We start from the raw sequence: 144179 nt of genomic DNA, 5'->3' as shown, positions 1-144179 counted from the left end.
CAGATTTCTACAGGAGAATTCCAGGCCATCCGTCTACTTTCGGCACAGATTTCTACAGGAGAATTCCAGGCCATCCGTTTACTTTCGGCACAGATTTCTACAGGAGAATTCCAGGCCATCCATCTGTGAGCTGAAGCATACCTGGTTTATGCAGCAAGACAATGACCCAAAACACACAAGCAAGTCTACATCAGAATGGCTAGAGGGGCCTTGCGTTCAGCAAGCACATTAATGATTGCACAGCAAGCACATTAATGTCAAAGCAGAAAGGCACGCCCTTCTGGTCTGCTAAAGGTGACTATAAAGGCACCTTCCCTTCCGGGCTTGTAGGCAACTGGAACTTGGTAACCATTGAATATAGTATAGAGAAGTCAAGCAAATTAGCGTTTTAGCGACAGATGTACAAACATTGCTTGCGCATCCTCTTGGACTGTGCTGTGGACGTTTGACACACACTTCAATTCGAACAAACGTTTTGATTGTCCATCTGCGTCTTTTTTTAATAACAAGTAAGTGAATAACCATGTTGTTTTGATTATAATTTTAAAAAATGTAAATGGTTAAGAATACTTGTTGTTGTCCAGTTAGCAGATAATGGACCCTAATAGATATTTATGTAGTTGGTGCTGTATATTTAAGCAATAAGGCACGAGGTGGTGTGGCATATAGACATTGTACAGTATATTGGTCAAGGACCGTTCTTATGCACGATGCTGTGATGAACACGATGGAAGACTGGAGAGCTGGTTTCAAGCGCAGGGCGCAGCAGGTGTTTATTGGAAAGGACCACAAGAGGAGGTCGGTAGATAGGTCCAGGGGCAGGCATAAGGTGGTTCAAAAAGGCAACAGTACAGGTAGGAAAAAGGCTAGAGGCGGGCAAAAACTATCATACACGGGAGGAGTAAATTACGGAAAACCCCGAATAGAAGTGTCACAAAACAAACAATACCTCACAATGATGGAGTGCAAAGAGGTGAACTAAATAGTGTGTGATAATGACATACAGGTTTGTGAACAGGTGATTGGGGTCTGGAGAGTGAGCTGCGTTCAGGGGATCTACGTGTTTGGGAGTAAGTTGGAAGCAGACGTTGCTGATGCAATGCTGAGTGCCTGAATTACAACCCTTAACCATGGTAGATATTGGACATGTACCACAAACTCCAGAGGTGCCTTGTTGCTATCATAAACTGGTTACTAACGTAATTAGAACAGTAAGAATAAATGTTTTGTGATACCTGTGGTATAATGTCTGATAGAGCCTACCACAGCTTTATTTATTTCCTTATTACTCATGGTATATTTGCATGGTATAGTTCAATGCCTATAGTTAATTTTACAGATTTTATTTGAGCTGCTTTTGAAACCAAAAGTCGAAATTAAAACAGTAATATTGTTGAAACTCGATTTTCATAATAGCAAACTGAAGCTAGGACTGATGGTCTGGTTAGCAAATAGCAAGTCTGTTTACTTGGTTACCACTACTGTAGCTATCAAACTTGCTAGTTACTTCAGTGGATGTTTAACACAGAAATCATCTCGCTATTCATGTTGAATAAATTAGTCTATCAATTTGAACTAAGAAAGCTGCTAAATCGTTCAGTTTACATCTAGCCTACATCTTGTCTAGGCTACTGTAATCTGACATTAGGTGTAAACCTATCAGGGGCTATAGGCTAACTGCCTTTATCTAAGCAAACCATGGCAAAATTCAATTACAATCATAAACTCAGAAACTATGCCTATTGAAATGACAAGTCGATCTCCCAAATGGGCCATTTATAACAAATTGTAGTCTTAACATCTGGCACATAATAACAGCACAATTGCCAGAAAATAGTCTAATACCCTGACTACACCGCTGGCATCGCATGCGCGAGCGTTGCAAAATACATTTAGAAATCTAAGTTATTCAATTATTGCATCCACACTGCTCGTGCGCACCAACAAGCGTCTGCGCTTCCAATCTCTAAAATAGAAGTCAGTTCTATTTGTGATGCAGATCGCAAATAGATCGCAAATAGTCCTGCCTCTCCCATCTCCTCATTGGTTTATAGAAGCAGGTACCCAAGTGCCATCTCCTCATTGGTTATACCCACGTGGGTGACTGAAAGACGAACGAGGTTGGTGGCGGTAATGCACCTAATTTATGAAAGTTGTGCATTTCAGGTAAAATAACAACTTAATGTTTATATCCCAGGACAAATTAGCTAGCGATCCTAAGCATTTTTTGTTGTTGTAACTTTCCCATTGAGAAAAATCTACAATTCACCCATCCAAAGAATGCTTGGATCTGGGGCTTCTCTGAAATGCCACCAGATCCGTGATCTCGCCCGCACTCAGCATACTGTATAGAAAATTCCACCAGAGCCGTAGAATGGCCGAATTACCGCAACGCCCAGCCTCCACAAACACCTTGAAAACTTGCTCTATACAGTAACATTTTTGTTCTGGAGGTTGTGGGAATGTTTCCTGATCATTGCACCAATCTTTCCTGAAGGTTCAAATGGATGGTTTTCTTAACATTCTTTGAACGTTCTCCTTCGGCTGTATTGAAGGTAGTGGGGAACGTTCGTGGAATGTTACAAAGTTAGGAACGCTCTCTGAAGGTTACAGAGTTTGTAACATTCTGGGAATGTTCTCTGAAGATTACAAAGTAAGGAACTCGATAAATGTTCCCATAGATGGTTTTCTTAACTTTCTCATAAGGATGCATGAATAAAACAAAATATATTTAACATTTTATTTAGAAGATGTACACACACACACCACGCAGGATTACATAATTAAATATAAACAATTAACATATTTTTATAATTTCAACAATTCTTTATTAAAACAGGTTTGGCGAAATCTGTAACCTTATTGGCACACACATATCATGAACACACAACCCACACACAGGCTTAGACCAATTAAATATTAATAATTAACACATTTATAATTTCAACAATTCATTTTTTCAAACAGGTTCAGAGAAATCTGCAATCTGATTGGCACACACACACACACACACCAGATTACCCAATTGTCTGGACACTATCTATGGAACAGAGGAGTCGAGGGCTCACTACTCTACAACCTCCACTGCAACCCTCTCCACAACCTGTAAAACAAACAAAGAGTTCCTAATTAGATAAGTACTATTATCAGGGTTCTTACAGGCATTGTATCTTTCCCAAAAATGTAGCATTGTGCATTGATATTCAACTTATGTTATTATGAAAAAATGTTTAACCGATAAAATGTGTTCAGTGCTCTTTGACCAGAAAGTCTGAAATCATATGCTATTGCTGGGTTTTAAATACAAACCAGATTGAAAAATATATATAACTCAATCCAATGCTTTAAAGTCAATGATGAGGTGTGCCATTAGTGCACACTTAGGGAGGTAAAGCAGAGTTTCTTAAACTGTGGGTCGGGACCCAAAGTGGGCCCTGGGCATGTGAGAGGTAGGTCACGAGTTAATACATTTATAATCACATACAGTCGGAAGTTTACATACACTTAGGTTGGAGTCATTAAAACTCGTTTTTTCAACCACTCTACAAATTCCTTGTTAACAAACTATAGTTTTGGCAAGTCGGTTAGGACATCTACATCTAACATCTAGTTTGTGCATGACACATGTCTTTTTTCCAAATATTATTTAAAGACATATTATTTCACTTATAATTCACTGTATCACAATTCTAGTGGGTCAGAAATTTACATACACTAAGTTGACTGTGTTTTTAAACAGCTTGGAAAAATCTAGAAAATGATGTCATGGCTTTAGAACATTCTGATAGGCTAATTGACATCATTTGAGTCAATTGGAGGTGCAACAATGGATGCATTTCAAGGCCTACCTTCAAACTCAGTGCCTCTTTTGCTTGAAATCAAAAGAAATCAGCCAAGACCTCTGAAAATAAATTGTAGACCTCCAATAGTCTGGTTCATCCTTGGGAGCAATTTCCAAACACCTGAAGGTACTACGTTCATCTGTACAAACAATAGTATGCAAGTATAAACACCATGGGACCACACAGCCATCACACCGCTCAGGAAGGAGACTCGTTCTATCCCCTAGAGATGAACGTACTTTGGTGCGAAAAGTGCAAATCGATCCCAGAACAACAGCAAAGGGCCTTGGGAAGATGTTGGAGGAAACAGGTCCAAAAGTATCTATATCCACAGTAAAACCAGTCCTATATCAACATAACCTGAAAGGCCGCTCAGCAAGGAAGAAACCACTGCTCTAAAACCGCCATAAAAAAGCCAGACTACGGTTTGCAACTGCACATGGAGACAAAGATCATACTTTTTGGAGAAATGTCCTCTGGTCATTTCAACTGTTTGGCCTTAATGACTATTGTTATGTTTGGAGGAAAAATGGGAAGGCTTGCAAGCCGAAGACACCATCCCAACCGGGAAGCACGGGGGTGGCAGCATCATGTTGCGGGGGTGCTTTGCTGCAGGAGGGACTGGTGCACTTCACAAAGTAGATGGCATCATGAGGTAGGAAAATGATGTGGATATATTGAAGCAAAATCTCAAGACATCTGTCAGGAAGTTAAAGCTTGGTCGCAAATGGGTCTTCCAAATGGACAATGACCCTAAGCATACTTCCAAAGTTGTGGCAAAATGGCTTAAGGACAACAAAGTCAAGGTATTGGAGTGGCCATCACAAAGCCCTGACCTCAAACCTATAGAACATTTGTGGGCAGAACTGAAAAAGTGTGTGCGCGCATGGAGGTCTACAAACCTGACTCAGTTAAACCAGCTCTGTCAGGAAGAATGGGCCAAAATTCATCCAACTTATTGTGGGAAGCTTGTGGAAGGCTACCCGAAAACGTTTGACCCAAGTTAAACAATTTAAAGGCAATGCTACCAAATACTAATTGAATGTATGTAAACTTCTGACCCACTGAGAATGTGATGAAAGAAATCAAAGCTGAACTAATTAATTCTCTCTTCTATTATTCTGACATTTCCATTCTTAAAATAAAGTGGTGATCCTAACTGACCTAAAATAGGGAATTTTTACTTGGATTAAAATGTCAAGAAAAATTTGAGTTTAAATGTATTTGGCTAAGTTGTACGTCAACTTCCAACTTCAACTGTAGGTGTATTATTCTGTGCTTGAGAAAGCCTCTGAGGTAGGTGCCACTTGTCCTAGGCACAACAATGTGTGACATACATACTTTTGGTATGAGACAAAATAAACTGTGCCACTTGTAGCCTATTTTAGGCCTACTTCATATACAGTGGGGAGAACAAGTATTTGATACACTGACGATTTTGCAGGTTTTCCTACTTACAAAGCATGTAGAGGTCTGTAATATGTATCATAGGTACACTTCAACGGTGCGAGATGGAATCTAAAACAAAAATCCAGAAAATCACATTGTGATTTTTAAGTAATTCATTTGCATTTTATTGCATGACATAAGTATTTGATCACCCACCAACCAGTAAGAATTCCGGCTCTCACAAACCTATTAGTTTGTCTTTAAGAAGCCCTCCTGTTCTTCACTCATTACCTGTATTAACTGCACCTGTTTGAACTTGTTACCTGTATAAAAGACACCTAATCATACACTCAATCAGACTCCAACCTCTCCACAATGGCCAAGAGCAGACATCTGTGTAAGGACATCAGGGATACAATTGTAGACCTGCACAAGGCTGGGATGGGCTACAGGACAATAGGCAAGCAGCTTGGTGAGAAGGCAACTGTTGGCGCAATTATTAGAAAATGGAAGAAGTTCAAGATGACGGTCAATCACCCTCGGTCTGGGGCTCCATGCAAGATCTCACCTCGTGGGGCATCAATTATCATGAGGAAGGTGAGGGATCAGCCCAGAACTACACGTCAGGACCTGGTCAATGACCTGAAGAGAGCTGGGACGACAGTCTCAAAGAAAAACATTATTAACACACTACGCCGTCATGGATTAAAATCCTGCAGCGCACGCAAGGTTCCCCTGCTCAAGCCAGCACATGTCCAGGCCCGTCTGAAGTTTGCCAATGACCATCTGGATGATCCAGAGGAGGAATGGGAGAAGGTCATGTGGTCTGATGAGACAAAAATAGAGCTTTTTGGTCTAAACTCCACACGCCGTGTTTGGAGGAAGAAGGATGAGTACAACCCCAAGAACACCATCCCAACCGTGAAGCATGGAGGTGGAAACATCATTCTTTGGGATGCTTTTCTGCAAAGGGGACAGGACGACTGCACCGTATTGAGGGGAGGATGGATGGGGCCATGTATCGCAAGATCTTGGCCAACAACCTCCTTCCCTCAGTAAGAGCATTGAAGATGGTCTTCCAGCATGACAACGACCCGAAACACACAGCCAGGGCAACTAAGGAGTGGCTCCGTAAGAAGCATCTCAAGGTCCTGCAGCGGCCTAGCCAGTCTCCAGACCTGAACCCAATAGAAAATCTTTGGAGGGGGCTGAAAGTCTGTATTGCCCAGCGACAGCCCCGAAACCTGAAGGATCTGGAGAAGGTCTGTATGGAGGAGTGGGCCAAAATCCCCGCTGCAGTGTGTGCAAACCTGGTCAAGAACTACAGGAAACATATGATCTCTGTAATTGCAAACAAAGTTTTCTGTACCAAATATTGTTCTGCTTTTCTGATGTATCAAATACTTATGTCATGCAATAAAATGCAAATGAATTACTTAAAAATCATACAATGTGATTTTCTGGATTTTTGTTTTAGATTCCGTCTTTCACAGTTGAAGTGTACCTATGATAAAAATGACAGACCTCTACATGCTTTGTAAGTAGGAAAACCTGCAAAATCGTCAGTGTATCAAATACTTGTTCTCCCCACTGTACCATTTCCAATTCTGTCTCTTTGTGGATAAAAAGTGGTGTGCTTGCAATTCATTTTCAGAACCATGAGGATCCTCTTCAGAGTCCAGAGCCGCAGTAGATGGTCCCTTGTCATTGGCACTGCGTTGTTGATTGGCGTCCTCAGACTATTGCACGTGAACCACACAGATGGGCGCCGGAACACTTCTCCCTCTGCCATACCACCACAGTCACAGTCCGATGTGGATGTCTTCAAGTGCTCCCGGAATGACAACGTGAACATTTCATCCTCTATTCCACCTACCCACCGCAACTTCCTCGTGTACAAACACTGCAGGACATTTTCCCGCCTGCTGTCTCCGACACCCTGTCAGAATGACCTCTTTCTCCTGCTGGCCGTTAAGTCCACAGCCATCCAGGTTGATCGCAGGTCTGCACTTCGGAACACATGGGGGAAGAAGGGATATGTTCAGGGTAAGAAGGTGAAACTATTGTTCCTAGTAGGTAAGTCTTCAGACACAATACAGGGTTACCCGCTGCAGCAGGTACTGGAGTGGGAGAGCAGACAGTTTGGGGACATCCTGCAGTGGGATTTTGGCGACAGTTTTTTCAACCTGACCCTAAAGGAGATCCACTTCCTCAAATGGTTCCGCCTGGAGTGCCGCTGGGCACACTATGTGTTCAAAGGGGACGATGATGTTTTTGTTCACACCAGCAATCTGGTGGAATATGTTAAGGACAACAAGCCCGCCGAGCAACTGTATGCTGGGAACATCATGTCTGGCTATCCAGTCCGGGACAAACAAAGTAAATATTTCATACCAGTGGAGATGTACCCCAACAAGCCATATCCTCTATACGCTGGGGGTGGGGGCTACCTGATGTCAAATCAGACTGTGCTGAGTCTGGAAGTGGCAGCGTCCAGCATTGACCTGTTCCCCATTGATGATGTCTTTGTGGGCTTGTGCCTGCAGAAGATGAACATCACGCTGACGCACCACTCTGGCTTCAAGACCTTTGGGCTCAAACAGGGGGTGACACACTTCAACCCCTGCATTTACAGGGAGCTCATGGTTGTGCACAAACTGAATCCCACAGAGATGTGGACAATGTGGTCTCTACAGCAGGACCCAAAGCTGCAATGCTTTAGATCAAAGACGTGAGACATCTGGCATTGTGTATATATCATGCTGTGCTTATCTGTCTCGCTACCTTAAATTGAGAATTCCTTTCATAGATAAATTATCCTTAGGAATGGTCAAAAATGGCATACTTTCCTTTACCCAAACCAATATTTGAATGTATTCTGACATTTGGCTTCCCTTATCCTCTATGTTCAGATCAGCACAGACAGTGTAAGATTCATTTAAGAATACTGAGATGCATCTAGTGCCATTTGACACTTCCGATGAGGACGTTTGTAGAATGTTTCTAGGATTCTATAAGGTTGGAAAATAGATATTGGATGGGAAACTTTAAAAACAGGTAGAGTGGGTTACAGAGGTATTGTTGGGAAACATTAAAAACAGGTAGAGTGGGTTACAGAGGTATTGTTGGGAAACATTAAAAACAGGTAGAGTGGGTTACAGAGGTATTGTTGGGAAACTTTAAAAACAGGTAGAGTGGGTTACAGAGGTATTGTTGGGAAACATTAAAAACAGGTAGAGTGGGTTACAGAGGTATTGTTGGGAAACTTTAAAAACAGGTAGAGTGGGTTACAGAGGTATTGTTGGGAAACATTAAAAACAGGTAGAGTGGGTTACAGAGGTATTGTTGGGAAACATTAAAAACAGGTAGAGTGGGTTACAGAGGTATTGTTGGGAAACATTAAAAACAGGTAGAGTGGGTTAAGACATTAAAAACAGGTAGAGTGGGTTACAGAGGTATTGTTGGGAAACATTAAAAACAGGTAGAGTGGGTTACAGAGGTATTGTTGGGAAACATTAAAAACAGGTAGAGTGGGTTACAGGGGTATTGTTGGGAAACATTAAAAACAGGTAGAGTGGGTTACAGAGGTATTGTTGGGAAACTTTAAAAACAGGTAGAGTGGGTTACAGAGGTATTGTTGGGAAACATTAAAAACAGGTAGAGTGGGTTACAGAGGTATTGTTGGGAAACATTAAAAACAGGTAGAGTGGGTTACAGAGGTATTGTTGGGAAACTTTAAAAACAGGTAGAGTGGGTTACAGAGGTATTGTTGGGAAACATTAAAAACAGGTAGAGTGGGTTACAGAGGTATTGTTGGGAAACTTTAAAAACAGGTAGAGTGGGTTACAGAGGTATTGTTGGGAAACATTAAAAACAGGTAGAGTGGGTTAGAGAGGTATTGTTGGGAAACATTAAAAACAGGTAGAGTGGGTTACAGAGGTATTGTTGGGAAACATTAAAAACAGGTAGAGTGGGTTACAGAGGTATTGTTGGGAAACATTAAAAACAGGTAGAGTGGGTTACAGAGGTATTGTTGGGAAACATTAAAAACAGGTAGAGTGGGTTACAGAGGTATTGTTGGGAAACATTAAAAACAGGTAGAGTGGGTTACAGAGGTATTGTTGGGAAACATTAAAAACAGGTAGAGTGGGTTACAGAGGTATTGTTGGGAAACATTAAAAAACAGGTAGAGTGGGTTACAGAGGTATTTTTGGGAAACATTAAAAACAGGTAGAGTGGGTTACAGAGGTATTGTTGGGAAACATTAAAAACAGGTAGAGTGGGTTACAGAGGTATTGTTGGGAAACATTAAAAACAGGTAGAGTGGGTTACAGAGGTATTGTTGGGAAACATTAAAAACAGGTAGAGTGGGTTACAGAGGTATTGTTGGGAAACATTAAAAACAGGCAGAGTGGGTTACAGGGGTATTGTTGGGAAACATTAAAGCAGGACTGAACTCGGGAACTGACTTCTCTCGACGTATGTGACATCGATATGAATCAGAAACCTTTTTTCCAGTACCAAAATTGACTAAAAAATGCAAGTAGATTAATTTTGACCGTAAAGTCAGTATCTTCCTAAATAGAGGCATATGGCTATGTAATAGAATAAGTGGTATATTAATACGTCTTTTGGTAGCTTCCAAAATATTTTTTAGAATGGTGGAGGAGTGCCAAGATCAGAGTATATGAGCGAGTTGAGTGGAAGGAACAAAAATGAATAATTTAGCCTATTTTATTAGCCTTTTATTTCAAGGCTATATAGTCTACAAATAAATAAATGATGAAGTATTTGCAAGTCCAACAGTCTAGACTGGCAGGAACATTAAGCGCCCAGCATTTAAACAACATTTTGTTGTATTAAATCATTTGAGTCTATAAATTGCGCATACAGGCTGTGATTTACTTATAATTAAATAAAAATGAAATGAAAAATTCCTTATTCCTTAAATGCCTTTGAATTCACTTTAGAAAACACAAGTTTGGCCAGAGTCGGTGGCTTCAGCCTCATGAGATGGTACCTAGAGAGCAGGCCAGCAGTGGAGTATACACTCTATCGATGCACTTGTAGAGCCACTGGGGATGCTGAACACACTTTGGGCATAGCCACGGGACATAGGGGCGCTGAGGACACTGCAGCGCCCTCTGAAAAAACAAATACAGGAGTGGTAAAGGCACAGTGCACTACTTTGTGGGAAAAAAACAATACAAACAATAATAATACAAATACATTTTTATATTGTGATTTATTTCACAAAAGTAGTGCACTGGGCCTTTACTACTCCTATATTAGGACTGCAGCGCAGGGATACTTTTTTTTCTCTCAAAGCAGCACCCCCAAACATCTTCCTGCAGCTATGCCTTCAGGACAGTGGCCAGGCTGGGCAGGAGTGCAAAGTTGTTTTTTTTCTATTGGCAGGCCCAAAGGTTTTTAGGCAAAATAACCATATCAAAACGGAAGACTCCATGAAAGATGTAATATGTCAAGATCAATGATTGCCTATTGTATAGATAAAAGAACAAAACATTTAAGAGTTCTGATTCGTTGCTTATAATTACTTTGCTCCAATGACACACTTACCTAGCTACCCACCTCATTTCTTTCTGATAGCATACATACACACTGTAATTTGAAATGTCTTTGAAAGGTTAATTTCACACGAGCACATGTTTTGAAACACATAATATATATATTTTTTTTTTTTAAATGTATTTTCTATTTTTGTTACAGATATTTGACATTCAAAAAGTTATGTACAGAAACTCATCAGCGTCATTTAAAGGTGCAAACTTTGAAAGGCAAAAAAAGAGAATGCTAGCAGACAGAGCATGTAAGACAGAGCACAAGAAGGCCACGCCACGACGATGAAGGGAAAATTGATACAAGAAAGCATCAATGCTTAAATGTAGAACTATTTCCATTGCCGCCTGACAAGAAAAGCCAAACACGATAGTTTCTTGACACTTGGGGCTCTATTCAATCCGTGTTCAATGTTACAGCGTGATTGAAAGTTAAAGGCAATGTTTCCACATTAGCGGAGACTACGTTCCCGGTAAACGCTGCATAACCGGCCCAATCGTAAATGACCTTTTACCTTTCTGTGGCACAATCTGTAACGCTTCAGCGACTAGATTTGGATTGAAATTAACCACCACACCTCTGCTTAATTTCTTGCAATGGTTAACTGAGCTTGAACTGCTGGGCTTCTAGTAAAAAATAATAATAATAATAAACAATATGGGATTAAATTGCTTGGATGGACAGATTCAATGTAACTGTTAGATTCTTAAAATGATATGGGGGCATTTCGAGGTAGGAGGGAACAACAGCAGCACGGGTTGTCCCTTCTGCTGGCCACTGACCTCCTTCTTGCTGCGGTTCTCTTCCTGTAAACCCACCAGGGACTTCACAGAAGCATATTGCTTCAGCTCCTCAATAACCCTTTACACTCGTGGGTATTGGCCTATATGGATAGGGATACATTGAAATGTTTCTTAGAGAGAAAATATGAAAATGATATGCATAACCATGGTAGCAATTGGGATGGGAACAGTTTTGAGATAATGGGAAAATGATTAGACCAAAGGTGAGTACACAACACTTCAATTCAAATCTATAAATAAATATATATATAACAAATAATTAAGGAGCAACAATAAAATAACAATAGCGAGGCTATATACAGGGGTTACCGGTACAGAGTCAATGTGCGGGGGCACAGGTTAGTTGAGGTAATATGTACATGTAGGTAGAGGTAAAGTGACTATATGCATGGATAATAAACAGAAATTAGCAGCAGCTTAAAAATGGGGGGTGGGGTGGGGACAATGCAAATAGTCCGGGTAGCCATTTGATTAGCTGTTCAAGAGTCTTATGGCTTGAGGGTACAAGCTGTTAAGAAGCCATTTTGACCTAGAATTCTGTACCGCTTGCTGTGTGGTAGCAGAGAGAACAGTCTATGACTAGGGTGGCTGGAGTCCTTGGCAATTATTTGGGCCTTTCTCTGACACCGCCTGGTATAAGCATTTTGCTTCACCCGCAATAACAACTGCTAAACACGTGTATGTGACCAATACATTGTATTTGATTTGAGGTCCTGGATGGCAGGAAGCTTGGTCCCAGTGATGTACTGGGCTATATTCACTACCCTCTGTAGTGCCTTGCTGTCGGAGGCCGATCAGTTGTCATACTAGGCGATGATGCAACCAGTCAGGATGCTCTCGATGGTGCAGCTGTATAACTTTTTGAGGATCTGAGGTCCCATACCAAATCTTTTCATTCTCTTGAGGGGGAATAGGCGATGTCGTGCCCTCTTCACAACTGTCTTGGTGTGTTTGGACCATGACAGTTTGTTGGTGATGTAGATACCAAGGAAATTGAAGCTCTCAACCTGTTCCACTACAGCCCCGTCGATGAGAATGGGGGCGGGCTCAGTCCTCCTTTTCCTGTAGTCCACAATCATCTCCTTTGTCTTGATCACATTGAGGGAAAGGTTGTTATCCTGGCATCACACGGCCAGTCTCTGACCTCCTCCCTATAGGCTGTCTCATTGTTGTCGGTGATCAGGCTTACCACTGTTGTGGCATCTGCATATTTAATGATGGTGTTGGAGTCGTGCTTTGCCATGCAGTCATGAGTGAACAGGGACTAAGCATGCACCCTGAGGGGCCCCTGTTTTGAGGATCAGCGTGGCAGATGTGTTGTTATCTAACCTTACCACCTGGGGGCGGCGGCCCCTCAGGAAGTCCAGGATCCAGTTGCAGAGGGAGGTGTTTAGTCCCAGGGTCCTTAGCTTAGTGATGAGCTTTGAGGGCAACTGACACAAGACCAAATCCAAAATTACACTGTTGATAGTATGTGCATTTTACATTTACTGTACTGTTCAGTTGCATTTGTTGATAACGAAATCTGAAAATATTCTGGCTACATTCAGTAGCATGATAAGACTATTCCTGTAAAATGTGGGGTAGGTGCAACATAAGACAAAACCATTACAAGGGTTTGAGTGAGAGGACTAACTGGTGTTTCCAAGTGACGTCTTTCAAAAGACATAGAGTCATCTTAATTTACAGCATTTCCCTCACTCAGACAACAACAACAAAAAATACTAAAGTTGTCCAATACCAGGAGGGATGAGGGCAATTTCTTGTTGCGTGGTGCTGAAGTTCAGAACAACTGTCAATCAAAAGCCATACAGCGCTGTGATGCGCAGAGCCAGAGCACTAATATCATGTATTAGTGCCCAAATGTGTCATTTTCAACCCGTATATGGGTACGAGTGAAAAGGGCTACATACAAACAAATTACTATGAACACATAGCTAAATGATTACAAGAATACAAAGACCAATGGGAAAGGGAAATAGGTAGCCTCCACTCTGCTAGCTGCTAGGATTTGCATGTCAATTAACAGATATAATTAATCTCGCTGTCTAGCTAGCAACTGGCAGTACACCAGCACTTTTGTTTGCTCACAAATAAAACAGCAGAAAATGTACTTTCGTTTTGCATCATTATTCGTGGCCAAAGGTTTAAATTGAGAAATAAATTAAAGGAATGAAAGTTGACATATAAAATGTTCGATGGAGACATGTTGGCTGGGTGGGTTTGGGAGAATTGGAATGCGAAGTTGGGGGGCACTTATTTTTGTGTTTTCTTTTCCTGTACATACTGAATTGTATTATTACTTCATCTGTAATAGGATAATGTCACGTTCTGACCTTTATTTCCTTTGTTTTGTCATTATTTAGTACAGTCAGGGCGTGAATTGAGTGGGCAGTCTATGTTTGTTTTTCTATGTTTTGGGGTATTTCTATGTTTCGGCCTAGTATGGTTCTCAATCAGAGGCAGGTGTCATTAGTTGTCTCTGATTGAGAATCATACTTAGGTAGCCTGGGTTGCACTGTTTGTTTGTGGGTGATTGTCTATGTTGATGACTTGTTTCAGCGCAGCTCGCATTAGCTTCACGGTTGTTATTTTGTTTACTGTTTTTGTATAGTGTTTCAGTGTTCAGTTTTTTCTTTAATTAAACATTCAACATGAACACATATCACGCTGCATTTTGGTCCTCCGATCCTTCTCGCCTCTCCTCTTCAGATGAAGAGGAGGACGACCGTGACAGATAAAAATGATCAATTGTAGTTATGTACCTTTTTTGAAATGTTTTGTAGCACAGGTACAACAAGAATATACTGTACATGTGTGAAATAATGAATGTGAAATATGATCTAAACGGAATATAACATTTTGATATAGTACCTGTAGCTCTTCAATGAACAAAAAAAAACTAAAAGTCACAAAGAATGTCTGCCACTTAAATGTCTGAATATTGAATGTCTGAATACTTTTGAGAGCAATGAGCTATAACTGGGTCGCTACATGAAGAGTGCCTTTTCTGTACCGTTTTGGTATTTTAAGTAGAAATTGTGTACCAATATTTACATTTTAAAAGCCTGTTATATTAAATAAGTGTCGTTTAATGTAGACCACGTGGAAGATTCAATACAGTGCATTCAGAAAGTATTCCGACCCCTTCCCTTTCTTCACATTTTGTTACGTTATTCTAAAATGTATTCATTTGTTTTTTCCCCCTCATCAATATACACACAATACCCAATAATGACAAAACAAAAACGTTTTGTTTTTTTATTTAGCAAATGTATTCAAAATAAAAAACAGAAACACAAAATAAAAAACAGAAACAAGTATGTTTGGGCAAATCCAACACATCACTGAGTACCACTCTTCACATTTTCAAGCATGGTGGTGGCTGAACCATGTTATGGGTATGCTTGTCATCGGCAAGGACTAGGGAGTTTTGTAGGATGAAAATAAACATAATAAAGCTAAGCACAGGCAAAATAACTATGCACAAAGCCAAGCGTCAGCTGGAGTGGTGTAAAGCTCACCTCCATTGGACTCTGGAAACGCCTTCTCTGGAGTGATGAATCACGCATCACCATCTGGCAGTCTGGACAAATCTGGGTTTGGAGGATGCCAGGAAAACACTACCTGCCCCAATGTATAGTGTCAACTGTAAAGTTTGATGGAGGAGAAATAATGGTCTGGGACTACTTTTCATGGTTTGGGTTGGGCCCCTTAGTTCCAATGATGGGAAATATTAACGCTACAGCATATAATAACATTCTAGACGATTCTGTGCTTCCAACTTTGTTGGGGAAGGCCCTTCCCTGTTTCATCATGACAATGTCCCTGTGCACAAAGCGAGGTCCATACAGAAATGGTTTGTCAAGATCGGTGTGGAAGAACTTGACTGGCCTCCACAGATCTCTGACTTCAACCCCATCGAACACCTTTGGGATGAATTGGAATGTTGACTGCGAGCCAGGCCTAATCGCCCCACATCAGTGCCTGACCTCATTAATGCTCGTGGCTTGCAGTCGATGTAGCAATGTTAAAATATCTAGTGGAAAGCCTTCCCAGAAAAGTGGATGCTGCTATTTCAGCAAAGGGGGTTAACAACTCCATATTAATGCTCATGATTTTGGAATGAGATGTTCGATGCCATCTTGTGTATCTGTTGGCGCCAGACCCTATTGAGGAGAAGTGAGTATACCATGTGTGTGTGCATGAGAAGTGAAGCCCATCACAAAAGCCCAGATTCCTCTCTTCCCAGCCACACCGTCCACTCGTCATCAGTGGAATCTCTCTGTTTTGCATTTTCCCAATGTGGTCAATAAGATGGCTTTGATAGTCAGCTGTGTATGTACAGTATGTATCCATTTATTTTTCTTGATAGAAGGAATGCAAACTTGCTTTCGTTGCGCCATGCTTGTGTAACGGGGTGAGTGACTGGTTGCCGGAAAGTCAGGCGCAGGAGAGCAGAGATGGGTGATAACAGGAGAACTTTAATATACACCCTGGCCCAAAGGCACAGGCGAGGCAGCACAAAGCACAACCACGGTAACATGAACTGGATTAAACAAAACAAACACTGTTGAGATTGGAACCTCATACACGGCTTGGGGCCACAACACCCGGGTAGGAGACCAAACTGCAGACACCAGGCCTTTAACTTTCCAGGTAGCTGGGTGTTGTCGATGGACTGTAGGCTACTACTGATGTCTTTGCGCAGCTGTTGCCTCTGGTCTTTGTCCTTCAGGCTTGCATCATACCACCTTCCAAGGCTTTTTACCGGCTGCTCAGACACTGTTGGGATTTGGTCATCTCCGATGAAGAATTTCAGGTCAGAGAGTACTCCCTTCACAATCGAGATGCTGCGTGACTTGGATGGTTTAATCTTCATACGGGCTGATGTTCTCCTCGAGTTTTCTGAGCAGTCTCCTGGTGCATGGGACAGTGGTGGTCAATGCTGTAATGTCGTCCATGTAGGCTCTGAGTGGAGGGAGGCGGAAACCAGAGTCGACTCGCTGTCCACCAGCAACCCATTTTGAGGATCTGATGATAACCTCCATTGCCATTATGAATGCCAACGGAGAAATGGTACATCCCGCCATTATACCTACATTCAGGCACTGCCATGAGGTGGTGAACTCTGAGATGGTGAAGCAGAACTGCAGATCCTGGAAGTAAGACTTCACCAGGGTGGTGTCCGGTATGTGGAAAAATCTGAAGGCAGACCAAAGGAGTTCATGGGGCACAGAGCCAAATGCATTGGCGAGGTCGAGGAAGACTACATGGAGGTCCCTTTTCTCCACCTTGGCCATTTGGATCTGGTGCCAGATCATGTTGGAATGTTCCAAGCAGCCAGAGAACCCTGATATTCCTGCCTTCTGTACAGATGTATCGAGGTACGCATTCCTTTGCAGGTACTCGGCCATCCTCTGGGCAATGACCCTAAAGAAGATTTTACCCTCGACATTCAGTAAGGAGATTGGGTGGAATTGGCTGATGTTCACTGCATCCTTATCCTTAGGGATCAGGACCCCGCCTGCCCTACGCCACACTTTGGGTATTATCTTCTTTTGCCAAGCTGTTCTCATAAGCCTCCAGAGGAACCTCAGGACGTCTGGTGCGTTCTTATACACTTTGTACGGCACTCCATTTGGCCCCGGGGCTGATGCTGTTCTTGCCCGTCGAACTGTGTTTTCCACCTCTTTCCATGTTGAAGGGCTGGTCTCAATATGATGTTCCGGGGGTTCAATGGGTAGGATATCTGATGGGATGGCCAGATGTTCATGTTGCTTTGAGTCAAAGTTTGTTGTTCTCAGGTGCTCCTCGAGGTCTTTCTTTGTTGTTTTTAGAGCTCCACTTTTTTCCCTCGTGAAGAGACTTTTAAGGAACTTGAAGGGATCTTTATAGAATCGAGTTCTAGTTTGTTCTTTCTTCCTTCTGCGTTTCCGTAGGTTCTCTGCTCTACGGGGGGGGGGGGTGCCAACCGGGTTTTGATGTCAGCCAGAAGTGCCCTCCTTTTCCACTTCCGAGGCCTTCTTCCACTGTTTCTTAAGCTGTCTCCTTTCTTGAACGAGGCGCTTGATTTCTTGTTGCCTCCTGGAAACTGGTGGGGTTGGAACCTTTCTCCCGCCTTTTGCCTCTTGCACTCCAAAGCGTTCTGCCCCGTACTCATAGATTATGTCCCCCATCCTCTCCATCTTCTTCTCCACTGTGCCTCAAAGTTTCTGGAGGGTCAAGGTAAGGTCAGTCAGTATTCACTGTTTCCCACAACTTCTTGTCACTGGCGCCAGGCCACTTCACATACGGTCTGTGCCCTGGTTGTCTTCTCTCGACTGCAGGTCTGGGAGGCTGGGTGAGTTCCACTCCTGTTGTTGGTTCCACCTCAGTTGTTACTTCGGTGCTTGAGTTTACGTCCTCAATGACAGTGGTACTGATGCACTGCAAACTATGGTTTGCGTCCAGTTGCTGTGCTTCATTCGACTGATTTGATCGCTTTCGCAGAAAGTAATCAATGCGAGGCCTATGTCTCTCTTTACCCAAACACCCCTTCTTCCCCGGGTGGATCCTCAACCCATGGTGCGATGTAACTTTCCTCCAACCACAGACACATACCTGCATCTGTTTGTGGCCCGCTGTTGCAGCGGAACTTGTGACAGTTGCTGTGGTGTTCTCTTGTGCTGTGCTCTCATTACTCGTAGTCGTTTCCAGTCCAGTCGTTACCATGTTGTCAGCCGATGAGTCATCTTCCGCCCCCGCTCTCGCAGACTCTAGGGGTATTCTCGTATGTTGACTTTCTGTAGCTAAAGCGGGTGTTTCCAACATACTGCGAAGCATGGGAAACTACAGAAATGGGAAGCTACCCCATGACTGTCCCAGTGGGGTCTATTTCCTCCTGTCAGCCGTCTCTCCGTGCTGCCACAAGGACTTCCCCCTGTTGTCAGCTGATCTTTCTCAGCAGTCACTGGACAAGTCCAGATATTCAGATTCCAAGAACACAGGATGAGATGTTACTATCCTTTGTGCAAGCACTTCCAAGAGTTCATGAACAGTGAGCCTTGTGAAATTTGGGGAGCGCATCGTCAGTAGTGTACCTTTGGTTCCTAGGGTGTTTCGGCCTTTCACACTATACACCATCCCCAAAGGCGGCCAGCGACAGAGTGATCAATCCTAGGCTTGCGTCCCATTCCCAATTAGTCATAGGAGTTGCCTTGTTGTTGATAGCCAACATCCCATGGGACTATGCATGGCAGGGGCGTCCTCCTCCCTGAGTCAAGCATTGTTGACCGCATACCTCCTGGCCCTCTCACTTCGGGGCCCAGCTGGGGTCTTTCCTCTTCATCCAGAGCCACTGACTGCTGCCTTCTGCCGCCTCCGATACAGCTTTGATTGCCAAACGCTGGCTCTGGTCCTTAATTCCCAGGTCTCTAAGCAGTCTGGTTGTAGATGTTGCCACACAACCTCTGCAGCCCACCTCCACTGGTCGGACTTCTGTGTTCCAGCCATGATGGAGATAAGTGGGTTAAAATCTTCCTGGAGTCACAGCAGTAAAACATTTTTGTGAAAATTGCACTTTAGCAAGTCTATAAAAATCGGATTTACAGTGTATTCGTAAAATATTCAGACCCCTTGACTTTTTCCACATTTTGTTACATTAGACTTCTTCTAAAATGGATTAAATTATTTTTTTCCCCCTCCATCTACACAATACCCCACAATGACAAAGCAACGTCTTATTTTGTATTGTTTTCAAATGTATTAAATATAAAAGACTGAAATATCACAATTACATAAGTATTCATACCCTTTACTCAGTACATTGTACCATTGGCAGTGATTGCAGCCTCGAGTCTTCTTGGGTATGACACTACAAGCTTAGCACACTGGTATTTGCAGTGTTTCTCCCATTCTTCTCTGCAGATCCTCTCAAGCTGTCAGGTTGGATGGGGAGCGTTGCTGCACAGCTATTTTCTGGTCTTTTCAGAGATGTTTAATCGGGTTCAAGTCCGGCCTCACTCTGTCAGAGTGACCATGGGGTTCTTGGTCACCTCCCTGACCAATGCCCTTCTCCCCCAATTGCTCAGTTCACTAGGAAGAGTCTTGGTGGTTCCAAACTTCTTTTCATTTAAGAATGATGGCCACTGTGTTCTTAGGGACCTTCAATGCTGCAGACATCTTTTGGTACCCTTCCCCAGATCTGTGCCTCGACACAATCCTGTCTTGGAGCTCTACAGACAATTCCTTCAACCTTATAGCTTGGTTTTTGCTCTGGCATGCACTGTCAACTGTGGGACCTTATACAGACAGGTGTTTTCCTTTCCTAATCATGCCCAATCAATTGAGTTTACCACAGGTGGACTTCAATCAAGTTGTAGAAACATCTCAAGGATGATCAATGGAAAAACTGATCATTGCATGCCGCCACTTTCAATGTCCAGGAAACCATGGTGGAGAGAAGGTGGCATTTACCCTCGATGGCTACCAGAACTGGAAGAAGGCGACAAGTTCATTCAATACACAACTCTAATGTGGAGCATAAATATGCAATGACAGCGTGGAATGAGTGGACAATTCAGAAAGAGTGGCTCAACAATATGCAATGCTCTAAGTGATGGACATTCAAAACTAGTTCGAGAGAACAGAGAGTGTATGAGAGCAGGTGTGGAGTCAGTGCGTTGCACTACATACCAGGTACTTTCACAGAGAGGAGACATAGAAAACGCCATGGCTGTCACACTTGGTGAGTAACTGAAAGGCCTTTTATTTATTGACAGAGTGCGCCTGTCCGGTGGTGGGAACATGATTCAATCGCGCTGATCTGGATGGAACAAGAAGACGCAGCATATTGTCGGCCTACAAGGATTTTTGCAATAGAAATATAATCACTAAGATTGTGATGATAGCCAGTTCGTTTTACAAGTGTGTGCACAGTTAACAGGCATGGGTTAAATGCATTGCACTTCTCGTTGTGGCTGCACTTTGGATATTATTCATTTCTGACGTTTTTGTCATTGCCTTGTGGTCAACCGGAATTAGGCTTATAGCTATTTTGTTTAATATTCTTTGGTCAAATTAAATTAAAAACCACATTTACATCTAACGTGCTGTGTGCCATATCTGCTTTTATTGAAAAAGCGAGAACTTCCTTATAACTCTGAAGTCATGAAAATCGACTATCTTCTTAGCTTCCGCACGTATTGGTCAAGCCCTCCCTTAGCCCCGGGAGAGAGAGAATCCTTGCGCCGTGCCTGGACATCCACCAATCCATGTTCACAAACATTCTCCCAGCCGGGGGAAAAAACGGAACTTTCCCAGACTGCCCTGTCATGGGATCCCAAATGGCTCTCTGTCCTCCCAGAAACCACGGAAAAGTCCAGCCTCCCAGAAACTATAGACTTGCTGCTAACATCCCGCTCTCAATACCCCCCTGAGATATTCTATGATGCCCAGTGATGGACGAAACCCAACGATAACATTATATCAATACTTATTATGCAAATGTAAATCATCTTATTATGCAAATGTCTATATTATTTCACTTAATACATTTTTATCACCTGCAGGAATATTTTCTTACTTCAATGGGTGGATTTGGTTTATAGCTTTCACATATGTGCCTAACTATTTGAAACCATTGCATATCATTAACTTATCTACTAATTGTTATTTCTCTCAGGCTCGCACAGAACCTTAATGATCACCCGCACAGGATTGATCAAATGCTCACACAAAACATGACTAAATAACCATCCACACAGGAACGGTCAGACCACTCACACAGTCCTGGTCAGATGTCCACACAGAACATCATTGAAAGATCACCCTCACAGAGTCCACCTACCACGCCCACACAGAATGCTTTTACAAAGATTACCCACACAGGATTTCAAACCCTGTCTATATGAACAGGGAAACCCATAACATTATCAAAATATTACCCAAATATAAACATTTCATTATAATTATAGTTATAATTATAATTATAGTTATATCTGTCTCGAGTTCATTTACTGCTTGCTTGTACAAAAATACTAATGCATCCTAGAATACTAAATCCTTTATTTCAAGAAACTGGAGATTGGTTCTCCCTGTTACCAACAGACAGTCATTAATCATGGAATGGAATGCTGTTTTATCACCAATCCATCGTAAATCTATTGTCAGTGTTAAATCTCCCAGGCACACTTTCAGTCCACACTCAGATGAGTGTTCTAAAATCCCCCTATTTCGATGCAATCACAGTATTATAACATAATCTTGTAATTTCTGTTCTCACAAGTGACACCTCTAGCACTGAGATGCAGTGCCTTAGACCACTGCGTCACTCGGGAGCCCCTTTTCACTCTGTCAATTAGGTTAGTATGGTGAAATCCCTTAGTGGTTTCCTTCCTCTCCGGCAACTGAGTTAGGAAGGACGCCTGTATCTTTGTCGTGACTGGGTGTATTGATACACCATCCAAAGTGTAAGATTAATGACTTCACCATGCTTAAATATATTCAATGTCTTTTTCTTTTTTTTTACCCATCTACCAATAGGTGTCCTTTGTGAAGCATTGGAAAACTTCCCTGGTTTTTGTGCTTGAATCTGTTTTGGAAATTCACTGCTCGACTGAGACCTTACAGATTGAACAGTACAGTTGAAATCAGAAGTTTACATACACCTTAGCCAAAGACATTTAAACGGAGTCTTTCATTAATTCCTGACATTTAATCAGAGTAAAAATTCCTTGTTTAAGGTCAGTTAGGATCACCACTTTATTTTAAGAATATGAATTGTCAGAATAATAGTAGAGAATGATTTATTTCAGCTTTTATTTCTTTCATCACATTCCCAGTGGGTCAGAAGTTTACATACACTCAATTAGTATTTGGTAGCATTGCCTTTAAATTGTTTAACTTGTGTCAAATGTTTTGGGTTGCCTTCCACAAGCTTCCCACAATAAGTTAGGTGAATTTTGGCCCATTCCTCCTGACAGAGCTGTCGTAACCGAGTCAGGTTTGTAGGCCTCCTTGCTCGCACACGCTTTTTCAGTTCTGCCCACAACTTTTCTTTGGGATTGAGGTCAGGGCTTTGTGATGGCCACTCCAATGCCTTGAATTTGTTGTCCTTAAGCCATTTTGCCACAACTTTGGAAGTATGCTTGGAGTCATTGCCCATTTGCAACCAAGCTTAAACTTCCTGACTGATGTCTTGAGATCAGAAATAATCTGTGTGTAAACAATTGTTGGAAAAATTACTTGTGTCATGAGCAAAGTAAATGTCCTAACCGACTTGCCAAAAAATATAGTTTGTTTGTTAACAATACATTTGTGGAGTGGTTGAAAAACTAGTTTTCATGACTCCAACCTAAGTGTATGTAAACTTCCGATTTCAACTGTATGTGTGGGGTACAGAGATGAGGTAGTCATTAAAAATTAATGTTAAACACTATTATTGCACATAGAGTGAGTCCATGCAACTTAATCCAGGATCAGATCGATCTGGCTGTTTTTGAGGCAGTATATCAGAAAATAATTGGATAGGATGTCTCAAAAGTTAGCCAAATGTGTAGGTAGAAAACAGAAACTGCTCTGTTTGTCACAACCGCTAATAGCAGATATCAGAGGTTACTCACATAAACGTGATTCTATGAACTAACCGGCACATTCAATGGATTGAAAATGATTGGGGGGCGGGGGGTACGTTTATTGCTGCACATATATCTAACTTGAAAGTCTTCTTGTCTGAACTGGAGAGGTGGATCCATAGACCAGTCACTCGTCATGAACACAGCTGGGTACAAGTGATTCTGGTCTCTCCTGCTGAAGCCTGATTAAAACAATATATTTAGCTATAAGTATTATGTATTGTGGCTGTTTAGTTCATCCCGAGTTGAGACATTGAAATTAGAAATGGATGTAATTTGCTTTGAATTCATTGCAAATGCCAGTCCACTTTTGTTACAGGCATAAGCTTGGGTATTTTTTATTCACTGCAATAAATGTTTTATTTTATCTTCTGCATTGTTTGATTTTATTATTTGCTCCAATCCACGCTCATACAGTACATACGATGCTTGAATATTGAGATCCATCCCATGTTTCTGAAGCAACCTCAGGTCATAACCACCTGAACATAAGCTAGTTAAGGATCAATGGGGAAGACTGGAGGTAGATTGGATGTAGAAGCAACATATCCCTGCTGTTTCCTTAGGTGAGGAGCAGTTACCATTGTTTTTTTAGGTGTTATTTCTTACATTACTAGGCCAGGAAAATGTTTGTGTTATTTCATACAACCTGGATGAACTTTTGGATATCAGAGTGGCGGTAACTCACCAGCATTACCAGCATTACGACCAGGAATACGACTTTCCCGAATCGGATCCTTTGTTCGTACCCCCAAGGGCAATTGAACTGATTCCAGAGACTGACCCAAAACATTGCCGGCATAGAAGAGGTACTCGGAGTGCACTTCTAGTCCGAGTCAAGGAGGTGGGCACACCACCCACCGCTTCCAAATGTCATGACTCTCCTGTGAGGATCCGAAGGACCAGGTTACAGTGGGTCCGCTCTACAGCACCCTCTCTCTCCCGCAGAGAGGGAGAGTGATGGAGTTGAACAGTTTTATAACGGTCGTAAATACCTTGCAGAAACTCTGCCTTTGGGCTCTGCAGGATTGAGGGGAAAGAACCCTTTTGCAACTAAACTTTCTTCCCACCAAAACTCCATCATCCAAAAGTGGAGAATGAAACAATATTTCTAATATAAATAACGTTGGAAATGGTGGGGGCGACTTAAAGAACAATCATGTCGAATTCGTTACTAATCTGTGATGTAACTAAGGACAGTAGAACAACATAACTGAATCTCTGAGTGTGTATATTTCCCAGTTATCAGATTTACATCTAAATGTTGTGGAATTTATATGATTAAATATGAAACTATTTGTGAGAAGACTAAATGTGATCTTAGCCTTATAAATTAGAAAATGTTTTTCAAATAAAGTTTATCCAGTCAGTAACCACGACCACATGAGCACAGACATTATGCCAAACGTAATGGAACCACCCTTTTTCCAGAGTGTATAAAACGACATATGACGAAATTCACATCAGACCAATAGGTGGAGGGTAAGCCGGACGTCACGAATGGTTAGACACCAGTATACGGACAGTAAGCCGGACATGTAAAATGGTTAGACTCTACATTAGACCAGCGTAACCAACAGCGTGAGCTGAAAGGGACAAAATGGTTAGAAACTCTGAAACATTCAGTCTGCAGCTGTTTAAGTACTTTAGTCTAGTAAACTCGACAGAGAACCACCGGGTGTTATTTTGAAAGAACCACTCTAACAAACACTTCCCCTAAAACAGGTATTCCCAAACTGGGAATACCTGTTCACATTTTCAAACAGTCCATTTATATTTTCCAACCTTTGGGTGAGGTTTTTGTCTCACCTGAGTAGCCTCGTTTCACTGGCAAAAATAAAATTAAACCATCTAGTGTTCAGCGAAATAACAACACAATGGCAAATACAGGTAGCCTAGTCAAATAATGAACATCCAATCACATTAACTCGAAAATAGATAAACACTTTTTAAAAAGTATGGCCCGCGTCCTTAGAGACACTGACCAGCTCTACTGGTAGTATTGCTACTACCAGCACCTGTTTATGACACAAGTCGTTCTGCTTCCACGAGCACATCCAATGCCAGCATCAGCAATTCTACACTGACAGTTGTGAATCTGATGCATCTGAAGAGCTACTGCCCCCTTACCCAGGAAATCACCGGACACCAGACAGGGACCATCAAAGAGGTGCAGATATGATGAGAACAACATTGATTTGGGGTTCACTTATATTGGGAGTAGTGCCTTTCCTCAGCCACAGTGTGTTATATGTACAAAAGTACTGTCTCACAACTCGATGAAAACACGTGCAAACATTTAGAAATAAAACATGCCAATTTGAAAAATAAGCCACACAAGGTTTTTTTGTGAGAATTAAGGTGACTTTCAAGTAGTAAGACATGTATAAAAGCAACAGATACCATTAAATAAGAAGGGGCTAGAAGAGTCTTATATTGTGAGCTACCGAGTGGCTAGGACAGGCAGGCCCCATACTATTGTGGAGGACTTAATTAAAAGGAATGCCTGACAGCTTGAAAGACGTTTTGGACACTACAGTGAAAATGGTTAACTTTGTTAAAGCAAGGTCCCTGAACTCTCGTATTTTCTGCACTATGCAATGATATGGGCAGTGTCCCACCCTGACCTTAGTTATCTTTGTTTTCTTTATTATTTGGTTAGGTCAGCGTGTGACAAGGGTGGTGTGTGTAGTTTTTGTATTGTCTAGTCACTAGACAATACAAAAATACAATACTAGACTCTAGTGGTTTTTGGTATGTTTATGGGGGTTTTCTAGTCTAGGTGTTTATATGTCTATGGTTGCCTAGAATGGTTCTCAATCAGAGGCAGCTGTTTATCGTTGTCTCTGATTGGGGACCATATTTAGGTAGCCATATTCCTTGGATAGTTTGTGGGTTGTTATTCTATGTTTAGTTGCCTGTTTCTGCACTAGCCATAGTGCATCACGGTTCGTTTTGTTGTTTTGTTTAGTTCTGTTCAGTTCTGTTCAGTGTTCTCTCTTTAATTAAAGAGTTATGTTCGCTTACCACGCTGCGCCTTGGTCTCCTCTTTATGATGACGTGACAGGCAGCGACCATGTAACAACCATTTTACAACATACAGAAGTGTGCTGGTTTTCAAGGGGCAAAGTATTGACACATTGTTTTGAATTGAGAGACGAGCTTAAAGTTTTCTTTACTGATCATAATTTTCACTTGTCTGACTGCTTGCAAGACAGGCCGATCTGGGTGATGTTTTTTCTCGCCTGAATGATCTGCATCTAGGATCACAGGGACTCCCCTCAACTATATTCAATGTGCGGGACAAAATTGAGGCTATGATTAAGAAGTTGGAGCTCTACTCTGTCTGCACTAACAATGACAGCACACAGGTCTTTCCATCATTGTATTATTTTTTTCTGTGAAAATGAACTCAGGCTTACGGACAATGTCAAATGTGATATAGTAAAGCACCTGAGTGAGCTGGGTGCGCAATTACGCAGGTACTATCCCAAAACGGATGACACAAACAACTGGATTCATTATCCCTTTCATGCCCTGCCTCCAGTCCACTTACCGATATCTGAGCAAGAGAGCATCATCGAAATTGCAACAAGCGGTTCTGTGAAAATGTAATTTAATCAGAAGCCATTGCCAGATTTCTGGATAGGGCTGCGCTCAGAGTTTCTTGCCTTGGCAAATCGCGCTGATGCCCTTTGCAACCACGTACCACATATGTGAGAGTGGATTCTCGGCCCTCACGAACATGTAAACTAAATACAGGCACAGACTGTGTGTGGAAAATGATTTAAGACTGAGACTCTCTCCAATACAACCCTACATTGCAGAGTTATGTGCATACTTTCAAGCACACCCTTCTCATTAACCTGTGGTGAGTTTTTCAGAATTTTCAATGAACAAATTAAGTTTTATATCTAAGATGGCTAAAAAAAGAGGAAATGATTTATTCTGATTAATTACTCTCCACACTCATCGAGTGATTTCAACAGAGCGAGACGACAAAGCCATACAATCGTAACTATGTATATTGTATTTCTAAATCCGAATGAGTGGTTGTTCAATCAACTGTATGTACGATAGGTGAAGTCCTTTGTCTCTTCTTCTCCTGCTCTTTCTTAAATGCCCCTCCTTTTTCATTGTGTAACAAGCCGTCATATCGGGTTAGTCCACTAGGGACTTTTCATTGCATTATGTAGTAATCAATGTGTAACCTATCCTGTGTGTTCTTATGTATTTCTGTGTGATTATTTTGTTAGTTAGTAAATACATTATTAAGCCAATTTGTATTTCTTTGATTCATCAATTATGTTAGGTTTCGTGCAGATATTCAAGAATTTGCGACATTCAGAATGAGACTGATGATGTAAGGGTTTTCTTCTGGTGAAAGAGAGGCGGACCAAAATTCAGCGTGGTGGTTATTCATGTTTTTAATAAAGACGACTATACATGAACAGACTAAACAAAACAAGAAAAGTGAAAACGTAAACAGTACTATCTGGTGCAAACACAGAGACAGGAACAATCACCCCCAAAACCCAACACAAAACAGGCTACCTAAATATGGTTCCCAATCAGAGACAACGACTAACACCTTCCTCTGATTGAGAACCATATCAGGCCAAACATAGAAATAGACAAACCAGACACACAACATAGAATGCCCACCCAACTCACGTCCTGACCAACACTAAAACAAGGAAAACACATACGAACGATGGTCAGAACGTGACAGATGAGGTAAATTAGAATTAATGAATTGACTGTGACTGATGTAAGAGATATTTAACTTTAGAGTTTAGTCAGGAGATAGTAACTTGTTAAATAAACTTTTCCCGTGGTGCCCCAAGATTACTACTGTGTTAATTGGTACATGATTAATGTAATCATTGTAATAATTAAACATAGTTAATTGATTTGATAAAATAACAGTCAAACACATTAATGATGGTCACGACACGACACAAGTATATTACTCGCTAATGTTCAATCTCTGGATTATAAAGTTGACGAGCTGAGGGTGCAGATTTCCTTCCAGAGAGACATCAGGGACTGTAATGTACTATACTCTGTTTCACGGAAACATGGCTCTCTCGGGACATTCTGTCTGAATCCATATAGCCAGTGGGGTTCTCAGTTCATCGCGCAGGCAGGAATAAATATCTCTCCGGGAAGAAGAAGGGCGGAGGTGTATATTTCATGATTAACTACTCACGGTGTGATTGTGATAACATACAGGAACTCAAGTCTTTTGTTCATCCAACCTAAAATACCTCACAATCAAATCCCGACCATATTACCTCCCAAGATAGCTTTCTTAGGTTATAGTCACAGCCGTGTATATTCCCTCTCAAGCCGTTACCACAACGTCCCTCAAAGAACTTCACTGGACTTTATGCAAACTGGAAACCACATATCTTGATGCCGCATTTATTGTAGCTGGGGATTTTAACAAAGCTAATCTGAGGAAAACGCTACCGAAGTTTTATCTCCTGTCTCAGCCTCCAGTATTTATGCTGCAGTAGTTTGTGTCGGGGGGCTAGGGTCAGTTTGTTATATCTGGAGTACTTCTCCTGTCCTATTCGGTGTCCTGTGTGAATCTATGTGTGCGTTCTCTAATTCTCTCCTTCTTTCTTTCTCTCTCTCGGAGGACCTGAGCCCTAGGACCATGCCCCAGGACTACCTGACATGATAGTACCCGTGCTAAGGATTGTTCAACGCTGGTCTGAACAATCTGAATCCACACTTCAAGATTGTTTTGATCACACGGACTGGGATATGTTCCGGGTAACCTCTGACAATAACATTGATGAAAATACTGATATGGTGACTGAGTTTATCAGGAAGTAATAGGAGATGTTGTACCCACTGTGACTATTAAAACCTACCCTAATCAGAAACCGTGGATAGATGGCAGCATTCGCGCCAAACTGAAAGTGCGAACCACTGCATTCAACCATGGCAAGGTGACTGGGAATCTGGCAGTGTAGTTTTTCCATCCATAGGGCAATCAAACAGGCAACACGTCAGTATAGAGACAAAGTGGAGTTCCAATTCAACTGCTCAGACACAAGACGTATGTGGCAGGGTCTACAGACAATCACGAACTACACAAGGAAAACCAGCCACGTTGAGGACACTGACATCTTGCTTCCGGACAAGCTAAACACCTTCTTTGCCCGCTTTGAGGATAACACAGTGCCACCAATGCGGCCCACTACCAAGGACTGTGGGCTCTCCTTCTCCATAGCTGACGTGAGTAAGACGTTTAAGCTTGTTAACCCTCACAAGGCCGCCGGCCCAGACGTCATCCCTAGCCGCGTCCTCATGTGTGTGCAGACCAGCTGGCTGGTGTGTTTACAGACATATTCAATCTCTCCCTATCCCAGTCTGCTGTCCCCACATGCTTCAAGATGTCCACCATTGTTCCTGTACCCAAGAAAGCAAAGGTAACTGAACTAAATGATTATCACCCTGTAGCTCTCTCTTATGTCATCATGAAGTGCTATGAGAGACTTGTCAAGGATCATATCACCTCTACCTTACCTGACACCCTAGACCCACTTCAATTTGCTTACCATACCAATAGATCCACAGATGATGCAATTTCCATCGCACTGCACACTGCCCTATCCCATCTGGACAAGAGGAATACCTATGTAAGAATGCTCTTAATTGACTATAGCTTAGCATTCAACGCAATAATACCCTCCAAGCTCATCATTAAGCTCAAGGCCCTGGGTCTAAACCCCGGCATATGCAACTTGGTCCAGGACTACCTGACGGCTCCCCCCCAGGTGGTGAAGGTAGGAAACAGCACCTCCACTACGCTGATCCTCAACACTGGGGTCCCACAAGGGTGCGTGCTCAGCCCCCTCCTGTATTCCCTGTTCACCCATGACTGCGTGGCCACGCACACCTCCAACTCAATCATCAAGTTTGCAGACGATACAACAGTAGTAGGCTTGATTACCAACAATGACGAGACAACCTACAGGGAGTAGGTGAGGGCTCTGGGAGGAGATGATTGTGGGACTTCAGGAAACAGCAGAGGAACAGCCCCCTATCCACATCGACGGGACCATAGTGGAGAAGGTGGAAAGCTTCAAGTTCCTCGACGTACACATCACTGACAAACTGAAATGGTCCACCCACACAGACAGTGTGTTGAAGAAGGCGCAATAGCACCTCTTCAACCTCAGGAGGCTGAAGAAATTTGGCATGGCACCTTACACTCTCACAAACCTTTACAGATGCACAATTGAGAGCAACCTGTCAGGCTGAAACACCGCCTGGTACGGAAACTGCACCGCCCGCAAACGCAGGGCTCTCCAGAGGGTGGTGCGGTCTGGCCAACTCATCACCGGAGGAAAACTACCTGCCCTCCAGGACACCAGCAGCACCCGATGTCACAGGAAGGCCAAAAAGATCATCAAAAGACAACAACCCCCCGAGCCCCTGCCTCTTCACCCCGCTATCATCCAGAAAGCGAGGTCAGTACAGGTTCATCAAAGCTTTGGACCAAAGCTTCTATCTCAAGGCCATCAGACTGTTAAAATAGCCATCACTAGCACATTCGAGACTGCTGCCTATTTACATGGACTTGAAATGACTGGCCACTTTAATGAATGGAACACTAGTCACTTTAATAATGTGTACATATTTTGCATTACTCATGCCATATGTATATACTGTATTCTATTGCATTCTACTGTATCTTAGTATATGCTGCTCTGACATTGCTCATCCATATATTTATATATTCTTAACTCCATTCCTTTACTTAGATTTGTGTGTATTGTTGTAAAATTCTGAGATATTACTTGTTAGATATTACAGCACTGTTGGAAATAGAAACACAAGCATTTTGTTTCACCTGCAAAAAACATCTGCTAAACACGTGTTTGTGACCAATAAAATTTGATTGATTTGATTTGAGATAGGGATACTTGATTCTGTTCTGTCTGAAGATGTCACTATTGTACAGACTACTGGGGGGGCTACATATATATATTTTTAATTATCTGGTACAACCTGACGTATAACATGTGGGCGAGGCTTAAAGTGGAACATAACAAATGAAGAGCTCCATTCGTTTGTCAGCCTACTCTTTCCATAAGAGAGAGTAGACACATTATATTGTTTCATGGGAGACATATTGCTAATAGGCCTACGGAAGCCGAGGAGAGACGAAATATTTTGTCTCCACCCGCGGGAATGGCGACTGAATAATGTCAGACAGGCGTGAGTGGTGGACATAGAGTGATAGAAAGTCGGAATGTCCTACATATGCCAATGTAACTTTTTCTGCAAGATATTTCAAAACTACGTATTTCCTTTGCGTAAATCATCCTGGAGTCTCCAAAAGATTCTTGAAGAACGCTGAACAGAGGCAAGTTTTTAAACCATGGCCTGAAAAGATGAGCAAATCAGCCTATACAGTCGAACTCACAATGCATTACGTTAAGTTTTTTCCCAACAAAACGATACGTTTTTTTTTCTTAGATGATTTAATGTGGTATTTTCTGTAATTAAGTTATTAGTTATTATAATGTCCCATCAACTGCCGTAGCCTATTTTGTGTTACGAAATTGACATTCTATAAAATGTTGTTGCTTTAGTTTAGCCTATTTAATTGCTTTGGTATCGGCTGGAGGCAGTGGCATTTTGACAAATTATTCTAATCCTCATCATCAGTGGGGCAATGCGTGAGTATAAAGTCGTGGTCCTCGGCAGTGGAGGTGTCGGCAAGTCTGCTCTCACCGTGCAATTTGTGACCGGGACCTTCATAGAGAAGTATGACCCGACAATTGAAGATTTTTATCGAAAGGAGATCGAGGTGGATTCCTCCCCGTCGGTGCTGGAGATTCTGGACACGGCTGGGACAGAGCAGTTTGCTTCTATGAGAGACCTTTACATCAAGAACGGCCAGGGCTTCATACTAGTCTACAGTCTGGTCAACCAACAGAGTTTCCAAGACATCAAGCCAATGAGAGATCAGATCATCAGAGTTAAAAGGTGATTTCTGAGTTTGATATTAATTCCCTGACTGCGTCACTAGATTGAAAGTTAATTTGGAACACGATCAGGGTCATGGCCAATGGCCCTATTGAAATCAATTAATATAGTCTATATTCTAGAAAATTCTAATGGTCTAGTAATTACTCTAGTTTATTCCACTACAAATTGCAAATGAGTATGTGTGTGTGCGTGTGCACGGGTGTGTGTGTGATTTTGATTCCTTTGGATCGATAATACTTGAGCAGGGCTGGGCTCACATCTGCTTAGTTTTAACTTGGACATGAATCCAAATAATCGTCCTGTTCTTTGAGGAGATATTATCTGATTCATCCAGGTCATGTGTTAGTCATGAAAGTCCAGCTGTGCTTCACCTGTACTCTATTGCCCAGAAGTCCTATAACCCATATGAAACCTGAACAGGACAGAGCATAGGCCATCATTCAGATTGTCCCACATACAGTTCCTTCAGAAAGTATTCACACCATTTGACTTTTTCCACATTTTGTTGTGTTACAAAGTGTGATTCAAATGGATTAAAATGTCATTTTTCTGTCAATTATCTACACAAAGTACGATGCAATGTCAAATTGGAAGATTTGTTTTTATTTAAAAAAAAAATATTAATAAAAAACAAAAACACAAATATATCTTGATTAGATAAATATTCACCCCCCTGAGTCATTACATGTTAGAATTTGGATTTATGTTTTAGGTTATTGTCCTGCTGGAAGGTGAATTCAACTCCCAGTGTCTTTTGGAAAGCAGACTGAACCAGGTTTTCCTCTAGGATATTGCCTATGACAAGCATACCCATACCACGATGCAGCCATCACCATGCTCGAAAATATGAAGAGTGTTACTCAGTGATGTGTTTGGATTTGCCCCAAATGTAACGCTTTTATTTAGGACAAAATGTAAATGTCTTTGCCACATTCTTTACTTTAGTACCTGGTTGCAAACAGGATGCATGTTTTTGAAAATGTTTATTCTGAACAGGCTTCCTTCTTTTCACTCTGTCATTTAGGTTAGTAATTATGGAGTAACTACAAGGATGTTGTTCCATTCTCAGTTTTCTACTATCACAGCCATTAAGCTCTGTAACCATTTTAAAATCATCATTGGCCTCATGGTAAAATCCCTGTGGGGTTTCCTTCCCTGTATCTTTGTAGTGACTGGGTGTTTTAATACACCATCCAAAGCCTAATTGATAACTTCACCATGCTCAAAGGGATATTAAGTGTCTGTATTTATTCCTTTTTTTAAACCCATCTACCAATCGGTGTCCTTCTTTGCGAGGCATCTGGAAAACGGATTATCTTTACGTCTGACCTTATTTGGTCTTGTCATAACAAAGGGGTTAAATACTTATTGACTCAAGACATTTTAGCTTTTCATTTTTTATTAATATGTAAAAAATTCTCAAAACTAAATTTCACTTTGAAATGATTGGATATTATCTGTGTAGAACAGTGACACAAAATCTAAATGTAAAATTCAGCCTGTAACACAACAAAGTGTGGAAAAAGTCAAAGGGTGTGAATACTTTCTGAAGGCTCTGTTGGTCATCTCCATACCAATGCTGGTCCAGAATACCATACTGGTCCAGAGTAGCAGTTTCCCTCCTCCCTGGCAACTCATTTAGGAAGTACTGTATCTTTGTAACCAGAGATGTTAGACATGATGGTTTAGAGAAAAGCCCAGGAAAAACTCTAGGTCCTAGGTATTGGCAATAACTTGTCCTGCTCAGATCACATGGTCAAGAGAAACTAAAGTCCCCTACTCAAAGTTTCACTCTGTTAGTTGGAACAAGTGAGACGATGAAGTGGCAAATGCAAATCAGATGCCTGTTTCACACTATAGGGCCGACCCAAAGCGAACCATACTTTACTGGCCATCCCAGTATAGCTCGGGTTGGTTTTGCTTGGTTTAGCTTCTATTTTCCAGCCTGTCATTACTAAGATGCATAGTACTCCTCCATGGTAAAATGTCCCCTGGATACAGATCTAAGATCAGCTTCCCCTCCCACAGACCTAACCTTAACCATTAGTGGGGAAAATGCTAAACTGAACCAAGATCAGCATCTAGGGGAAACTTCACTCTACTCCCATTAGCTAACTCCAGAAAGTGGCTTTACAGTACTTTTACTGCCTCGCAAAACCCATTATTGCTGAGCCAGCGAGCAGAAGTGCACTATATCCTCACTCACCACAACTCGGGATTGTGTGTGATTTGGAAGCCAAAGAAACATCAGGTCTCCATTAGTGAGAAGGCACATAACCTAAAGCCACGTTTGACTCCTAGCAGCGGAATCCTCAGAACTAGGGGGATCCAAGAGTGAGGTAATTTGGGCTCTGTGTGTGTGTGTGTGTGTGTGTGTGTGTGTGTGTGTGTGTGTGTGTGTGTACCTTCAACTCTTGCTGCAGCACCCCACAAAATAACCAAATAAATTACTGTATTGTGTATATTGTTGTTTCGGAAATCCAACCTGGGTGTGCTCCAACTTGATCTTAACGTTTTCCTCGCATGAATGTGAAGGATAATGAGGCGATCGACCTAGAAGCTGTGTTTTCAAAGCACTTTCAGATGGATTTCACGCTGCACTGATGCTGTGTTTAATAGCAAGAGAGGAACAACACAGGCTGTTAAGTGTACTCATTTGTGCCATGGGGTGTGGTCTCAAACTACACTTCTAAGGAGGGATGTGTGACTGAAGTTCTGACGTTTAACCCACGTCCTGGCTCACCGTGGTGGTGGTGTTCATTAGGCACACCGTAACAAAATGTTTTGTACCCACATTGTCCTGCATGGCTCAGTTGGTAAAGCATGGAGCTTGCAACACCAGGGTTGTGGGTTCGATTCCCATGGGGGACCAGAATGAAAATGTATGCACTCAACACTGTAAATCTATCTGGATACATTGTTTCTAAAAAGACACAAAAATGGGTGTTGCTCAGCATGATTTAGAGAACATAAACATAGGCTATGAAATGGAATACAAACCAGCACTTGTAGCTATGTTTTAGAAGTACTGGGACTCAATTTGAAAAGTATCACGAATAGCCTGTTTTTGACCATGTAGACCCATTTCTTAGGCCTCATTCCCTGGTTTGCCATATAGCTTTAAAGTTCCAGGAAGGAACATTATTTAGTTCAAGTTACTGTTATGGTTCATGTTGAATTCACTGATTTGCCCTATTTATTTTTGTTGTCAAAAACTATATGTGGCCTTTTGTTGTGTTGTGTTAAGTTTTTGTAAGTTTATAAGCTTATAAATATAGGTTTATAAGCACACAACCCAGCCGCAGCAGCACAGTGTGGGAAGCCCGTCATCACAGCATCTCTTGGGACTCCACATCCATTTTGTTATTATTTTCCCTAGCTCTCCCTCAGTACGCCAAAGGAACATCTATCTAAGTACTGTATGTTAGCTTAGCCACCATAAGGCTACAGGATTGGGAAAGCCACAATCTGGTATTTGTGTTTCATCCCGACTGCAGTTATTTTCTTCAAGACTCAATGGGGATATATATCATTAAAGATCCAATGCAACCATTTCTATCTCAATAATCTCAAACCATTTCTGGGTAAAAAAAAATGGTTTTCAATTGAAATGATAAAAAATAAACAAAAATAGCTTCGTAGTAAAAAGCAATTTAAGCAAGAATTATGCTAGGACTGTCTGGGATAGGTCTGAGTGAGTGACCTAATTGGGAGGAGCCTAATGGGAGGGATATGTAACCTGAAAACTAGCTGTTATTGGCAGAAAGGTTCAACTCTAATTTGTTATCGATCTATTAACTTGATGTTGCCAGGCAAGCCAAAACTGCATCCATGCAAAACAAGCAGACATTTCAGGCAGCCTTTTAAACAGCTCTTACACTAAAAAAGGTATTATCATCATTGTTACAGTTTCACAGAATTAGTCCAACATCATAGTGTGGAAATATATATACAGTATATATATAAAACACAGAAAAAGCATGTATTACAATGCACTGCCCCATTTAATTTGAATGACCAAACATTTCCTGCAAATGTCTTGCCTGCAAAAAAAACATTGCATGCAAATATCCCAGGTTGTACTTATTTGTCATTAATTAAAGGTGCAATGAAACAATGAAACAACAGCAGCTCAAGGCTTGGGGGGGGGGGGGCATCGTGCTGGAGAGGGCGCATGCTCCGCAGTCATTAGTGTAATTGCACTGTGCTTTAGGAAGCTGGTGTCGGTGTGCTGGATAAGGGAGCAGGCTGACGCTCCTTCAGGCGAAACAAAGAATGGAAATGCCTTTTCAAAAAACACAGCGGTTTTCTTGTTGTGTCTTTGGTTAGACCAGGGAAAACAGTCTCAGACACAGCCTGCAGCCTGCAGCCAGAAAGCGTCATGATCAGTTAGTTGAAAGTGCTCCCTTAGTGCAACATTTGCTTGCAGATTAATCGGTTCCATCTGTAGAGATCCAGCACGTGCCCACTTGAAGGTCTGTGTCACCTCCTTTGAAAAGTCCCCTGACGTCTGTGACGAGGAATGGATTCTCAATTAGAAGAAGGAGCTGCTGTCCAAGGCTGAAGCTGTCAATGCGATTATTTCCAACGTTTCCAATCAGCTTATCTATGAAGTCAGCATGAGGAGGAACATCTCTCTCACCCTGAATCTGTTCCTGCACTTTTGGGAAGTGTGTACAGTCTCCTTGAACACTTCCAGTTTCCTCTGGAAGGAGCGGACAGATGTCATCAAATCACAAACGGAATTGTTCTTGCCCTGTAGGTTCACGTTGAGCTCGTTAAGGTGTGATGTGATGTTTAAAAAAAAAGCAACATTATCCATTTTGCTCTCGTCTTGCAAAAAAAGTGAAAACTGTGTTGCCTTCTGACTCCTGAGCTGTACTAGGAAAGCTGTCATTTCCTTTCAAATGGACCAAAAGTGTTCCAACACCCTGCCTTTACTAAGCCATCTTACGTTGTTGTTGTGCAGCCGTAGGCCATTTGCCTACGGCTGCACGTCTTTCAGGAATTCAGCAGGCGATGTTGATGAGATGAGGATGCCCTGAGGAAGTGGATGAGTTTCGTCATTGTATTCATCACTTCAGCATACCCTTCTGACAGATGGGCGCACGGGACGGACTGATGAATGACGCGGTGGTGGGCTGTGAGATCAGGGTTGTCCTCGTTCAGCCGTGCCACAGCTCCTCTCTCTCTTCCTGCCATGGCAGGGGCCCCGTCTGAGGTGATAGAGACCACTTGTTTTTAGATCTATCCCCCAATTTCTCAGCATTTCCTTTATGGCCATGTATGTCTTTTTCCTCTTGTATGCGTCTCGAGTGGTGTTACACCTAGCAGGTCTTCACAGAATTCCTTCTTTCTCTGTGTGGTAAAATCTAACACACACCAGAAGCCGGGCCTTATCACTCACCTCAGTAGATTCATCAAGAGCTAGTGCTATGCATGGTGCACTCCGAATAGCTTCATCACGCTGTGTTAATACATCCTGTTTTAGTATTTCACTCTTTGTACATGGCATTGGGATTTGCTTGATCTTCTCACACAGCTCGCCTTTTTTGTTTACCGTCAAGTAAAGTTTCGGCAACAGCTTTCACACACTCGTTCACCACTCTCCCGTCAATAAATGACTTTTGGTGTTGACCCAAAATCCAAGCTATTTTTTTTTGTGAACATTCGTTTGCACGTTGTTGGGCAGTGAAGGCATGGGAGAGGACTCTGGTGGACTGATCATACTGGGCTTTGAGTTTGTTTATTTTTGCGTGCCCTCACCTCAGACTGCTGTGGATATGTTTGCTCAAAATATCTGTGCTTTGTTTTCGTAGTGGCTCTTCATGTTGGCTCTTTTTTATTAGCGCCACGGTCTCTGAACATACTCTGTCTGATAAAGGCATATTTGTCAGTCCACTCCTCTTTGAAAGCTTGATTTTCTGTATAGACTTTCCTGACTTTTGCGCAAGCCATTGTATAAGTTCTCCTCGCGCTTCCGCTTTTGCATCTCTCGCTGTCTCTCTCTGACAACATCAGTCTCCAAACATGCATTGTAAACATTCGCTTTGATTGGCTGAGTTTCGTGAAGTGATTTAAATAACGCACGTGACTGGACAACACACAGTAGTACGGGGCGCTGTCGGGGACCTTCCCAAGTATGTGTAAATTGAAAAAAAAGGATTGCTTCATCAGTATTTACTTTAACATAATTGCAAAATGTTTTCTAATGATCAATTAGCCTTTTAAAATGATAAACTTGGATTAGCTAACACAACGTGCCATTGGAACACAGGAGTGATGGTTGCTGATAATGGGCCTTTGTACACTTATGTAGATTTTCCATTAATTTTCCAGCGACAATAGTCATTTGCAACATTAACAATGTCTACACTGTAATTCTGATCAATTTGATGTAATTTTAAAGGACAAAAAATAATGGGCCTTTGTACACTTATGTAGATATTCCATTAATTTTCCAGCGACAATAGTCATTTGCAACATTAACAATGTCTACACTGTAATTCTGATCAATTTGATGTAATTTTAAAAGACAAAAAATGTGCTTTTCTTTAAAAAACAAGGACATTTCTAAGTGACCCCAAACTTGTGAACGGTAGTGTATGTACAAGAGATACTTTTGCAAATAGGCTAAAGACATGTTTTTGCTTTGTCATTGCACTGTTTCTGGGTTATTAAACTTGGACTTGGAATTCAATCAAATCTGCACTGCAAGAAACCCAAAGTGTGGAAAACATCACATTTAAACGCCCGCTTGGATGGTAACACAGTGCCACCAACGCGGCACGCTCCCAAGGACTGTGGGCTCTCATTCTCCGTGGCCGACCTAAGTAAGAGATTAAAGCATTTTAACCCTCGGGAAGGCTGCAGGAGTGTTTACGGACATATTCAATCTCTCCCTATCCCAGTCTGCTGTCACCAATTGCTTCAAGATGTCCACCATTGTTCCTGTCCCAAGAAAGCAAAGGTAACTGAACTAAATGACTATTGCCCTGTAGGTCTCACTTCTGTCATCATGAAGTGCTTTGAGAGGCTAGTTAAGGATCATATAACCTGCACCTTACCTGACACCCTAGACCCACTCAATTTGCATACCGCCCCGCAAGTCTTTTTTTTCTTACATTTTAGTCATTTAGCAGACACTCTTATCCAGAGAAATTAGGGCTTTGCTCAAGGGAAAATTGACAGATTGTTCACCTCTTCGGCTTGGGTACTGAAACCAGCAATATTTTCAGTTACTGGCCCAACACTCTTAACCCGCTAGGCTACCTGCTGCCCATGGAGTCATGGAAATGGCCTAGGACTCTGGAGAATCACTGTCATAGCAGCAGTGCCCAAGGCAATGGGAATCTGTCACTGGATCAGTATTGTTCAGAAGAGAGGCTAGAGGCCAGAGCAATGTGACATTAGTGATAATGGCAGGATCCCCTACAAGGCCAGAGGAGGCCTGGAAGAGAACTGCCAAAATCAAGCCATTATGAGTGCTATAATAATAATAAATACATTTTGGGGTATTTTTATTGTTTATGGACTGGCACAGCTGGAAGGTAGAGAGGAACCTACAGTAACAGTCAAAAGTTTGGACAAACCAACTCATTCAAGGGTTTTTCTTTAATTGTACTATTTCTATATTGTACAACAATAGTGAAGACATCAAAACCATTAAATAACACATATGGAACCATGTAGTAACCAAAAAAGTGTTAAACAAATGTTTATATTTGACATTCTTCAAAGTAGCCACCCTTTGCCTTAATGACAGCTTTGCGGACTCTTGGCATTCTCTCAACCAGCTTCACCTAAAATGCTTTTTCAACAGTCTTGAAGGAGTTCCCACATATGCTGTTGGCTGCTTTTCCTTCACTCTGCGGTCCGACTCATCCCAAACCATCTTATTTCGGGTTGAGGTCAGATGATTGTGGAGGCCAGGTCATCTGATGCAGCACTCCCTCACTCTCCTTGGTCAAATAGCCCTTACACAGCTTGGAGGTGTGTTGGGTCATTGTCCTGTTGAAATACCAAGCCATGATGTCGAAGGAATTGTCGGTAGAGCTCAGAGACAGGATTGTGTCGAGGCACAGATCTGGGGAAGGGTACCAAAAAATGTCAGCAGCATTGAATGTTCCCAAGAACACATTGGCCTCCATCATTTTTAAACGGAATCAGTTTTGAACCACCAAAACTCTTCCTAGAGCTGGCCACCTGGCCAAACTGAGCAATCGGTGGAGAAGGGCCTTGGTCGTATAGTTGACCAAGAACCCGATGGTCACTCTGACATAGCTCTAGAGTTCCTCTGTGGAGATGGGAGAACCTCCCAGAAGGACAACCATCTCTGCAGCATTCCACCAATCAGGCCTTTATGGTAGAGTGGCCAAACGGAAGCCACTCATTAAAAGGCACATGACAGCCCGCTTGGAGTTTACCAAAAGCCACCTAAAGACTCACAGACCATGAGAAACAAGATTATCTGGTCTGATGAAATCAAGATTGAACTATTTGGCCTGAATGCCAAGCGTTACGTCTGGAGAGAACCTGGCACCGTCCCTACGGTGAAGCATGGTGGTGGCAGCATCATGCTGTGGGGATGTTTTTCAGAGGCAGGGACCAGGAGACTAGTCAGGATCAAGGGAAAGGTGAACGGAGCAAAGTACAGAGATCCTTGATGAAAACCTGCTCCGAGTGCTCAGAACCTCAGACTGGGTCGAAAGTTCACCTTCCAACAGGACAATGACCCTAAGCACACAGCCAAGACAACTCAGGAGAAGCTTCTGGACAAGTCTTTGAGTAGCCCAGCCAGAGCCCAGACTTGAACCCGATCGAACATCTCAGGAGAGTCCTAAAATAGCTGTATAGCAACGCTCCTCATCCTACCTGACAGTGCTTGAGAGGATCTGCAGAGAAGAATGGGAGAAACTCCCCAAAATAAATGCCTACTGAAATTTAAGTGAGTTATTGGTTTATGACAGCTGATGTGGTGTAGAGTGAAGTTGCTGAACTTGGGTCAGTTTTGCATTTCCCCCACTAATGGTTAAGGTTAGGTTTGGGGGAGCGGAAGCTGATCCTAGATCTGTACATAATAGCTGATATGGAATCAAAGTATTGTTGTGCAGAATGTAACTGGTTTGTGCCCAGTGAGGGACAGGGACAGAACCTACTCTGTTACAACAGCACATACCCAAGACGACTCAAGGCTGTGATCACTGCCAGGTTCTTCAACAAAGTACTGAGTAAAGGGTCTGAATACTTCTGTAAATGTGATATTTCAATGTATTTGTTAGAAATTTGAACAAGAATTCAAACCTGTTTTTTGCTTTGTCTTTATGGGGTATTGTGTGTCGATTGATGAGGAAAACAAACAATTTAATCCATATTAGAATAAGGCTGTAAAGTAACAAAATGTGGAAAATGTCAAGGGGTCTGAATACTTTCCCGAATGCACTGTATCTCTTGCTCTCTATTCTGTATCTCTATTCTGTACATTGCTTTAATAAATACAGAGATGCATACAGATATACTGTATCTCCCCCATCTCTCTTTCTCTCTCTCTCCCTCCTTCCTAGGTATGAGAGTGTGCCGGTGATCCTTGTGGGGAATAAGGTGGACCAGGAGGGAGAGAGGGAGGTGTCTTGTGGAGAGGGCCAGGCTTTGGCCGAGGACTGGGGCTGTCCCTTCCTGGAGACCTCGGCGAAGAGCAAGACCATGGTGGACGAGCTTTTCACTGAAATCGTCCGACTGATGGACTCCTCCTCGCTGCCCGACAGAGCGGAACCCTGCTGCGGCTTAGCCTGCAGTATACAGTAGCTCGCGGGGAGGCGGGTCTGTGAGAGGGTGGCGGACAGGGGGCTGAACAAATAGGCGCACAGCTGCTCGGTTTGCAGTATTTACCAACTCCAGGGGGGAGATGGACATTACCGCCCCCAATGTTTGTGATGGTGAGCTATCGAAGTCTTCAGGTCTCAGGCAGGGTTACTCTTCATGCGACAGTGGTACACCGAATTCCCTCCGTTACACATTCGCCAGAGAAGCATTTGGAAACAGTGGTGAAAGAAAACAGAGGTGAAAGAAAACAGACTGACATTGTAAGCCTTACATCGTGTGTTGACTCAAAAGGATGGGGCAGAGCATGGGACACTATTGAGTACGTAGAATCAAACTCACCAAGACCGAAGGACAGACAGAAGCATCGGACAGACCGACAGACAGACAGACAGACAGTCTAAGGGCTCTATTAAATCTGTATCGCAAAAGTTTAGCCTTACAGCGTGATAGAAATTTAAAGCCAATTTTCCGGTGTTAGCGGAGACTGCATTTACGGTAAACACTGTATGTCGGACTCAATTGGAATTTCCATTTCTATTGTGCAATCTGTAACGCTTCACATAGTTTAGCCTGGCGTTGTCTGTGCATCTCGGTTGCCATACACAACAAATTGTTTGCCTTGTTACCTGAGGTTCGTGGTTGACTACACATGTTTTTAATGTGAACAGTTACATTTAATCTCCCACTTCGGTTTTATTTTGCACTTCAATATATACATTTTCAACAAACGGGGAAAAAGAGTCAAATGTATTTAATGACATTTGTACAATTATTAATAGGCTATAATACATATCAGTATCATACAGATATAGGATCTTCATTTGATGAGAATGTTCCTGCACAGTCGGAAATGCAAACATGTAGTGTATAAGGTTTAAAAAAGGCTTCGGTGTTTTTACATTTCCACTTCAAAATTTCAGACTTGATTTGCCCTAATGTAAAATGTATCAACCCCTACAAAAAAATGTCATTCATTATTATCCACATAATAATTCACATTTCCTGTTGCTGATGTAGCAAACTGGCTCAAATGAAAATCCTACATGTGTAAACGATATAAATTATATACGTGTGTTAGTTATTAGATCATCAGGTTTTTATGAAACTCTAGACTTTGAACATGACTTCCCACACCACATTATACAGCATCTTCAATGCTCTTACTGAGGGAAGGAGGTTGTTGGCCAAGATCTCGCGAAACATGGCCCCACCCATCCTCCCCTCAATAAGGTGCAGTCATCCTGTCCCCTTTGCAGAAAAGCATCCCCAAAGAATGATGTTTCCACCTCCATGCTTCACGGTTGGGTTGGTGTTCTTGGGGTTATACACATCCTTCTTCCTCCAAACACGGCGAGTGGTGTTTAGACCAAAAAGCTCTATTTTTGTCTCATCAGACCACATGACCTTCTCCCATTCCTCAGGATCATCCAGGTGGTTATTGGCAAACTTCAGACGGGCCTGGACATGTGCTGGCTTGAGCAGGGGGACCTTGCGTGTGCAGCAGGATTTTAATCCATGACGGCGTAGTGTGTTACTAATGGTTTTCTTTGAGACTGTGGTCCCAGCTCTCTTCAGGTCATTGACCAGATCCTGCCGTGTAGTTCTGGGCTGATCCCTCACCTTCCTCATGATCATTGATGCCCCACGAGGTGAGATCTTGCATGGAGCCCCAGACCGAGGGTGATTGACCGTCATCTTGAACTTCTTCCATTTTCTAATAATTGCGCCAACAGTTGTTGCCTTCTCACCAAGCTGCTTGCCTATTGTCCTGTAGCCCATCCCAGCCTTGTTCAGGTCTACAATTTTAACCCTGATGTCCTTACATAGCTCTCTGGTCTTGGCCATCGTGGAGAGGTTGGAGTCTGTTTGATTGAGTGTGTGGACAGGTGTCTTTTATACAGGTAACGAGTTCAAACAGGTGCAGTTAATACAAGTAATGAGTGGAGAACAGGAGGGCTTCTTAAAGAAAAACTAACAGGTCTGTGAGAGCCGGAATTCTTACTGGTTGGTAGGTGATCAAATAATTATGTCATGCTATAAAATGCAAATGAATTACTTAAAAATCATACAATGTGATTTTCTGGATTTTTGTTTTAGATTCCGTCCCTCACAGTTGAAGTGTACCTATGATTAAAACAATTACAGACCTCTACTTGCTTTGTAAGTAGGAAAACCTGCAAAATCGGCAGTGTATCAAATACTTGTTCTCCCCAATGTATATATATATTTTTTTATAACCCAACCCTGATCTGTACTTCTCTACAACTTTGTCCCTGACCTGTTTGGAGAGCTCCTTGGTCTTCATGGTGCCACTTGCTTGGTGGTGCCTCTTGGTTAGTGGTGTTGCAGAGTCTGGGGCCTTTCAGAACAGGTATATATTTACTGAGATCATGTAACACTTAGATTGCACACAGGTGGACTTTATTGAACTAATTATGTGACTTCTGAAGGTAATTGGTTGCACCAGATCTTATTTAGGGGCTTCATACCAAAGGGGGTGAATACCTATATACGCACCACTTTTCTGTTGTAATTGTAAAAAACTGTTTTTAAACAAGTCCTTTTTTCCATTTCACTTCACCAATTTGGACTATTTTGGACACTCAATGGTGGTCAGGAAAAGCGTCAGGATGAAGAGCAGGATAGCGAACCAGGGAAAGGGAAACGGCCAGATGGCAGACATGACAGGACCGCTACCTCCGCCTTTGTGCAAGGAGGAGCACTGCCAGAGCCCTGCAAAATGACCTCCAGCAGGCCACAAATGTGCATGTGTCTGCTCAAACGGTCAGAAACAGACTCCATGAGGGTGGTATGAGGGCCCGACGTCCACAGGTGGGGGTTGTGCTTACAGCCCAACACCGTGCAGGACGTTTGGCATTTGCCAGAGAACACCAAGATTGACAAATCCGCCACTGGCGCCCTGTGCTCTTCACAGAGGAAAGCAGGTTCACACTGAGCACATGTGACAGACGTGACAGAGTCTGGAGACGCTGTGGAGAACGTTCTGCTGCCTGCAACATCCTCCAGCATGACCGGTTTGGCGGTGGGTCAGTCATGGTGTGGGGTGGCATTTCTTTGGGGGGCCGCACAGCCCTCCATGTACTCGCCAGAGGTAGCCTGACTGCCATTAGGTACCGAGATGAGATCCTCAGACCCCTTGTGAGACCATATGCTGGTGCGGTTGGCCCTGGGTTCCTCCTAATGCAAGACAATGCTAGACCTCATGTGGCTGGAGTGTGTCAGCAGTTCCTGTAAGAGGAAGGCATTGATGCTAGGGACTGGCCCACCCGTTCCCCAGACCTGAATCCAATTGAGCACATCTGGTACATCATGTCTCGCTCCATGCACCAATGCCACGTTGCACCACAGACTGTCCAGGAGTTGGCGGATGCTTTAGTCCAGGTCTGGGAGGAGATCCCTCAGGAGACATCCGCCACCTCATCAGGCGCATGCCCAGGCATTGTAGGGAGGTCATACAGGCACGTGGAGGCCACACACACTACTGAGCCTCATTTTGACTTGTTTTAAGGACATTACATCAAAGTTGGATCAGCCTGTAGTGTGGTTTTCCACTTTAATTTTGAGTGTGACTCCAAATCCAGACCTCCATGGGTTGATAAATTTGATTTCCATTGATAATATTTGTGTGATTTTGTTGTCAGCACATTCAACTATGTAAAGAAAAAAGTATTTAATAAGAATATTTCATTCATTCAGATCTAGGATGTGTTATTTTAGTGTTCCCTTTATTTTTTTAGCGGTGTACTTGTGTACTATTGTTTGTACAGATGAACGTGGTACCTTCAGGCGTTTGAAAATTGCTCCCAAAGATGAACCAGACTTGTGTATTTTTTTCCGAAGTCTTGGCTGATTTCTTTTGATTTTCCCATGATGTCAAGCAAAGAGACACTGAGTTTGAAGGTAGGCCTTGAAATACATCCACAGGTACACCTCCAATTGACTCAAATTATGTCAATTATCCTATCAGAAGCTTCTAAAGCCATGACACCATTTTCCTGAATTTTCCAAGCTGTTTAAAGGCACAGTCAATTTAGTGTATGTAAACTTCTGACCCACTGCAATTGTGATACAGTGAATTAAAAGTGAAATAATCTGTCTGTAAACAATTGTTGGAAAAATTGCTTGTGTCATGCGCAAAGTAATGTCCTAACCGACTTGCCAAAACTATAGTTTGTTAACAAGACATTTGTGGAGTGGTTGAAAAACGAGTTTTAATGACTCCGACCTAAGTGTATGTAAACTTCCGACTTCAACTGTATATCTTACCACTAGTATATTACCAGAAGTTGATAGATGTTCCTGCTACCAGTCACTTTTCAGCCCTGTGTTCGTGTATATCTGTCTATCCCTGTATATAGCTTCCTCTCTTATTTCTTAATTATCTTGTTTACTTTACTATATACACTACTGGTCAAAAGTTTTAGAACACCTAGTCATTCAATATTTTTTCTTTATTTGACTATTTTCTACATTGTAGAATAATAGTGAAGACATCAAAACTATGAAATAACACATGTGGAATAATGTAGTAACCAAAACAGTGTTAAACAAATCAAATTATATTTGAGATTCTTCAAATAGCCACCCTTTGCCTTGATGACAGCTTTGCACACTCTTGGCATTCTCTCAACCAGCTCCATGAGGTAGTCACCTGGAATGCATTTCAATTAACAGGTGTGCCTTGTTAATAAAAGTTCATTTGTGGAATTTCTTTCCTTCTTAATGCGTTGGAGCCAATCAGTTGTGTTGTGACAAGACAGGGGTGGTATACAGAATATATCCTTATTTGGTAAAAGACCAAGTCCATATTTTTGCAAGTACAGCTCAAAAAATCAAAGAGAAATGACAGTCCATCATTACTTTAAGACATGAATGTCAGTCAGTCTGGAACATTTCAAGAACTTTGAAAGTTTATTTAAGTGCAGTCACAAAAACCATCAAATGCTATGATGAAACTGGCTCTCATGAGGACCGCCACAAGAAAGGAAGACCCAAAATTACCTCTGATGCATAGGAGACGTTCATTAGAGTTAATGGCACCTTGTTTGGCCAAGAAACACGAGCAATGGACATTAGACCAGTGGAAATCTGTCCCTTCTGTAGCTCAGTTGGTAGAGCATGGCGCTTGTAACGCCAGGGTAGTGGGTTCGATTCCCGGGACCACCCATACGTAGAATGTATGCACACATGACTGTAAGTCGCTTTGGATAAAAGCGTCTGCTAAATGGCATATATTATTATTATTATTATATTATGAGTCCAACTTTGAGATTTTTGGTTCAAACCACTGTGTCTTTGTAAGATGCAGAGTAGGTGAACGGAGGATCTCTGTATGTGTGGTTCCCACCATGAAACATGGAGGAGGAGGTGTGATGGTGTGGGGGTGCTTTGCTGGTGACACTGTTACTGATTTATTTAGAATTCAAGGCACACTTAACCAGCATGGCTACCACAGCATTCTGCAGCGATATGCCATCCCATCTGATTTGTGCTTAGTGGAACTTTCATTTGTTTTTCAACAGGACAATGACCTAACACACCTATTTGACCAGGAAGGAGAATGACGGAGTGCTGCATCAGATGACCTGGCCTCCAAAATCACCCAACCTCAACCCAATTGAGATGGTTTGGGATGAGTTGGGCCGCAGAGTGAAGGAAAAGCAGCCAACAATTACTCTGCATATGTGGGAACTCCTTCAAGACTGTTGGAAAATAATTCCAGGTGAAGCTAGTTGAGAGAATCCCAAGAGTGTGCAACGCTGTCATCAAGGCAAAGTGTGGCTACTTGACGAATCTAAAATATATATTGATTTGTTTTTGGTTAATACATGATTACATGTGTTATTTCATAGTTTTAATGTCTTCACTATTATTATACAATGCAGAAAATAGTAAAAATAAAGAAAAACCCTTGAATGAGTAGGTGTGTCCAAACATTTGGCTGGTACTGTGTATGCGCCCAATAAAATGTGATTTCATTTATTGAACACACGATGGCGACATTTTAACCACGCACCTAATTGAGTGCCACGCCTCTACCCCTTGGAGAACAACTTTCATGTTTATATGACTATGCATGCTCATTCCGTGCAATTGTTATCCCACCACTGTCTCCCCAAAAAATAATGAAATGAAAGAGACGTTTATGAGTTTGTATTTTATAGGGCCTGCCATATCATGGGGATATTGTATATGTAAATACAATAGTGACCACTAGCTACTGTCCAGGCTGGAAACGTCAGATGTCAACAATAACATTCTGGTTGGTCAGTTAGCCACATCTCTGAACAGACAAAACTATCAATAATATTGTTCATGCTTTGCTGAAACATAGTACAACTACACATACTGTCTGTTTTGGAACATAATGTCCTCTCAAGCGTTTATGTGGGAACTATTCAACACCCCAACAATTTATTCGACCCGGACCGAAATCAACGTTGCTCTTCAGACAGGCATAGCGTCCAAACGATAATAGCAGTGTAAAAGACACATAATTTAGCCCGGCATTGGTGCCCTACTGTTAAACCAGTACCAGAGATTCATCGCCAAAAGCAACAATGGCGTGTCGTACCATATGTCAACTTCTACAGCGCCGTAAGTACAACATATGACCACACAGCCGCTGCCACTCGTGTAACATGGGCTAGTTAAGAATGCTAATTAGCTAGCTTCACTGTATACAAAATGACCTTGGGTGGTTGCTACGTACAGTATTAGATCATGACACCATCAACAAATGTTCATGATGTAAACCATGACAGTGAGAGTTTATATCGCTCATCTGGGTTTCTGCATCGCTAATTTGTGTATAGGATGTTGGATTGTGAAAATCAGTTGCCATGTTCTTGCTTTGTGGCTCCGGGACTGGAGTTGTAGTGCCCAGTACGTAAAGTTAACATTTGTTCAAGATAATTTTTTTCGGGAATCGATTTTCGTGGGATAGCTAGTTCCCAATAACACTATTCCAATGATGACCAACGAATGGCGAATTCCATTAAATCTTGAATCTTCAAACTAGTTTTGGCGTAGGAAATGTGTATTGTCTTATCATGTACTCATCATGAATTCATTGACTCAGGGTTGGCATCCAGTGCTGCCTCTGTGCGTCTCTCGGCTGCTGAGGTGCGTGGTCAGCGCAGCGCTGTGTTTTCCCGGGAGCAGGCTCGCCAGCGTTCTCTGTACCCACGCACAGAGAAGATCGAGGTGACCTTGCAAATACCCGGTCTGCAGGGCACCCTGCTCGTCATGAACAAGGGACTGTCCACACCACACAGCTGTGCACGCCGTGAGTACAGGGACAATACCTGTGGTTTGTCTGTGTGCCGCATTGATTTTGTCAAGGCAGTCAGAAAAATTCTATAGTATGAATAATATTAAATCTCTCTCTCTCTCTCTCTCTCTTTCTCTCTCTCTCTCTCTTTCTCTCTTTCTCTCTTTCTCTCTTTCTCTCTCTTTCTCTCTCTCCTCTCTCTCAGACTTGACAGAGTGGTATGTAACCAGCTCTGCCCTGGCCTTAGTAGACGGAAAGCCCTGGTCCCTGCACCAGCCCCTCACCCAATCCTGCTCCCTCTCCCTGCTCACCTTCAAAGACACAGACCCACTGCTGGTCAACCAGGTACAACACAGCACCACAGATATAGGTGTACATGCACTGAGGTATATAGCACCGGTGTCGGGTGAAGTTGCACTTTGACGCTGATGTTGGATTAGTTTAGCATTTCCCCCACAAACGGTTAAATGAAATCGTATTAGTCACATGCGCCGAGTACAACCGGTGTAGACCTTACAGTGAAGTGCTTACTTACAAGCCCCTAACCAACAATGCAGTTAAAAAAAAATACAGATAAAAATAAGAAACTGAAGTAACAAGTAAATGGGGCAGCAGTAAAATAACAATAGCGGGACTATATACAGGGGGGTACCGGTACAAGGGTCAATGTGCGGGGGCACCGGTTAGTTGAGGTAATATGTACATGATGGTAGAGTTATGAAAGTGACTATGCATAGATGACAACAACAGAGAGTAGCAGCGGTGTAAAAGAGGGGGGACAATGCAAATAGTCTGGGAAGCCATTTGATTAGCTGCTCAGGAGTCTTATGGCTTGGAGGTAGAAGCTGTTTAGAAGCCTCTTGGACCTAGACTTGGTGCTCCGGTACCGCTTGCCGTGCGGTAGCAGAGAGAATCGTTTCTGGCTAGGGTGGTTGGAGGCTTTGGCAATTTTTAGGGCCTTCCTCTGACACTGCCTGGTATAGAGGTCGTGGATGGCAGGAAGCTTGGCCCCAGTGATGTACTGGGCTGTTCGCACTACCCTCCGCCTTGCGGTTGGAGGCCGGGCAGTTGCCATACCAGGCAGTGATGCAGCCAGTGTTCTCGATGGTGCAGCTGTAGAACCTTTTGAGGATCTGAGGACCCATGCCAGGTCTTTTCAGTCTCCTGAGGGGGAATACGTTTTGTCATGTCCTCTTCACGACTGCCTTGGTGTGTTTAGATCATGTCAGTTTGTTGGTGATGTGGACACCAAGGATCTTGAAGCTCTCAACCTGCTCCAGTACAGCCCCGTCGATGAGAATGGGGACGTGCTCGGTGCTCCTTTTCCTGTAGTCCACATTCATCTCCTTAATCTTGGTTACGTTGAGGGAGAGGTTGTTGTCCTAGCGCCACACGGCCAGGTCTCAGGCCTCCTCCCTATAGGCTGTCTCGTCTTTGTCGGCGATCAGGCCTTCCACTGTTGTGTCAAACTTAATGATGGTGTTGGAGTTGTGCCTGGCCGTGCAGTCATGAGTGAAGAGGGAGTGCAGGAGGGGACTGAGCACGCACACCTGAGGGGCCCCTGTGTTGAGGATCAGCATGGAGGATGTGTTGTTACCTACCCTTACCACCAGTTGTAGACGGAGGTGTTTAGTCCCAGGGTCCTTAGCTTAGTGATGAGCTTTGAGGGCACTGTGGTGTTGAACGCTGAGCTGTAGTCAATGAATAGCATTCTTACATAGGTGTTACTTTTGTCCAGGTGGGAAAGGGCAGTGTGGAGTGCAATTGAGACTGCATCATCTGTGGATCTGTTGGGGCGGTATGCAAATTGGAGTGGGTCTAGGGTTTCTGGGATAATGGTGTTGATGTGAGCCATGACCAGCCTTTCAAAGCATTTCTTGGCTACAGACGTGAGTGCTACAGGTCTGTAGTCATTTAGGCAGGTTACCTTGGTGTTCTTGGGCACACGGACTATGGTGGTCTGCTTGAAACAGACTCGGACAGGGAGGGGTTGACAATGTCAGTGAAGACACTTGCCAGTTGGTCAGCGCATGCTCGTAGTACACGTCCTGGTAATCCGACTGGCCCTGCGGCCTTGTGAATGTTGACCTTTTTGGGTAAGTCTCTAAGAAATTTGCACACCTTGATTGTACAATATTTGCCCATGTATTCTTTAACTTTTCAAGCTCTGTCAAGTTGGTTGTTGATCATTGCTAAACAGCCATTTTTAGGTCTTGCCATAGATTTCAAGCCAATTTAAGTCAAAACTCTTAAATGGGCCACTCAGGAACATTCAATGTCGTCTTGGTTAACAACTCCAGTGTATATTTGGACTTGTGTTTTAGGTTATTGTCCTACTTAAAGGTGAATTCATCTCGCAGTGTCTGTTGGAAAGCAGACTGAACCAGGATTTTGTCTGTATTTAGCTCTATTCCATTTCTTTTTATCCTAAAACAAACCTCCCTTGTCCTTGCCGATGATGAGTATATCCATAACATGATGCAGCCACCACCATGCTTTAAAAGAGAGTGGTACTCAGTGATGTTGGATTTACCACAAAAATAACTATTTGTATTAAGGAGAAAAAAGGTTTGAAAAAATGCAACATTTTTTGCAGTAGTGCTTTAGTGCCTTATTGCAAACAGGATGCTTGTTTGTACAGAATAAAAAATATTCAAAATCTTCCTTCTTTACAATCTGTCACTTAGGTGGGTATAGAGGACTAACTACAATGTTGTTGATCCATCCTCAGTTTTCTCCCATCACAGCCATTAAACTCTGTACCTGTTCTAAAATAACCATTGGCCTCATGGTGAAATCCCTGAGCGGTTTCCTTCCTCTCCGGCAACTGAGTTGGGAAGGACGCCTGTATCTTTGTAGTGACTGGCTGTATTGATACACCATTCAAAGTTTAAGTAATTATTTCATCATGCACAAAGGAATATTCAGTGTCTGCTTTATATTTTTATTTTTACCCATCTACCAATTAGGGGCGGCAGGTTGTCTAGTGGTTAGAGCGTTGGGTCAGTAACCGAAAGGTTGCTAGATCGAATCCCCGAGCTGACAGTGTAAAGTTCTACCTCTGAACACGGCAGTTCACCCAATGTTCCTAGGCTGTCATTGTAAATAACTGACTTGCCTGATAAATAAAGGTTCAATAAAAATATGCAAGGCATTGAAAAACTCCCTGGTCTTTGCTGTTGAATCTGTGTTTGAAATTCACTACTCGACTGAGGGACCTTAGTTCAAGAGGCTTCTAAACGGCTTCTACCCCCAAGCCATAAGACTCCTGACCAGTAAATGTATTGAAATAAATATATATATATATATATATACTTGTTTTGAGTTGATCTCACTCACCCAGAAAATGCATCAAGGTAATTGGTCTTGTTTTAAGATATTCTGACTTGTTTCAAGCCTTTTTTTTAGGTTAAAGTAAGCAAAAAGATTTGCCAGTACACTGAGAGAATTTACATTTTGAAGATGTCATTGCATTGTAATGTTAAGAGATACTGTATCTAGGTAAGATAAACATTTCTGCAGTGTACATATAGACTGTAGTGTACAGGGTCATAGATACCGTATAGGCCAAACTTTTGACACCAGACATATTTGCCTCCAAAGTGGTGGTTTTCTGGTGGTGGTGACTGACTGGTCTCAGACTGTGACTGTGGTGATTGGCTGTTGGTTTGTGTGTGTGTGGCCTCTCCCTCCCTAGGCATACTGGCGGTCGTGTGCAGCCCTCCTTGGCCAGGTCCTTCAGGATGCCTTTAAAGAAGACTTTTCTGTGGAACTGCTCAGACTCCCAGAGGTGCTAGGTATAAGCCAGGAAACACTCATACCCATGTTTTCCATACCATTTTCAGAAAAATTAAAAAAAACATAAAGAAATGACTAGCATCTAGTCAACAGATTGGAACTGAATCCTAGATGCAATGAATCCTTATATTCAGTGCATTCTGAAAGTTTTCAGACACCTTGACTAGTTCCACATTTCGTTATGTTACAGCTTTTTTCTAAAAATTGATTAGAATAATCTACACCACTGCATAATGACAAAGCGAAAACACTGAAATACCTTATTTACATAAATATTAAGAGCCCTTGCTATGAGACTCCAAATTGGGATCAGGTGCATCCTGTTTCCATTCATCATCCTTGAGATGTTTCTACAACTTGATTGGAGTTCACCTGTGGTAAATTCTATTGATTGGACATGATTTGGAAAGGCACACATCTGTCTAAGGTCCCACAGTTGACGGTGCATGTCAGAGCAAAAACCAAGCCATGAGGTTGACGGAATTGTCCGTAGAGCTCCGAGACAGGATTGTGTTGAGGCACAGATCTGGGGAAGGATACCAAAACAAATCTGTAGCATTGAAGGTCCCCAAGAACACAGTGGCCTCCATCATTCTTAAATGGAAGAAGTTTGGAACCACCAAGACTCTTCCTAGAGCTGGTTAAACTGAGCAATCGGGGGAGAAGGGCCTTGGTCAGGAAGGCGACCAAGAACCCGATGGTCACTCTGACAGAGCTTCAAAAATAAAATCACATTTTATTTTTCACATACACATGTTTAGCAGATGTTATTGCGGGTGTAGCGAAATGCTTGTAATGCTTCTGTGGAGATGGGAGAAACTTCCAGAAGGACTGCAGCACTCCACCAATCAGGGCTTTATGGTAGAGTGGCCTGAAGCCACCCCTCAGTAAAAGGCACATGACAGCCCACTTGGAGTTTGCCAAAAGCCACCTAAAGGACTCTCAGACCATGAGAAACAAGATTCTCTGGTCTGATTAAACCAAAATTGAAACCAAGACTGAATGTGTCACATCTGGAGGAAACCCGACACCATCTCTCCTGTGAAGCATGGTGTAGCGGCAGGGACTGGGAGACTAGTCAGGATAGAGGCAAAGATGAATGGATCTAAGTACAGCGAGATCCTTGGTGAAAACCTGCTCCAGAGTGCTCAGGACCTCAGACTGGGGTGAAGGTTCACCTTCCAGTAGGACAATGACCCTAAGCACACAGCCAAGACAACGCAGGAGTGGCTTCGGGACAAGTCTCTGAATGTCCTTGAGTGGCCCAACCAGAGCCTGGACTTCAGTTTTGTATTTTTATATACATTTGCATAAATGTATGAAAAGCTGTTTTTGCTATGTCATTACGGAATATTGTGTGTAGATTGATGAGGGGGAAAAACAAATCCATTTTAAAACGAGGCTGTAACTTAACAAAATGATGAAAAGGTCAAGAGGTCTGAACACTTTCCGAATGCACCAGCTCTTACTTACGCTTGCTCGTTCTATCGCTAGCTTTTTTTTGCTTTTTCGCTCTCTTTCTCGCTATCTCTTTCAAATTCAGATTGTTTTGTTGGCATAAAATTCAATTTGTAGATAGTGGTACTGTACAGCATTTCAGTAAATATGCAATGCAAAAAGGATAATGAAGTTAATTTCAGTAGTAATAATAATAGTAAATATAATCATGTACACTACTGATGTTGTGTTGTGTAGTCTTCGGTCGATAGATGTAATTAAAGAAAACAATTATTGAAAAGAAAAAATGCCTCATCGATAAACAACAAAATGTACATTGATGGTAACACTATGTATTACTTGTAAGTTTTATATACAATGCAGACTGAGTGTACAAAACATTATGAACACCTGCTCTCTCCATGACGTAGACTGACTTGGTGAAAGCTATGATTCCTTATTGGTGTCATCTGTTAAATCCACTTCAATCCGTGTAGATGAAGGGGAGGAGACCGGTTGAAGAAGGATTTTTAAGCTTTGAGACAATTGAGACATGGATTGTGTACGTGTGTCATTTAGGGTGAATGGAAAGACAAAATATTTCAAACGGGGTATGACTAACTGGTTTGAGGGTGTGACAAACTGCAACGCTACTGGGCTTTTCATGCTCAACCGTTTCCAATGTGTATCAAGAATGGTCCACCACCCAAAGGGACATCCTACCAGCTTGACACATTGGAGTCAACATGGACCAGCATCCGTGTGTAACACTTTTGACACCTTGTAGGGTCCATGCCCCGACGAATTGAGGCGGCTCTGAGGGCAAAAGGGGGGGGGTGCGACTCAATATTAGGGGGGTGTTCCTAAGGTTTTGTACACACAGTGTATGTAATTCATACAATGTATGTAATCTCTCTCTCTCTGCAGTAACTTCAGGAGCGTTCTGTTGTGATGTGGTGCTGGATCCTCAGTTAGACGCCTGGAGCCCTTCAGAGGTCAGTGTGTGTTATATTCTGGTATGTGTGGAACTGTGTGTTGTTCTGTTATTATACAGGAGATTCCAAAATGATTGACAGCCTTGATAGCCATGACATCGTTTTCTGGAATTATCCAAGCTGTTTAAAGGCAACTTAGTGTATGTAAACTTCTGACCCACTGGACTTGTGATACAGTGAATTATAAGTGAAATACTCTTTTCTAAACAATTTTAGGAAAAATACTTGTCATGCACAAAGTAGATGTCCTAACTGACTTGCCAAGACTATAGTTTGTTAACAAGAAATTTGTGGAGTTGTTGAAAAATGATTTTTATTGACTCCCACGTAGGTGTATGTAAACTTCCGACTTCAACTGTGTGGGAGTCTGTATATAATAAAAAATGTGACCGTTCATTTAACTTGGCAACTTAACAGCCTACACCGGCCAAACCCGGACGACGCTGGGCCAATTTTGCGCCGCCCTATGGGACTCCCAATCAAAGCCGGATGTGATACAGCCTGGATTCGAACCAGGGTGTCGCCTCTTGCACTGAGATACCGTGCCTTAGACTGCTGTGCCACTCGGGAGCCCGAATAATGACTGTATAAAATAAATAGTTCAAATACTGACCTATATTGTATGCCAAAAGAAATGTAATTATATTAAACTAATACAATTGCCCAGAGAAAGATTTTGTTTCTTAAAAAAAGGTAGGGCTTAAAATGTATTGACACCCCTAAAGATTTATACAATATACATTTATTGTATTTTTTATTTAACCTTTATTTAACTAGGCAAGTCAGTTAAGAACAAATTCTTATTTACAATGACAGCCTACCCCAGGCCAAACCCGGACGACGCTGGGCCTATTGTGCACCTCCCTATGTGACTCGCAATCACAGCTGGATGTGATACAGCCTGGATACATAAAATAGTCAAAGGTTTAGTATTGACTGTACAAGCGTGTAACTCTACAAACTTGTTGGTTGCATTTGCAGTTTGTTTTGGTTGTGTTTCAGATTATTTTTGCCCAATAGAGACATGCATGGTAAATCATGTGTTTTTGTGAGAAAGTTAGAGTTTCAGATCATACCCCCCAAGACAAGCTAACCTCTCACCATTGCCAGTAACAGAGTTTAGAATGTATTGGGGGGGGAAATGATCTTTGATCCTCTAACTTTCTCAATCATCATTATTTATGATTAATTCAAGATTATTGTATTTTCATTTTCAAAAAGAGTGGCTCCAAAATGACAAAATAAATTATTTACCATTTAATTTAATACTCTGAAACACAACCAAAACGAACTGCAAATGCATCCGACAAGTTTGAAGTCACAAGCTTGATGTAGTCATTGCGTGCTAGTAATGTGGGACCAATTACTTAACTTTGACTACTTTATTCATAAGAATCTTTAGGGATGCCAATACAATAAATACAAATTATATTAGTATAAAATATAGTATATATTTTAAATGTTGCATACAATCATTTATTTTATACAGTCATTGTTGCCCATCTTTATCAAGGGTGTAAATAATTTCGGACCCCACTGTGCATGCGTGTTGAGCAAAGTGAAATGACCTGAGTGTGTGTGTCCCAGGAGTCCCTGCGCTCTCTGACGCGTGGTGCTCAGCAGCTGATCCATCGGGACCTGCCCTGGGAGCCTCTGGAGGTGGCGCCCCCTGTTGCCCTGGAGGTCTTCTCTCACAGCAGGTACTTTATTTCTATACTCTCTTGTTCAATTGTATCATTTTCGGGGGATAAAATATACAAGACAAACCAAAATAATGGATAGGTATTGATTTTGGCCATCAGTACCCCTTTCGGAGGACTGAGAAGGTGTTGCAGCTTGTTAAGTGCTGTTATAACAGGTTATAACCTAGCATTTCTCTGGACTGAAAGCCTATTGGCAAAGCCAGTTTCGAAACCTCTCTTTTCTTGCAAAATTTTCCCTTCTATGCCTTTTCCTCCATGGTTTCAAAGCACTTTTTCACTTATTTTAGTCTGTTTCGTGTTCTCTTCCAGTGTTCTAGCTGTGTTTGTGTTTGCAGGTGTAAGCAGGAGGAAGTGGAGGAGAAGTCGGCACAAAGTCCTAAAGGCACAGTGATCCTCTACAGGTGAGCTACAGGAACTGTACCGCGGTAGATGACTCACTCACATCCTTATTGAGTGACACTCATCTTCGCTGTGTTTTCATACACGTATATGGCACACACACACACACACACTCTTGTCTCACCTCGTATCTGTCTCTTAGGTGTGGGGACCATGTTCTGTTGAGTGGGGGCCCCTTGGCGGCGAGGACAGGGCTGTGCTCTCAGTATGAGGTCACTGCCATCCACCCTCTAGGAGAGGGCAAGTGGGGTCTCCACCGCCGGGCCCAGGGGCTCTCACTGCCCCTCCAGCAGCAGGTACGTACGCACGCGCACAAATATGCAGGACATGTTTCAGTCAATGTATGAAGCATCTTTTGGATGTGTTCGAGTGTCAGTGACTTAAGTGTCAGCGAGTGAATGTGTGTGAGTGATGAGTGCCACTGACTGAGTCATTCATTATTTTCTCCTGTTCTCTTTCCGTAGGCCCACCACACTGTGTGGAGGAAACTGAGGAGCAGGGCAGAGAAGCTGGTAAGAAAATATTACTCTTCACAATTTTAAAGACCAAGTTCACTTTTTTTTTTTAAAGTTGTAGCTTGTATGCGACATAGCTAGCGTATTGTCATTGCATCTGAACTGTTATTTTTGTTAGCTGGTTATTTTAATAACATCCAGAATCTCCTGGTTGGCATTTTTTGAGCATGTAGCAATACTTGTGGAAATGGTTTGTACCAGCTAGCATTACAAATGTGAGGATCAGGTTACATCTCTCCACATTATTTTAAGTGGTTTGGATGAAACAACCTAGGTAGGTCAAAATGAGTTAAAGCCCATCCTGATCTCACTTTTAGATTTTTACTGAAAGGGGTTCTGCAGTATCTCAAATCTTTACTGCTGACCTGCACAACTTTTTTTGGTCCATATTTCCGTTTCCCCCCCCCCCCCATTAGTCAACTGTTGATATGTTTGAGTAAAGTGATCCTTTAAAAAGTGAAACATCCCTTTCAGAATCTCTATCAGTATCTATTCATAATTAATTATCAAACTGCCGGTTTAATCCTATTGGCTCTCCCTCTCCACAGGTTGAGGTGCCCACAGGATCAACCAATGAAGCCATTTCAGATACATTGACACGGCCCTCTGCCCCTGAACAGACTCCTCCCCATACTCCCCAACAATGATCATGACTATAACCTTGTCATTATATATGTCTTTGTAATATTTGTGGAATAAATGTGTCACGCATGGAAATTGTCCCCTCTCCTCTGTACACTAAATGCTTGCTGAAATTTAAGTGGGTTATTGGTTTATGACAGTGTAGTTGACGTGGTGTAGAGTGAAGTTGCTGATCTTGGGTCAGTTTTGCATTTCCCCCGCTAATGGTTAAGGTTGGGTTTGGGGGTGGGGAAGCTGATATGGAATCAAAGTATTTGTTGTGCAGAACGTAACTGGTTTGTGCCCAGTGAGGGACAGGGACAGAACCGACTCTGTTACAACAGCACAGTTGACTTTTCCTTAATATTTTATGCTTGCCGGGGATTTGAACCCAAAGTCAAATGAATTGATGACCTGTGGCGTGTGATATAGCCATCTGTCTTTTGGGTGGAATGAAAGCTGCGGTCCGTGCCATGCTCGAGCATGTTAAAGCCTTACACTAACACACCCCTCTCCGGCCTTTAACTGCTCAGCTGACGGTATGTGTTGAGTGGTCAGCAGTTTGCTAACACACAAAGACGGGTGTGTGCTGCTCGGCCATCAGGGGCAGAGCAGCTGTTGTGTATGTCGCTTTGGGACAGGTGTTTGAGGAGTGTGTGTGTAAAAGTGGGCATGAGCTGTCACAGATTACCAGATCAGAGTAGTGGACATGGGCTATGTCCCAAATGGCTCCCTATTTAGTGCACTACTTTTGGCCAGGGTGCATAGGGCTCTGGTCAAAAGTAGTGCACTATATAGGGAATAGGGTTCCGTTTGGGACGAAGAAAATTGTGACCATATACAGTATCTGTAGGCCTACAGTACATGTCAACAGTTAGTATATTCCTCAAACTGAAGCTGTGATATAGTATACAAAGAAACATAACAATGTGTTCATAAATGTGATGCGGCATAATTCATCTTGGGTCCTTCTGTAGCTCAGTTGGTAGAGCATGGCGCTTGTAACGCCAGGGTAGTGGGTTCGATTCCCGGGACCACCCATACGTAGAATGTATGCACACATGACTGTAAGTCGCTTTGGATAAAAGCGTCTGCTAAATGGCATATATTATTATATTATTATCTTGATCTATGATGCTCCCGGTCTAGAGTCTCAACAATGTAATATACACGGTGCTGTGAGACCGATCGAGAGTTTGCCCATTGCACAGCTGTCGCCCCCCCTCTAACAGCCAGCCCCACCCTGACACCCAGCGACAGTATGGGAGACACACCCAAGGACAAATTACAGTCCCCATCCCACCTCTCACCAATTGAGATGTTTGAACCAGTGCCTGGAATTCTAGACTACTATATTCCATGGATATTATTATTATTCCATACTACTATATTCCATGGATATTATTATTCCAGACTACTATATTCCATGGATATTATTATTATTCCATACTACTATATTCCATGGATATTATTATTCCAGACTACTATATTCCATGGATATTATTATTATTCCATACTACTATATTCCATGGATATTATTATTATTCCAGACTACTATATTCCATGGATATTATTATTATTCCATACTACTATATTCCATGGATATTATTATTATTCCAGACTACTATATTCCATGGATATTATTATTATTCCAGACTACTATATTCCATGGATATTATTATTCCAGACTACTATATTCCATGGATATTATTATTATTCCATACTACTATATTCCATGGATATTATTATTATTCCAGACTACTATATTCCATGGATATTATTATTATTCCATACTACTATATTCCATGGATATTATTATTATTCCATACTACTATATTCCATGGATATTATTATTATTCCAGACTACTATATTCCATGGATATTATTATTCCAGACTACTATATTCCATGGATATTATTATTATTCCAGACTACTATATTCCATGGATATTATTATTATTCCAGACTACTATATTCCATGGATATTATTATTATTCCAGACTACTATATTCCATGGATATTATTATTATTCCAGACTACTATATTCCATGGATATTATTATTATTCCAGACTACTATATTCCATGGATATTATTATTATTCCATACTACATGGATATTATTATTATATATTCCATGGATATTATTATTCTAGACTACTATATTCCATGGATATTATTATTCCAGACTACTATATTCCATGGATATTATTATTCCAGACTACTATATTCCATGGATATTATTATTCCATACTACTATATTCCATGGATATTATTATTCCAGACTACTATATTCCATGGATATTATTATTATTCCAGACTACTATATTCCATGGATATTATTATTCTAGACTACTATATTCCATGGATATTATTATTCCAGACTACTATATTCCATGGATATTATTATTATTCCAGAGACTACTATATTCCATGGATATTATTCTTATTCCATACTACTATATTCCATGGATATTATTATTCTATATTATTATTCCAGACATGGATATTATTATTCCAGACTACTATATTCCATGGATATTATTATTATTCCAGACTACTATATTCCATGGATATTATTATTATTCAGACTACTATATTCCATGGATATTATTATTCCAGACTACTATATTCCATGGATATTATTATTCCAGACTACTATATTCCATGGATATTATTATTCCAGACTACTATATTCCATGGATATTATTATTCCAGACTACTGTATTCCAGACTACTATATTCCATGGATATTATTATTATTCCAGACTACTATATTCCATGGATATTATTATTATTCCATATATTATTATTCTACTATATTCCATGGATATTATTATTATTCCAGACTACTATATTCCATGGATATTATTATTCCAGACTACTATATTCCATGGATATTATTATTCCATACTACTATATTCCATGGATATTATTATTCCAGACTACTATATTCCATGGATATTATTATTATTCCATACTACTATATTCCATGGATATTATTATTCTAGACTACTATATTCCATGGATATTATTATTATTCCAGACTACTATATTCCATGGATATTATTATTATTCCAGACTACTATATTCCATGGATATTATTATTCTAGACTACTATATTCCATGGATATTATTATTCCAGACTACTATATTCCATGGATATTATTATTATTCCAGACTACTATATTCCATGGATATTATTATTCCAGACTACTATATTCCATGGATATTATTATTATTCCAGACTACTATATTCCATGGATATTATTATTATTCCAGACTACTATATTCCATGGATATTATTATTCCAGACTACTATATTCCATGGATATTATTATTCCAGACTACTATATTCCATGGATATTATTATTCCAGACTACTATATTCCATGGATATTATTATTATTCCAGACTACTATATTCCATGGATATTATTATTCCAGACTACTATATTCCATGGATATTATTATTCTAGACTACTATATTCCATGGATATTATTATTCCAGACTACTATATTCCATGGATATTATTATTCCATACTATATTCCATGGATATTATTATTCTACTATATTCCATGGATATTATTATTATTCCAGACTACTATATTCCATGGATATTATTATTCTAGACTACTATATTCCATGGATATTATTATTCCAGACTATTATTATTCCAGACTACTATATTCCATGGATATTATTATTCTAGACTACTATATTCCATGGATATTATTATTCCAGACTACTATATTCCATGGATATTATTATTATTCCAGACTACTATATTCCATGGATATTATTATTCCAGACTACTATATTCCATGGATATTATTATTCCAGACTACTGTATTCCATGGATATTATTATTCCAGACTACTATATTCCATGGATATTATTATTCCAGACTACTATATTCCATGGATATTATTATTCCAGACTACTGTATTCCATGGATATTATTATTCCAGACTACTGTATTCCATGGATATTATTATTCCAGACTACTATATTCCATGGATATTATTATTCCAGACTACTATATTCCATGGATATTATTATTCCATGGATATTATTATTCCAGACTACTATATTCCATGGATATTATTATTATTCCAGACTACTATATTCCATGGATATTATTATTCCTACTATATTCCATGGATATTATTATTCTAGACTACTATATTCCATGGATATTATTATTCCAGACTACTATATTCCATGGATATTATTATTCCAGACTACTATATTCCATGGATATTATTATTCCAGACTACTATATTCCATGGATATTATTATTCCAGACTACTATATTCCATGGATATTATTATTCCAGACTACTATATTCCATGGATATTATTATTCCAGACTACTATATTCCATGGATATTATTATTCCAGACTACTATATTCCATGGATATTATTATTCCAGACTACTATATTCCATGGATATTATTATTCCAGACTACTGTATTCCATGGATATTATTATTCCAGACTACTATATTCCATGGATATTATTATTCCAGACTACTATATTCCATGGATATTATTATTCCAGACTACTATATTCCATGGATATTATTATTCCAGACTACTATATTCCATGGATATTATTATTCCAGACTACTATATTCCATGGATATTATTATTCCAGACTACTATATTCCATGGATATTATTATTCCAGACTACTATATTCCATGGATATTATTATTCCAGACTACTATATTCCATGGATATTATTATTCCAGACTACTGTATTCCATGGATATTATTATTCCAGACTACTATATTCCATGGATATTATTATTCCAGACTACTGTATTCCATGGATATTATTATTCCAGACTACTATATTCCATGGATATTATTATTCCAGACTACTATATTCCATGGATATTATTATTCCAGACTACTATATTCCATGGATATTATTATTCCAGACTACTATATTCCATGGATATTATTATTCCAGACTACTATATTCCATGGATATTATTATTCCAGACTACTATATTCCATGGATATTATTATTCCAGACTACTATATTCCATGGATATTATTATTCCAGACTACTGTATTCCATGGATATTATCCAGACAAATGCGTCAAAATGTAGCCTAAATGTTATTGTCCACAAAAAGTAGATTCTTCCTGGCTTATGTCATCCGTTATCAATTCGATATTTGAATCAACTGGGATGGGATAGGCCGACATGCTTTTGTAAAATATAGCTTGGACTATAAGCCTATACAAGAAGCATTCACAATGGATTATTCCACAACCATACAATCAAGTTAAAATGTGAGATCGCTAAGGCAGTAGTGCTGCGTGGGTAAAATCACTGTGGAAGCCCCCCAAAAAGCCATATCGCAACCTTTGTGTGATAATTGCGTATTTTGCACGATAGCCTGTTAATTCATATGTCTTGCGACCGTTTTATATATAGGTCTAATGGCCGAGACGACAAGAAAATGTTGGCAGAATAAATAAACCACACCTTTGTTTTATCACAAAACCAGATAGAAAACTCTGTCCAGCATATTGCATGTAGTAACAGACAATTGCATGGTCAAGCAAGTTAATGTTTCCAACATTTTCGGGCCACTGAACAACTATTGATTTAGAACCACAGAGTTACCGCAAGTCGCAAAGAAAACAGGAGATGCCGCCACTATTCCAGCACCTTTTCAACTTCAACATTTCAACATCATCAAATCACCTATGCTTAGTCTAATACAGTGACAACTAAAAGATACCAAAAACAATTTAGTACAATCAATGTAAGCCAAACGTGGCTGTCCATGGTTCTGATTTCTCTGTGTGCCCACTCGTTCATACAATTAGAAAAATATGTTAACTGACCCTACTAGAGAAATGCCATCTTCCTCTCTTTCATGTTGACAAAATGATCTATCACTCTGTCATACAGTACATGCTTTTATTTTTTGTTGTTCAAGTCTACCTGGCTTTAATGCTTGCTCGCTAGCCTAACTTCCATTCATGACCAACGTTAGCTAGTTAACATTAGCCTTCTACATCTAGCTACAGGTTGAACTTCCCATCCTCTCAGGCCAGGGGCACAACAATGTATGGTTTAATGGTTGGATCAGAATCACCATTACAATCATTGGCAGTAAGGAGAATTATGTAAAGCCACAAGTCCAAATCCCTATCTTCATCCATGGCTAATTAAGGAAAGGGACAATTTTAGCTAGCTAGCTGGCCACTGGAGGACAACAATGACATGCAACAATTCAAGTTATGTACTTTAAGTATACTCTCAATGGGTTTTGATAGGAGTGATGCCAAAATCCAAGCTGGCTTCCCTTTTACACTTTTTGTTGTTGTTGTGCGCCATACAGTTGAGCTCGCTCAGTTTAACGCAACGCTGATTGGCACATTTTGTATACTTTTGTTTTAATCAAGGGAGGCCAGATGCTTGCTGGCTTCCCTTGCCTTCAATGCTACGGACGGCAACAACATACTCGTTTGGACCAGACAGCATCAGATAGTTGGCCTACACATACATAGAGACAGAGAGGCGCTGTTTAGCTTGCTCTGTTTTCTCCTGTAAGAAACATTCAGCCTCTTGCGAATGGATGGAACATTTTTAAACACTAGAGAGATGAAAGATCAAATGATTTTATATATTTTTTATTTGTAAAAAAATAAATAAAATTGGAAGCCTGGATTCCCTTGGCATCTATGAATACACACCACTGCCCTAAGGGACTGCAGAAAGAATGATAACCACCCTACAATTGTGAATTACTTTGAAGGACTTCATATTGAAATCATTTGTATCATTCATTAGGGGCCAATTTCAACAAATGATAAGGGTACCAGTGTGCACCATTTCCTCACTCTATCCAAAAGCATTGTCCGAGTTTGACAAGTGTATGATGGCGCCGGAGGGGACGGCTGCCATCTTATCGGCTCTTAGCCAACCATGCTATTTTGTTTGTTTTTTCGAGTTGTTCGTAACTTGTTTTGTACATAATGTTGTTGCTACCGTCTCTTATGACAGAAAATAACTTCTGGACATCAGAACTGAGATTACTCACCTCAAATTAGACGAAGAGTTCTTCGTCAATGAGTCGGACGGGAGGGATATACTACAGACACCCGACCAGGCCCAGATCCCCGTCATTCGCTGGAGAAGAAAACTGAGATTTTGCGGGAAAAGATCAGGGTGCAGGGTGAGGATCAGGTGACGAGTGGCTAATCTGCCTTTGCCTTCTGTCCTGCTAGCTAACGTTCAATCGCTGGAAAATACATGGGATGAATTGAATGCACGTATATCCTACCAACGGGACATTAAAAACTAATATCTTATGTTTCACCGAGCCGTGGCTGAAGGACTTCATTAAGAACATACAACTGGTGGGTTATACACTCCATCGGCAGGATAGAACAGCAGCCTCTGGTAAGACATGGGGCGGTGGCCTATGCATATATGTAAGCAAGAGCTGGTGCACGATATCTATGGAAGTCTCCAAGATTTTGCTTGCCTAAGGTAGAGTATCTCATGATAAGTTGTAGACCACACTACCTAGAGAGTTTTCACCTGTATTTTTCGTAGCTGTCTTACATACCACCACAGACTGATGCTGGCACTAAAACCGCCCTCAATGAGCTGTATACCGCCAAAAGCAAACAGGAAAACGCTCATCCAGAGGCGGCCCTCCTAGTGGCCGGGGACTTTAATGCAGGGAAACTGAAATCCGTTTAACCACCTCATTCCTATCAGCATGTTAAATGTGCAACCAGAGGGAATTTATTTTAGACCACCTTTACTCCAGTCACAAAGCTCAAAGTACAAAGCTCTCCCTCGCCCTCCATTTGGCAAATCTGACCACGGCAAGCGGTACCGTAACGCCAAGTCTAGGTCCAAGAGGCTTCGGAACAGCTTCTACCCCCAAGCCATAAGACTCCTGGACAGCTAATCAAATGGCTTCCCAGACTATTTGCATTGCCCCCCTTCTACGCTGCTGCTGCTCTCTGTTATTATCTATGTATAGGCACTTTAATAACTCTACCTTCATGTAGATATTACCTCAATTACCTCGACACCGGTGCCCCTGCACATTGACTCTGTACCAGCACCGCCTGTATATAGCCCCGCTATTGTTATTTACTGCTGCTCTTTAATTATATGTTATTCTTATCTCTTACTATTTTCCTAAATGCATTGTTGGCTACGGGCTTGTAAGTAAGCATTTCACTGTAAGGTGTTGTATTCGGCCCATGTGACATACATTTTGATTTGATTTGGCCGACAATCACACCTGGCAACAGGTGTCGCTTCCTATACCATTCGTGGTGGTCCTCTTATGGTAATTCATCAAAATGTCTCATAGTAAATAGCATGGCGTTATGCCAGGATTTAAGTGCTGAGACTATGATGACACATACTCATCAGTGCAGTTGGCCATTGTTGGCGCGTTGCGTACGATGGACAAGTGTAGTGCACGTCTTGGACACAGCGTTGTGCTCTCCGCATACCTTCTCCAGGAGTCCCCCACCAAATCGCTTCCTCGCCCCACCAAACCTCCCTCCCTACCACAACAGTAGAATAGTAGAGAAAACGTCTACAGTGACAGCCACTCTGCAGCCGTGTGCCCTGCGGCTGGTGTAATAGTGTACAGAGAGTCGGAAAGTGCGACTTCCGAACCACCGGCGCGCTGCCTAACTGCTCAGGAAATTCTACGGAGCTTTCGGAACATAATTTACTCAAAGGAGTGACCAGATTCTGGAATTACTGGAGTTGTGTGAATAGGTTATCGCTCAAGAGCTACTCATATTTCGAGGAAGGGTAGACTTTTGAACAGCGGGAGTTCAGGATGGAAAAAGCGTCACTGTTTTTGCCCCTTGTCATTCTACTGATACAATGTAAGTAAACTTTTGCATTTAGGCTATTCCGTATGCTAATGAGTCATTCGTGTGTGTGTGTGTGTGTGTGTTTGTTTGCGTGCTTGTGAATGTGTGTAATGCATGTTTGGGTTGATCTGTATTGGTATTCTTAATAATTACATTACCGTCATCCCTATTGCTTTTGTATGTGTAATTTCATGTCAGCTGTTTGTGTTTAGAAAAAAATAAGCCATTTTAGATAGGAAAATATTGATAAAGCACCATTTTAAAAAAAATTAAAAAACATTATTATTGTGATCTTACTGTGTTGATACTTCTAGTGCTTCACACACAAATAAAAAAAAGTGAGCAGCACTTGTTTCGGTAGTAATTGGCTTAATGTATTACTTAATCCTCTTCGTTATTGTATTTCAACTTTATTTACCTATGCAAGTCGGTTAAGAACACATTCTTATTTACAATGACGGTCTAGGAACAGTGGGTTAACTGACCTGTTCAGGGGCAGAACGACAGTTTGTTTTACCTTGTCAGCTCGGGGATTCGATCTCGCAACCTTTATGTTACTGGCCCAACGCTCTAACCACTATGGCCTGTACTAAAGTTTCCAACGTTGCCGGTCTATCGTATACAGCCTTCCTCACTGTGTGTGCGTGTTATTGCGATGATATTTGACTACATGCAACTGCAGAAAACAGATATGGACCACTAATGTGGCCTTAAGTTTTTTGTTGGAAACAGGCCAGTCTAATCTAGATGTGGGCTATCAGCAGGTCACCATATCGTTTCGTCCCAAATGCCACTCTATATTCCCTTTTATAGTGCACAATTTTTTTTTTATCAGGGCACATAGTGCTCCGTTCGAAAGTAGTGCACTACAAAGGGTGCCATTTGGGACGACCCCATGGTGTCAGTGAGATGCCAACATTTAGCAAACAAGCACCCCACCACCACCAACCCTGACTGGCACAGCTGTTCCTGACAGAGCAGTGCAGGGTTACACACATACAGAGGGGCTTTGTTCTCCTTGGAAGACACACACACACACACATTCTCTCTGTTTGTCTCTCTAGATTCCTCTCTGTCTGGAAATGGATGTCCTCTTAGATGCTAATAGATGCTAACATAGCATCTCATTTCCCGTTTATTGCAAAGTCATTTAAAAATAAATGCCCCTTTTTTTAAATTCTTGAATTGGAATTTTAGTTTTCTTTCTGAGTTGACTGACTTCAATTTGACCCAACCTTGGTAGGTCTCAGGGCGGGTGGCTCATAGGGTTCAGAGAGGGACAGGTCACCACTCAGCAGACAGAGAAAGTGTGGGCATCATGTCACGGTTGTTGTCACGTCTGTGTTATCTCGAGGAGACGCTCCTCAAGGTGGCTGGCGTTCGCCACAGCCGACACTGTGACAACAGTTTCTTCAACCCGGGGATGCTATTGATGGATCCTGACTATATAAAATAAAACTCTCGTTATCTCTCTCATTCTCTCCATCTATTTCTTCCTATCTCCCTCCACATCTCATTCTCTATGTCTGTCTCTCTCTCTCCCTTATCTTCTGTCTCTCTCCTCTCCCTCTCTCTCTTTGTCCATCCAGCCAGGGAGAGACAATGCTCATCCTCACAGAGAAAGAGGGAGTGATGAGGCACACTCCCACTCCCAACACAGCTGCAGTGATAACAGTGTTACACATACTCACAAAGTAACACAGACAGCAAGCAGGGAGGGACAAAATACACAAGGCTGCACTTCCACCGCCTACAGTACTCAAACATCTGAAGGACAATGTGAATAGACAACATGAGTCTGCAGTTTGAATTCATACTGTACTTACGCACATCAAGCGAGAGATCGCATTCTGCCACTGATAATGTGTAGGCCTATGTAGACCTAATTGCCTAAATACTCATAACTAGGATTCAGAAGGAGAATTCAAAATCAATGGGACACACATTCAGTTTTTCCGTTTATTTCCTGTGAATCGACTAGATTTGAAATGAAATTGAGTATGCTTCATTGGTTTGCTTCATTGGTTTGTCAGCGAGCAAGTTGTTTACGTCTTGTTTCCCAACTTTTGCTCTGCTTTCCTGGCCGTTTAAGATGGCCGCCTCCACGCTGAGAGGACCTGCACTTCCTGTGCCTCTCCAATGCCTTTGTCTCACTTTCCCTCAATTATTCTACGTAGTCCCGGTTTGCGTCTATATTCCCTACATAGTGTACTACTTTTGACCAGGACCCATAGGGCACTATGTAGGGAATGGGATACCATTTGGGACGCATTCCTGCCCTTCCGTGGGGGGAAAGCAGGAGACCAGGAGGATTGGTTAGGACCTTTCCTCTGCCCCACCCCACCCTCTGGTCCACTAATAGAACCACAGGAAGTAGTGCAACAAAAAGAAGCTGACTGAACAGGAAGCGAGCGAACTGCTAAGAGTGAATGACTCATTTGGTAGTTGACCTCAGTTAAGTACAGTGTAGACCAGTGGGTTCCCCATCCAGGGGTACTTGGCCTATCCAAGTGGGTACTTGATAAGACTCATGAGCATGGGTTTACTGGTAAAATGCACATGAGGGGGTACTTCAGGGGTACTCTCGGCAGAGCAAAATTCAGTTGGTGGTACAGTTTCTGAAAAAGGTTGGGAACCACTAGTGTAGACAGGGGTGGTTTAGGTCTTTTGACATGATGTTTACCAGTACTGGGCCATGACAGATAGCTTTGTGCTTTGCTGGCCAGCAATTGTCAGTATTTAATGAATTGAGCGGAATATAGTATTAGTAGGTTATGCAGTGATACAGATGTCATTACAGTTATCTAGTTGAGCATGCATGTGAATAAGAGTGTTATCTATATACATCTCAGTATTTACTGAAACAATGGAAGGAAAAATGGATGTTGGCCAATACAAACACAACACAAAATAAATGGGTTTGACTGGGTGTGTTAAATAAGTGTCTGTGTAAAGCTAGCCGACTAAACTTAGCGATTTACGATGGAATTGAGCAGCGACTAGTGTGGGCTGACTGGAGCTCCGACGTCACATAAAATTACATTTTTGTCACCACCCAAAGGATATCAATCAGTTTTACAGGACATTGTCTCATGTTGTGTGCAACAGGAAGTGGCAATTGAATGCAAGCTTCACACATTTTTTTTGTTTTATTGCTAAAACATTTCTAGCCCGTCTATCTATGGGGAACAGTTGACATGTTATGCCCGACCCGCTCAGTTTTCCACCACAAAACACCAGAAAATGGCCCAAAACAGTAAGAACCAGCTCCCCTGCTTTTACGCTCGATGTTCAATGATTATTTTTTACAAAAGGTTTAGTTCAGGTGTCCCTCATTTTAAGGTTGACCTTAAAATGAGGGACAGACGTAAATGAATCAATAATGTAAGAAATAATCATCTTCAGAAAGGAGATGATTAAAAGCAACAAAGTAACTCAGGCTTTACAATGATGGTGAAATGTTGGGTTAAGTGGGTTAATAACTTTCTAGAATCATAGTGTCAAAATGCTGAATTTTGGCACTTTTTTATTAAACTGAACAAATTCTTATTTTCAATGACAGCCTTGGAACAGTGGGTTAACTGCCTGTTCAGGGGCAGAACGACAGATTTGAACTTGCAACCTTCCGGTTACTAGTCCAACACTCTAGCCACTAGGCTACCCTGCCGCCCCATATAATAAGAAACCCAGTGGTGTAAAGTACTTAAGTCGTACTTTTTACTTAAGTAGTTTAGAGGGTATCTTTAGAGGGATTAGAGGGTACTTCACTATTTATGTTTTTGACTACTTTTACTTCACTACATTACTAAAGAAAATAATTGTACTTTTTAAATTTTACTTAATTTTACTCCATACATTTTCCCTGACACCCAAAAGTACTAGTTTCATTTTGAATGCTTAGCAGGACAGGAAAATGTTCCAATTCACACACTTATCAAGAGAACACCATTGGCCATCTCTACTGCCTCTGATCTGGTGAATCACTAAATATAAATGCTTGGTTTGTAAATGATGTCTGAGTGTTGGAGTATGCCCGTGGCTATCCGTAAATAAATAAACAAAACAATTCAATTGTGTCATCTGGTTTGCTTGATAAATATAAGGAATTTGAAATGATTTATACTTTTACTCTTGATACTTAAGTCTATTTTAGAAATGACATTGACTTTTAATACTTAAGTATATTTAAAACCAAATACTTTTAGACTTTTACTCAAATAGTATTTTACTGGAGGACTTTTCTATTATTTTCTATTAAGGTTGCTTTTATTCAAGTATAACAATTGGGTACTTTTTCCACCACAGAAAAAAGCTGATTTTCCCCATGGGGTATAGTATATTTTTAAAAGGCTCTTCATTTAATATAACAGGCTTTTAAAATTCAATATTGGTGCACAATTGCTACATAAAATGTCAAAAGGGGCGCAAAAGGCAGTCTTTTCATGGAACTACCCATATACTCAGTGTGCGTGTGTGTTGTACATAACATTATTGTACCAGTTAATCCCCCCACACACACACACACACATACATATGCACATACACACGCAACACGCGCTCCTCCCTCAATGGATGGGCGTTACCCGGGCGACCTGTGGACAGCAACAGGATGACAAAACAATAATCCTGACCCCTGCACCAATCAACCGACAGGAAGGGATGCTCCTATTTCCTGTTCCTGTCTAGATGTACATGTTCAACAGGAGCGACACACAGACACAGCCAGCCAACCAAACAATCAGCCATGAGTCTTCATGCTCCGCTGCCAATCTGGTCCAGAGGAAAAACTGGTTCATAACAGATATAATTGGTTCATACAACATTTACAACTGGTCCATCATAACTGGTTTCTAACAGATTATAAACTAGTTCATAACTGATTATAATTGCTGATTTATAATGGCGTTAAGGTGTTCATAAATGGTCCTCCATCTTACAACCCTTTCCCCCAACCCCATATGTGGCACCTCTCTCTCTCTCCATCCCTCAGGCCTCCCCATTGTCCCTGTTACCGTGTCAACAACCACGCCCAAGGTGGAGGTCCATGAGAACTCCGATGCGGTTCTGAGCTGTGATTTTCGGACAGAGAAGGAACAGAATCCTCGAATCGAGTGGAAGAAGAAAGGAACAGATGTATCATTTGTTTACTATGAGGGACACTTCAGAGGTGATTGGCTGTCCTGGCACATTGTCTTCCATCGCTCTCTTTCTGTCTCTTTTAACCCCTGTCCAGAGCCCATCTTCAGACTCTCAGATTTAATTTACTCTCCTCACACGAGGGGAATTCATTATAAGAGCCTCATCAAACATAAAGCAGAATGTGATGAACATTACAAAGACATTTGTATGCGAAGTTACCAGATGGTTGATGTTAGTTTAAGTAGAACATTTGTCCTTAAGAAACCACATCTCCACAACCCCCCTCTTCTCTGTGCTGACCGGTTTCCACTCTCCCAGGAGCCTTTGCGGGGCGTGCAAGGATCAAGGGGGCAACGGTGACCCTACAGAGGGTGACCCAGAAAGACGCGGGCGAATACCGCTGTGAGATCACTGCCCCTCACGACACCATCACCCTGGGGGAGACTAACATCACCCTCGAAGTCTTGGGTGTGTACCACATCATCTGGCAGACTGAGAGGGTCTGTCTGCCTGACTGAGTGTTCTGAGTGTGTCTGTGTGTTGTCTCAGACATGCTGTTTGTGCACCCCCTTAACCCAGCTGACATTGTGGCTGTACCCTCCTCACAGTGCCCCCCCACACCCCATCCTGTGAGATCCCCAGCTCGGCCTTGACGGGCTCTGTGGTGCAGCTGCGCTGTAGGGACCAGCAGAGCATCCCCCCAGCCACCTACTCCTGGTACAAAGATGACAAGCCACTGACCCCCTCCCGCATGGCCAACGCCACCTACCACCTCAACCCAATCACGGGCATACTGGTGAGATACTTTTTAAGAACAGTGTATATACAGTCATACCATTGATGCTTTGTCACAATTTACTCAATGTTCAGTGCATTCGGAAAGTATTCAGACCCCTTCCCCCTTTTCCACATTTAGTTACGTTACAGTTTTATTCTAAAATGGATAAAACAAAAAAAAATCCTCCTCAATCTACACACAATACCCCATAATGACAACGTGAAAACAGGTTTTTAGAAATGTTTGCAAATGTATTACAAATAAAAAACATAAATACCTTATTTACACAAGTATTCAGACCCTTTGCTTATGAGACTCAAAATTGAGCTCAGGTGCATCCTGATTCTATTGATCATCCTTGAGATGCTTGAGTCCACCTGTGGTAAATTCAATTGATTGGACATGTTTTGGAAAGACACACACCTGTCCATATAAGGTCCCACAGTTGAAAGTGCATGTCAGAGCAAAAACCAAGCCACGGGGTCGAAGGAATTGTCTGCAGACCTCCGAGACACGAATGTGTCGAGGCACAGATCTGGGGAAGGGTACCAAAACAATTCTACAACATTGACTCTCAGACCATGAGAAACAAGATTCTCTGGTCTGATGAAACCAAGATTGAACTCTTTGGCCTGAATGTCAAGCAACACATCTCAAGGAAACCTGGCACCATTACTAAGGCATGGTGGTGGCAGCATCATGCTGTGGGGATGGTTTTCAGTGGCAGGAACTGGGAGACTAGTCAGGATCAAGGAAAGATGAATGGAGAAAAGTACAGAAGGATTGTTGATGAAAACCTGTTCCAGAGCGCTCAGCAAAGACAACGCAGGAGTGGCTTCGGGACAAGTCTCTAAATGTTCTTGAGTTGACAAGTCAGGGCCCGGACTTTAACCCGATCGAACATCTCTGGAGAGACCTGAAAAATAGCTGTGCAGTGACGCTCACCATCCAAAACAAATCAAATTGTATTTGTCACGTGCACCAAATACAACAGGTGTAGATATTACAGTGAAATGCTTACTTATAAGCCCTTAACCAACAATGCAGTTTTAAGATAAATAAGTGTTCAGTAAAAAATGTGAGTATCAAGTTATTAAAGAGCAGCAGTAAAATAACAATGGCGAGGCTATATACAGGCAGTACCGGTACAGAGTCAATGTGCGGGGCTACCGATTAGTCGAGGTAATTCAGGTAATATGTACATGTAGGTAGAGTGAAAGTGACTATGCATAGACAATAAGAGAGTAGCAGCAGCGTTAAAGAGGAGGCGCAATGTAAATAGTCTGGGTAGCCATTTGATTAGTTGTTCAGGAGTCTTATGGCTTGGGGGTAGAAGCTGTTAAGAAGCCTTTTGGACCTAGACGTGGCGCTCCAGTACCGCTTGCTGTGCTGTAGCAGAGAGAACAGCCTATGACGAGGGTGGCTGGAGTCATTGACAATTTTTATGGCCTTTTTTTCTTTGTATTGTCTTTTACCAGATCTAATATGTTATATTCTCCTACATTAATTTAACATTTCCAAAAATTTCGAAGTGTTTCCTTTCAAGTGGTATCAAGAATATGCATATCCTTGCTTCCGGTCCTGCGCTACAGGCAGTTAGATTTGGGTATGTCATGTTAGGAGAAAATTGAAAAAAAGGGGCGGATCCTTAAGAGGTGTTAATCCATTTTAATATAATAATATAATAATAATATATGCCATTTACAAGGCTGTCATGTGTGCATACATTCTACGTAAATCAAAATGCTCTACCAACTGTGCTACAGAAGGACCATTTTAGAACAAGGCTGTAACGTAACAAAATTTGGAGAAAGTCAAGGGGTCTGAATACTTTCCGAATGCACTCTATGTGCCAGTAAAGCAATTCGAATTTGGCAGAACGAGGGCCCAGCCACACCCACAGACTGTGTGTTACGTAGGAGCCACACTAGGGCATCGAGATTATTATTTTGACCTACTACACTGGAAGTGTAATTTTTGGCAAGCGAGAGCAATGTGCAAGGTTCTTTATCCTATTGTGAGCTGCGGGGGGAAAAAATATTGAAAATAGAACCAAAGTATAACCTACAGCTCACTCACCTACAGCTCACTCACCTACAGCTCACACACCTACAGCTCACTCACCTACAGCTCACTCACCTACAGCTCACTCACCTACAGCTCACTCACCTACAGCTCACTTATGCCCAAGTTTCATTGAGATTAATAGGAGCGCCTCACGTTCTGTACACTGTAAGTTATGCATCCGATGTAGCAGGCCTCCATTACATACTCCAATACATGGAGGTATAATCAACCACTAACACAGTATATGATAATACAAACCTCAGTAAGACACTGAAACCTTAGTTACAGTTCAGACCAACAGTGGCTACCTCAGAAATCAAATCAAATGTTATTGGTCACATACACATGTTTAGCAGATGTTATTGCGAGTGTAGCTAAATGCTTGTGCTTCTAGTTCCGACAGTGCAGCAATATCTAAGAAGTAATCTAAAAATTCCATAACAACTACCTAATACACACAAATCTAAGTAAAGGGATGGAATAAGAATATATACATATAAATATATGGATGAGCAATGACCAAGCGGCATAGGCAAGATGCAATAGATGGTATAAAATACAGTATATACATTTGGGATGAGTAATGCAAGATATGTAAACGTTATTAAAGTGGCAATATTAAAGTGACTAGTGATACATATATTAAAGTGGCCAATGATTTCAAGTCTGTATGAAGGCAGCAGCCTCTCTGTGTTAGTGATGGCTGTTTAACAGTCTGATGGCCTTGAGCTAGAAGCAATTTTTCAGTCTCTCGGTCCCAGACGCACCTATACTGACCTCCACCTTCTGGATGGTAGCAGGGTGAACAGGCAGTGGCTCGGGTGGTTGTTGTCCTTGATGATCTTTTTGGCCTTCCTGTGACATCAGGTGCTGTAAGTGTTCTGGGGGGGAAGGTAGTTTGCCCCTGGTGATGCGTTGTGCAGACCCTACCACCCTCTGGAGAGCCCTGCGGTTGTGGGCAGTGCAGTTGCCATACCAGTTGGTGATACAGCCCGACAGGATGCTCTCAATTGTGCATCTGTAAAAAATTGTGAGGGTTTTAGGTGACAAGCCAGATTTCTTTAGCCTCCAGAGGTTGAAGAGACGCTGTTGCGCCTTCTTCACCACACTATATGTGTGGGTGGACCATTTCAGTTTGTCCGTGATGTGTTCAATGAGGAACTTAAAAGTTTCCACCTTCTCCACTGCTGTCCCGTCGATGTGGATAGTGGGATGCACCCTCTGCTGTTTCCTTAAGTCCACGATCATCTCCTTTGTTTTGTTGATGTTGAGTGAGAGGTTGTTTTCCTGACACCACACTCCGAGTGCCCTCACCGCCTCCCTATAGGCTGTCTCGTCATTGTTGATGATCAAGCCTACTATTTTTGCGTCGTCTGCAAACTTGATGTTGGAGGCGTGCATAGCCATGAAGTCAATGGTGAACAGGGAGTACAGGAGGGGGCTGAGCACACACCCTTGTGGGTCCCCAGTGTGGAGGATCAACGAAGTGGATATGTTGTTTCCTATCTTCACCACCTAGGGGTCCTAGGAAGTCCCAGGACCCAATTGCACAGGGCGGGGTTGAGACCCAGGGCCTCAAGCTTAATGATGAGCTTTGAGGGTACTATGGTGTTGAATGCTGAGCTGTAGTCAATAAACAGCATTCTTACATAGGTATTCCTCTTGTCCAGATGGGATAGGGCAGTCTTCAGTGTGATGGCGATTGCATCGTCTGTGGACCTACTGGGGCGGTATGCAAATTGAAGTGGGTCTAGGGTGACCGGTAAGGTGGAGGTGATATGATCCTTGACTAGTCTCTCAAAGCACTACAGAAGTGAGTGCTCTGGGGCGATAGTCATTTAGTTCAGTTACCTTTGCCTTCTTGGGTACTGGAACAATGGTGGTTATCTTGAAGCATGTGGGGGCAGCAGACTGGGATAGGGAGAGATTGAACATGTCCATAAACACACCAGCCAGCTGGTCTGCGCATGCTCTGAGGACGAGGGTAGGGATGCCGTCAGCCTTGCGAGGGTTAACGTGTTTAAATGTCTTACTCACATTGGTAGCAGGCTGCATCGGTGGCACTGTATTATCCCCAAAGCGGGCAAAGAAGGTGTTTAGTTTGTCTGGAAGCAAGACGTTGGTGTCCGTGGCTGGTTTTCTTTTTGTAGTCTGTGATTGTCTGTAGACCCTGCCACATACATCTCGTGTCTGAGCCATTGAATTGCAACTCTACTTTGTCTCTATACTAACATTTCGCTTGTTTGATTGCCTTGCAGAGGGAATAACTACACTGTTTGTATTCGACCATATTCCCAGTCATCTTTCCATGGTTAAATGAGGTGGTTCGCTCATTCAGTTTTGCGCGAATGCCGCCATCTATCCACGGTTTCTGATAAGGGTAGGTTTTAATAGTCGCAGTGGGTACAACATCTCCTATGTACTTCCTTATAAACTCACTCACCGAATCAGCATATAAATGTCCCAGTCAGCATGATCAAAACAATCTTGAAGCGTGGATTCGATTGGTCAGACCAGTGTTGAATAGTTCTTGTCACGGGTACATCCTGTTTTGAGTTTCAGCCCATAGGAAGGGAGGAGCAAAATGGAGTTGTGGTCAGATTTTCGGAAAGGAGGGCCTTGTATGCATCGCGGAAGTTAGTAGCAGTGATCCAGTGTATTGGCAGCGCGAGTGCGACAATCAATATTCTGATATAGATCACTTCCCTTTGGTCAGACATCAACCCATATAGACCCTTAAGTTCGGAAGCACACTGGTATACTCTAGACCAATTGCAAAAGAAATAACTATACAGGTTCTGTGCATCGTATCATCTTCCTCTCCTGTGAGCCCTCCATCTGTCTCTTTCTCTCTCTGGCAGGAGTTTAAGACTGTGGCGAGAGGCGACACAGGACAGTACAGCTGTCTGGCATCCAACAAAGTGGGGCCGCCCAAGATGTGTGAGGCTAAACACATGAAGATAGGTGAGTGTGTGTGTGTGTGTGTGTGTGTGTGTGTGTGTGTGTGTGTGTGTGTGTGTGTGTGTGTGTGTGTGTGTGTGTGTGTGTGTGTGTGTGTGTGTGTGTGTGTAATTATAAGAATGATTGTGGTTCATATTAGTGTAGTTTTGTCTTTCCACAAACTAGCGTGACTCTCGTGCTTCAAACCCCATTGATATGGTCTAGAACCAACACAGTTACAATACCAGAGCTAGTGTTATGTCTTGTAAAATCCCATGAGTAAACAGTACTGTGAGGAGCATGTTTTTCTATACAGGCATTTGTCTATGGAATAGCCTCCCCCTGGAGATCAAGCAAAGAAAAAGTAGAAATAGCTTCAAAAACCCCTCCACTGCCCCTTGTGCCCCCTACTGCTGCTGGTCAGGTGTATTTATTTGAATGATAGGTACAATTAATATACTGTTTTAATGTGAAATTAATATGGTTGATTTAAGGTTAGGGAAAGGTGCAGTGAATAGTGCCACTTTTTAGGGTGTCAATATAAATTCATGTATTTATGGTTGTTTGTAATTTTGTCTTGCCTTTTTTTTAAATCGTTATTATTATTATTATTATTGTTTTTACCACCGGGGACCACTTTGGAAACAAGCGTTTTAATGAATACTTTCAAATGATATCCTCTGGGTCCAGGTTGTACATGTTGTTGTATGTCTGTTACACAAAATAAATTCAATTCAATTGTGAAGTGTAGGTATATAGGCATAGAACTGTACAATTGTTCTTCTGAGCTTCTAAGCTAAGAAAACATTAGAACAAATGGATACAACAAAAACACTAAGGAAAGAAATAAAACTCGTTTTTCAGAAAGAAAAAAAGAAAAGACCTCTTGAATAACCCCCAGAAGGAAAACCGAGCCGTGGCTTTTGTGGAGTGATAAGTAATGGTGCATCAAGGGGTGACTTGTCGATGTGCTCAGAGGGTCCCTGGTTCGAGCCCAGGTTGGGGCGAGGAGAGGGACAGAAGCAAAGGTTTTTAGCTTTAAATAGGGAAGAGTACATTTTTGTAATTTCCCCTGGGTAGGTTCATTTTTCGGAGGAAATCTTAAATGGGAGATGTTTTAACCAAGAAGGGGCCTGCACTCAAACAGGCATTAATTCACTTATTCCAATCGATTCTGTAGCCAGAGAAGGCACAAGACAAATTAATCAGATCCACAATATCTTGGATACTGGCTTGAGGGTTGGTTATATAGAGGAGAATGTCATCTGCGTGTAGAGAAATGTTATTGGAGGTGTCCTTAGTATTGTAACCAACTGGCGTGTCTCTCTCACTCTCTCTTTCAGAGGATGTAAACATGGCAGGGGTCGTGGCTGCGGTCGTGGTCATCTGTCTGGTCATCGCCATTTGTGGCTTCGGGGGATACTATGCACACCGTAATGGCTACTTCAGCAGTGAGTCTGCCTGTCTGTCCCTCTCTCTGTCTGTCCCTCTCTCTGTCTGTCCCTCTCTCTGTCTGTCCATGAAACATACAATATGTCTGGCTCTCTGTTAGAAAATATCATTTGCACTCACTTCCTCTTACTTTCTGTCTCCACTCTCCTCTTCATTTCTATCCATCTCCAGAACACAGAGGAAGGTAAGAGTTGTCTCCTTAAATCCATGAACAATTATCCCAAATACAGTGAAGACACCCTGACACATCTGCGTTGCTGTGTAACTACTACTGACTAATAGAGGTGTGTGCGTTTTAATGTTCTGAGTAAGTTCAGTAGAGAGCGACAGGTGTGATTGAGCCAAGCAGTGCAAAAGCCTGTCTCTTCTCACACAGAGAGAGAGAGAGACACAAACAGGTATTTTATGACCCAGTTAGAAAAACTAGGTTTGTTATGTTATTTTGAATTGTGATTCGCTTACCCCCCTCTGTGTGGTCGTGTTTGTTAGTAACCCTGAGCATGGTGTGTGAACCTCATCCACCCCCTCACTCAACTTTGAACCCCCCAGGTCCTTTTGGATCCCTCAGTGTCATGGTGTGGCCCACATCAGCAACCAGGACCTCCATAGAACAAAAGACAAGTGAGTCTGACCCACAGACAGACTCGAGTAATAGATTTAAAAGTAGACAAGAGTCCTTTCCAGAAAAAGTTGCCCTTTCCACTCCATAGGACCGTGTCCTGTGTTTGATGTGGTGCTGTTCTTTTGATAGATGTTTTTACTGAGACCACAGCTGCATCACATTTAGGAAGCCCCCTCCCTCTCGCTCCCGCCACTCTGTCAAACAATCTATTGTCTTTATAAATGCCTCTGTCTTCCAGGACTAATGCCAACTACAACCCTCCACCCCAAGACGTGAGTGTTTTTCCTCAGATTTTCTCTGTTGGTGTATTCGTGGATGGGTATGATGTTCACAGGAAATGTTGACTTGAGCATTACCCCCTTACATGTGACATTTTCTAGACAACATTTTACAACCATATTAAAAGACAATATGATCATTTCTAGTATAATTCTCTTGGCAGTAGTAGTAAGTAAAATTCTCCAAATGGTTACTAATAATGGAGAAAAAGACCTGAATTGCAGTAGTTCTGACCGAAGGAAAATATGCTACTGTTTTCTCTCGCTCAGCCTGCGGACTTCAAACACACCCAGTCCTTCATGCTGTGAGGACCTCGACAACCCCCTGGAAGACACCACTGGAGTAGTTTCATTCCACCCAAATGAATAGCTCTAAGAATAGTTCATTAATATTTTTGGGGACTGACCAACCCTGCTCTCCTCACCCTTGTGGATGGATAGCAAGGGGGGGGGGACAGACAACTCTGCGTAGAGGCCATTTATTCCTCCTGTTTTGCTTTCCCTGGGCCCTCAATGCAAGCCTATTATATTAGTCACATGGTACTCTACTTCCCTCTGGTGGTCAAGTTGTTAAACTACAGCATATCGCCATATTGTGGTGGACCCATGGAATTACGTCCCACACATGCTCACTTCCCCCTCAACTGGCCAAAACATGAACTGCCTAAATCTTATTTTATACCAAAGACGTGAACATGGCATCTGAGTGTAATATACTGTACATATTTTCTGAAGGCTATTGGATAAGGCTTTTGATGTGAATTTAAGGGAAAGTTGTGCATACAAGGTAGCCATCACATTAGGCCTCCCGAGTGACGCAGCATCTCAGTGCAAGAGGTGTCACGACAGTCCCTGGTTCGAATCCAGGCTGTAACACATCCGGCCGTGATTGGGAGTCCCATAGAGCAGCGCTCAATTGGCCCAGCGTCGTCTGGGTTTGGCAGTCATTGTAAATAAGAGTTTGTTCTAAACTGACCAATCCATTTTCTTCTGAGGGCAGTACTCGCGTAGATCTCATTCAGTCGGTTTGGATTTTTATTTAACCTTTACTTAACTAGGCAAGTCTGTTAAGAACAAATTCTTATTTACAATGATGGCCTACCCCGGCCAGACCCTAACGACGCAGGGCCAATTGTGAGCCGCCCTATGGGACTCCCAATCACGGCCGGTTGTGATACAGCCTGGAATCGAACCAGGGTCTGTATTGATGCCTCCAGCACTGAGATTCTGCACCACTCGGGAGCCTAAAATTACATAGTCGATGTCCTTGCCCCCCGTTAGTCTAATTAGCATACAGGTTTTTAAAAAATCCACATCAAAGTCCATCTGTTTTAAGATGGAGAAATTGTTTTTTTGTATGGGCGTCGCCCCAATAATAGTAAAGCAGTGTTGGTCAGAACAGGAGACATCCCTGAAAAACACCGGAGATCACCACAATAGTCTTATGGATTCCTTCCTCCATTTTGAATATTGGCCATCCACTATATTCCTTTCAGAACAATGCAGCTGAAGGAAAGGAAACACTTTGGGATCGATTCAATCAGTAATGACGAAGTTCAGTGCTATGATTGAAATTTAAAGGCGATGTTCCCATTTTCGCAGACTGCCTTCACGTTGAACGCTGCATATGGCTCAATCATAAATTACCTTTACATTTCAATTGCGCCGTAGCTCTGAACTTCGGCAATACTAATTGAATTGAGACGGACCCCTGCTCACCCGAAGATGCCTACATTTTCTGTGATGCCCAGTGCCTTTCAAAAGTAGTTATATTCTGTCTAGGGTCTCTTTTGTAAGTGTTTTCTTGTTTTGTTTAAGCTAAAGTATTATTGTGCTACTGCATTTTTGGTCTTATAGTGTATGTTTCTTAGGCTATGGATGAAGGGGTTGCTGTACGTTTATTCTTTGTAAGATGTTTATTCAGTATTAAAGATTTTCTATCAAAAAACTTATTCAATCATTTCGCACCATGTGGTCTTTTCCCCACAGCCGCTGGAACAGGGTGGAGTGCCATGAGTCAGGCGAGCGAGACTGTAGTGTGACATCATATGTTATCAATCAAAAATGCAAGCATGTAAGGTTGAACATGGTTTGCAAAATCACTCTTACTATAACCCCTTGACTGATTAGCGTAAGAAAACAAAATGTTCTCACATTTAATCCAACCTCATTTATTAAATAGTACATTAATAGTGGTGACATGTAGGACAGAGACAACGCCGTCATGGCCAGTGTTCACTTGGCCACTTCCTGCAGCTGGGGCTCTGGAGAAAAGAGAAGGGAGATTGAGAAATGCTCGGTCGTATTCATTAGTGCATACCGTAGTGAAACACTTTGCAAAACAAAAACAAGCGTTTATTGTTCCGGTAGTTCCTTTCATGTATATATATATATATATTTTGGGGGTTTTTGTTTGGTGCCTAAAGAATACAACCCTGGTTGAGGGTGAATGAATCCTTTAAAACCACCCATGTCAAACTCATTTCATGGAGGGCTGAGTGTCTGTGGGTTTTTGCACCTCCCTTGTACCTGATGAATTAAGGTCACTAATTATAGTAAAGAACTCCCCTCACTGGTTGTCTAGGTCTTAACTGAAAGGGAAAAAAAACACACATACACTAGAACCACCACGGAATGACTGACACCCCTGCTTTTAAGCATAGAATGAGTATGCTACGTAGGGTGAGATGGGGGTAGTACAATTTAGTCTATGACTAAGCTGCCAAGAAATGCTACTACTGCAGTAGAGCTGGGTGACATCCATATCACAATAAATTGACAATTATCACAATAATGAGAAATCAAACGACACGTTTGTTCAAATTAATTTACACCCCAGTTACTTTTTCTATTACACTTTAAATGTCGTAGCTATCTATTGTTCCATTAGCAATCGCCCATATTATTTCAAACGTCACATTTCTCGACTGTAGGCAACTTGTCGTTATTAATGATGTCAGTAAAATGTCTGATCATTTTCAGTTAATCGTCCCAGCTCTATATTGCAGTGCATTGCCTTTAACGAACCTGTAAATTTGAAGTCAGGGAATTTGGTGAGGTCACCGGTCCCGTATAACCTCTGCAGTTTGGTGATCTCCTCTGAGACTCCCTTTTCGTAAGAGGGGCCTGCATCAACAATCCCACCTGCTGCAGCCCTGGAGAAAAGAGAAAGATGGGGAAGGAACCTTTTAAAACAACACTGTAGCATGGAATACACTACTCTGTTATTTAGGGCTGACCCCATTTAGTCGACTGATAATTCTTTATTCGAGCATTAGCAAAAATATATATATCATTGTGTACAAGACACCGGTCTGATTTACCCCTGTGAGTGGACTAATCCATTGTGGAGGCCGTGGGGAAGGCACAGTCAATCACTCAAATACATGTGCTACTAAAATTGTATATGGTTCTATTATATAAGAACAACGGTGCAACACTAATAAAAAATATATTTCAGAACAAATTTGCTGCGTTGACTAGTGGTCGCTGTCCACGGTTCTGAAACACGCTGTTGAATTGGCACCTTTTCCTCCACCATGTTGCTATGTGCATAATAGCAAAGTTAACGAGCATATTGGTTAACGAGCATAAAGCAGAGGCAGCTGCAGAATGAGGGGAGACACAATAAGGCATGGGCTGTTTTCCTAAGAAAAGTGAGGATACCAACTTATTTAGGTCTAGAAATCAGTCGCCGTACTATTAAATGTGCCTGGCTTTATAAATCATGCATATACAGTGGATTTGGAGAGTATTCAGACCCCTTCACTGTGTAGCTGGTTTTCATCAAGGACCTCTGTACTTTGCTCCGTTCATCTTTTCCCTCAGCCTGATTAGTGCCCCAGTCCCTGCCACTGAAAAACATCCCCACAGCATGATGCTGCCACCACCATGCTTCACCTTAGGGATGGCACCAGGTTTCCTCCAGACGTATCACTTGGCATTCAGGAGTTCAATCTTGGTTTCATCAGACCAGAGAATCTTGTTTCTCATGGTCTGAGAGTCCTTTAGGTACCTCTTTTTTGGCTGTAATGTGCATTTTTCCTGAGGACTACCACTTTTACTACCATAAAGGCCTAATTGATGGAGTGCTGCAGAGATGATTGTCCTTCTGGAAGGTTCTCCCATCTCCACAGAGGAACTCTGGAACTCTGTCAGAGTGACCATTGGGTTTTTGGTCACCTCCCTGACCAAGGCTCTTCTCCCCAGATTGCTCAGTTTGGCCGGGCGACCAGCTCTAGGAAGAGTCTTAATGGTTCCAAACTTCTTCCATTTAAGAATGATGGAGGTCACGGTGTTCTTGGGGACCTTCAATGCTGCAGAAATGTTTTGGTATCCTTCCCAAGATCTGTACCTCGACACAATCCTGTCTCGGAAATATACGGACAATTCCATCAACCTAACGGCTTGGTTTTTGCTCTGACATGCACTGTCAACTGTGGGACCTTATAATGACAGGTGTGTGCCTTTCCAAATCATGTCCAATCAATTGAATTTACCACAGGTGGACTCCAAGATGTAGAAACATCTCAAGGATGATCAATGGAAACAGGATGCACCGGAGTTCAATTTCAATTCTCATAGCAAAGGGTCTGAATACGTATGTAAATAAGGTACGTTTTTAATACATTTCTACGAACCTGTTTTCGCTTTGTCATTATGGTGTACCGTGTCTATATTGAGCATGATTTAAAAAATGTAATCCATTTTAGAAAAAGTCTGTAGCGCAAGAAAATGTGGAAAAAAATCAAGGGGTCTGAATACTTTCCAAATACACTGTATATCTACAGAAATAAGAAAGATCCAGCTTCAGTTGCCTGTTTGAGTGTTTGTTTAATTGCCTACTTATTCCGTGAGCACCAAGCATCAGGCCAAGGAAGCCCTACCTTTGTTGTAGTGGGTGAGCTCAAGAAACCACATAACTAGTCAGCCCTATAATTATAATACCCTATAACGAGTCAGACATATATAACCTATAAAAGCACCTTCAGCATCCTATGCGGTTCATGGATCTTGCCATCTAGGCATATAGGACCGGGTTCAGAAGCTGCACAACATTGTGGAACGTTCAGATAGAAATATATCATGTAGAATAAACACGACTGACATGTACTGTATAATCAAGAATCAAGTCTGCTAGCTCTGTTCCCCCACATGTTTTTATTTGCAACATCCCACAACGTTCGCCTACTGAACATATGGCCCATCCTTCTGCAAATAGCTCTGCAGTGCTAAAAGCACGTGCAGACTCCCTGCCACCATCTCTGTCATGACATCCCGGGTCATTCCACATAAGCCTAGCTAATGTATAGCCTACCAACATGAAGAAACAAGTAAGTTAGCAGTAGTGAAAGTAGGACAAATAGTGCGGTTATTTATCGCACTCACTTGCTCTTGGTGCTGTAGTCGCGGATCTTGTCCAGGAATAGTTTCTGGATAGGGTCCAGGTCCTTGGCCCGGTTGAAGAGGACAGCAGACAGGCCGAAATTCCTGCGCAGTGTCAATGACACCGCGGAGCGCAACAGCGAGGACAGCCGGAATAGTTTATGAAGCGCCATACTGTCAAACGGAGAGAGGGACACATGACAACTGTTAAGTTTGACAGTGACGCTACCAAACTAGCTAAGCTGAACATGTATATTACTGGCGATAGATAAACCGTGCGTGTACAGTAGCGACATGAAGTTAACGTTACTAGCTAGTTAACGGTTCCTCGCTGGCTGGATAGCTGACGGCGGTAACGTGGCTGTGGGAACTAGTGGGAACCCAACCCTGTGCATATCTTCCATACACCCATCTGAGGCAACAAAAATACATGACCCTAGCTAATTTACAGTATTTGGGGGGAAGTTACAGTATTAGTCAACTCTCTTACCGGCTGGCTATGACTTGTATTATCATGAATATGACGAACATGTACGATTTGGTGTTAATACAATGAAATCGATTATAAGGCGTTTAATTCCGCTGTAAAAACACCACTCACCTTGGATTTGACACTCGTTGACAATGATTACTTCCACTGTGATAAACCGCTTTGCATTGTGGCTATTTTTCAATCGGTCGCGTTCCGGAACATCAACGTGCGTCCTGGCTGCGCATCTATCTCTACAGCCCTGTTCTTTTCAGCGCTATATCGTTTTTATCATAGCAATGTGCATAGCTTTCATATCACCCACATAATAACGATGCTTTATGTGCTACCTTATTTGGTATTTTATTCTGAAGTGAAAATCAAACTAGTCAAATGCCTTGAAGGTGCATGTCTTTGCCCCTGTGGCAAAGCAACAACTGTCACACGAAAAACATACTTGCTGGATTTACACCAACGATTTCGTCTTTCCCTCAACTTCGTTGTACAGTCCTATACATCTATTTGGTTTTTCTTTAGGCTATTGAAAATTGGATTTACAGTGTGCACCAGTAACTTACTGATGGTTTTAATCTCATGAATCTGATTTTAGTTGTCTTATGATCTCCTACTCAAATAAAATACTACATGGGTTACAATAACATGACAATACGCAATCATGTGGAGTTGATCAAAGCAAAATCAAACAGGACAAAAACATACTTATCTTTTCAATTGCATACCTTCCTACTCTCTCAGAAAAAGAGGTACATAATTGTAGCCTAGTCTAGGCCAATTTAAATGGGTACAAACTAGAGGGCTTACATTCCCACGGGATGCCTGCAGAACCTGATAGAGATCATTGCAGCACAGTCTGCATTTTTCATGCAGCGGGTGGGAGCGGGCAGTCAGAGACTACTTCGGGAGAATGTCAATGACTTAGCAGTGTAGTGCCAGGGTAACAATCTCTCCTTCAACGTCAGTTGGACCAATGAGCTGATAGAGGACTAAAGGAGAAAGAGGGGACAGCATGCCCTCATCCACATCGATGGGGCTGTTGTGGAGCCAAACGTATCACTAAGGACTTAACATGGTCCACACACAGCAGCACAGTCATGAACAGGGCACGGCAGCGCCTCTTCCACCTCAGGAGGCTGAATAGATTTGGTATGGGCCCTCAGATCCTCAAAAAGTTCTACAGGTTCACAATCAAGAGCATCTTGACTGGCTTCATCACCACTTGATATGGCAATTGCACCACCCTTGATTGCAAAGCGCTACAGAGGGTGGTGCGGACAGCCCAGTACATCACTGGGGCCAAGCTCCCAGCCATCCAGGACCTTTGTAGCTATGAGACTTGAAATTGAGCTCAGGAGCATCCTGTTTCCATTGATACTCCTTGAGATGTTTCTACAACTTGCCACATATTTATCAACTGTACTCTGATGTTTCACAAAAGTTTAGAAACTTTCTATTCTCATAGATTCTACATATTGTAAATTAAAGATAAACATTTTTGCTAAGAGTATTATTATATTATTAATCAAATGACTTTAAATCACCCAGCAGTGCTATTTGCAGAGTAAGCTCCAGGTAAATGTTGCAATTCTTCAGCCATTCCTGAACTTGCGACCAAAAACAAAACTACATATGGACAGTACCAAAACAAATTATCCAATGATTCTGTCTCATCGCAGCAAGATCTGCAGAGCTGGTATGGTTGTATCCCCCCATCTATATAACATTATATTGGTTGTCAAATGAAACTGATATACTTTTTTATTTATCACAATTTTCTTTAGACAATTTTTGTCTTTAATGCAGGTCCGACAGACAAGCTCCTTACTTTCTCCTCCTTCCACTTGCCTCTTCCATGTTTGTGGTACTGCTGCAATTAGATGGTTGTAATTTTGAGTAGAGCAGACTTTTCCATATATTTCCCCAATCTCTTTCCAGGAGTTCAAACTCATTTTCGTATCTTCGAAAACCCGACGCAAGGTTTCATAAAGATGTTTTTTATTTGTGAACTTGTTCTTTCATCGAAGTTCTCCATGTTTGTTGTCAAGGAAGTGAGTTTGTGTTTATACAGGATATACCGCCCCCACCTACCGTCAGCCAATCATGTCAATGCGGAGTTATACGGAGCTCTCTGCATGGTTACAACATTTGGGAGGCGCACTCCGATGCGGTACAAAGCTTGATTTGGTGTTGCGCCACACCCTCCGCACGGAGCCTCTGAGTCGCATTGCCAGAGCAAGCATAAATTGCCATTTACCTCTAGTCTCCTAGTTGGCTTTACCTCAGTCCTCTACTGTTTTTAATGTACATCTGTGATATTTATTACCCCAACCTAAGAGAGGGACAAGTAGCCCAGTTCGCAGACGACCTGTTATTGGGCCACTATTATTGGGCCTTTGTCCATGCTCGAAAAAAAGCTACAGAGGAGCATAACAGAGATCCAGAACTGGACCAATCTGTGGCGGCTCAAGTTCAACCCCCTGAAGACCTCGTCTCCAGAACCCCCAAAAGAACCAAGCAAGTGCACCTTCAACTATATCTACAGGCACTGCAGAAGACCCTAAAGGCTAAGTTCCTTGGGGTCACATTTCAAGAACAAATGTCCTGGAGTGCCCATATAGAATGCCTGGAGGAGGAGGGAAGGAAGTGAAAGAACCACCTGAGGGTACTCTGCAGAAGAAAAGGAGGAGCCATGTCCGGAACAGACGTCAGAGTGTACCAGAGATACATCCAGCCGCTCTGCGAGAATGCTACATCAGCCTGGTGTATCATGGGGAGGTCTCATGTCAGGAAACTTCTGACCATTCAAAACCTTGGCGTCAAGATGGCAGACAGACTCACCACGTACACACACACACACTATATACATGAGCTTTCAGGCTTGAGAACAGCAGAGGAGAGGATGGCTGTTCTGGGGGCGCAGGTTTACCCTCAGGTCGGTGGACATTCCATCACTGAAACCCATGATTCGGGAGGAACAAGCTGTCCCGCCCAGATTTGTATCCAGCATTGAGCATGTCACTTTTAAACCACCGTTAGAACAATTTTAGAGTGGATATGATGCATTTTATTGTGATTTTATAGACTCTTATTCCCGCCGGTTTTTACTGCACTTTACATCCATTAAAGTTTTTTTTTAATCATATCAAGTTGAGAAAAAATATATATAAATAAAGGAGAACTCCACCACCCCCTCCACCTTGTACCCCTCCAAACCTGACTTTCACCATGCATGGCATGGAGAAGACGGATAGAAGAGGGCATGAAGCCCTGAGATGTCCCTACCAGTCCCAAAGATTGTCGTCGTCTCCTAGTTGGGTGTGTGAGATCAAGTGAGTCGAGTAGGACATGTGTGGTCTTATTGAAATAGAGTAGCATTGGCAGAGAATCACATGGCAGTTATCTTTCCAAGGAAATTAACTTAAACATGATTAGAATATAGTTGTAAGGGAAAATGTGCGCACCCCCAAATCATAATGTTTCCACCTCCTTGTTTGACGGTGGGGATGGTGTTCTTGGGGTCATAGGCAGCATTCCTCCTCCTCCAAACACGGCGAGTTGAGTTGATGCCATCAGCTGGTGTCTCATCTGACCTCAACACTTTCACTCAGTTGTCCTCTGAAACATTGAGATGTTCATTGGCAAACTTCAGACAGGAATGTATATGTGCTTTCTTGGGCAGCGGGACCTTGCGGGCGCTGCAGGATTTCAGTCCTTCACAGCGTAGTGTGTTACCAATTGTTTTCTTGGTGACTATGGTCCCAGCTGCCTTGAGATCATTGACAAGATCCTCCCGTGTAGTTCTGGGCTGATTGCTCACCGTTCTCATGATCATTGCAACTCCACGGGGTGAGATCTTGCATGGAGCCCCAGGCAGAGGGAGATTGACCGTTCTTTTGTGTTTCTTCCATTTGCGAATAATCGCACCAACTGTTGTCACCTTCTCACCAAGCTGCTTGGCAATGGTCTTGTAGCCCATTCCAGCCTTGTGTAGGTCTACAATCTTGTCCCTGGCATCCTTGGAGAGCTCTTTGGTCTTGGCCATGGTGGAGAGTTTGGAATCTGATTGCTTCTGTGGACAGGTGTCTTCTATACAGGTATCACACTGAGATTAGGAGCACTCCCTTTAAGAGGATGCTCCTAATCTCAGCTCGTTACCTGTATAAAAGACACCTGGGAGCCAGAGATCTTTCTGTTTGAGAGGGGTCAAATAGTTATTGCCATCATTAAAATGCAAATCAATTTATAACATTTTTAACATGTGTTTTTCTGGATTTTGTTGTTATTCAGTCTCTCACTGTCAAATAAACCCACCATTAAAATGATAGACTGATCATTTCTTTGTCAGTGGGCAAACGTACAAAATCAGCAGGGGATCAAATACTTTTCCCCCCCCACTGTATAGCCCTTGGTTCACTCCAGCCCTGACTGCCCTTGACCAGCACAAAACATCCTGTGGCGTACTGCATTAGCATCGAATAGCCCCCGCGATATGCAACTTTTCAGGGAAGTTAGGAACCAATATACACAGGCAGTTAGGAAATCAAAGGCTAGCTTTTTCAAACAGAAATTTGCATCCTGTAGCACAAACTCCCAAAATTTCTGTGACACTGTAAAGTCCATGGAGAATAAGAGTACCTCCTCCCAGCTGCCCACTGCACTGAAGTTAGGAAACACTGTCACCACCGATAAATCTACGATAATCGAGAATTTCAATAAGCATTTTTCTACGGCTGGCCATGCTTTCCACCTGGCTACCCCTACCCAGGTCAACAGCTCAGCACCCCCCACTGCAACTTGCCCAAGCCTCCCCATTTCTCCTTCACCCAAATCTAGATAGCTGATGTTCTGAAAGAACTGCAAAATCTGAACCCCTACAAATCAGCTGGGCTAGACAATCTGGACCCTCTCTTTCTAATATTATCCACCTCAATTGTTGCAACCCCTATCTCTAGCCTGTTCCAACCTCTCTTTCGTATCGTCTGAGATCACTAAAGATTGGAAAGCTGCCGTGGTCATCCCCCTCTTTAAAGGGGGTGACACTCTAGACTCAAACTGTTACAGACCTACATGATGAAGTCGGAAGTTTACATACACCTTAGCCAAATACATTTAAACTCAGTTTTTCACAATTCCTGATATTTAATCCTCCTAATAATTCCCTGTCTTAGGTCAGTTAGGATGCCCACTTTATTTTAAGAATGTGAAATGTCAGAATAATAGTAGAGAGAATTATTTATTTCAGCTTTTATTTCTTTCAACACATTCCCAGTGGGTCATAAGTTTACATACACTCAATTAGTATTTGGTAGCATTGCCTTTTAAATTGTTTAACTTGGGTCAAATGTTTTGGGTATCCTTCCACAAGCTTCCCACAATAAGTTTGGGGAATTTTGGCCCATTCCTCCTGACAGAGCTGGTGTAACTGAGTCAGGTTTGTAGGCCTCCTTGCACGCACATGCTTTTTCAGTTCTGCCCACACATTCTCTATAGGCTTGAGGTCAGGGCTTTGTGATGGCCACTCTAATACCTTGACTTTGTAGTCCTTAAGCCATTTTGCCACAACTTTGGAAGTATACTTGGGGTTATTGTCCATTTGGAAGACCCATTTACGACCAAGCTTTAACTTCCTGATTGATGTCTTGAGATGTTGCTTCAATATATCCACATAATTTTCCCATCTCATGATGCCGTCTATTTTGTGAAGTGCACCAGTCCCTCCTGCAGCAAAGCACCCCCACAACATGATGCTGCCACCCCCGTGCTTCACAGTTGGGATGGTGTTCTTTGGCTTGCAAGCCTCCCCCTTTTTCCTCCAAATGTAACAATGGTCATTATGGCCAAACAGTTCTATTTTTGTTTCATCAGACCAGAGGACATTTCTCCAAAAAGTACAATCTTTGTCCCCATGTGCAGTTGCAAACCGTAGTGTGGTTTTTTTATGACGGTTTTGGAGCAGTGGCTTCTTCCTTGCTGAACGGCCTTTCAGGTTATGTCGATATAGGATTACTTTTTTACTGTGGATATAAATACTTTTGTACCTGTTTCCTCCAGCATCTTCACAAGGTCTGTTCCTGTTGTTCTGGCATTGAGTTGCACTTCTCGCACCAAAGTACATTCATCTCTAGGAGACAGAACACATCTTATTCCTGAGCGGTATGACGGCTGCGTGGTCCCATGATGTTTATACTTCTGTACTATTTTGTACAGATGAATGTGGTACCTTCAGGCATTTGGAAATTGCTCCCAAGGATGAACCAGACTTGTGGTCTATAATTCTTTTTCTGAGGTCTTGGCTGATTTATTTAGATTTTCCCATTATGTCAAGCAAAGAGGCACTGAGTTTGAAGGTAGGCCTTGAAATACGTCCACAGCTACACCTCCAATTGACTGAAATTATGTCAATTAGCCTATCAGGAGCTTCTAAAGCCATGACATCATTTTCTGGAATTTACCAAGCTGTTTAAAGGCAGTACATTTAGTGTATGTCAGCTTCTGACCCACTGGAATTGTGATAGTGAAATAATATTTTTGTAATTAATTGTTGGAAAAAGTAATTGTGTCATGCACAAAGTAGATGTTAACAAACTATAGTTTTGGTTAGGACAAGACATTTCTGGAGTGGTTGAAAAACACATTTTAAATGACTCCAACCTAAGTGTATGTAAACTTTCGACTTCAACTGTATATTTATCCTACCCTCCATTTCTAAAGTCTTCGAAAGCCAAGTTAAAAACAGATCACCGACCATTTAGAATCCCACCATGCCTTCTCTGCTATGCAATCTGGTTTCCGAGCTGGTCATGGGTGCACCTCAGCCGCGCTCAAGGTCCTAAACGATATCATCCCCATGTTCTTTAATATCTTGCTCCTTTGCACCCCAGTATCTCTACTTGCATATTCATCTTATGTCTATCACTCCAGTGTTTAATTGCTAAATTGTAATTATTTTGCCACTATGGCCTATTTCTTGCCTTACCTCCCTCGTACTACATCTGCACACACTGTATATATAATTTTCTATTGTGTTATTGACTGTACGTTTGTTTATCCCATGTGTAGTTTATCTTGGCCAGGTCGCAGTTGTAAATGAGAACTTATTCCCAACTGGCCTAACTGGTTCAATAAAAAGTGAAATAATATTTATTTTTTTAATGGATCATTAGAAAACAAAATCTAGATCAGGGAATCATTTGGCCCTGTGCTTAAAAGGAGGTATTGCATAATTCATAAAAACACACTACAGTGGTGAAAATATCCCCATCCCCCAAGACTTAGGAGCCATGACTCAGTGAGAGCTGTATGTACGTTCAAAACTTTATTTATGGAATACAGTGTAGAAAGCGTTTTTCCCAGTCAAAGCAAATGGCTTGCACAATTACACAGTGGAAATAAAGCCACAGAGAAATAAAGAAACCCTGCTCTCTCTAACTCTATACTGCCTTATTCTGACTATGGTGAGGTAATGCATCCTCTGAAAACCCAAGCAAAGGACTGACCCACCTGCAGCAGTGTGTTGCACACAGCTCTACACACCACCACAACACTGCCTTAAGTCTAGTACTGTGTTGCAAAATGGCACCCTATCACAGGCCTATATTTTGACTACCTCTCACTGAAACTGTAGTCCATCCAATTACCGGATGGCCCTGCTAACCCGCTGAAAGTTGCCTTCTAGGCCACGGTAGAGGTCGTCGTATGGCTGGCTCTAGACACGTGCTTGAGAGAGGTGAGTCGCATGCCTGAAGCAGGGGGAAAGAGGGGAGGAGGGTGGTTGGAGATTGATTTTACAGACTGCCCGTCTGACTATCCATCTGGAACAGCTAGTAATTCCCTCTACCTCAATCCTTCCTTCCTTCTCTCAATCTTTCACATGCACCCTCCCCAGGCACCGACCCTGCTCCGTTTCTAGTCTCAGCAGAGAGAGAGAGAGAGAAAGAGAAGGATGAGCCGAAGCAAGAAAAGAACAGATTGGGAAGAATAATTAAGCCCAAAATGGTGTTGGATTGTTCTTATATATATCACAAACAAATGTACAGAGGAGGAGAACGTTGTTTATTTCTAGCGGAAACATAGAACCGGAACAAGAATTCTAACTAGACTGGAGAACAGTCATCCACCCCCGTCCCTCCATTCTCCCCCGGCTGGAACCGGCCTTCCCGCCACATACCTCCCCCCCAATCTTAAAAAAAAAACACAAAAAAACACGACAACATGGAATCAAAGAAAGAAATCAAAAATTAAATAGGGCCGATTCATAACGTCTGCAAAACGCAATAGGATGCCAACGCAATAAACTAAAGATAATCATAATTCATATGATAATATAATATACAAATACGGATCAAGCCAGCCCCCCCGCAGTTTTAGGAACATAGCATGGTTGAAATTAAAAAGGAAGAAACTTAAATCCAAAAAGCACAGATCTCTTACAGTGTATTTATTAACATGATATCCAAGCAGAGAGAGCCCATTCACCGAGATTCATATATATGTTTTTATCCACTGTCATTTAAGTCACGTAATCACGAGAAAGATACTAAATGTACAATCCTGCTAGAATGATCATCTCGATGTGAGAACCTCTCTGGAGACGCAGAAAGATATTTTATTATTCTCAATAATAACCCCATCGTAATTTGTCATCATGCACTAAATAGGAACGGCTACTTTGTTACATTACACGCAACTTAAAAAAAAAAAAAAAGACCTCTTTACATATGATTTTTTTTTCTAATTTTAATTTCTTTTTTGAAAAACAAAACCGAAAATGATAGAATAACTAAAATAAAGAGCTCATTCAGAGTACATCATCATTATCATCATCATTTTAGCCTTGTGTGACCTAACACAGCACAGCTGTCATAAGAATGCACAGAGAAGGAAAGAAGGAGGAAGGAAGGATAGGAGGCTTCATTGACCCATAGACCTCACCTATTCCCCAGTGTATAGAGAATGCAGTAGTGTAGGGTTGGGGACAGTGTGGCTGGCACTACAGCCAGAGAATGCCCCCTTAATTAACACTGGTCTGGAGTCAGATCTCTGTCCAAATCCATTCCCCAACTCATTCCAAATCAAACTAAAAACAGACTCTGGACCAGTGTTGAAGGGGACAGTCTCCATCTACACCAGGAGTGATAGTGGTGCCTGGTTCCAACCTGCACTGCTTGAGGGTAGGGTTGGTTTGGAGTGGGGATAGTGTTAAGGGCATAGGGGTGTGGAGGGTTAGAGGGGTTTGGGTAGTGGTCATAGGGGTGAGGGGGTTTGTCATTCCTCAGTTCTGCATCTGCTCGAAAAACTTGTAGGTGGGGTTCTCATAGCCGTTCTGTTGCATTTTGGACAGGTGGCGCTCCTCAGGGGTGACTGCTGCATCCACCTGCAGAAACAGAGAGATGTGTTACACACAAGATATGATATGTCCTCGTACACCAGGGGTTCATAGTCATTCCACGGAGGGCCTAGTGTCTGCAGGTTTTAGTTTTTTTCCTTTCAATTAAGACAACCAGGTGAGAAGAGTTCCTTACTAATTAGTGACCTTAATTCATCAATCAAGTACAAGGGTGGAGTGAAAACCCGCAGATAGTCATCCCTCTGTGGAATGAGTTTGACATGTGTCACAATATTGCTGGTTATTTTTTGTTGTTTAACGAGTGGGGGCTGTTCCCACTCCTTACATGTTTACTGATGCAGTAGGATAGATTCGTACCCATGCTGACACAGTACATGTGCACTGTTAACCTTCTACACAGACTATAGATTCAAGTCTCAAACTCATAAACAACAGAAATAGAGACAAAGGAAATACTGAGCCAAAGTCCAGAACAGTACACGCATAGCATATATTTTACTATCCTTGTGGAGACCTAAAATTGATTTCCATTCAAAATCCTATTGTCCTAACCCCTAACCCTACCTCCTAACCTTCATCCTCGTGGGAGAATTCCCCTCGTTTCACTATCCTTGTGGGGACGTTTTGGGGCTTTCCGGTACCCACTAGGATAGTAATACAAGTCCACACATCTCCTCTACCCCTCACCTCGATGACTCCGTGGTGGATAGACGTGTACTGCTTCTTCCTCAGCATCACCAGGGTGATGACGATGACGGTCGCTATGACGACGCCTCCCACCATCAGCCCGATGATGGCGCCCTTGTTAGAGCCGACATCCTCGGCGAAGAACACCTCGAGAGAGGAGAGAGAAAGAGAGAGGGACTGTAAAATCACACTGCACAACCAATCACAAATACTGACTGGATTTATGCAGACAGATCTGGGGTCAGGAGTTCAAGGCATTAAGGTGAAATTAAGTCGGAGAGAGTAGGAATAATTTGGGGTTTGGATGGAATACAAAAAGACGATTTGTAATCTAACGTTACGATTGCTGTTTAGGTGTTAAGAGGCCGCGGTAAAGTTGAGGGGGTTTGGGATTAAGGTTCAGAGTTACATTAGAGGGATTTTTAGAGGTAAGCTTAAAGTTACGTTATACAATATGACTGTTACATAATCAATTTTCTCCCTTATTTAATGAGGAAAATTACCAAAATGTATAAGAGATTTAAATTGGGCACGAAATGCTGCTTGTTTTTCTAAGTGTGAATGTATGCGTGTCGCGGTTTCAGATCTGCCCACCCTGTCCAACCTTTTAGAGTACCAGACGCACGCGCGACGAGTTGGAGATTGTGTGCTTAGACAAACATGATGGAGCACACCTGGTTCAGTTCAGTCCTCTGAAAGGTATTTACAAAACATAAAGAAAAGATTCATACTGATAAGTACAGAACATATACAAGAAATATACGTTTTGTGGAATTAGCACAGATTGTCTGTATATTTATTCCATTACATGTACAGTGTAGAATGGAGATGATGATCTATAAATGTTTTTCTTAGCACATGCCCCCAAGTTTAGTCTCTACAAAACAGGGCCATCTATCAAACAGGGACAATCACAGCTCGCAAGTATGGGCTTTTTAGACATGGTTCCTAATCAACACTAAAAGAAAAATCATTTTGAAAACAAAAACTAATGATATAAATTGATTAAAAAAAAGCCCATGCAAAGGCATTTTAGAAGCATTGCCTCTATAGCTAATACCAGACTCATTCATTCTTCATTGGGCAGTCTTCTAAACTCCCGAATCCATTTCAGTCCAAGATGTTTATACTTATTTTTGATTATACTTTTATAATGTGACTTTTTTTGTGACGTGGATCATAATTACAGTCTATCAGGTTGCGTGATCCTCGTAATGTTACGTGGAAAATACAACTTATGGGACGCAGAATTAAATATACATCACACTGGCACAAACGCAACCAGTTATTTTTCATATTCGCATTTCATTTCTGTCACTCGTAAATGCGAGAGCTAAATTGAAACAATTATTGTTTACCTTCCACAACTCAGTCGAAAAGGCATTTGTCCATGTGTTTACGTACATGACAGTCAGCAAACTCAGCATCACAACAAACAGGAGGGGCAGACACGGGGTGGCTACGTCCAATAATTATGTATTCATCTCCATGTCTGTTGACACATGTCTGTGTGTTGCAGCTCAAGAATCGGGATGTTAGATTTACTTATTATTTTATTAAAATGTAAAAAAAAAAAATCTGACCCTATTCATTTCTGTGAACTTTTAACTCAGATCCCATACCTGCGTACATGGACAGAGAATTATATAGTTGGTACGCAAAATGCGTGCATGTTGGCAGGTCTTCATTTTCAATTTCAGACAGTGTTCATCTGAGGACATTTATAAATTAGCGCTGGTGTGAAACTAACATCCTGGCAACGCAGACGCCAGTTACTAACCCTGGTCATCTCGGCAGCCCTTGGTTACCATTCCAACGGTTAGCCAATACATATGGCTAGACATACCCTTATGGGCATGGATATGTCTGGGATAACTCCATGATGCTTGTATCTGGCCATTTATGAAAAGAGTGTAAATATACTAAATTAAGTGGTGTGTGTGTGTGTGTGTGTGTAGATACCAGTTTCTGGTGGTGCACTTCGAATCCGGTGCTGTGCCTCTCCTCTGCCTCCATCCTGAGCTCAGGGATCTCCTCTGGCTTCAGACCAGACACGGGTCGTGTTGGAAAGTCTCTATCAGGAATAGGGCGGGCATCCACAGGCTCAACTAGGGAGAGCGAGAGAAAGTGAAAAGGAAGGATGAGTATCTTGTTAATATAGTTTCACTTTGATCTCATACCTGTCAAGGCCCTGACAGCGGTCTACTATCAGTTATGGATTTGGTACATTTAATGTGTGGTTGTATGTAGAGTACACGTACCCTGGTTTGGTCTGTTCCCACCCTGACTCTGTGTGTATTGATCGTAGCTTTAGGCACACCTACCCTGGTTATCGGTGTTGACCTGGTTGAAGCTCTCGGGGTGGATAAAGCCCAGTCCGTCCAGGCCCATGCCCAGGTCTTCTTCCTGGGGCAGCAGGTCCAGGGAGGCCCTTGTGCTGTCGGGAAGACTGTCAGGCATCAGGGCATCATTTCCATAGCTCACCCGCACATCACTCTGCAGGTTGGACAGCTGCTGGGCCATATCTGCCTGCTCCTTCTGCAGCAAATCTGGAGAAAGGGGAAGAGGGTGAAAGACCGCAGCAGAGAGGATTAAGAGAGAGAAGAATAGAAAGGAGAGGATGGAAGGTGTAAGAAACAAGGGTAGAGAGAAAAGGAGAGAAAACGTCAATGCTGTTGCAATAGAATGGTAAATGACTGTAATTTAACAATTACGATTATTTATTAGTACATACAAAGACAAGAAAATAGGATCACTAGAATATGGATGTCTCAAATGTCCACCATTTCCTATAAACAGTGCATTCGGGAAAGTATTCAAACCCCTTGACCTTTTCCACGTTTTGTTTACATTATAGCCTCATTCTAAAATGTATTAAATAATTGTTTTTCAGTCATCAATATAAAAAACTATTCAGACCCTTTGCTATGAGACTCGAAATTGAGCTCAGCTGCATCCTGTTACCAGTGATCATCCTTGAGATGTTTCTATAACTTGATTGGTAAATTCAATTGATTGGACATGATTTGGAAAGGCACACACATGTCTATATAAAATGTCCCACAGTTGACAGTACAAAAATTAAGCCATGAGGTGGAAGGAATTGTCCGCAGAGCTCAGAGACAAGATTGAGTCAAGGCACAGATCTGGGAAAGGTTTGAAGGTCCAAGAACACAGCGGCCTCCTTTCTTAAATGGAAGAAGTTAGGACCCACCAAGACTCTTCCTTGAGCTGACCGCCCGGATAAACGGAGCAATCGGGGGAGAAGGGCCTTGGATAGGGAGGTGACCAAGAACCCGATGGCCACTTTGACAGAGCTCCAGAGTTCCACTGGGGAGAGGAGAACCTTCCAGAAGGACAACCCTCTCTGCAGCCCTCCACAAATCAGGCCTTCATGATAGGACTTCAGACTGGGGCAAAGGTTCACCTTCCAACAGGACAACGACCCTATGCACACAGCCAAGACAAGCCTACCAGACAAGCTAAATAGTGGGGCAAAAAAAGTATTTAGTCAGCCACCAATTGTGCAAGTTCTCCCACTTAAAAAGATGAGGCCTGTAATTTTCATCATAGGTACACTTCAACTATGACAGCCAAAATGAGAGACAAAATCCAGAAAATCACATTGTAGGATTTTTAATGAATTTATTAGCAAATGGTGGTGGAAAATAAGAATTTGGTCAATAACAAAAGTTTCTCAATACTTTGTTATATACCCTTTGTTGGCAATGACAGAGGTCAAACGTTTTCTGTAAGTCTTCACAAGGTTTTCACACACTGTTGCTGGTATTTTGGCCCATTCCTCCATGCAGATCTTCTCTAGAGCAGTGTTGTTTTGGGGCTGTTGCTGGGCAATACGGACTTTCACGTTTCCACGTTTCATCTTTAATGCCCTTGCTGATGGGAGGTTTTCACTCAAAATCACACGATACATGGCCCCATTCATTCTTTCCTTCACACGGATCAGTCGTCCTGGTCCCTTTGCAGAAAAACACCCCCAAAAAGCATGATGTTTCCACCCCCATGCTTCACAGTAGGTATGGTGTTCTTTGGCTGCAACTCAGCATTCTTTGTCCTCCAAACACGACAAGTTGAGCTTACCAAAAAGTTATATTTTGGTTTCATCTGACCATATGACATTCTCCCAATCTTCTTCTGGATCATCCAAATGCTCTCCCAGCCTGGTGCAGGTCTACAATTTTGTTTGTGTCCTTTGACTGCTCTTTGGTATTGGCCATAGAGGAGTTTGGAGTGTGACTGTTTGAGGTTGTGGACAGGTGTCTTTTATTCTGATAACAAGTTCAAACAGGTGCCATTAATACAGTTAACGAGTGGAGGACAGAGGAGTCTCTTGAAGAAGTTACAGGTCTGAGAGCCAGAAATCGTGCTTGTTTGTAGGTGACCAAATACTTCTTTTCCACCATAATTTGCAAATAAATTCATAAGAAATCCTACAATGTGATTTTCTGGGTTTTTTTCTTCTCATTTTGTCTTTCAAAGTTGAAGTGTACCTATGATGAAAATTACAGGCCTCATCTTTTTAAGTGGGAGAACTTGCACAATTGGTGGCTGACTAAATACATTTTTGACCCACTAACGTATATGCTCGCTTCGAGGCAAGCAACACTGAAGCATGCATGAGAGCATCAGCTGTTCCGGACGACTGTGTTATCACACTCTCCATAGCCGATGTGAGCAAACAGGTCAACATTCACAAGGCCGCAGGGCCAGATGGATTACCAGGATGTGTACTCCGAGCATACGCTGACCAACTGGCAGATGTCTTCACTGACATTTTCAACCTGTTCCTGACCGAGTCTGTAATACCAACATGCTTCAAGCTAACCACTCCAGTCTCTGTGCCCAAGAACACCAAGGAAACCTACTTAGGCAGAGTTGCAAAGAAAATGCCATATCTCAGACTGGCCAATAAAAAAAAAAGATTAAGATGGGCAAAAGAACAGACACTGGACAGAGGAACTCTGCCTAGATGGTCAGCATCCCGGAGTCACCTCTTCATTGTTGACATTGAGACTGGTGTTTTGCAGGTACTATGTAATGAAGCCACCAGTTGAGGACTTGTGAGGCATCTATTCCTCAAACTAGACACTAATGTACTTGTCCTCTTGCTCAGTTGTGCACCGGGGCCTCCCACTCCTCTTTGTATTCTGGTTAGAGCCAGTTCGAGCCCTTCTGTGACGGGAGTAGTACACAGTGTTGTACGAGATCTTCAGTTTCTTGGCAATTTCTAGCATGGAATAGCCTTCATTTCTCAGAACAAGAATAGACTGACGAGTTTCAGATGAAAGTGCTTTGTTTCTGGCCATTTTGAGCCTGTAATCGAACCCACAAATGCTGACACTCCAGATACTCAACTAGTCCAAAGAAGGCCAGTTTAATTGCTTCTTTAAAATCAGACCAACAGTTTTCAGCTGTGCTAAAGTAATTGGAAAAGGGTTTTTTAATGATCAATTAGCCTTTTAAAATGACAAACTTGGATTAGCTAACACAATGTGCCATTGGAACAGAGTTATGGTTGCTGATAATGGGCCTCTGTATGCCTATGTAGATTTTCCATTTAAAAGATCTGCCGATTCCAGCTACAATAGTCATTTACAATATTAACAACGTCTACACTATTTCCGATCAATTAGATGTTATTTTAATGGACAAAAAAATGTGCTCTTCGCCTCTCGCTGTTTTTTTGTTGCTCCTTAGTTATTTTTCTATTGGTTTTATATGGATTCTTTTCTACTTCAATTTATTTAGATTTTTTACATTTATTGCATTGTTGGTTCAGGGTTTGTAAGTAACTATTTCACTGTAAGGTCTACACCCTTTGTATTCGGTGCATGTGACAAATAACATTTGATTTGAAGACAACGCAGCAGTGGCTTCGGGACAAGTCTCTGAATGTCCTTGAGTGGCCCAGCCAGAGCCCGGACTTGAACCCGATCGAACATCTCTGGAGAGAGAACGGACAAATAGCTGTGCAACGACGCTCCCCATCCAACCTGACAGAGCTTGAAAAGATATGCAAAGAAGAATGGGGAAAAACTCCAAATCCAGGTGTGCAAAGCTTGTAGCGTCATACCCAAGAATCAAGGCTGTTGTCGCTGCCTAAGGTGCTTCAACAAAGCAAAGGGTCTGATTACTTGTTTAAATGTAATATCATTTTTTTTATACATTTGTAAAAATGTATAAAAACCTGTTTTTGCTCTGTCATTATGGGGTATTGTGTATAGATTTATGATGGGGAAAAAACGATTGAAATCAATTTTAGAATAAGGTTGTAACCTAACAGAATGTGTAAAAAGGTCAAGGGGTCTGAATACTTTCAGAATGCTCTGTAGGTACCCCATGGGCCCTGGTCAAAATCAGTGCACTATATAGGGAATGGGGTTCCATTAGGGACACACCCTTTAAGTCTTCCTCAGACACTTCACTTGAAACAAGGTCGCTCTCTGTTCTCATTTGTTTTAATGACAGGAGAAAACCAAACCAATGTCTGTGTTGCTGGGAGGCGGTGTGTGTGCGCGCAGGGGAGCAGCCTGAGAGAAGGGGGAAAACTAGACAGTCTGAGACGGACTCAGACGGCTCGGTGACGCACACAACTCAAGACCCAGACAAACACAGAGGGAGGGAGGGAGGGGAGCGGGAAGAAGTAGTTAAGGTTATTGATTTGACAGAGGTGTAGGTGAGAATTGAGAGATGTCATGATGTTACGATTATCTGTATCATGAATGAAAAAGTGGATGAGGGTTTTGTGGATATAAACTATGGATAGTGGTTGGTGACAGTGTGGATGAGGGCAGGTTACTGGTTCATATCAGTTAATGCTTACACACTGACCTAGTCAACCTTTACCTGGTTAATGAAGGAGAAATGAGACTGGGACAAAATAAAAAAAACTATAAAAAATAAAATAAAAACTCACCAACTTGGTCCTGGATATCGTCGGCCACTCCGGGTACCTTGTAGAGCAGGCCCAGGGACTGGTTCATCCTCTCCTCAATCACACGCAGGTGGGTCAACACCTACAAGTACATTTGAATGCTATTTAATACAAGCCATCTTCTGTGAGCCATACATTGTACATGTCAGGAGGTTACCAAAATACCCTTCAGTGGTGTATAGGTGTTTGTGTGTGTGAGCACATTTGGCGTTGGGGGTGGATGTTGTTTCTAGGTTTAATTATTTTATCCGGTATAAATGGAAAATATTTTGTTTCTGCACTGGAGAGGACAAGAAAGTGGTCAACCAACGTGAGACGAGGTGCATACAAAAAGTAATAAGGTCATCAATAAAAATCTTCGATTTGATTCAAGATCAAATCAAAATGTTTCAGCCTTCATGAGAATGACAACAATTTCTGTCACCATGTAAAACACATTCAAATGTGAATTAAATTATTATTATTTTTAAAGGCCTTTAGTGGGCTTATTACCTGGGGTCGGATCTGTGCGGCCTTCTTGGGGTCGACCATGCGGACGTGCTCAAAGTGTTTAAGGGTGTGCTGTCTGTCCTTCTGCTCTGCACGGACATACTTCTTCAATAGGCTGAACACATGACGAGGCTAGAGAGAAGGAGAAGGAGAGGAAAAAGGGAGAGAGACAGCGGGAGCGAGAGAAATATGAGTCAGAACGTCAGTCTGTGTGTGGGAAGATTAAGACAATGGGAGGATGATCCATATGTACTGTGTGTGTGTGTGTGTGTGTGTGTGTGTGTGTCCCTACCCTGGGTGGCTAGGCAGTTAGGTGGCTCTACAGGGCCAGGCAACACTGTGTGTGTATGTTATACTCTGTTACTACGTACTCTCTACCTACCCTGGGTGGTTGGGCCTGCAGGGAGGTCAGGTAGCTCTCCAGGGCCAGGCGACGGCGGTCATTGAGCAGGGCCTCAACCCGGGCCATGTGAGTCTCAACCAGCTGCTGCCTCTCACTGGCTGCCTCCTGCTCCAGGGCCTCCACCTTCTCCTGGAAACGCTGTGTGATAAGACACACACACACACACACACATTATTATACTGTACAACATGACATTTAATATACACACATATTGAACATAGATGATGGGTTCATGATAAGACACACATAGTACATGATACACACACAAATTAAAAAGTCACTACCACGCTATTATCAAATATTCAGACACACAATAGCTATGACATTGACAGTCACTAAAGAATATTCATAAATGCTCAATCAGTATCTTCTGTGTGTGTCTGACCTGGATGACAGCCTTCTTATCAGCACGAGGTAGACTCTTGGACTCCCTCTCGGCCTCCTCCCACTCCCTCATCACCTACACACATACAAGAAGAAAGACCCGTTACTGCTGTATCTAACTCCTTCCTTCCGGCTATAGTCATACATGATCTTTCACCACGACCGTGTCTTTGCTTCCTTCCCTTTTACCCATTCTCCATCCCCGTTCCACTCTCAAACTCTTTATCGCCCCTTCCATCTGCCTTTCCCACCCTCCACCCCTACCCTTCTCGCTCTCTCTATCCTACCTGGGACATCCTCTCGCGGTGTTTGGCCTCCAGGCTCTCCTTGGCCTTGGCAAAGTGGGCGTGTTCGTTGTCATCCCCGGGCGTCTCCAGATAACGGTCCACTGCGTCGGGAGTGCTGGGGGTTGAGGTGGGCACTGGGTGGTGGATGGAGGGGCCGAGGTAGATGGACATGGAGGACAGGGGGTGCGCGGGTGCAATTGAGGAGAGGGAGGAAAGTGGATGAGATGGAGAGAAATTTAGAAAATGACTCTTACAATCTGGTCTTCAGGTATCCCCCATTGTTCCTTCACCTTCCCCGGGGATCCCTTTTTCTAATGTTTCTTCTTTCATTGCTTTCCTCTTCAAAATCCAGACCAATCTTTTCCAAAGTGACTTACGATAAGTGCCTTCAGAGTATTTGACTTGACTGAAATAAGGATCCGGAGGCAGTAATATAATACCAATAAACAAAGTAAAAACACAGAAGTTCCAAACTACCAACACTATGTAGCAGCTCCATAATAGCAAACACTAAAGCCAGACGATTAATAATACTAGTGTTAGCAACAACAGGTTGGTTAGTGATTCATCGAGCGAGTGAACGAGAGTAAACTATACAGAGTGAAAAAGCAGAGAAGTGTGTGTTTGAAGGGTGGCTGGTGTCTCTCTCCGTGTGTGTGTGTGTGTGTGTGTGTGTGTGTGTGTGTGTGTGTGTGTGTGTGTGTCCTGGTTGGAGGATTCCAGATTTCCTGCTTGTTCCGGCCAGATTCCGGGAATTTTCCAACCGTGATTTCTTTAAACAAATCTCTTCCATTAATGTGACTGCCATAGACACTCCAAGTCATTTAGACGTTTGATTAAAATCCTCTAGAAGAGTTACTTTAACAATTTGCCCATTTATTTGAATACAGACAAAGCGAGTAAAAAGCTGTTATGCCTTAAGGCTGGGATACCTTGCATGACCTGTGATCCATTTGACAGGAAAAAGTCAATTGTATAATATGTAATATCATTCCGAGAGGAACGATGTTGTAAAATGTCCCCAGGCTAAAGTGTGTGTATCACATTACGTGACATACTGTACCTATCATTATCATCCTTGATTAAACATTGAACAGCATAAATATATTACTTCTTACATGAATAAGGAAGTGCTGATTTGATACTTTGGAACCTGTGTGTGTCATGTGAAGCATGTGTTTTAGGTTGGTCTCAGAGATAAGCACGACTTCCTTTCACAGACACTAAATAGTCCCAAAACAACCAAGAGCATTTTTTTTGCGATCCGAACAGAGCAGAACCGTTAACACAATTTTCACTTGGAAGTCTAAATGTGAGGGTAGAGGATTGCTAGCTGGTGGAACCACAACACCGTCTTTCACACCTCCGATATGCTCAACCAAGTGGAAATCACACACACGCGCGCACACACAATTTCAGAGGCTGCTACAGAGGAGGTGAGATGGAGTGAAAGACAGGATTAGTGAGAGAAGGAGGGCGTGGGAGACATACGATATACAGAAAGTAGAGGGAGGAGGAGGGCGAGAGTGATCCAACGCTGAATGGATCGCTCACACACCCGACTGTCAGGTCACTGCCTCACACAACACTAGAATCAGTGCGAGAGAAACTTTTGCCTTCCATCTGTCGCGCGCACACTGTCCGCTCATACGGAATCAGTGGGGGGGACAGGTGAAATCACTCGTGTTAGTGTCTTCTAAACCCCACAAACAGGTTAAAGTGTGTATGTGTGTGTGTGTGTGTGTGTGTGTGTGTGAATGTATTTGTCCATGTGTGTGTGAATGTATTTGTCCATGTGTACAGTAAACTAGGGTTGGACAGTATCTAGATTTTCATACAGTCATACTGTTTCTGTACCATACAGTATTACCAAATGTGCACACAACGGCCACTATTTATTTAAATGAATATATATATTTAAATAAATAAATAAATAAATATAAAAAATGAGGTAACAGGGATCTTGATCTAGGAGGGAATTGAATGTCTCTGCTGTAACCAACAAGCTTGATCTTCACATCTAGCCACTTGGCTAGCAGTTCACAAACCAGATAACATTTTGAATTGGTTTTTTAAGGGGTGGATTTCTGGAAGCAATGTAATTGTCTGTATCATTTCCCCAATATATGTTTTGGGTAACTACATCCACACACACAATAACACATAAGCGTCTACCTTATACACATTTTACAGAATCTATTTTACAATAGTTATATTTAGTTTGTTTTTAGTCCTTCATTTCCATCCAGTTTGATTTCTATTTGTAACTGTGCTATTTCACAAATTTCTGAACCTATATACATTTGACAGACTCTTGTTATTAATCCCACCCTTCAGCTCCATTCAACCTCTCCCATCTATCTCTCAACACCATCCATTTTGGATTTCTATTTATTTGATAACATTTATTGGACATTTGATTTGTTATATTTACACTTAACTTGTGGTTATAAGCAGTGGCGTAGCGGCCCTAGCAGGGGGTGCCCCCACCCCAAAAAAAGTCTACACACAAATTATTTTTTAACAGTATTGAAAATCATACCATCTGTATTTTGAAACACCCTAGTATATCGCCCAAGCCTACAGTAAACACAATGCGTGGTGGTTAGTGAGACATGGTTAGTGTAGTTAGCACCAAGGGGCCAGACGCTAACGAGACGGCTAACCAGAAACTAGCTAGCAAACGTGGACACTAACAGTGTAACACACAGACAGACAGTCAGGCAGGGAGCTCTGCTGTCCGTGTGACTGACCATGCAGGCAGTACAACAAGATTTAGTTAAGTGAGACCACAGGTTAGCGAGAACTTGCATGGTTAACAGCTAGTCAGACAGTAACTAGCCAACATAGACACTACACGCAGACAGACAAGTAGTCTGTGTGACCGACTTACTAACAGTGCAGCAGACAGACAGTACAAGTGGTGGTTCGTGAGACCAGAGGTTAGCATGTAACGTGAAGTAGTATTAGCGTGGTTAGCAGCTAGCTAGCCAGAGGGCTAATGACAGAGGCTAGCTTTCAGACGTGGACACGCAGACAGACAGGTAGACAGGACGCTGTCTGTGTGACTGACTTACTGACGTTGCTGCATACAGACAGGCAGTACTCCTCCGACTCAAAGTTATTGCGGTTGCCTCCGCAGCCGCCATAGATGAACTGGGCACAGCGGCCCTCCTCACGGTCAAAGTACCAGCGTGCAAGCATGGCACGGCATGGGCCCGTCTCCGCATTCGCCCAACACACCTCTGGTAGGGGGGCAATGAGCCGTCAGCACACACACACAGGGTGAGTGCGCCAAATGGCACCCGGCCTATTCCCTACATAGGCCTCTGGTCAAAATATACTGATATATAAGGGATACTATATAGGGAATAGGGTGCCATTTGGAACACATTCTTATTACCGTATAGGCGTGTGCATGCCAATGGTGTGTGTACTTACACACCACTGTAATGTCATGGGTGGTGGAATGGGGATTTAGCTGAATTCCTACTAATTTAGTGATGAGTTTCTAGATTTGCACCCCCCCCCCCAATTCCACCCCTGCATACACTCACTCAACCTTTAAATAGACAAGAGTAAATTATGTACACACACACAAGGCCCCTGGCCCTCCCAGTCCCTCTCACCTCTGACCACTTCCTCCACAGATTCAGTGGTAGTAGTAGTGGTGGTGGTAGTCATGGCGATGTTGGTGGTGGGCTCACTATCGTCGCGCTCGTCAATGACGTCGTCATCATCATCATCATCCTCGTCGTCGTCCCCGTCTCCATCCTGGTCATTGTCCAGCACCTCCTGCCCCTCTTCCTCATCATCATCATCATCATCTTCTTCTTCTTCCTCTACCATGGCAGGGGCGGTCTCCTCTGTCTCCTCCTCCTGTTGCTGCTGGGGTGTGAACCCAGCTGGCTTTGCTGCCCCCCTTTCCATACTGTGAGAGGGATGATTGAGGAAGGTAGAAAGAGGGAGAGAAATGGGGGGGGGTGTGAATAAAGTGGTTATGAGCGAGTGTACTGTGGGTGTGTGTGAGTGCTATTATAAGTATAATCTCGTTCCCAGACACTTCTGCGCAAATGGGCAAAAAGTCTGGTGGATCAGCGAGTCAAACCTCGCTGCTGTTAGCCACTACCGAAAGACCGGTAGAAACTCCAGGCGCATAGGCATTGGTTTAATGTACCAACCAATCACCTCTCACAACACCTTCCCCCTACCCTGTGTGTCATGCACACTTCAGTTTACGGTCAGCCTCGCAGTTGTGTGATTAGCTAAAATTAAATGACAAATACTTTACTCAGTAGGTCACTCCCATAGAATTCTATGGTCTCTCCGACTAAGGCCAACTTTGAATTGTTGATATCCCAGGCTGATATGCACTGTGCACAATAGCCTGGGGGCGAGGATAGTATAAGTATGAATGTAAGGGAGTACTGTATGAGCTCCTGTGTGTGTACCTGTTGTCAGTGTAGTCAGTCTCGGCTCCTCCCCACCACACATCCGAGTCGTCCTCGTCCTGCTCAGTGCTGTCGGTCTCCCTGTCTGACGGACAGCACACAAACTCCACCCCCCGGAAACGGTCAATGCCGCACGGCAACAGCATCCCGTAGTCATGGAGATTCAAAGTGCGGTCTCCACAGGACTGGGTGAGAGAGGGATGGGGCTGTTAAAGCAAGGGCTGCGTGTACCAAGAGTAGGAGCACTGATCTAGGATCAGTTCCCCCCATCCATGTCATTGTATTCATGGTGATCTAAAAGACAAAACGGATCCTAAATCGGCACTTCTACTCTGAGATAATTGATTCATTCGGCTCCAGGTTTTGTGAATTATACACTACATGCCCAAAAGTAGGTGGACACCTGCTTGACAAACACCTCATTCCAAAATCATGGGTATTAATATGGAGTTGGACCCTCTTTGCTGCTATGGCAGCCTCCACTCTTCTGGGAAGGCTTGCCACTAGATGTTGGAACATTACTGCAGGGACTTGCTTCCAATCAGCCACAAGAGCATTAGTGAGGTCAGGCACTGACGTTGGTCGATTAGGCCTGGCTCGCAATCAGTGTTGTATGCATGTAAGTGTGCGCGCGTGATCTCACCTCTTTGGCCACAGTGTGCCAGTGCAGGTGGCTCTCACACATGTCCATGCGCTCCTGGTGCAGGAACTTGCACTTATCAGGAACCAGCAGGGCATCACTGACAAACTCCCCCACTGCACCATACAAACAGAACCAATTAATATACAGACATAACTAAAAAAAAACATCTGCCAACAACAAAATAACTACTTTTTACTAAGGGATGGAATTCAAATAGTAGAAACGGACACATAAATCAATTTCTCTCCCCCTCACGCAACACATAATTCCCCCCTACACACAGTGAACCTCACCCACACACTCAAGCCTCCCCACACAGTGCATTTGTACCTAGGCATCGGTAGGGCACCACGATGTGCAGGTGACTGCGGCACTGCTTGCGGCCCTTCTTGCACCAGTTCTGGACGCTGACTGGCTGGTTGGCCTCCACCACGTTGGTGATCTGCAGCTCAGGGTATACCTGGGAGAGAAGAAACACGGAGTCTGTCTATCATCATCTCTTTTCACCCCCATCCCATTTTCTATGATCTATCTCTCCCTCCCCCACATCACCCATCCGTCCCACCATCCGTTCACAGGAGGGTAAACTCTTTTCCGCTCTCTCCCAATCACTGTTTGTCCACATCCTCCCATCCGTCCCTACCATCCGGTCAAAGCCCTCTTTTTTTTTACTCCCCCTTCTCTCCATATCCCCCTCTCCCTCTTAATTGTTCTCAGTTCTCTAATCCACCTCTCCAGGTATTACTTGTTTTGCTCCTCTCATCCAATTACTTGACTAACTCACTCCACCCCTCCCCTTTCCTACCTTTCGATTGGTTTATCATTTATCCACCGTTTCCCTGACCCAATTCTTCTCAATCTCCATTTTAACAGCACGACACTCCAACTCCTCTCTATGCACATGCCTTTCGGTTGTTTCTTTCTCTCCCTCCCTTTAGTTTATCATCATAAAATTCAGAGTTCAACTGCATTGTGCCATGTAAATGAATTACATTTATTGACCTTGAATTCCCCCCCTCAGCAATATTGCAGGGTGACGATTTGGCTCTTTTTTATCCTTCAGCGCCCCCCCAACTATACCACCTTCCCTCCCGCCTAGCTCCTCGCAATATGTAGCTCTTGATTCACATCTCTCCTCCCCATCTATCCCCCCTTCCTCTCCCACCTCCGGGCAGTCCTGGTTGATGCCAAAGACACCATTTCTACTCCCCCTCTCTCTCCTCCTACCAGAACTGCAGGATGCCGATACATTTGGATGCATCCCTCTCATTCCCCTCCCTGTCCCTTCTCCCCCATGTGTGTTCTCACTTTGCAGTATTTTTGCATTGCATGTGGTTGTATTATAGTGTATTTATATTGTGTATAGGTCCCATGTGGCTTAGTTGGTAGAGCATGGCACTTGCAACACCAGGGTTGTGGGTTTGATTCCCACGAGGAACTAGTACGAACAAATATGAAAATGTATGCACTCACTATTGTAAGTCGCTCTGGTTAGGAGCGTCTGCTAAATGATGTAAATGTGTATTTAGTACGGTGACCTAACAAAATTTAATTTCCATGTCTATGGACATTATAGTAGGTCCTCGGTAGCTTAGTTGGTAGAGCATAATGCTTGCAACGCCAGAATACTACTACTACTAATAATAATATAAATAATAATGTGGGTGCTTTCATTTGTCCTATTTCATACATTTGCAAGTGTGTATTATACGCATATGTGAATTGAAAATGAGTTATGCATATCCCACTCCCCGGGACACACTTGGCGAATAAGCCATTGCTGATGGCGACCCCGGAGAAATTAGGGTTAAGTGCTTTGCTCAAGGGCACGTTAGATTTTTCACAAAGTCGGCTCAGCGACCTTTTCGGTTACTGGCCCAGCACATCACTTCGGGATTTTGCCAATGAGGCCACTTTACTTCTCCAGAGTCAGATGAACTCGTGAATAACATGTTGTCTCGGTGTCCAGTATGCAGGAAGTTAGAGGTAGTTTCGCAAGCTAATGCTGACTAGCATGTAGCGCAATGAATGGAAGTCTATGGGTATGTGTTAAGATGTATGCACACATGACTAAGTCACCTTTGGATAAAAGTGTCTGCTAAATGGAATACATTATATTATACACTACCAATCAAAAGTTTTAAAAACACCTACTCATTCAAGGGTTTTTCTGTATTTAAAAAAATATATATTTTCTTCATTGTAGAATAATAGTGAAGACATCAAAACTATGAAATAAATGGAATCAGGTAGTAACCAAAAAAACAATAATTCCTACTCTTTGCCTTGCACTCTTGGCATTCTCACAACCAGCTTCATGAGGTAGTCACCTGGAATGCATTTCAATTAACAGGTGTGCCTTGTTGAATTAATTTGTGGAATTTCTTTCCTTCTTCATGCATTTGAGCCAATCAGTTGTGTTATTACAAGGGGTGTGGGGGTATACAGAAGATATATTTTACCAAATAGGGCCAAGTCCATATTTTGGGAAGAACAGCTCAGATAAGCAAAGAGAAACGACAGTCCATCATTACTTTAAGACATGAAGGTCACTATACGGAAAATGTGAGTTGCAATAACCATCAAGTGCTATGATGAAACTGGCTCTCATGAGGACCGCCACAGGAATGGAAGACCCAGAGTTACCTCTGCTGTAGAGTTACCAGCATCAGAAATTAACTGAACCTCAGATTGCAACCCAAATAAATGCTTCAGAGTTCAAGTAACAGACACATCAACTGTTCAGAGGAGACTGCATGAATCAGGTCTTGATGGTCGAATTTCTGCAAAGAAACCACTACTAAAGGACACCAATAAGAAGAGCCTTGCTTGGGCTAAGAAACATGAGCAATGGACATTGGACCGGTGGAAATTTGTCCTTTGGTGGGAGATGGGAGATTTTTGGTTCCTGCAGCAATACTACGCCATCCCACATTGTTTGGGCTTAGTGGGACTATCATTTGTTTATCAACAGGACAAAATGACCCAACACACCTCTAGGCTGTGTACGGGCTATTTTACCAAGAAGAGTGAAGAACCTCAAATATATTCAGATTGTTTTGGTAACTACATGATTCCATGTGTTATTTCATTGTTTTGATGTCTTCACTATTATTCTACAATGTAGAATAAAGAAAATATATATATAAAAGGATAACACTTGAATGAGTAAACGTTCTAAAACTTTACCGGGAGTGTATATTAAGTTATTGTATCATATCCGACCCCAATCTCCATACCTCCTGACAGTACTGCAGGATGCCCTCCTTGGTGCCGATACAGCTCTTGGTGCCAGAGGGGTCTGACTCCCATTTGCCGCTCTGGACATCCACATGCATGTTGAGCTTCCCACAGAACATGGCCACCTGGGGCTCCGCCAGCAGGCCCATCCCACCATCTGTCGGTACCTTGAGAGGGAGGGAGAAGTGGAGGGATGGAGAGACAAAAAGAGAATTGTTCATTTACTCTCGTTCCGTGGTATTCGGTAGGCATGTGCGAGAAGTGAGAAATACAAATGTCCAGCAGAAAATATTTGATACAACATTTTACGAAATTAGGTTCCTTTCATTTAGCTTTTATTTATACAGTTTGCTGTCATTGTTGTTTGCCAGGGAGACTTGTTCAAGATGGCAGCAGTTTCTAAAACATGCCCCACAAAGAATTGGCAATACATGACACAGAACAATATAATACAAAGAATGTTTAAAAATACATTTTTCATAAATGTCAGAATGATGTGGAGAAGGAATATTGGAGAAAAACTGAAAATGTGTAAGAAAGGGAGAGAACGGGGTAATGATTCAAGAAAATAAAAGTGGGAGGCAGGACTAAGAGGAGAACAAAGAGGTGTAAGCGGGGGAAAAGATATAGACCCTTTATTCGTAAACTACTTTTGACCAGTGCACAATAGATGGGATAGATGCACAGATTAGAGTTTGGGTGGCATTTCAGTCATTGACTTATTACATCAATGAGGCTCCGGTGTGAGGTTTCCCCTCAGTAAAGGTCTAGGATCAGCTTTCCCTCCCCCAATCCTAACCTTTAAGATTTGTGTGGGAAATACAAAACTGACCCAAGATCAGCATCCTAGGGGCAAATTCACACTACACCCATCAATGGCAAAAAGAGAGGCTTTCTTTGACGATCTTTGATGGTGAGAGAAAATAATTGCTACTGTACACTTTCCTACCCAATTGTGATTGAAAAACCCACAGCACCATTGCAGTCTCTTATGAAACCTCCCCAACCTAAAGCTTTTACACACGCAGGCACGCACGCACATTGGACTGCGTACACCACGCACATATCCTCGATATCCTACAGGTGGCAGACTGAGAAAGAACATGTACTGTAGTTTGCCAGCCTGCCAAGGGGTATGCATGCTTGGCTCACGTGTGTGCGAACCCCTTTGTTGTCCATCCAATGCCTATTCACGTGTACTAATTATATTATGTAACTCCATTGATGTGTGTACATCTATCTCTGCGAGTATGTTTGTGTGCGCACATATGTGTGTCCATTGCTACTACGTAAGGAGGTCTTGTAATGAGAATCCTATAAGGAGGGAGGTGGGGACAAACAAAAGACTGAAAGACAGCATTGTACTAGGGAACGAGGGAGAAGAGAGAGAACAAGAGGAGAGAAATAGACTGATTGCATTGTGTTTTTATATAATCTTGTTAGTGGTTTGGCTGTAAAACAAATGTTTGTGAAGTAGAGGATGACATACTGTGAATGGACTTGATTCTTTTCCGAGCTAATGCACAATGTAATCCTTATCCACACACACAGACAGTGCACGCACATTCAGACACACACCCACGCCCATTCATATGCACGCGCACACGCCCATTCATATGCACGCGCCCATTCATATGCACGCGCACACGCCCATTCGTGCACTGTGCATGCATGCACACATTCTGGCATGCACGTGTACACACAAACACACACCGACAGACAGATCAGATTGCAGTGTAGTTCTGAGGGACGGATGTGTCGCCTAAAGAAGTTCATGTCCTTCAAGCAAACCTGTTAGGCCACATGCCCTAGCGCCAAGCAAATCTGTAAATCCCTCACGCACATAGACACAGTGGAAAAACAGGTGAAATCACTTGTGTTAGTGTCTATCAATCAAATGTATTTATAAAGCCCTTTTTACACCCGTAGAGGTCAAAGTGCCATACAGAAACCCAGCCGAAAACCTCAAACAGCAAGCAATGCAGATGTAGAAGCACAGTGGCTAGGAAAAACTCCCTAGAAATGCTGGAACCTAGGAAGAAACCAGACTGAAGGGTGGCCAGTCCTCTTCTGGTTGTGCCGGGTGGAGATTCTAACAGTACACGGCCATTTAAGGCCAGATTGTTACAAAACCCACAAACAGGTTAAAAGAAGTGTGTGTGTGTGTGTGTGTGTGTGTGTGTGTGTGTGTGTGAGAGAGAGAATGTAGTCATCCATTTGTACAGTAAACTAGGGTTGTGCGGTATCTAGATTTCCAGTAATACAGTTTCTGTACCATACCAGTGCATACAGTATTACCAAGGGGCGCTATAACATTTTTTTTTTTTAAATGCAACACACAAAACCATTTAGGTAACAGGGACCTCTCTCCAGGAGGGGATTGAATGTCTTCCGTAACCAAGAAGCTTGATCTTGACATCTAGCCCCTTAGCTATCAAACCCGGATAACATTTGACACATCTTAGATTTATTGTATTTATACTTAACTTGTAGTTAGTTATAAGTAGTGACATAGCACGCACCCCCACGAAACCGGGGTAATAATTGAAGTTAGCATATCACTAGCTTAGGGCAATTGCTAGACGTCCCCTGGTACAATAGCCAGTGCCTCCACTTTTTAAGTAAGGAAATAGACCTTCCAACTACTCCAAAACAGGGTGGTTGGCCTCCACTTTTTGCAACGGAAAACGACAATGAGTGTTTCTTACTGGACAACTTCAAGAAGTCATTCTGCGTTTGTCAATTTTTGGTTTGGTGCAAAATCATCATGACCTTAGTCAGCTTTGTGTTGACATGTTCCAGATGGCATGACCCCAGGTGGTGAAGGTAGGCAACAACACCTCCACAAGGGTGCGTGCTCAGCCCCCTCCTGTACCCCCTTGTTCACACATGACATGGCAATGCGCATCTCCCAACTTAATCATCAAGTTTGCAGACAAAAGTGGCAGGTCTGATTACCAAAATGGACAAGACAGCCTACAGGGAGGAGGGCCCTGGGGGAGTGGTGCCAGGAAAATACCCTCTCCCTTAACAAAATGAAGGAGCTGATTGTGGGCAGCAGAGAGAGCACACCCCATCCAAAACCACTGGTCTGCAGTAGAGAAGGTGAAAAGCTTTAAGTTCCTTGGCGTGCACGTCACTGACAAGCTGAAATGGTCCATTCACAGACAGTGTGGTGAAAAAGGAGCAAGTGCCTCTTCAACCACAAACTTCTACAGATGCACCATTGAGAGTATCCGATCAGGCTGTATCACCACCTGGTATAGCGATTGCACTGTCTGCAACCATAGGGCTCTCCAGAGGGTAGTGTGTTCAGCCCAACGCATCCCCGGGGCCACACTGCCTGCCCTCCAGGACATCTACAGCACCCGGTGTCACAGGAAGGCCAAGAAGATCAGCAAGGAGTCAGGACCTCCGCTACATGGCCTGTTCCCCCTGCTATCATCTACAACCGAGAGACTGAAAAACAGCTTCTATTTCCAGGTCTTCAGACAGTTAAATAGTCACTTAAGCTTCCGCCCAGTACTCTACCCTGAGCTTTAGTCACCGTTACTAGCCGGCAACCACCCGGTACTCAACCTTGCACCTTAGAGACTGCTGCTCTATATAGTCATTGAACACTGTAGAACTGACCCCAGTCAACTAGTCAATTGTTTGGCCGATAGGCTGTCAGTGAACCAAGGTGTTCTTTTGTTGAGTAGCAAAAATATATATATATATATATTTTAAAAATACATATTTACACAGTACCAGTCAAAAGTTGACACTTATTCAAGGGTTTTTCTTATTTTTTTTTTCAGTTTTCTAATAATACATATGGAATCATGTATTCAATTTGTTGTTTTTTTTTAATGACTTAAACTCAAAATATATTTTACATTTGAGATTCTTCAAAGGAGCCGCCCTTTTCCTTGACAGCTTGGCACACATGGCTCTCTCAAATCACACACACACTCAGCAAATAAAGAAACGGCTCTTTTTTGGACCCTGTCTTTCAAAGATAATTCGTAAAAATCAAAATAACTTCACAGATCTTCATTGTAAAGGGTTTAAATACTGTTTCCCATGCTTGTTTATCCGGTATTGGAAACAGTTTATTCAGTCTTAAATTTGATCGATTATTTACATTGGTTGAGGTTGGTTTAGGAACGTTGTTTGAAATGTTTGGACCAAGTTAACAGGTATAGTATTAGATACCTTGACAGCAGGTTGGGCGAGTTGAAACCGGTGTATTTCAGAATCAAACGCGCCAAATAAATTGACATTTTTGGGACATAGGACATTATCGAAGAAAAGGACCATTTGTGATGTTTCTGGGACATTGGAGTGTCAATAAAAGATCTTCAAAGGTAAGGCATGAATTATATCGCTATTTCTGACTTGTGGCACACCTGCCTGGTTGAAATATGATTTCTGTGTTTGTATGCGGGCGCTGTCCTAAGATAATCGCATGGTTTGCTTTCGCCGTAAAGCCCTTTTGAAATCTGACACAGGGGCTGGATTAACAAGAAGCAACGTTTTATTTTGATGTATAACACACATTTAAAAAGGTTAAATATTTGAATTTTGCGCTCTGCAATTTCACCGGATGTTGGCCAGGTGGGACGGTAGCGTCCCACCTGCCCATAAGAACTTGATCAATGTGGTTCCATGTCATTTCAACCAGAAAATGTGATGACTTCGAATTAACATGGAAAACTGATTACATTTGCAAAAAGTCATCAGCGTAAAAGGTTTTGGGGAAATTGTAGTCTTCACTCAACTTTAAAACTAAATCCATTTTCATGGTTAACATTTCTGCTGATTTCACATTGAACTTTCCCCAGTGGGTAGATCTGCAGTTAGCTGAAACATCTGCTTGTCAGTCATGTCATTTTCCTCCGTATATTTACACTAGTGGGAAGGTACACCTCCCTTGTGATGTGTGTGCAAGATCAGTCTTAGTTCTGCTCTACAAGAAATCAATGATGTAGAACAGGGTTCTCCAACTTTTGATCCAGCTAATTCCGGTCCAGAGAGAACCTTTAGTTTAATATTTGAATAATGTGCATTACTGCAGGGCTGGATCAAAAGTCTGCACGCCAAATGATTGGAGTTGGAGAACCCTGTAGATGGGGTCAGATAACACGATGCTCCTATACCCACATTATCATCTCAACCCAAACCATATTGCTTGGATATTTTCTTTTCACGTGGCTAGGTCCAGTCACTAAAAGCTGAGCTGACCCCTTAACATATCCGTTTCCAGCCCAAAGTGAATATAGGCATAGTTAGCTTGCCATGCCCCACTCAAACCATGCTGGCAAGAAGCAGTTCGTAACAAAAGCAGGCTGGCCATCGTCCCAGTCAGTACTCACTGGAAAGCGAGCAAAAAGAGCACAGTTCAGGTTGACAATAGTGTGAAAAAGGTTATTGTTATAGAAAGACCACGATGACCCAATTCCACTTTGTGACAACTGCTGATGTATAAAAGGACTTTAGAACGCGTTTGAAATTTGACCCAGTCCCATGTCGCCCCCCCCCCTCATCACTTAGATTTAAAGTGTCTTAATGTGAAGAAATTGAAACAGGGGCCTAGGTGGAGCAATCCCTATATTGCTTTTAGACCTATCCGCTACTCTGATGTGTGAACACTCCCTCACACTCTCTAAACCACTTTTCCAATATTCAAAATCACCTCATCTGTTTGCCTTGTAAATCATGTCCTTCCTCTATTCTCCATCCCTCTGCAAACAGTTGGGGGGGGGCGGCCTGGGGAGCAGCCAAATCCCACTGCAGCCTTATAAATCAGACTGTTTGGAATGGAAAGGTTAGAAAGGGCGAGAGAGAAGGCAACAAAGCGAGAGACGAAAGAGGGCGGGATTTAAATGGACAATGAGGCTTTGTGCGTATGAGGTTCAAGTAAGGTGATGTACGTAAGGTGCATTAACTTTGAGCACCAGTGGAGTATGGTGAAGTTGCCCTTAGACCCTGATCTTATTGCAGGAGATACAAAGCTGACCCAAAAGTTTAAGGTTAGGATTGGGGGAGGGAAAGCAGATCCTAGATATGTACCTTGGGAAAACTTCACCCTGGATCACAAACCAGTCAGGAGAGGTAGAACAGTAATGGTTAACGGTTTTCCTAGCTGCAGGGTTCAAAACATATGAGCGAGAGAAAGACAGGAGGGAGAAAGCGGATAATAGAACAGAGGAGTAGTGGACATGAGGAGACAGGGCTTTCCCTGAGCCACCTGCTCCATCGCCTGCCTCTGCCCACTCTCATCCATCGCCAGCATTGCAATCTCATCTATCGGCTTGCCAGCCTGCCGGCAGTAAGCTGGGTGGAGGATTACGCTGAGCTGCCTGGCCCGAGATATCCCAGAGGGCCCAATCCACACTGATACCACCCATGGTACCCTCCTGCTGCTGTCACAAGACACCGTTGTCTCACTACCGCACACTCAAAATAGATATTGCATGTAAAGTACCCCATCAAAGACCATATTGGAGGTAACACAGACCTATGTACTGTTGTCGTAAGCACACAGTAAAAAGGCTAATACAGTTGATTTAAGCTTCATTTAGGGAAATTCAGGAATAACAGTCCCAGCTCGCAACATCAAGGAGTTTTCCCCCCAAACGGCAAACAAACAATTTATACCTGTGCAATTAATGGTCAACCGCGGCACACCAAATGTAAAATGATAGCACATCGGGCAATTCTCTGGGAGAATCGGGAAGAAAGGCATACGACCAGACATCTCCTAAATCTAATTCACATATAAATGACAGTAGTCCAATGTAAATCTACCTTAATCCAATGCTTGGTACTGCTGGTACTAGCCTTACTAGCACAGCACATGGGAGACTGCTCTCATCAATCACGCCTTTGGCACTGGTGCACTGCATTGGTTAGTGATCCCAGTTGCACATCTCCACCGGCAATAAGTTGAAGCCATGGAAACTGGAACACGCATTACAATAGAGCCAGCCACCGCCTGAAAACACAGGGAAGATTTGCCTCATGCTGAAAGTGGGCCATGAAAGAGACAGTGTCCGTTTCTGAAAATAAAGTCAGACAATCCTATACCCACGCATAATCTCTGGACTGCGCCTAGCCAGCTGGTTGCTGGTACTAGTAGGAACGTACGGTCGACATACTTACAGAGACAAGAAGCCACGTTGATTGTTTTTCTATGATAGTGTGTAAGGGAAGCAGACCTGGGTATATTGCATTAACCTAAATGACGGTAACCAAACAAACATTGTCGATTAGAAATGGGAATTCATGGTAAATGTACTACTCATGTGCAATCCCCTGGCCTGGAATGGATTAGTCCACTGAGAAAGGTGTCAAATACGTACAATAAATATATATATTTTTTAAAACTCAGAGTAAAAACAGTATCGGTCAACCAACAGCCTACCAACCAATCCACCAGTCGACTAAAAATGGAGTTAGCCCTACACAGGACAAAAAGTTATTTGAATTGAATCATGACCTCATTTCAGTCGGGTGACCTCGTCCAGTGACCTATACTGAAACCAGACAAAACATACCAGGTCTCTATCACACATCTTTAAGCACACATTATCTTTGCTCCATATTGTATCTAGGAGCCACAGTCATTGCGTCAGTATTGACTCGTTTGGTTAAACAGAAAACCTTGCTGGTACCTATTGTCCAGTGAGAATGTGTCAATGTGCTATTATTGGTGGGTCACTGACCATTCCTCTAGCTCGACCAATGGGTATAGGATGCTTCCCATTGGTTTGCATGGGGATCTCGTGGGTTTTGACCAGGGGTTCTAATTCTTCCGGCTTGTCCATCCTCGGCTTTGTCATTTTATTAGCATGAAAACGCACATGCACACCCGCACGTGTTGTGGCGTACATAAACGCAAACACACACCGGAGAACAAGTGTATAATATCAAACACACATTGATGTAATCCTCCCGGGCCCTGTTCTGTGAACCAGTCCCACAATCCCAGGGCGGCATTAATTGTGGCTCTGTTGCCGTGGTGTTATCCGAGTGTCCCAGGCCTGCCACTGGGATCTGGGATCAGCTTCAGACCTAGGGAGACCCTCTGGCGGAGCGAGTGTCATCCGAGATCAGCCATTATGTCTGGAGAGTATACGGACCCGGGAGTCTGGAGAGTGTCCTCTGCCCGTCTCTACCCACCAGAGACACCGGGTGCGTCCGAAATGGCACCCTATTCCCCATGTAGTGCACTACTAGTACAACACTGTGGTCTGTCTAGGTCCCTGGCTGTGTTTGAAATGTGCTCTGGTTAACAGTTGTGCACTCTAAAGGGAATAGGATGCCATTTGAGATGCAGCCAGGCCGTATAGAGACAGACCATAAACAGATCGATAAGAATGACAGATACTGAGTAGACAGGCACATCAACAATGACTGGGGAGGAAAGAGAAATAGCCAGAGGCCTTGTATAAAAACAGTCAGTCTGACATACAAACAAATAAAAATACTACTTAAGTAGTTTTCATAGATAGATAGATACACACACAGTGCCTTGCGAAAGTATTCGGCCACCTTGAACTTTGCAACCTTTTGCCACATTTCAAGCTTCAAACAAAGATATAAAACTGTATTTTTTTGTGAAGAATCAACAACAAGTGGGACACAATCATGAAGTGGAACGACATTTATTGGATATTTCAAACTTTTTTAACAAATCAAAAACTGAAATTGGGCGTATGCATTTCTTTTTTTGACTACTTTTAATATACTCTACTACATTCCTAAAGAAAATATGTACTTAACACCCATTTTGCCTGACACCCAAAAGAACTCATTACATTTCAAATGCTCAGGCACAAGAGCAATATGGTCCAATTCAGGCACCCATCATCCCTACTGCCTCTGATCTGGTGGATACTAAAGACATATTGCGTATGTAAATTGTGTCTGAATGTTGAGTGTGCCCCTGGCTGTCCTTAAATCAAAATGATTTTTTAAATTTTTTATTTACAAAATTGTGCTCTCTGGTTTGCACAATATAAGGAATTTTGATGAATAGCGTTTACTTTTACTCAAGTCTGACAATTGTACTTTTTCCACCACTTTTCTTAAGTACCTTAAAAAAAGTACTTTTACACTTACTCAAATAGTATCTCACTGGGTGACTTTCACTTTAGTCATGTTCTATTAAGGTACCTTTACTGTCACTCAAGTTAGTACTTTTTCCACCACTGCCCTGGAGGACAGACCCTTGTTCTGTTTGGAATACAGGTTGGACGCTATGGGAAAATGGTACATGTGCTTGGTCTTTGGGGTGTGTGTGTGTTTGTAATGCTATCGGTGCTAGGTTCTGGGACCGGATCCTCGGGTAGGTTGGGTGTGGGAGTGTGTTACAGTGATTAGAGGGCAGTCAGCCCTTCGTTTCCCTCACACCCTGCCTGCCAACATTCCAATTACACCCTGTACCCAGAACGGAAGACTGGTTGCCGTGGCCATGACAATGATGTCTTTTCCCATCTGGTCGAGATGTGCTACTGTGTCCCTATGATGACAGTTGACAACCTCATTGTCAAGCAATAAGATTGGCTGTAACATAACAAAATGTGGAAAAAGTCAGGGGTCTGAATACTTTCCGAATGCACTGTATTTAAACAATTTTTTTGAAACTAGGCATAACAAAAATGTGTCAGTTAAGAACAAATTCTTATTTACAATGACAGCCTACTCTGTGTGTGTATATATATTAATAACAGTCAAAGGTTTGGAGACACCTACTCATTCAAGGTTTCTTTATGTAGAATAGTGAAGACATCAAAACGATGAAAAAAAACATGGAAATCCTGTAGTAACCAAAAAAGTCCTAAACAAATCAAAACACATTTTACATTTGATATTCTTCAAAGTAGCCACCCTTTGCACACGCTTGACATTCTCTCAACCAACTTTGTGAGGTAGTCATCTGGAATGCATTTCAATTAACAGGTGTGCCTTGGTAGAAATTTGTGGAATTTCTTTCCTTCTTAATGCATTTGAGCCAATCAGTTGTGTTGTGACATGGTAGGGAGGTGGTATACAGAAGATAGCCCTATTTAGTAAAATACCAAGTCCATATTATGGCAAGAACAGCTCAAATAAGCAAAGAGAAACGACAGTCCATTACAGTGCAGTCGCAAAAACCCATCAAGCTCTATGATGAAACTGGCACTCATGACCCGGCGTTACCTCCGCTGCAGAGGATAAGTTCATTAGAGTTACCAGCCACAGAAATTGCAGACCAAATAAATGCTTCAGAGATCAAGTAACAGACATCACAACATCAACTTCAGAGGAGACGGCGTGAAATCAGGCCTTCATGGCCGAATTGCAGCAAAGAAACAACTACTAAAGGACACCAATAAGAAGAAGAGACTTGCTTGGGCCAAGAAACAAGAGCAATGGACATTAGACCGATGGAAATGTGTCCTTTGGTTTGATGAGTCCAAATTTGAGATTTCTGGTTCCAACCGCTGAGTCTTTGTGAGATGCAGAGTAGGTGAATGGATGATCTCCGCATGCGTGTTTCCCAAAGTGAAGCATGGAGGTGGTGTGATGGTGCTTTGCTGGTGACACGGTCTGTGATTTGTTTAGAATTCAAGGCACACTTAACCAGCATGGCTACCACAGTATTCTGCAGCGATACGCCATCCCATCTGGTTTGCACTTAATTGTACCATCATTTGTTTTTCAACAGGACAATGACCCAACACACCTCCAGGCTGTGTGAGGGCTATTTGACCAAGAAGGAGGGTGATGGAGTGCTGCATCAGATCACTCGACCTCAACCCAATTGAGATGGTTTGGGATGAGTTGGACCGCAGAGTCAAGGAAAAGCAGCCAACAATGTGTCATATGTGGGAACTCCTTAAAGACTGTTGGAAAAGCATTCCAGGTGAAGCTGATTGAGAGACTGTCAAGAGTGTGCAAAGCTACATGTTTACATGTGTTATTTCATATACAAAAATAAAAACCCTTGAATGACGGCTTTTGACTGGTACTGCATGTGCGCGTATATATTCACACAGTGCAAGTATTCAGACCACTTGACCTTTTCCCCATTGCTATTTAACCAATTTTAGAACAAGGTTGTAACAATCTACACACAATACCCCATAATCAAAGCGAACAGGTTTTTAGACATTTTTGCCAATAACAAAACAGAAATACCTGATGTAAATAATTATTCAGACCCTATGAGACTAAGAATTGAGCTCGGGAGCATCCCGTTTCCATTTGTATCCGAATCCAAGGGAGAGCTAAGCAGTTCACACCCCCTTGGGTGCTGCCATCGATTTACATTAGAAGTGCCCATCCAAGAAAGCTCAAGGCCAAAGATAAAATGACATCACATATCTACCATAGCTTTGATTGGACTGATCATGTCAACATTAAAGTTTCAAAATCTTAACTAGCAAGCAGTCATGAATTAGGTCGACAATCTGCTGCCAAAACGTTTTCAATTCCTGTCAAATGAAGAGAAATTGATAAAAACTTATCGGTGCTCAGCAGCCAATGGACATAAACACTACACAAAAAGTAAAAAATGTATATTTTTTTTAAATTATATTAATTTGCAAATTCAACAATGACTGATTTGGAAAGAATCAGTGGCTAACTGCAAGCGTTTCAAAGCAATCCCTATTCTGCTTCCCCTGTCTGCTAGTCGGTGGGGAGGGTGTGGTCCAAGTCTGAGTTTAAGGATTTAAAACAGTATTCAGACCCATGGACTTTCACATTTTTGATACGTTACAGCCTTATTCTGAAATTGATCAAATTGTTTTTTCCCCTCAATCTACACACACTACCCAATAATGACAAAGCAAAAACAAGTTCTCTAATTTATAAAAATCACATTTAAATAAGTATTCAGACTCTTTACTCCGTACTTTGTTGAAGCACCTTAGGCAGCAACTACAGCCTCGAGTCTTCTAGGGTGAGGCTACAAGCTTGGAACACATGTATTTGGGGTGTTTCTCCCATTCTTCTCTGCAGATCCTCAAGCTCTGTCAGATTGGATGGGGAGCGTTGCTGCACAGCTATTTTCAGGTCTCTCCAGAGATGATCGTTCAGATTCAAGTCTGGGGTCTGGTTGGGCCATTCAAGAACATTCTGAGACTTGGCCCTAAGCCACTCCTGCGTTGTCTTGGCTGTGTACTTAGGGTCATTGTCCTGTTGGGAAGGTGAACCTTCGCCCCAGTCTGAGGTCCTGAGCAGATCCTGACTAATCTCCCAGTCCCTGAAAAACATCCCCACAACATGATGCTTCCACCACAATGCGTCACAATGGTGTTAGGTTTCCTCCTGACGTGACACTTTGCATTCAGGCCAAACCATCTTGGATTCATCAGACCAGAGAATCTTGTTTCTCATGGTCAGAGTCTCTAGCTGCCTTTTGGCAAATTGCAAGCAGGCTGTCATGTGCCTTTTACTGAGGAGTGGCTTCCGTCTGGCCACTACACCATAAAGGCCTGATTGGTGGAGTGATGGAGATATGGGAGAACATTCCAAAAAGACAACCATCTCCACAAAGGAATATTTACTGTTTATATGTAGATGCAATAGCTCCACAAGAGGAATAGAAGCTCAAGCAGTAGAACATTTGAGGCGTCTGTACTCCTCCCCAAGTCAAGGACTGCTCCTGCCCAAGTCAAGGACTGCACCCTTGCCAAATAGCCTATAGCTGTGTGTGTCCAGAGCTCACTGGTGTGGGAAACCGAGCCCAGAATATTTTATACAATGTCAAAGTCAAGCTTCGGGCTGGATCCAAGTTAATAGTTGATACGTTTCAAGTTAGTTGCAGTCGGGCCATGCGTAGCCAATGTGATTCATAGGATATTTATTTTGATCAGGATATTTTCTACCCGCAGGCTGCAATATTTTCATTTGTTGGCTTTACGCTATTTTTACATATAGAAGTTAATCCATTTTTTAAAAAGTATATTAAAGCATCAGACAAGCTCAATGCATATATTTGATTTTATGAAAACCCATACGGTTCTCTATCAATGTAAAAAATATATATATTTATTCGAAAGAATAGATGACGTAAATCGACCAACATTTTTTCCTGTCGGGAACATCCCTAGTGTGTGAATGCCCATATATGTGTTTGTGCACATTCGAGTGAATGTGCATGCGTACAAGCTAGGCTTGAGCGGTATACCGTATATTGGGGTATTTGAAAAAAGCCACAGGATGGTTTCTCCCATTACAGTCAAAACTATTTTGTTAACATTTTCTTTATAAATATTTGTAGCTACTTTAAGTACCTGCAGTCAACTTCTGTAATATGCTACGAGATGAAGAACATTGCAGAACACAGTCATTTGAGAAACCAAGGCTGTTGAGTCTGCTGATAGGAATGCGGTGATTGACAGAGTCGAATGCCTTGGCCAGGTAGATGAATACGGTTGCACAGTATGGTCTTTTATCTATGGCGGTTATGACATCGTTTAGGACCTTGGAAGGTGGCTGAGGTGCACCCGTGACCAGTTCGGAAACCAGATTGCATAGCGGAGAAGGTACGGTGGGATTCAAAATGGTTGGTGATGTGTTTGTCAACTTGGCTTTCAAAGATTTTATAAAGGCAGGGTAAGATAGATATAGGCCTGTAACAGTTCAGGTCTAGAGTGTCACCCCCATTCAGGGGGGGTGACCGCGCAGCTTTCCAATCTTTAGTGATATGAAAGAGGTTGAACAGGCTAGTAATAGGGGTTGCAAGGGGTCTTTTTTAGAAAAGAGGGTCAGATTGTCTAGCCCAGCTGATTTGTAGGGTTCCAGGTTTTGCATCGCTTTCAGAGCTTCAGCTATCTGGATTTGGGTGAAGGAGAAATTGAGAGGCTTGGGCAAGTTGCTGTGGGGGGTGCAGATATCAGAGCTGTTGACCGGGTAGAGGTAGCCAGGAGGAAAGCATGGCCAGCCGTAGAAAAATGATTATTGAAATTCTCGATTATCGTAGATTACCGGTGTTGACAGGGATTCCTAGCTTCAGTGCAGTGGGCAGTTGGGAGGAGGTGCTCTTATTCTCCATGGACTTTACAGTGTCCCAGATATTTTGGAGAGGTTGTGCTACAGGATGCAAATTTCTGTTAGGATAGAAAAGAAAAAGCTAGCCTAACTGCCTGTGTATATTGGTTCCTAACTTCCCTGAAAAGTTGCATATCGCGGGGGCTATTCGATGCTAATGCAGTACGCCACATGATATTTTTGGGCATTAAGGTCTGAAGTGAACCAAGGGCTATATCTGTTCTTATTTCTACATTTTTTGAATGGGGCATGCTTATTTAAGATAGTGAGGAAAGCACGTAAATATTAACCAGGCAGCCGCTACTGACGGAATGAGGTCAATATCCTTCCAGGATACCCGGGCCAGGTCGATTAGAAAAGCCTGCTCGCTGAAGTGTTTTTTTGTGGCCGTTTGACTGCGGACCCATTACGGACGCAGGCAATGATCGCTGAGATCCTGGTTGAAGACAGCAGAGGTGTATTTAGAGGGCAGGTTGGTCAGGATGATATCTATAAGGGTGTCCGTGTTTACAGATTTAGGTTTGTACCTGGTAGGTTCCATGATAATTTGAGAGAGATTGAGGGCATCTAGCTTAAAATTGTAGGACGGCTGGGTTGTTAACCATATCACAGTTCAGGTCAACTAACAGTACATAGTCTGAAGATAAACGGGAGGGGGGGGGGGCAATTAATTCACATATGGTGTCAGGGGCACAGCTGGGGGCTGAGGGTCTATAACAAGCGGCAACAGTGAGAGACTTATTTCTGGAAAGGTGGATTGTTAAAAGTAAAAGCTCGAACTGTTTGGGCATAGACCTGGATAGCAATGACAGAACTCTGCACGCTAACTCCACCCCCTTTGGCAGTTCTATCTTGGCGGAAAATGTAGTTGGGTGGCCTTCCTAAGCCAGGATTCAGACACTGCTAGGACATCGGGGTTGGTGGAGTGTGCTAAAGCAGTGAATAAAACAAACTTAGGGAAGAGGCTTCTGATGTTAACATGCATGAAACCAAGGCTTTTTACAGTTACAGAAGTCAACAAATGATAGCGCCTGGGGAATAGGAGTGGAACAAGAGGCTACTGGGCCTGGGTTAACCTCTACATCACCAGAGGAAGAGGAGGATAAGGGTATGGCTAAAGGCTACAAGAGCCGGCCGTCTAGTGCGTTGGGGATAGAGAATAAAAGGAGCAGATTTCTGGGTGCAGTAGAATAGATTCAAGGCATAATGTACAGACAAGGGTATGGTAGGATGTGAGTAAAGTGGAGATAAACCTAGGCGTTGAGTGACGATGAGAGGTTTCGTCTCTGGAGGGACAAGTTAAGCCAGGTGAGGTCGCCGCATCTATGTGGGATGAAAAAGCTATCCAAGGCATTTTGAGCAGGACTGAAGGTTCTACCGAAATAGGTGAGTCAGGGTGCTGTTAGGTAGTCACTACTACGCTAGGCGAGCAGGGGGCACAGCGTTCAGGAAAGCTAACGGATCGGGGCTAGTAGCTGGTTCTTCGGCAACATCATAACAGAATAGCCTGTTGAGACCACATCGGGCGATCACGTCGGCAGTCCAGTCGTGATGGATCGGCAGGGCTCCATGTCGACAATAAAGGGTCCAGACCAATTGGCAAAGGAGATATTGTAGCCCTAGAACTAGCTGGTATATGGGCCTAGCTCAAGGCTAGCTGGTGCTTGCTTCTGGACAGAGGCGTTAGCAGCTAGCTAGCTGCGATGATCCGGAGTAAATGACCCGGTCTAATGATCCAAATGACCCGATATGCTAATGATCCAGGCAGTGTTGCTGAGGAAGACTGGCTGATGACTGGGGGGTAGAGAGAATAATAATAATAAAAATGCCATTTAGCAGACGCTTTTGATGGAAAGTTCCAGTTACTTATAAATTAGTCATGTGTGCATACATTCTACGTATGGGTTTTCCCGGGAATCGAACCCAAAACCCTGGCGATTAAAGCGCGTTTTTGCTCTACCAACTGAGCTACAGAAGGACCATTAAGAACCCTTATTTTATTAATATATTACATGAATACAATCAATTTAGCCTCATAAATAATGAAACATGTTCAACTTGTTTTAAATAATGTAAACAGTGTTGGAGAAGTAAAAGTGCAATATGTGCCATGTAAAAAAGCTAACGTTTAAGTTCCTTGCTCAGAACATATGAAAGCTGGTGGATCCTTTTAACATGAGTCTTCAATATTCCCAGGTAAGAAGTTTTAGGTTGTTATTATAGGACTATTTCTCTCTATACCATTTGTATTTCCTTTGACTATTGGATGTTCTTATAAGCACTTTGGTATTGCCAGTGTAACAGTATAGCTTTCCATCCCTCTCCTTGCCCCTACCGGGGCTCAAACCAGGAACACAACGACAACAGCCACCCTCAAAGCAGCGTTACCCATGCAGAGCAAGGGGAACAACCACTCCAAGTCTCAGAGCGAATGAAGTTTGAAACACTATTAGCGCGCACCCCGCTAACTAGCTAGCCATTTCACACCGGTTACACCAGCCTAATCTCGGGAGTTAATAGGCTTGAAGCCATAAACAGCTGCTGGCAAACGCAAGAAAGTGCTGTTTGAATGAATGCTTACGAGCCTGCTGCTGCCTTACCGTAGCTCAGTCAGACTGCTCTATCAAATTATAGACTTAGTTATAACATAACACACAGAATTAGGAGCCTTAGGTCATTAATATGGTCGAATCCGGAAACTATCATCTCGAAAACACGTTTATTCTCAGTGAAATACAGAACCGTTCCGTATTTTATTGAACAGGTGGCATCAATAAGTCTAAATATTCCTGTTACATTGCACAATCCTCAATGTTAGGTCATAATTACGTAAAATTCTGGCAAATTAGGCAGGCCCAAACTGTTGCATATACACTGCGTGCAATGAACGCAAGAGAAGTGACACAACTTCACCTGGTTAATATTGCCTGCTAACCTTGATTTCTTTTAGCTAAATATGCAGGTTTAAAAATATATACTTCTGTGTATTAAGAAAGGCATTGATGTTTATGGTTAGGTACACGTTGGAGTAATGATATGCACCGCTTCGATTATATGCAATGCAGGACATGCTAGATAAACTAGTAATATCATCAACCATGTGTAGTTAACTAGTGATTATGATTGATTGATTGTTTTTTTAAAAGATAAGTTTAATGCTAGCTTGCAACTTACCTTGGCTTACTGCATTCGCGTAACAGGCAGTCTCCTCATGGAGTGCAATGTGGTTAGAGCGTTGGACTAGTTAACCGTAAGGTTGCAAGATTGAATCCCCGAGCTGACAAGGTAAAAATCGTTCTGACCCTGAACAAGGCAGTTAACCCATCGTTCCTAGGCCGTCATTGAAAATAAGAATGTGTTCTTAACAGACTTGCCTAGTTAAAACAATTAAATAAAAGGTGTAAAAAAAACTTTTTCTTTTTAAATCTTAATTTAAATTTTTTTTTTTTAATTTTTTTTTTTAAATCGGCCATGTTATGAAAATGGCCCTAATTAATCAGCATTCCGTACCACATTGGGTGAGGCGGGTTGCAGGAAAGTATACTCAGTTCATAGATAGAAAGTGAGATTAAGATGTATACGAAAAAGACTGGCTATTTACATAGGAAAAGACAGAGACATGTTTCTCCAAGATGGCACTGCAGTAGGACAATTCAGATAAAATGTCTAAAATGTGCTAAATGCTTTGTAGTTATGCATTTGGTTTGCTGATTTAGTAGCTAGTTAACCATCTAGCTACTGTAAGTGGTTAGCTTCTTCCAACAAGAATTCGCTTTATTTTAATTTATTAAACTAGGCAAGTCAGTTAAGAACAAATTCTTATTTACAATGACGGACTACCCTGGCCAAACCCTCTCCTAACCCGGACAATGCTAGGCAAAATGTGCCCCGCCCTATGGGCCTCCCGATCACGGCAGGTTGTGTTACAGCCTGGGATCGAACCAGGGTCTGTGACGCCTCTAGCACTGAGATGCAGTGCCTTAGACCACCGCGCCACTCAGGAGGCTTGGTAACAGAGAAATCCCTCCTGTATCAAGAGCTTTGCTGGCCAATATTTGTTTTGTGCGTGCAGCAAACTCAGTAACATTTTTAAGTGATGTATAGTTAGCATTGCTAACCTTTGGATTACAGAGTATCAGTGGGGTTTGAAAACAGCACCCCTTGTGTTCAGTGACTGTGTTACCAATTATGTCAGTATGGCACAAGGTCAGAATGAAAGTATAACATTCTGGATACCACCCAAGCCTTGTACAAGCACTACCAACTGAGCCACAATGGAACAAGTCTACTATGTGAAGTCAATGTTTGATACATGTTTGCATGTTTAAAATGTCCTTATGGGGTCAGCAGCATACCCGTGCAGTGATGCAATGCTTACCCGTCCCACATATTTTAGTGGGGCACTGAACACACACAATTAATCAAGTGAGATTAAAATGCACACACACGGGAGAGATGTACAAAACAAATCGAGTGCGAGACAAACACGCCCGCACACAAACTCAAAAATGTACACACAGAGCCATGTTCCATTACGGTCACACAGTAGGCTATAAGTCTCCTCCTGCATCACACAAATGCAGGAAACCAACCCTAGGTAATGGTGGGGACAAGGAAACAGGAACAGGGAATAGCAGGGCACTGCCAAGAATATCCCAGTCCTTCTTGACACCACACACACGCTATGCTACTCACAGTTCAGCTAAGTTATTTCGTTCATGAAACAAAGAGGACTTTTTTAGAGCTATTAGATACTTCAAAACAACTGCAAACTATAATCAACAACGCAGTTTTGAGCAAGCGGATTAAATCGAAGCCCAAATCAACATTTAGACCAGCACTGATTAAATTCTCCAAATGTCAGGTCATAGTTGATTGAAACTGTTGTAAAGCAATACGCATATAATAACTCCCTTCACAGTGCACGTAGCAATAAATATACTTAAGGCCAATATACAGAGAGACACTGTCGAGGGTCGAGCGAGGGAAGCGTTGGCCTGTCTTGGAGAAAAAGGCAATAAAAAGAAAGATGAGGGAATGAAAGGGAGGAATGGGAGCAAGAGAAGATATTGTATTGAATGAGGGAAGACTTAGGCCTGTTGCTTCTGAAGAAAGAGGCCGTGAAAAAAAAAACTAATAAGGAGGGAGGAATGAAAGGAAGAAAGCGTGAGAGAGCAGACAGGAATATCTCTGGGAGGCGGCGCTCTAATTATAGCACGGGTGCCAGGCGACCGGGGAGGGCACTGCCGCCACCAAAACACAGGAGGAGGAGGGAAGAGGGGGATAAGGAGGAAGTAGAGGAGGTGGTCAAGGTGGGTTGCTCAATCATTTCAAAAAGAGACCCAACATGGGAGAAGGGATAATTGATGAGGTGAGGAATAATTGCTCAACTCCAAATCAACCCCTAGCCCCCTACTCCCTATCCACTCCTGTCGATCTAAGAGGATTGGATGGTTAGATCGGTGGAATCAATATGGCTATATTTACACCCTTGCTAAATGAAAAGGTAAAAGTAAGCCATTATCAATACCTGCCAAACTCTTTCAGAAACAGTCAGCTCTATAGGAGTGTATAGGCGTGTAGCCTGTACACGGTAGGGGCTAGGGGTTGATTTGGAATTCAGAAAATACATGTTTTAGAGTATTTATTTGATTGCTTTTGGAGACATTTGGTCAAGTAGGACAAGTCAATCAAGAACAAAGGAGGCTGACTGAAGAAGGAGTGGCCATTTTGTAGTCAGAGGGACTAGTGTGTAGCATAATTCCTAAGACACATGCTGCTGTGTTTGTGTGATTATGTATTGGCGTTGTGTAGAGTGAGCGTGCATGTGTGTCTGTGTATGTCAGGAGCATGTTGCCATTGGACACATTAATTAATATATCCACGTGGGCTCAGTCAGATCACTGCCCCATACATCGATGTATATCACATTGACCTTTACTGCCCTCCCTCTTTTCTCTTTCCTTACTCTCTGCAGCTATATGTTAACGGTGGACTATGTCTACATCCCAAATGGCATGGTACTCCTTATGCAGTGCGCTACTTTTAACCAGAGCCCTATTGGAAAGGCGACATAAGAAATATGGTGCCATTTTGGACTAATTCTATAAAAACTATAAGCCACAGTGAGTCAGCCCCCTAAAAACTGAAATCATCACGAACGACCTCCACCAGGCTCTTTGACTGCGCTTGGTCACGTTCCAGGTTTGTATGTGGGGATGTGAAGGTCACACACACACGCACGACTCGCCACGGGCCACGGCGGTCACGGTGACACTGACAGTTAAGACGTGATCCACTGGCCTGTGCAGGGCAGCGGTGGGGTTGCCATAGCAGCAGGGCTATAGGGCACATCCCAGGTGCCACTTTATTATGATAGAGTAGTCTTTTGGGATGTGCAGCATGACTACAAAAAGAACCTGGAACACACCCATTCTCTCCTGGTTGGAGGTGGGGTCTCTGATAACCCTCATCCAGGTTTCATTGGGGAGCATTGGAATGGAGCAGCACTTGTACAGAACCACCGATCTGTATAGATGAGGGATTGTGAAGAGTGGGGCCGGAGTCGCTTCACAATCGAGCCCATCCTGATGTTGTGAGAGCCTCTAAAATGTGGTCTGTACCAGACACTGCTGCACATTTCATATAAGATGATACCGTGATATCATGATATATTTGCTCTGTAAAGCTCTTCATGGTCGTGTTCATTAGGACACACCGCCCCAAAATGTTTTGCAACAGAATGTGAAAACAAACATCTCTCATTGGACAAGTTCAGGTAGTCACTCACTGTTTCACTCCATTTCATGCCAACTGAACACAGCCCATGGCCAGCAAGATAGAGATAGCATCCATGGCTGATTATCTGAAAGGCTAGGTTACAGCGCAAAAGCCAGCCTTACACCACCATGCCAAGTGTTTTCACTGATCAGCTCTCCTGAAAACCTGCCATGCCATTAAAGGGATAGGTGACCTGACCTTTTCAGACAAACATTACTTAAAGTGAGGATGTCCAGTGTGGCTACATGGGAGAGAAAGAGGGTACAAAATACAACAGATCCTGAAAGGGGAGGAACATGCCAACATGGTGAGAACATAACAAACGTACCATGACAACACCATAAAGGGCCAGGAATTTCTGTCTGGCAGGCGGAAAAAGAGGTACCGTCACCAAAACATAAAAAGGGGCTTAAAATGGAGGATGGTTGGCATGGCTTGAGAAACATCCCAAAACAAAGACAATGATTGGCACACAACAACAAAACATTACAAGGGTAGGTATTGTAGAGACTGTAACAGAGCTAATTGTCCCTTTAAAGCATCATTGGAAACTGGCGCTTTAAATGGATGGTTGGATGAAGCTGCAACAGGAGCAGTGGATGCCAAAGGGAGACAATGGGTATAATGTACGCTAATGGGTGTGAGGCTGTGTTGCCCTGGGCTTGAATGACTGCAGTGCATTGACAGACTGCCTGGGTTGCTCTTCGACCAACTTTTCAAGGATGGGAAAGTGAAATTCTGATCCTACACTCCAGTCAGTATAGAGGTCGGATTAACAAGAGAGCCCTGCCCTCTGTGTTCTTAGACTGTTCAATTTGTGGCTTATACGTGTGTGTATACCAAGTAATAATGCATTAAACTACATCAGCTTTCTTTTCCCATCAAAAATGTAAGGAATTAATTGTCAATTATTGACAACCCAAAATATGGGAAATAACATCTATGAACTTCTGTATTGGGAGGTTTGAAAATCAACTTTATAGCCTATTTGGAATTTAATTGACTGAAATTATCTTAATATGTAGAAATATCACCAACACCCTTTGGCTATATTGAACTAAGATTAAGAACTGATACATGTAGTCAGAAACATAAGGGGTAAAACATATAACAACTAGCTATGTTAAAGGTGTATGGATGTGAGAAGGTCTAGTAAAACCTGAGTGACAATTGAAATATTGAACTTGAGGTGTGTGAAGAGTAATGTTTATTGTGTGGGTAGCCTAGCTAGCCCACAGACCCGCATCGACCTGTTACAAGTATCACCCATATCAAATGTATCCGCTTACTGCCTGGTATCGTTTGTTCAAATCCAAACCGCGGTACCCACACAGGCATACCAAATGTAGCAACTCAGCCGCAATTGCAGTGTTGCGTGTGTGTTACACTGTAACACAATACGAATGTCGTGAAAGAGCAATTGTCGTCTCTCTTGACAAGGCCACAGTCACACCGACATGGCATAGCGCCTGAGAGAGAGATGATCGGTGATTGTGTGCAACATCTCCACACCGGGGCCAATTCCAGACAACTCGTGACTTTCACATACATTTTAGCAGGGTATTTTCTTGAAACGGTTAAGTCGTGATAAATCAAATAAAAACTGGTAGCCAGCCTATCGGTTGAAATGTTAACCTAATGGTTCCCGCGAGAGACCGTGTCCCTGCATCCCCGAGCCTCTGGGTTCATGGAATGCTGCAGTGCACCGCCGCCATCTTACTTCTGTCTCACTACATTATCTTGATTCTCAGGCTTAACATGAAACAGGTTGACGTAGGGAAAACATAGGCGGTTTTACACTTATCCATGGGCGCAATGTACGTAGAATGTATGCACACATGACTGTAAGTCGCTTTGGATAAAAGCGTCTGCTAAATGGCATATATATTATTATTATATTACAGAATTAAAATGGGTCGTAGGTCTACTCGTTGCCTCTTTTTTAGGGAGTAGCCTTTGTTTTTAGGCTACATAAAGCTAAATCTAAGGGAAAGAATAACCCACTATAAACCGTTAGGTGTTTACTTTCACGCCCACCACCAAAATATATAATCGAGCCATGATAAAAACACTACACAAGTGGCTACAAAATGGTGATCATATTACCCATAATATCCGGATACAACCATCAATAGTGCCACTACAGAAACCGGTCTAGACTAGGCTGTGTTTTGAAGTGCAATTGTGCACAGAATAAATGTTTAAAAAAATACACGTTCGTTTACATAGGTTACACAGGAATCTCAGCTGTAGCCTAGATAGGAAGACCTGACGAAGCATTCCATTCTGTGCAAAACAAATGTAATTATGTATCATCTTGAATTATGAAAAATAAAAACGTATCCAATAGGCTATAAAACTAGATTTCAATTCAAGCGGTGGCAGAAATATAGCAGTTTATAACAACACTGGGCAAAAGGGGATCTAAACACTGGCTAATCTACTTCTATGATTTCGAGTCAGACTAAATTCGATAAAAAGCTGTCCAACATGTATTCAGGCGTGTAATATGATCACAGCCTTGCTGAATGTCTGGTTTCATTTGGTTCTATTCATGCTTAATTAGCCCCTATGGTTTGGAATCACCCGGCTGCTCGCTTCCGCAATAGCAGCGGAAGAGAAGAATAACCATGGAGCTCAGCCTTGTCCCGACCCCCGTCTTTCTTTCCCCAGTTTCTTACCTCAACTGCTAACGCCGTGGTCGCAACAACCAGCAGCAACAAAGCCATACGGTCCCCCATGCCGTATTATTGTCACAACGCGTCCTATGTATGGTGTATTGGGGTTTATTCTATGTTCCGTCGGTATGTATTCAGAGCTCGTCTCGGTGGCAGTGCCGCTGACGGTGTTTGTTTAATGGAGAACGATACCGAGGCTGCTAGAGCGCCAAGTCACCTGACCGGACAACGAATGAAAGGAATTATTAGGGAGGTGCCCTAAAAAAATCTGAGGATAGCTCTGGGTGTGGTCCCGATGGGGGGCTAAACACCGAATTTAGTATTTTTCAAACACCTGAAACAGATTTTGTCCTGCAATCTAGTGCCATAATAATTATGCTATGTAATATATATATATATATATATCAGTACCAGTCAAAAGTTTCGACACATAGACTTATTCTAGGGTTTTTATTTTTACTATTTTCTACATTGTAAAATAGTGAATAGTGAAGACATCACAACTATGAAATAACAAATATGGAATCATGTAGTAACCAAAACAGTGTTAAATAAATCAAAATAGATTTTAGATGTTAGATTCTTGAACGTAGTCACCCTTTGCCTTAATTACAGCTTTGCACATGCTTGGCATTCTCTCAACCAGCTTCAGGAGGTAGTCACCTGGAATGTAATTTCAATTAACAGGTGTGCTTTGTTAAAAGTCCATTTGTGGAATTTCTTTTCACGAGCAATCAGTTGTGTTGTGACAAGGTAGGGCTGGTATACAAAAGATAGCCCTATTTGGTAAAAGACTGTCCATATTATGGCAAGAACAGCTCAAATAAGCAAAGAGAAATGACAGTCCATCATTACTTTAAGACATGAAGGTCAATCAATGCAAGAACTTTGAAAGTTTCTTCAAGTCCAGTTGCAAAAACCATCAAACGCTATGATGAAACTGGCTCTCATGAGGACCGCCACAGGAAAGGAAAACCCAGAGTTACATCTGCTGCAGAGGATAAGTTCATTAGAGTTACCAGCCTCAGAAATCGGCAATTAACTGCATCTCAGATTTGCAACCCAAATAAATGCTTCAAGTAACAGGCACATCTCAAAATCAACTGTTCAGAGGAGACTGCATGAATCAGGCCTTCATGGTAGAATTGCTGCAAATAACCACTACTAAAGGACACCAATAATAATAAGAAGAGTCTTGCTAATAATAATAAGAAGAGTCTTGCTTGGCCCAATAAACACGAGCAATTGACATTAGACCGGTGGATATCTGTTCTCTGGTCTGAAGAGTCCAAATGGGAGATTTTTGGTTCCAACCTCCATGTCTTTGTGAGACGCAGAGTAGGTGAACAGATGATCTCCGCATGTGTGGTTCTCACAGTGAAGCAAGGAGGAGGAATATGATAGTGTGGGGATGCTTTGCTGGTGACACTGTCTGGGATTTATTTAGAATTCAAGGCACACTTAACCAGCATGGCTACCACAGCATTCTGCAACGATACAGCATCCCATCTGGTTTTCCCTTAGTGGGACTGTCATTTGACAATGACACAACACACCTCCAGGCTGTGTAAGGGCTATGTGACCAAGAAGGGGAGTGATGGAGTGCTGCATCAGATGACCTGGCCTCCACAATCACCCAACCTCAACTCAATTGAGATGGTTTGGGATGGGTTGGACCGCAGAGTAAAGGAAAAGCAGCCAACAAGTGCTCCGCATATGTGGGAACTCCTTCAAGACTGTTGGAAAAGCATTCCAGGTGAAGCTGGTTGAGAGAATGTCAAGTGCTTTTGGGAGAGCAAAACATTAAATATTCTATTGCAAGTATTGAACCCGGCCAAATAATTACTAGTCAGATGCACTAACCTCAACCCTAGCATACATGTATTTTGAAATAGCTTAATATCTTAATACAGTGCAATACAGTGTTCTGCATCCAATAAATATTAGATGTAGCTCTGGCGTTAAAAATTAACTCATGTCTGACTACAACAGTGTGCTAACTGGCAACATCAAACTGAAACCAACTCAGGGCCACAGCAAAACATGTCACAGTTGGTTGCATAGTGTAACGGCGTCACCGGCCTAAATCTAATCCAATCTCGAGCCAGTCAGTCTTCATCTGTAAAGCATAGAATTAGCTTCCAAATTAGATGATTTCTCTAGCTATATTTAGAATTGAAGGATGATGACAATTGGTGACCCTGTTTTTCTGTTAGACAAGGTGTATAGTTGGGTGCCAGACTTTTATTTTTTTTACATTTAACTAGGCAAGTCAGTTAAGAACACATTTTTATTTACAATGACGACCTACCCCGGCCAAACCCTAACGACGCTGGGCCAATTGTTCTCCGCCATCAGTATCATGCAGACATGCCCTCGCTGTGAGCATTCCTATGAATGGAACAGTCAGCCACTTTATGGCAAGTATCCGACAGGCAACCTTCGGCAACAGCTTTCACAGCCTCATCAATTGTACGAATACAAAAGGTAACCCACTTCATTACTTTGATACATTTGATAAACCAATTGTGAAAAATAATTTATGTGAAGGGCATTATTTGTTGCTTATTCTCTAATTCTTGGGTGAATATAATGTCCTGGACATAACCTAGCCCGGCGGAACCAGCCTCTCACCACTCTATTTCACTTCACATTTTATGAAATCTGAAGTGAAATAGAAAGGTGAACACAGCGATCAGGTTGGTTCCACCAGGATGAACATAACCAACATTGATAATGTAATCAGTGCTCTGTGTTTGTGTATGTGTGACCGACCATTATCTTTGATGAGGGGCCAGGTATCAGGATAAAGGTAAGACCCAGATGCAGACCGTGTCGAAGTAACAATGTTTATTACAGCAACAGGGGCAAAAGTACAGGACGGCAGGCAGGCTCAGGGTCAGGCAGAGGTTGGTAATCCAGAGGTGGGGCAAAGGTACAGGACAGCGGGCGGGGACAATAACACTGCCATGGGGGCCTGCAGAGAGCTGGACGGAATGATCCACTCAAAGTGGGTGAGCGATGGGGCTGTAGCGACCAGGATGGGGTCACTTGATGACCCGGGTCTACCAGGAGAGAGGAAACGGTCGATGGAGACGACTACAAGAATGGCCCTGGCTGCTAGCTAGAAGGTATTGGAGACCTTTATGTTCAAGGGGACTTTGTTGTTTGTTTTGAGTAAATATGGGGGGGGTTATATTTTTTTTAATTGTTTTTGCTAACCGGTGTGTGAAACATAATATTGCACGTGTGTCATTTTGCAGTGTTTTCACTCAGTAGTGTGAGGAAACACTCATTTGAAATTGGGTGAGAATGTCACAGGTGTCACTACTTTCCATGTGTAACAATCAAGCATTCCTATTGCATTGTTAACGTATCATGTGATTCATGTGATGAGTTGTGTACTTTAATCACCCTGTTTTTGTCTTCCAGGCAGCCACCCACAGGAAGGGGTGTAGTCCAGAGGCATGGTGGATCCTTGTTGCAACAAAGCTTATGACGTGCCACTGGCATTAAACAAAGCCTTTGTGTACATGCATGTATGCTGTATGCTGATGATTCAACCATATATGTGTCAGCACCCACAGCTAATGAAGTCACTGAAACTCTTAACAATGAGTTGCAGTCAGTTTTGGAATGGGTGGCCAGAAATAAACTGGCCCTGAGAATCTCTAAATCTAAGAGCATTGTATTTGGTACAAATCATTCCCTAAGCTCTAGACCTCAACTGAATCTGGTAATGAATGGTGTGGCTGTTGAACAAGTTAAGGAGACTAAATTACTTGGTGTTACCTTAGATTGTAAACTGTCATGGTCAAAACATAGATTTAATGGTTGTAAAGATTGGGAGATGCTTTTTTTGACACCACTCTCAAAAAAGCAAGTCCTGCAGGCTCTAGTTTTGGCTTATCTTGATTATTGTCCAGTAGTGTGGTCAAGTGCTGCAAATAAATACCTAGTTAAGCTGCAGCTGGCCCAGAACAGAGTGGCATGTTTATTTTATTTAACTAAGCAAGTCAGTAAGAACAAATTCTTATTTACAATGATGGCCTACCAGGGAACAGTGGGTGAACTGCCTTGTTCAGGGGCAGAACAACAGAAGTGTACATTGTGTCATGTTCGTCGTAAGAATTATCGGACCAAGGTGCAGCGTGATATGGTTTCCACATGTTTATTAACTGTAACGCACAAAAAACAATAAAGAATGAATGAAACGTGAAGACAATGGAGTGCTCACAGGCAACTGCACATAAACAAGATCCCACAAACACAGGTGGGAAAATAACTAGTTAAATATGATCCCCAATTAGAGACAACGATTACCAGCTGACTCTAATTGGGAATCATACAAAACACCAACATAGAAAAAGAAACTAGAACACAACATAGACATAGATTTACTAGATCACCCCCTAGTCACACCCTGACCTACTACACCATAGAGAAACAATGGCTCTCTATGGTCAGGGCTTGACAGTACCCCCCCCAACCCCCCCAAAGGTGCGGACTCCGACCGCAAAACCTGAAACCAAATGGGGAGGGTAGGGGGGATGATTAGTGTTGGTGGCGGCTCCGGTGCGGGATGAAGAACCCGCTCAGCTCGCGGATCCACCAGCTTTCGTGGTGGCTATGGTGCGGGCCGAAGAACCCGCTCATTTCGTGGATCCAGCCATGGACCCGGGCTGAACACTGCCTGGACTGGACCACGGTTTCAAGGAAGGCTCCTGCCATGGAGCGGGACTGGACATCGTATCTGGACCGAGCACCAACGGAATGGAGGCCTAGTGCGTGGAGCCGGTACAGGTGGCACCGGACTGGTGACACACACTTCAGGGCGAGTGCGTGGAGCTGGCACAGGACTGGAGAGGCGCACTGGAGGCCTGATGCGTGGAGCCGGCACAGGTGGTACAGGACTGGTGACGCGCACTTCAGAGAAGGAAGGACAGCGACGACGCCAGGGTTCGCGGCCACAAAGAAAGTAAAAAAAACAGGGGGGTGGGCACAAGGGGTGGTCACAAGGGGTGGTCGGCGGAGCCGAGGAGTGAACCAGAGCCAGTCTGGGAGAAGAGGGAGAAACTGGAGGAGAGTGAACGGAGAGAGTCAGAGACCGTCAGTGAGATGAGGGAGAATTTAGAGAGAGAAATGGGAGAGTTGTTGAGTTGGTGGAAGATGCACGACATTTGCCCTCAGGAGCGTGTTATCAGTTTAATGCCACCTGAGTCAGCTCTCCGTACTTGTCCTGAGGAGCGTGCTATCAGTCTGGTCAAATCTGTGCCGGCTCCACGCACCATGTCTCCACTACGCCTTCCCAGCCCTGTACGTCCTGTGCCAGCTCTCCAAACTCTCCTTGAGGAGCGTGTCATTGGTCCGGTACCATTTGTGCCGGCTCTACGCACCAGGTCTCCAGTGCGCCTCCACAGCCCAGTACGTCCTGTGCCAGCTCCTCGCACTCACCGTGAGATGACTTGTTCCTGTACAACTGATGCTGGCTCTACGCACCAGGTCTCCAGTGCACATTCACAGTCAAAGGTTTCTTCCGAAAATAATTTATGATTAGGCCTAGTCCAAAAACCTCTCTTCTGTGAGGAATAGCCTATGTTCTGTTTAGTTTGAGGAGAGCACGGAGATTAAATAGCTTTAATAGATTGCTACCACTATAATTTAATTTATAAAATATGTTTCTTGCATATTATGTATTTATTAGAGTTGTTGACCTCACAACTTACATTGTGGTGCTGAACCTTGAAACAGCAGACCCAGCACAACCAGTCAGAAATGGACAGCTCATGGTGCAAATTTGAGTAGGCACAATTAATTTCAATCACAATTCATTTCAATTTGAGTATTATAGAAATGTCCCTCAAGATTAAAGAAATGTGCTCAAACTTACTTTCAATTTCATAGCCATGTGACACATTTTTGACATGAAGCACATGTCAAAAACCACCAATGGTCAATACCAGCTCCGATGACCTTAGGTTTGTGTCTCAAATGGCACCCTATAGTGCACTATTTATGACCTCAATAACCAGCAGTAGCCTACCTGTTGTGATTTGAGGCACCAATCGAGCTGCCTGCATGAATACTATGTGTAGGGTGAAGCTGCTCCTAGGCCCAGACACTGATCTTGGATAATCCCCCCCCCCCAGACTAATGGCGAAGGTTAGGATTTGGGGAGGGAAAGCTGATCCTAGATCTGTACCTAGGGGGAAACTTCACCCCGGAGCTGAATAATATGGCAGAGGTAGAATATTTTTCCGTTGGAAATACAAATTGGATTAATCTTCAACATGAGCCATTTTGAAGGAGTGGGAAAATTGCCTTGCACAACCCCTTATTGAATAAAAGGTTGGATTTGCTTAGCAATTTCACTGCAGCGAAGTGCTGGCTGTCTTCCTCCTTTGTGTGAGCAGAATGAGCATCTCAAATAGCCCTTATGCAGAGGCTTACTTTTACTTGAATCTGGAGCACAAATTACATCTAGGCTGGACTTGTTGTTGTGCTCTCTCCCTTCTACATCCTCTCTGTTATACACTCACTGATATGGTATACACTCATTCACACTTACCGATTCCCACACACGTGGGTACGTGCTCGTGCATGCACACACACGGCCATTGACTGGTGTACTGAGTTTAGAGGTTTTCTTGGGTATTTATTGAGGCAGATATGAACATGTTCATATCGACAACATATAAACAACACTGAAAGATTGTTGAGAAACAACACCATCATAGAATTAATTTCATCATTCCTCAGTCCTCCGAGAGCAGGCCCAGACCCGTCTTCACTGTGCACATATAGGCAGCCCTGCTCAGAGTAGGGTGAAGTTGCCCCTAGACGCTGATCTGGACAATGGCGCCGGAGGGGATGGCTGGCGCTTTACGGGCTCCTAACCAAATGTTCGTTTTTTTAACGTTGTTTGTAACTTATTTTTGAACTGGTA

The 144179-nt window shown here is 42.5% G+C and overlaps 6 protein-coding genes across 60 annotated transcripts; 4 read left to right on the top strand and 2 right to left on the bottom strand.

Moving 5' to 3' along the window:
- The first annotated feature begins 6845 nt into the window (after window positions 1-6845).
- Window positions 6846-13831, top strand: LOC118370130 (N-acetyllactosaminide beta-1,3-N-acetylglucosaminyltransferase 4-like). Of its 50 annotated transcripts, none has more exons than XM_052499007.1 (6): window positions 6846-8570; window positions 8819-8906; window positions 8951-8994; window positions 9039-9108; window positions 9153-9390; window positions 9436-13831. In XM_052499007.1, exon 1 carries the CDS (start codon window positions 6890-6892, stop codon window positions 7964-7966), a length of 1077 nt encoding a protein of 358 aa, XP_052354967.1. In that variant the 5' UTR covers window positions 6846-6889; the 3' UTR covers window positions 7967-8570; window positions 8819-8906; window positions 8951-8994; window positions 9039-9108; window positions 9153-9390; window positions 9436-13831. The 50 variants fall into 50 exon arrangements, with proteins under 50 accessions (XP_052354967.1, XP_052354974.1, XP_052355001.1 ...); XM_052499014.1 differs by having other exon boundaries at window positions 6846-8640; window positions 8801-8862; XM_052499041.1 differs by lacking the exon at window positions 8951-8994 and having other exon boundaries at window positions 6846-8350; window positions 8819-8862.
- Window positions 13832-31310: 17479 nt separating this feature from the next.
- LOC118370128 (ras-related protein Rap-2a-like) lies at window positions 31311-42564 on the top strand. Its single transcript, XM_035754938.2, has 2 exons — window positions 31311-32244; window positions 41811-42564. The coding sequence occupies exons 1-2, from the start codon at window positions 31931-31933 to the stop codon at window positions 42049-42051; spliced, it is 555 nt and encodes a 184-aa protein (XP_035610831.1). The 5' UTR covers window positions 31311-31930; the 3' UTR covers window positions 42052-42564.
- Window positions 42565-48495: 5931 nt separating this feature from the next.
- On the top strand, window positions 48496-58927 carry mrpl39 (mitochondrial ribosomal protein L39). The gene is made up of 10 exons (XM_035754937.2): window positions 48496-48687; window positions 49172-49378; window positions 49569-49708; window positions 53061-53160; window positions 55526-55593; window positions 57181-57293; window positions 57632-57697; window positions 57838-57991; window positions 58160-58207; window positions 58759-58927. The coding sequence occupies exons 1-10, from the start codon at window positions 48651-48653 to the stop codon at window positions 58855-58857; spliced, it is 1032 nt and encodes a 343-aa protein (XP_035610830.1). The 5' UTR covers window positions 48496-48650; the 3' UTR covers window positions 58858-58927.
- An 8457-nt stretch (window positions 58928-67384) lies between these two features.
- jam2a (junctional adhesion molecule 2a) lies at window positions 67385-82942 on the top strand. Of its 2 annotated transcripts, none has more exons than XM_052498991.1 (9): window positions 67385-67726; window positions 72705-72881; window positions 73172-73321; window positions 73462-73649; window positions 78560-78662; window positions 79982-80089; window positions 80262-80274; window positions 80951-80984; window positions 81261-82942. In XM_052498991.1, exons 1-9 carry the CDS (start codon window positions 67678-67680, stop codon window positions 81297-81299), a joined length of 861 nt encoding a protein of 286 aa, XP_052354951.1. In that variant the 5' UTR covers window positions 67385-67677; the 3' UTR covers window positions 81300-82942. The 2 variants fall into 2 exon arrangements, 1 of the variants encoding a protein (XP_052354951.1); XR_008095425.1 differs by having other exon boundaries at window positions 67390-67726; window positions 80262-80711.
- A 203-nt stretch (window positions 82943-83145) lies between these two features.
- On the bottom strand, window positions 83146-88886 carry atp5pf (ATP synthase peripheral stalk subunit F6). Of its 4 annotated transcripts, none has more exons than XM_052498993.1 (4): window positions 88708-88886; window positions 86379-86549; window positions 84018-84145; window positions 83146-83254 (listed from the first exon to the last, which is right to left on the bottom strand). In XM_052498993.1, exons 1-4 carry the CDS (start codon window positions 88809-88811, stop codon window positions 83226-83228), a joined length of 432 nt encoding a protein of 143 aa, XP_052354953.1. In that variant the 5' UTR covers window positions 88812-88886; the 3' UTR covers window positions 83146-83225. The 4 variants fall into 4 exon arrangements, with proteins under 4 accessions (XP_052354953.1, XP_035610828.1, XP_035610829.1 ...); XM_035754935.2 differs by having other exon boundaries at window positions 88688-88816; XM_035754936.2 differs by lacking the exon at window positions 88708-88886 and adding an exon at window positions 86977-87138.
- A 5272-nt stretch (window positions 88887-94158) lies between these two features.
- Window positions 94159-137466, bottom strand: appa (amyloid beta (A4) precursor protein a). 2 transcript variants are annotated; one of them, XM_035754929.2, is made up of 16 exons: window positions 137237-137465; window positions 113747-113914; window positions 110838-110967; window positions 110508-110620; window positions 109865-110049; window positions 109043-109344; window positions 108491-108658; window positions 105414-105547; window positions 105128-105202; window positions 104722-104880; window positions 104343-104471; window positions 103833-103932; window positions 99220-99444; window positions 98858-99003; window positions 96896-97042; window positions 94159-96235 (listed from the first exon to the last, which is right to left on the bottom strand). In XM_035754929.2, the coding sequence occupies exons 1-16, from the start codon at window positions 137294-137296 to the stop codon at window positions 96134-96136; spliced, it is 2343 nt and encodes a 780-aa protein (XP_035610822.1). In that variant the 5' UTR covers window positions 137297-137465; the 3' UTR covers window positions 94159-96133. The 2 variants fall into 2 exon arrangements, with proteins under 2 accessions (XP_035610822.1, XP_035610824.1); XM_035754931.2 differs by lacking the exon at window positions 108491-108658 and having other exon boundaries at window positions 137237-137466.
- Window positions 137467-144179: the final 6713 nt, after the last annotated feature.

Source organism: Oncorhynchus keta, chromosome 37 (genome assembly GCF_023373465.1).
Source record: "Oncorhynchus keta strain PuntledgeMale-10-30-2019 chromosome 37, Oket_V2, whole genome shotgun sequence".
Classification (NCBI taxonomy): Eukaryota; Metazoa; Chordata; class Actinopteri; order Salmoniformes; family Salmonidae; genus Oncorhynchus; species Oncorhynchus keta.
This window is presented reverse-complemented; position numbering and strand designations above follow the sequence as displayed.

Bases quoted from the DNA above. Each gene is read 5' to 3' on its own strand.
- LOC118370130 (XM_052499047.1), top strand. From the start codon at position 6,890: ATGAGGATCCTCTTCAGAGTCCAGAGCCGCAGTAGATGGTCCCTTGTC.
- LOC118370128 (XM_035754938.2), top strand. From the start codon at position 31,931: ATGCGTGAGTATAAAGTCGTGGTCCTCGGCAGTGGAGGTGTCGGCAAG. The intron at 32,245-41,810 runs GTGATTTCTGAG...CCTCCTTCCTAG, and splicing joins CAGATCATCAGAGTTAAAAG to GTATGAGAGTGTGCCGGTGA.
- mrpl39 (XM_035754937.2), top strand. From the start codon at position 48,651: ATGGCGTGTCGTACCATATGTCAACTTCTACAGCGCC. The intron at 53,161-55,525 runs GTATAAGCCAGG...CTCTCTCTGCAG, and splicing joins CAGACTCCCAGAGGTGCTAG to TAACTTCAGGAGCGTTCTGT. The intron at 55,594-57,180 runs GTCAGTGTGTGT...TGTGTGTCCCAG, and splicing joins ACGCCTGGAGCCCTTCAGAG to GAGTCCCTGCGCTCTCTGAC.
- jam2a (XM_052498991.1), top strand. From the start codon at position 67,678: ATGGAAAAAGCGTCACTGTTTTTGCCCCTTGTCATTCTACTGATACAA. The intron at 72,882-73,171 runs GTGATTGGCTGT...CCACTCTCCCAG, and splicing joins CTATGAGGGACACTTCAGAG to GAGCCTTTGCGGGGCGTGCA. The intron at 73,322-73,461 runs GTGTGTACCACA...CCCTCCTCACAG, and splicing joins CATCACCCTCGAAGTCTTGG to TGCCCCCCCACACCCCATCC.
- atp5pf (XM_052498993.1), bottom strand. From the start codon at position 88,811: ATGAGTTTGAACTCCTGGAAAGAGATTGGGGAAATATATGGAAAAGTC. The intron at 86,550-88,707 runs GCAAGTGGAAGG...TCCGTTTGACAG, and splicing joins GTACCACAAACATGGAAGAG to TATGGCGCTTCATAAACTAT. The intron at 84,146-86,378 runs GTGAGTGCGATA...TCTTTTCTCCAG, and splicing joins GACTACAGCACCAAGAGCAA to GGCTGCAGCAGGTGGGATTG.
- appa (XM_035754929.2), bottom strand. From the start codon at position 137,296: ATGGGGGACCGTATGGCTTTGTTGCTGCTGGTTGTTGCGACCACGGCG. The intron at 110,621-110,837 runs GTACAAATGCAC...TGTATGGTGCAG, and splicing joins GGTGCCCTACCGATGCCTAG to TGGGGGAGTTTGTCAGTGAT. The intron at 103,933-104,342 runs GTAATAAGCCCA...ATGTACTTGTAG, and splicing joins CCGCACAGATCCGACCCCAG to GTGTTGACCCACCTGCGTGT.